At 42.2% G+C, this 144179-nt stretch overlaps 1 protein-coding gene across 1 annotated transcript; it reads right to left on the bottom strand.

Annotated features, from left to right (window-relative positions):
- Positions 1 to 4093: 4093 nt before the first annotated feature.
- Positions 4094 to 115054, bottom strand: SDC2 (syndecan 2). Its single transcript, XM_038745526.1, has 5 exons — positions 114567 to 115054; positions 14070 to 14181; positions 11501 to 11634; positions 5679 to 5808; positions 4094 to 5358 (listed from the first exon to the last, which is right to left on the bottom strand). Exons 1-5 carry the CDS (start codon positions 114627 to 114629, stop codon positions 5195 to 5197), a joined length of 603 nt encoding a protein of 200 aa, XP_038601454.1. The 5' UTR covers positions 114630 to 115054; the 3' UTR covers positions 4094 to 5194.
- Between the last annotated feature and the right edge of the window lie 29125 nt (positions 115055 to 144179).

Consider the following 144179-nt stretch of genomic DNA (forward strand, 5'->3'; position numbering starts at 1 on the left):
AGAGAAAACAAGATAATAATAATTATTATGGTATTTGTTAAGTGCTTACTATGTGCCAAGCACTGTTCTAAGCATAGAGTAGATACAGGGTAATCAGGTTGTCCCACATGGGGCTCACACTTTAAATCCCCATTTTACAGATGAAGTAACTGAGGCCCAGAGAAGTGAAGTGACTTGCCCAAGGTCACACAGCTGACAATTGGCAGAGCCTGGATTTGAAACCATGACCCCTGAGTCCAAAGCCCGTGCTCTTTCCACTGAGCCATGCTGCTTCTCGATCACAAGATCACAATGGGATATAGTGGAGAGGGATAGTGGAAAGAGCATCAGCCTCGGAGTCAGACGACCTGAGTTCTAAGCCTAGCATCACTACTTGCCTGCTGTGTGACCTAGGGAAAATCACTTAAGTTTTCTGAGCTCCAGTTTCCCTATCTAGTAATAATTTGTTGAACGCTTAGTATGTGCCAGTCACTGTACTAAGCGCTGGAAAAGATACAAGGATAACCAGCTTGGACACAGTTCCTGTTCCACAGAGGGCTCTCAATCTCCTGGATTCAGTACCTGTTCTCCTTGGATGGTGAGACCCATGTGAGACAAAGACTGCCTCCATCTTTTTCTCTCATGTATCTATGCCAGCACTTAGCACACTGCTTGGCACAGAGTAAGCACTTAAATACCACAGTTGATCTGAAAGGGGATGCGCCTGGTGAAAACTCCAAGTTTGAAGATTGCCCTAAATAATTTGAGGTAGTGAAATACTGTCCTAAGTAGAATAAACTACCAAAAAGACTTCAGTTCTGAGGGTGAGGGCAGAATCAATCAATCAAATTTATGGAGTGCTTACTGTGTGCAGAGTGCTGTACTAAGCGCTTGGGAGAGTACAATGTAACATAACTGGTAGACACTCCTTGGTTCACAAGGAGCATGCTTTAGCATGAATAAGTACAAAGTAATGCATTAAGAGAAAAACAATCCAAACTCCAGAAACAAAGTGATGAGTCTGAGCTATTAACCCTAACTTGGGAGTCATTAGGAAATGTTCCTTTAAATTACTAGTCCATTATTAGAAAAAGATCTTCAGGATGCTGGGAAGTCAGGAGAAATGAACATAGCAAATCAAAAGTATTACTTTGCCACTGCATCAAAACATCATACCTTGGAATATTGCAATCTGTGGGTTCTAATCCTGGCTCTGCCAGCTGTCAGGTAGATTGGGTGAATGTGGAAATGTTCACTAAATCCCAGGCCATTAGGAGTAGGGGGAACTCTTTTGAGTTTGAGGCGGGAGGTTCAAAACGGACAAAGGGGAACACTGTTTTACCCAATGGGTAAATTATATATGGGTAAAATATATATTATTCATGTTTATATTTTTGTTGATAACAATATATTGTTTACTTGTTTTAGTGTCTGTCTCCCCCCTTCTAGACTGTAAGCAAATAAACAAATATCATACTACCACTACCACTTCTATGGATCATAAAATTTACCCAATTCCTGCTCATAAAAGTTTTCCCTATGAAGTAAGTGGCACCTAGAAAATTGAATATAATCCCCGCTTTTCCATCTCCTTCTCAACAGGTACACTTCCCTGGTAAGTATTTATTCATTAAATCCTTGAAAAATATCCAAGAAATGCTTTATTGGATATTTCTCCACTTTATTGAATCCATTCCTGCTGCTCCCTTCCGCATTGCCTTAACTTTCTTCCTTTATTCATCCCCACCCCACCCCATCCCATAGCACTTACATATCTGTAATTTATTTTTCTTAATGTCTGTCTCCCCCTCTAGACTGTAAGCTCATTGTGGGTAGGGAATATGTCTGTTTATGGTTGTATTGAACTCTCCCAAGCATTTAGTACAGTGTGCACTCAGAAATACGATTGACTTCTGAGGAAACAGTGTGCTTGGATACACACAGAGGTCCTACCTTGCAACAGTCCCTCTAGACTGTAAGTTCCTTGTGGGCAGGGAACCAGCTCACTTGTATTGTACATGGTATAGTACTTAGCTTCTACTTACAAGTGCTTAGTACAGTGTTCTGCAAACAGTAAGCACTCAACACAATTGATTGATTGAATAGGGACTAAGTGATTTATAGTACTTATGGCATTTGTTAAGCACTTACTATGTGCCAAGCACTGAGGTGGGTACAAACCAATCAGGTTGGACACAGTCCCTGCCTTACAGGGGGCTCAAAGTCTTAATCCCAATTTTACAGATGAGGTAACAGACACAGAGAAGTGAAGTGACTTACCCAAGATCACACAGCAGAGAAATGGCAGAGCCAGGATTAGAACACATGACTGTGCCTATCCACTACGCCACACTGCTTCTGCTACTTCTAATTTATCCATCAGGATCCTACTAATTTGGCACTGACTAAGCCTACTGAAAATGAAATTTTTCACTTTGAACAACTTACTAGCACGCAGTTTCAAAGCATATTTCACACCTGAGTTTTGTTATTTGATAATTTACATTACCTATTAGACATCTAGTTTCTGAACTCTGTAGGTACAACAGACTTTTTTAGGATGATTTTCAGCACCTTTAACAAAACCTAAAATCTGGTAATAGTTGAAGAAAGCTGGAGGTCAAACTGTACAAATGAAATATTACTTTAGGCATGACAGACTTTATTTTGGCACTTTAACAAATATTTTGCTTTACAGCAGTGACAACATATTTGCCAGAAAACGTCTTTTCCTGGCACAGCAATTCCAAGCAGTTGCTATTCTGTGAACTGAATTTCACTATCCCTTTTACATTTTAGAGGTATCCTTACTGTATTCACTTCTTTGTAATCGGTGGCCATTATGAAACCTGAAAAAAATCCTTGCATTTCATCATTTCAAAATGGTAATTTTCTAGGAGGGTTGGATGGGAATTTTAAAGGTTAGGCCCTAATAAAAGTAGGCATTCTGATGTTTGCTTTGGTTGTTCAACGTATCTTTGTAGTAGTTTTGGGGGGGAAAGGAGGGAAGAGCAGAAGCAGGGAAAAAAGAGGGCTGTCCTTCACTAAGAAGGTGTCAGTTTGAAAGATGGACCACTGATATACCATTAGGATCAAAGTGTCAGGAAGACAAACCGAAGGGGAAACTGTTGGAAAATGTACAACAAAGGTGCACTCAACCCCACTTCCTCCCACAACATTGAACAATATTTGAACTTTGCTCACCTAGAGACAGTCCAAAAGTTCCATCTTCACTTTTGCAGTTCTTTGGACACCATCCTCACGTGATTTCAATTCTGCTTTTCAAATAAATTGAAACCATAGCTGGCTAGTTCTTGAAAACCAATTTTTACTCCGGAGGAATTTTTAACTGTTCTGTTAAAGTGACCGGCAGAAAGGCATGTATCAATTTCCAAATTGGCATAAACTCTTCTTCAAGGTTGCAAGCATGCCTGGCACTTGGCACCTGAGTTTGCCCAAATGATGCCCGTTCAAGCCTTCCCCTATCTTTTCTGAGATGAAAGCTATCAATGGCCTCATCAATGGCTTCTTTGGTCTTGATATGCAAATACTGAGCCCAGTGTGATCGCTGCCTAGAGAAGCAGTGTAGCTCAGTGAAAAGAGCATGTGCTTGGGAGTCAGAGGTCATGGGTTCTAATCCCGGCTCCACCAATTATCAGCTGTGTGATTTTGGGCAAGTCACAACTTCTCTGTGCCTCATTTACCTCACCTGTAAAATGGGGATTAAGACTGTGAGCCCCACATGGAACAACCTGATCACCTTGTATCCTCCCCAGCGCTTAGAACAGTGCTTTGCACATAGTAAGCGCTGCCATCATTATTATTATTATTATCCTTGGTGATGGATTAGACATGCCTTCCAGGGAGCTTTAAATCATTCAGACCCCTAGGAGATGTGTTTAGTGAATGCACATAACCTAAAGAATACCACTGAGGTCTGAAAAAAAGTAAGTTAGAGGTCTGGTCTTCCAATGCCTGCCAAGGAATGAACTTAAATGATGACAGAATTAGGCTCAGTGCCTTCTGGAATATAACTCTGATCTTCAACATAAAACAAAGTCAGCATATGCAAAGTGTACATTTGCTCAAAAATGTACAAAATCGATCACAATACTTTCAATATTAGGCCACATGATTTATTCAGTAGTGTTTATGTTCCCAAATTACAATTTATATCTATCCATGTAAGACTACAAAAGTTACCATTAGAATTGTCTGTGCTTATAAAATACCAACTTTTTTTTTTAACTGTTATATATACTCATTAACACCGGTCTGCGACAAGTTACATAGAATCATAGGCACTTCAAAGGCTTAAAAAGACGTTTACAACTGAAATGCATTTTAAAGAACAAAACTCAAATTTTTCTTTAAACCCCTATTTGTACCTTCAAACTGCAAGAAATTAACAAATACAGTGGCCATAGGAATCTGCAGCAACTTCTCTGAATACTGTTAGAGTCTTTGGGTTTGCTTAGGCTTGTCAGTAACTTACATCAAATCTTTCTGAAAGAAGACTTGAGTAGTAAATATACGACTATACAGCTTTGTGGTAACATTCCAATTTTACACACTTCTGTCATTTGCTGTTGCAAATAAATCTGCAGCTACAGGTACACTGAGAAACAAAGCAAGTGTAAAATGGATATTCGGACACTCAAAAATTTATACAAAGTGGAGGTTAAAGTTGACAGAGCTGAAAAATCACATTTACACTAAATTACTGTTATCTGAATTATTTGAGGACAAATTGCACCATGACAGCTACAAAAGGCGTTCTTTTTTCTGGGGGGGAGGAGGGGCAGGAACAACATAAATTAATGAAATAAGACTAACTTGTAAGATCAATCTGAGACATGCTGACAAAAATTAAACAACTTTCATTATCGAACCATAGGATAAAACAATCATTTCTATTATTTCATATATACGCATAAAGGTTTAAAATGATTCCGTGAACATCAAGGGTCTGTATAAAATAATATTTTGTCACTGCTATTCACAGAACACTGCAGACGTTAAGTTTTAATTTTATGTTGTTCTAAAGGAATACATGAAAAGTTTTAAATACAATGGAATTTTGTCATAAAGGTGCCAGAATGGCTCTTTAATGAAAAAAAAAAACCCAAAAAAACAAAGATCTTCATTATTCTATGCAAAAGCTTTATTTTTAAGAGTTCAGTGATCTCATAAATAGAGACACTTAGAGGGAGTTTTACGCATAAAACTCTTTAGTAGGTGCCTTTTGATAAGCAGCACTGGATGGTTTACGTTCTCCAAGGTCGTAGCTGCCTTCATCCTTCTTTCTCATGCGATATACCAAAAGCAAGATAAGGAAAATTGCGAAGAGAAAGCCAATAACTCCACCAGCAATGACAGCTGCAACACACAAAAAAAGACTTCATTACAGGAAAAAAAAACACAAAAGCTTCGGTAACAAATTTACTCGTACTTCGTTAAAAGGGCTTCCTCCCTTAACCTGGATAAAACTGAATCCAAACAACACAATAGCTTAACGATGCAATCTAACCTTCAAAAAGGTTGTGCTGTCTAGTCTAAGGATACTTTTCTTGACTAAGAATATCCTGGCTCAGAAGGGTCACACGCAATGAGGACTGTCAGTAAGAACATCTTTCCATGGGAAAGCACTGACTCTATATTCTTTTCTATATTCTATTTGGTTTATCCCCACGGCTTACCTGCTAGTACTTCTGTTCTCTTAAACAGATTGTCTGAGTGCTTTTCAGTATGAACATCCTCATCAGCTGACTCCATTTTTTTTCCAGATTCAGAATCCTGAATGTTTTCCTTGTCAATTTCTTCAGGTGACTAGTAATGGAAAAGAAATCTGTTAACACTTTAAAAAAAAAAGAAAGAGGACTTGATGGCGAACAGGATCATATAATAATAATAATAATGGTATTTTTTAAGTTCTTACTGTGTGTCAGGCACTGTACTAAGCGCTGGGGTGGATACAAGCAAATCAGGTTGGACACAGTCCCTGTCCCACCTGGGGATCACAGTCTCAATCCCCATTTTACAGAGGAGGTAACAGGCACAGAGAAGTGAAGTGACTTGCCCAAGGTCACACAGAAGACAAGTGGCACATCAGGATTAGAACCCAGGCCTGTGCTCTATCCACTACTCCATGCTACTTCTCAACAACAGCTACTATATGTAAATGGTTATGAAACCTTAGAAAATCCTTGATGGAAGTGACTGTATCATTTATACACTCTGTACAAATGTCTGTACCACAGCCCTTTGTGGGCAGGGATTGTCTCTCTCTGTTCCTGTATTGTATGTACTTTCCAAGCACTTAGTACAGTGCTCTGCACACAGTAAGCGCTCAGTAAATATGATTGAATGAATGAATTACGTCCCCACTCTCTAAAGGCAGAGCATTAACAGTATAATATAGAACAGTCAAAATAAATGCAGGTCGAGGGAATCAACATTTATAGAACAGAGAAAGAACATCTATTAATCTATTCTATTAATCTTATTACATTAATCTATTAATCTAACATCTACCAATCAGTCTGCGCATCAGGCAGAAACTTCTCACCCTGGGCTTCAAGGCTGTCCATCCCCTCGCCCCCTCCTACCTCACCTCCCTTCTGTCCTTCTCCAGCCCAGCCCACCCCCTCCGCTCCTCTGCCGCTAATCTCCTCACCGTACCTCGCTCTCGCCTGTCCCGCCATCGACCCCCGGCCCACGTCCTCCCCCGGGCCTGGAATGCCCTCCCTCTGCCCATCCGCCAAGCTAGCTCTCTTCCTCCCTTCAAGGCCCTGCTGCCCACCTCCTCCAGGAGGCCTTCCCAGACTGAGCCCCTTCCTTCCTCTCCCCCTCGTCCCCCTCTCCATCCCCCCCATCTTACCTCCTTCCCTTCCCCACAGCACCTGTATATATATGTATACATGTTTGTACATATTTATTACTCTATTTATTTATTTATTTTGCTTGTACATATCTATTCTATTTATTTTATTTTGTTAATATGTTTGGCTTTGTTCTCTGTCTCCCCCTTTTAGACTGTGAGCCCACTGTTGGGTAGGGACTGTCTCTATATGTTGCCAACTTGTACTTCCCAAGCACTTAGTACAGTGATCTGCACACAGTAAGTGCTCAATAAATACGATTGATTGATTGATTGATATTAGGAGACAGAGACGCAGACCAGTAGAGACACAAATAGAAACACAGAAACACAGAGAGACACCTAGAGATTTAGGGTGAGTGAACTTGCAAACCTTACCATCGGCTTTAAAGCAATCAGCACGCCCCTTCCTATTTTACCTCCCTAATCTCCTACTACAATCCAGACTACACACTTCATTGCCAACCTACTAGCTATTATTCATTCATTCAATCTTATTTATTGAGCACTTACTGTGTGCAGAGCACTGTATTAAGCGCTTGGGAAGCACAAGTCGGCAACATATAGAGACGGTCCCTACCCAACAACGGGCTCACAGTCAAGAGGGGGGAGACAGACAACAAAACAAAACAAAAACCTACCTATTAGGTAGGTCAGGTCTACCTTGCCCCCAATCCTTTACCCATATCATCCCTCTGGCCTATAACTCCTTCCCCTTTCACACAATAATAATAATAATAATAATAATAATAATAATGGCATTTATTAAGTGCTTACTATGTGCAAAGCACTGCTCTAAGAGCTGGGGAGGTTACAAGGTGATCAGGTTGTCCCACGGGGGGCTCACAGTCTTAATCCCCATTTTACAGATGAGGAAACTGAGGCACAGAGAAGTGAAGTGACTTGCCCAACGTCACACAGCTGGCATTTGGCAGAGCCGGGATTCGAACTCATGACCCCTGACTCCAAAGCCCATGCTCTTTCCACTGAGCCACGCTACATCTGACACATCACCACTTTCCCCACCTTCGAAACCCTATTAAAATCAAATAATAATAATAAGAAGAAGAATGATGGCATTTATTAAGTGCTTACTATGTGCAAAGCACTGTTCTAAGAGCTGGGGAGGTTACAAGGTGATCAGGTTGTCCCACGGGGACACATCACCGCTTTCCCCACCTTCGAAACCTTCTTAAAATCATATCTGCAAGGGGTCTTTTTTTTTTTTTAATAGTATTTGTCAAGCACTGTTCCAAGAGCTGGGGTAGATACGAGATAATAAGGTTGGGCACAGTCCCTATCCCACTTAATCTTATAGTCCAAGTTGGAGGGAGGAGGATTTAATCCCCATTTTACAGGTGAGGTAGCTAAGGCACTGAAAAGTTTAACGATGTGCACAAGGTCACACAGCAGACGAGTGGGATAGTTGGTGTCTGAGGTCCTCAGGCTCCTAAGCCCATGCTCTTTCCACTAGGCCCCGCTGCTTCTCTTTATCTTCCCTGACTAAACCTATAATTCCCCAACCTCACCCTGTTTAGCCTATGCACTGGAATCTGTACCTTTGAAGCAGCTGATATTCACCACACCCTCAGGCCCACAGCCCATATGTAAGTGTCCTTAAACTGAGTGTCTGTACCTCAATGTACCTCTTGAACACTTAATACTAACCCCATCATCAGCCACACAGCAATTACATAAGCATCCTCACGCTCTTTATCTGTAATTTAATTTAATGTTTACCTCCCCCTCTAGACTGAAATTCCTCCAGGGCAGGGATCACGACTCCCGCTAAGCGCTTGGTACAGTGCTCTGCACAAAGTGCTCAATAAATATGATTGAATGAATGAACTCTCTTGTACTTTCCCAAGTGCTTAGTATAATGCTCTGTACACACTAAGTGCTCAAAGTCATCGAATGATTAAAACTGTTCCATTAGCCATCCTAAAGACAGTGATAGGCAGAATACAAACCTCTAACAGAAGAAGGAAACTGTATGAGGTTCAGAATTTTGTTTGTGTGGGAATAACACTCTCTGGAAGATTGGCTATTTTATCCATGCTAATAATTTTGGCCCTAAGTGATCCAAGAAAACCTACTTATGTCTTTCCAAAATGTTCTGAAGAGCCCTTTCATTGCTTAAATTTAAATGGATCAAGTCATAGAAAAACACACATAAGTGTAGCATTATGCCATTAAAAGAAAGTAAAAATCATTCAGATGGATAGAAACTAATTTGGCAAGCTGTTTTGATGCCTTCTTAACAGCTCTGTAGTCGTGCCAAATCAAATTAAGTACAGCGCTGAAGATCAACTGAAGCTATTTAAAGATTTGTCATTCCCATCATTGTTTTAAGGCTGTGAAGGTTTAGAAACAGAAATACAATGTTTTTCTTAAATAAACATCAGCATTCTCATTGGGTTGACTTTTAACTAGAACTAGATAATATATACTTTCTACCACATATAAAATCCCCCAAATCCAAGCATGCAACTCAGGCACTGGGGAAATCAGAACCTAAGTTAGCCAAGAGGCATTATGAATTCAAATGCTTTATGCAGGTGTCTGAATTTAATATTTAAAGCTTTGGAAACAATGATTTAGGAACATGAACTTCAGAATTTTCATTGAATCACTGGTGTTCTCCACCTTGATCCTGATTGATGAAAGGTTTTATATTTGTTTGTATTCCACAAATAAAGGCCACCAAACAAAAATACATACAGTCTTCAATGAAAGATTCAAGTTTTCAGGAACCAATTATTTATTTATATATTTAGTGGTATTTGTTAAGGGTTTACTATGTCCCAGGCACTGTACTAAGTGCTGGGGTAGATACAAGTTAATCAGACTGGACACAGCTTGGGCTCTCAGCTTAATCCCCATTTTAGAGATGAGATAACTGAGGCACAGAGAAGTTAAGTGACTTGCCCAAGGTCACACAGAGGACAAGTGGCAGAACTCTGATTAAATTTGGGTCCTTCTGACTTCTAAGCCCAAGCTCTATCCACTTGGCCACGCTGTGTCTCTCATTTATTGATCCCCTGCTTTGTGTCCTATCTCAATGAATTTTAAAATCAGGACCGATTTTTTTCATAGGAACAATGTTGTAACTGGGGGATTAATTCTTGAACCCTAATTGGATATCATATTTTACCAAAATTATGCAGATTTTTGTACTTAGTTATGGATGAGTAATATAGCTTCATTGATGTATATAGTTATACTTTGTTTTGCTGTCTGTCTCCTCCCTTCTAGACTGTGAGCCCGTTGTTGGGTAGGGATTGTCTCTATCTGTTGTTGAATTATACTTTCCAAGTGCTTAGTACAGTGCTGTGCACACAGTAATTGCACTATAAATACGATTTAATGAATAAATGAATGAATCATGGGCTCTAATCCCGGCTCTGCCACTTGTTTGCTGTGTGACCTCAGCCAAGTCACTTTACTTCTCTGTGCTTCAGTTACCTCATCTGTAAAATGGAGATTGAGACTGTGAGCCCCTCATGGGACAGGGGACTGTGTCCAACATGATTTGCTTGTATCCACCCCAGTGCTTAGTACAGTGCCTGCCATATAGTTAACGCTTAACAATATCACAATTATTATTATTATCATTATCAGAAATAGAATGAATGTGTCAACCCTCCCTGTTGACCTGGTAATCCTACTGGCCTTATCCCCCTGGATATTTCCATCTGCTTCAAACTTTCCACTATCCCCCTCCCTGCCCCCAGCTGCCTTTTAAATTATCTTTTGAAATGCTGGCTTTAAAAATAGAGTCTCCACTTCTCTTCTGTTCCCCTGGGCCATCATGCCCCCAAAGTCAATGCCCTAAAGGAGGCTAATGTTCACAAAGTCCAAACCAATTCGTTATAAAGGTGAAACAGGGTATGATTTAGGACTGTTGAAAGTGCCATTCATCAAATTGAAACATTGTTAAGTCGAAGGGCTACCTAGCCATTGGACCCGACACATCCAAGGGTTCCTCAAAGCTGGGGTGAAGGGATGGACTGGGATTTCAGGCAGCACAGTAATGGCAGTAGTAGTAAATATTAAGAAGCACTCACTCTGTGCTGAGAACTGTACTAAGCACTCAGAAAGAGTACTCAGGTGAGAATTAGACATGGATCCCATCCTTTGAAGGGCTCACAAACTTATGAGCCTCCACAAATGGGTTTAAGTGACACATAAGGGCTCTGGTCCCTTGTCATGCAATCGATCTAGCAACATGGAAATTTTAAAATGGATTTTGCTATAAAATGGCATTGCAGGATTTAATAAGGTTTGTCTCGTCTGTCTTAATACCACAATAAATTTTATTGGTGTTTTGATTTTATTGAAAATACCAAATTACCATGATTGTTCCTCATGGGTGATGTTCCATTATTAGAATGGAAGCTCCTTAAAGGCAAGGTAATGTCCTGAGTTTCATTTTTGCATAAACCTAGAAGAGTGCCATGCAGGTCACAAGGTATTTATCAGACATGAAAAATGAGGAAAGGGTGGGAACAAGTAAAAGCCCAGATAGTTTCAAATGAGGCCTTTCAAGGGCTGGAGGTTGTGGGGTGGGCAATTCCTATAAATACTTTAAAAAAAAATGACAGCATTTTATGAAGAGACACAACACAAAGTAAAGCCAACCTCTGTCTGAGTAGGACTCCTGGTCTGTATTTTCAGTGTCGTCGTCTCAACTTTCGGACCAACAGGTGTGGATGGGATCTTGGGAAGCGTACGGGATGTGGTCATCTGAGGGCTCTCGCCATCTTCATCAGCTCCTAAAGGGACATCAATCATATTTATTAAGTGCTTACTGCATACAGAGCATTGTACTTAGCACTTGGGAGTGAACAATGTAGCAGAGCTGGTAGACACGTTCCCTGCCCACAATGAGTTTACAGTCTAGACATGCAAAAGGAATGTGAAGCTGTTTTTCAAGCAATAGGCAACATCTTAACTGATGTGGAGAATAGTTTGATCCTTGAGAACCCATCCAATTTTAATCCCCCACCCAGGAACGTTTAGAATAACAGTTCCGGAGAAAACATCCACCGTCGGTTGACTTTTGGGACACATCATGCATGGTTTGTTCCAGAAACATCTCCCGTGGGCCATTAACTCTGACAAAGAATTCAGACTTGTTCATTCATTCATTCAATCATATTTATTGAGTGCTTACTGTGTGCAGAACACTGTAATTAGCGCTTGGGAGGATTCTTGTTCAGGCCAAGGTTAGCAATTCCAATTATGGATTCAGTAATATTTATCTAACTCATGACATAATTGCTTTCAGATAACATTTGGTTTCAAATCCTAGGCATTGGGCCAGTTAAGCTGTCCATAACAAAATTGGAAGGGAGAAGGGACAAGATTCCCTTGAGTGAGAAAAATTAGGAATCTGTGAACTCCTATAGGACCCAGGGAGCCGACATTGTCCCAACCTTAATCTGAGCGTTACTGGATGTGAAGGGGCTGTATACAATTGCCAGGGCAACAGCTCCAAACCAAAAGAAACCTCAATTTGCAAACGATTGTGATGTCACACAGATCCATCTTGCCTAACACCCTCCATGTAGTAGAGAGACCTCGGGCAGTGTCCAAAGCAATGGACATTGTTTCATAATCATCCTGCCCCGGTGGAGTCGATTTATTAAAGAAGCCAGAAAAACTTGCTTTCTCCAGAGGTGTTCAAGGACAAGACAGGCAGCCCATTTAACTGAAATAATTTGGATACACTGTGCCTTGAATAATTGGAATGCCTAGATTGTCTCTGGAGATTTCTTCTGAATATCTCCCAAGCGCTTAGTACAGTGCTCTACACAGAGTAAGTGCTTAATAAATACACCTACCTATTTCCACAGGGAATTATAAGAGGTCAAGAAAGATGCAATGTGAATAAAAGGCATTAATAGACATGTGAAAACATCGGGGCTATGCATTGAGATGGACTGTTATCACACCAATTCTGTATGTGACGTACTGCTATCCCTAAGAATAGCTGTAAATTTTACATCAAGATTGCACTGCAAACTCATTTTACCTTTACATCCCTCGGGCTTGTTGCTTTCCCCACTTGCAAGCATTCCCAAGTGGCATCCAGATTTCCTTTCGGCATGTGATTAATTCTGTCCTTTCTAGGTATGCTGGCAGTTTTGGATTAGTCTATTAAATCAGATGTTCCCCCAAGATTTTGAGCCTGATTTGGTATGAACTGTTGCTTGGATTACAAATGAAAACGTTAATCCCACTGGAGGTTTTCTGGGGCCCCAGCTTTACACTGCATCTTTCCAAGCTGGACATGGTCTCTGGGGTCTCAAACCAGGCCCCTCCCATAGCTTCACTTGCTTCACAGCTGTCCTCGGGAAAGTCATTAGCCAAACAAAGCATTTCCTCTAGGCTCCTTATTCTCCCTTCTTGGAAGGCACAAGTTGGATGCTGGAAGAGAGCCAACTCTTCCCAACTTGCCCCCTAACTCCTAACCTGTGGTGTGGACTTCTGCCAATGAGAGAACTTCCCTAAGAACTGTTCTTTGTTTATTGCCAGTCTCACCAAAAATCCCTCAAACCCTCACATTGCCTGCCTAGAAATGGTTTCCTTGTCCACCTGCATGGAGACAACATCAAGAGCACAGGGTCTCTTAATGAAGAAGGACGCTTCTTGGTGGTGAGGGTAGTAGGATCAGAGCCAGAGAGGCTGTTGGGAAGGCATTTCATCCATCCCTTCCTCCAGACAGGACATGAGCACCAGGATTCGCACACGACCTTCATAAAACTAAGACCCATCTGGGCTCCAGGGATCAAACAAGGTAGAGTTCAAGGAGATCAAGCAATAAGGGAAAGCCACTTTCCTCTGGACTGTAAACTCACTGTGGGCAGGAAATGTGTCCACCAACTCCGTTATGTTGTACTCTCCCAAGCTCTTAGTTTGGTGTTCTACACACAGTAAGCGTTCGAAAAATATGATGGATTGACCTAAGAAGTAATTGGTTCTCCTGAATTAGCAAGGGGAAAGATTAAACAAACATAGAGCTAGCCAACTCACTTTGTCTAACCTCAAGAGGCACTTCCGCCTTCTTACAGGAAAGTAGAGAGGCCTAAACTCTGCCAATAAAATTTTGGAATTGAAGGATGCTAGCCTCTGAATAATGAAATCTTTATTTAACATTGATTTTGAGGGCCGGGATGAAATTAAGAAACTTAAAGCGGTTTATTACCTGAGCCTGACGCCGAAGCATAATCATCATCGTCAATAGGGTAAACTCCTGATGCTTCTTCAATGGAGCTGTTGTCAAGGTACATGTCTTTATCAGATGTCACCTCTACTTTCTGGGAAAATAAAAAAAAAGTGACAGTGCAAGAGAGTTAGCTAGAAATAAGCTTTTTTAGTTTATTATTCTCCAGTGAGACTGCCTAGCCCCTCAACCACTTTCTTTGGAGGAGTTTCTCCTCACCCTCTTTAAAAGGTACCAGACAATGCAATCCAATCATTGAACCTAGAGAGCTCCTAAACCAAGTGAATACTCAGCAGAAAAACCCAGGGAATAAGAACAATAATAATAGCAACTGTGGTATTTTGGCCTAGTGGCAAGAGCCCAGGCTTGGGAGTCGGAGGTTGTGGGTTCAAATCCTGATTTCACCACTTGTCTGCTCTGTGACCTTGGGCAAGTCACTGAACATCTCTGTGCCTCAGTTACCTCATCTGTAAAATGGGGATTGAGACTGTGAGCCCCATGAGGGACAATCTGATTACCTGGTATTTGCCCCAGTGTTTAGAACAGTGCTTGGCACATAATAAGTGCTTAACAAATACCATATTTATTATGATTATTATTCTTATTTGTTAAACACTAACAAGCACTGCACTGAGTGCTGGGGTAACAATAATATAATAATGTAGTTGTTAAGCGCTTACTATATGCCAAGCACTGTTCTAAGTGCTGAGCCCATTGGGTAGGGATTGTCTCTATTTGTTGCGAATTGTACTTTCCAAGCACTTAGTACAGTGTTTTGTACACAGTAAGTGCTCAATAAATACGATTGAATAAATGCATGAATACAGGGTAATCAGGTTGTCCCACGTGGGGCTCACATTTTTTAATCCCCATTTTACAGATGAGGTAACAGGCACAGAGAAGTGAAATGACTTGCCCAGGTTCACACAGCAGATAAGTGGCAGAGCCAGGATTAGAACCCATGTTCCTGACTCCCAAGCCTCTGCTCTTTCCACTAAGCCACGCTGCTTCTCAATAAAGCGAATGGCATTTATTAAACACTCACTATGTGCCAGGCACTGTTCTGAATGCTGGAGTAGATTCGAAGTAATAAGGTCGGACACAGTCCGTGTCTTGCAGTCTTAATCCCTCCCCATTTTACAGATGAGGTAACTGAGGTACAGAGAAATGAAGTGACTTGCCCAAGTTCACACACCAGACAATTGGAGGATTCGGATTAGAACCCAGGTCCTTCTTACTACCAGTCCCGTGCTCTATTCACTAGGTCACATTGCTTCTCCATAATAATAAAAAAATCACATTTGTTAAATAATTGATTCTTCAAATTTCACTCAACCAGACTAATAACTAGGCAAACCAACATTCTCTTTGACATTCAGTTTTTATTCCAATGGGTTAATTTTTCATTAATGGATTGTAAGCATCTAAATAACCCAGGTGTGGTAAGGGAGCAAGTTACTTCAGTTGTTTTTCAAAATGAAATTGAACGTTCATTCCCAACAGGCATTTTTTCCCTAGTCTATTACAGTCTCTCAGTTTAGATTAAATTTCCTCTTGAAATAAACCTTTCTTTGTCAAAGGTCCCGGACTTGAACCTTCCTGGGAAGACACACAGGTACACTCTCTGATTACAGCACTACTTTATTCTATCAAGTTACAGCCAGTGCGAGGAAAATCAATCTTTTAAACTCTATCCCACAAGCTCCACCGGCTCTCTGTTCTTGTTCACAGAAAGGTGTGTGAACCCATTTTGCCTTATCTGTCATCTCTTCTAATTCTGAATGCTGAAACCTTGGGGTTCTCTCATGACAAGTTCCCTGGCACTGAGGAACCATACGGAGTTGAGGGCCAGAAGAGACATATTGAGAACTCAACCTCACAGCCAGCTCTCGGACAAGTATTTAGGATTTTCCACAGCTCTGACCCTTCTTGACGGGTTCAACAGTAATGAACCTAGAGATAGAAAGGCAATTTTCATTGCTTCTGAACTGTGACATAGAACTGGAGCATTATGTTCACTGTGTCCACGTTCCTCGAATGCTCTGAAACCTTATCTTTGGATAAAAAAGTTCCTATAAATTTAAAGTTCTCTAAAATGACTGGATTAACTCCAAGCCTAAAAGGCCTTTGCCCTAGGCCTATATATGTCTTTTCTCTATTTCCAAGATTCTCTCACATAAATGTGATATAAAGTTAGCAAGAACTGCAAGTCAAGAATTCTTCAAGATGAATGATTTTCATTCCCTTCTGCCCATGCCAAACTCCTAATCTGAAAGATCTGAGTGCAGCTGCAAGATATTCGATCCTCACTTGCAAATTTGGTTTCTTCTCTTTAGATAACCTCGATGTCTAGACGGGCATATCACTCATGCCCAGTTAACTGGCAGGTGGATGAAGCAAGCCGCTTCTTGGCGTCACCTCAAAGCCCAACTCCACCTGGTAAAATGCCAACGTGGACCAGAATTCACTGTGGTGAATCATTTCAAACCACTTTCTTCCTGAATACCAGAGAATGAAAAATTAGCTCTTTTTCAGCATTGTAGTTGATAAACTGTAATCATCATCATAGGCATTTGAGCGCTTAATGTGTGCAGAGCACTGTACTAAGTGCGTGGAACTTCAGCTAATGAGACTTGTACTTCCTTAGTGCTTAGTAGTGCTCTGCACATAGTAGGTGCTCAATAAATACAATTGAATGAATACACAGGGAATGTTGGAGGACAAGAAACACCCTTTCACACTCTCCTGGGGTTCATTTCAGTCTACACTTCACTCTGCTGTCTGGATTATCTTTGTACAGAAACGCTCTGGGAATGTCACTCTCCTCCTCAAAAATCTCCAGTGGTTGCCTGTCAACCTATGAATCAAGCAAAAACTCCTCACCCTGGGCTTCAAGGCTTTCCATCACCTCGCCCCCTCCTACCTCACCTCCCTTCTCTCCTTCTTCTACTCAGATACTGAAGCCACAGATTAGGGACCCACTGGTAACCCACCTGTATATATGTATATATGTTTGTACATATTTAGTACTCCATTTATTTATTTATTTATTTTACTTGTACATATCTATTCTATTTATTTTATTAATATGTTTGGTTTTGTTCTCTGTCTCCCCCTTTTAGACTGTGAGCCCACTGTTGGGTAGGGACTGTCTCTATGTGTTGCCAACTTGTACTTCCCAAGCGCTTACTACAGTGCTCTGCACACAGTAATCGCTCAATAAATACGATTGATGATGATGATGGTAACAAGTGGAGGAGAGTGAAAAATGAGGCTTCTGAGCTCATCTCGATTGAAACACTCAATCAATGGCATTTATTTAGTGCTTAATATTTGCAGAGCACTGTTCTAAGCACTTGGAAGAGTGCAATACAAGATTGTTAGCAGGTACGTTCCCTGCCCATAACAAGCTTACAGTCTAGATGGGGAGACAGACTGTAAATGAATGAAAAATTTATAATAATTTAAAGATATGTACATAAAGTACTGTGGGGTTGAGGGTGGGGTGACTGTCTGCCAGAGAACAGAAATATTAAGGCTGTTGGATATTTCTCAGAAACAGAAGCAGCGTGGCTCAGTGGAAAGAACTCGGGCTTTGGAGTCAGAGATCATAGGTTCGAATCCTAGCTCCGCCACATGTCTGCTGTGTGACCTTGGGTAAGTCACTTAACTTCTCTGAGCCTCAGTTACCTCATCTGTAAAATGGGGATTAAGACTGTGAGCCCCACATGGGACAACCTCATTATCTTGTTTCCCCTCCCCAGTGCTTAGAACAGTGCTTTGCACATAGTAAGCACTTAACAAATGTCATTATTATTATTATTATTATTAAACACTTTATGGAATGTTGGCTTACAACCCCGGGGCCCTCCACTCCTCCTGAAGGAAACAGAAGGGCCAGAGAATGCAGCCTGGTGAGGCCTTGGGAAAAATAATAATGATAATAGTAATGATAATGATACTTGTTAAGCACTTACTATGTGCTAAGAACTTTTCTAACTGCTGCGATAGATACAATTTAATCGGGTTGGACGGAGTCCTTGTCCTTCATGGGGCTCACACTCTTAATCCCCATTTTACAGATGAGGTACCTGAGGGACAGAGAAGTGACTTGCCCTAGGTCACAAAGCAGACATGTGGAAGAACCAGGATTAGAACCCAGGTTGTTTTCACTCCCAGATCCATGCTCTAACTACTTGGCTGGGGCAGGGAGGGGCACAGGAATGGAATCAGGGAAGAAGCCAACAGCCGTAGGAAGCTACAGCCTTTCACAATAGGGTCTCTGGTTCTTCCTCCTGCCTCACCGAACTGTTTCTCTCTGCCAGTCTTTCCCATTGTAAGTTATGTTATTTATTTATATTAATGCCTGTCTCTCCTTCATTGTGGACAGGGGACATATCTGCCAACTCTACTGTAGTGTGCTCTCCCAAGCACTCAGTACAGTGTACTGCAAACGGTAAGAGCTCAATAAATGCTATTGGTGATCCTCCCTGTTGCAGTTCCCACCACTATCAGCCCTGCTCTGCCCCTGCACTACCACCTTGGGCTCTGTCAAAATTTAAAGCAGAATCAGAGGGGGACAGGAATGAGTAAATGAGTTATAAAGTTGTGGACATACTGCCTACTAATCTCTAACTCATTCCTCATCTGTGAGGACTGTGAACCCACTGTTGGGTAGGAACTGTCTATATATGTTGCCAACTTGTACTTCCCAAGCACTTAGTACAGTGCTCTGCACACAGTAAGCGCTCAATAAATACGATCGATTGATGGATTGATTGATCTGTCCCAATTAAAATGTCACCCACCGAGAAGCTTGTCTCCCCTGATGGCTGGGTGGAAAGTGGTTTTTGGGACACATTACATGGTAGATCACCGCAGGCAGGGAATGTGTCTTGTTATATTGCTATATTGTACTCTCCCAAGTGCTTACTGCAGTGCTCTGCACACAGTAAGTACTCAATAAATACGATTGACTAGCAGTATTCCAACCCACCATTTAGAACATGGTAGAGCCCTTAAAAAATGGTTTCTATTAGCCAAATTAACTGAAGTAGTCTGTTGTGTTTATTTAATGATGCTGTTAGACCAGGATACACACACACACACACACACACACACACACACACACATATTCTTCACCCACTTATAATTTCAAAGCATTCAGTGTTCACCCATTTGAGACCTGGGTATTTTTAAATGTTTCCTTTGATGTGCCATGCCACAAGAAGACATGACACCCAACATTCTGCCCACAGTAAGCACTCAATAAATACAATTGATGGATTGACCACAAGCACACGCTCAGCCCCTACTGCTTCCAAATTCAGCCATGCAAAGCTACTTTCTCCATGAATCAAGAAGTAAAAAAAAAAGGTCAGTCAGGGACGTGCTCCAATACACTGTTCACATTACAACATCATCCTAGGATAACAAACATTTTCTGCATGATTCAGAGTGCAACATCAACCCACAGATATGCAGTTGAGGAACTCATCCCCTGTATATCCTTTGAAGGAGGTGTGGGGTGTAAACCACACAATACCAGTTACTTGATTCCATAAAGGGGCAGTGATGAGCTAGTGAAGGGCACATTGAAGGTGCAGTTTATTTTCCTGTTGGCTCTTGACACCTCAAGCTCCGCTTTCCTTCTCCCAAATACCACCCACACACTTTACAATCACACAGGTTTGGAGAAAATTCAGAATGTTTTCCTCTGAGAAATGGTGTCAGATATGAGGGAAAGAGTATAAGCTTCTTTAAACACCTTAGAAGAAAGTTTATGCAATATACGTATTTATATACAATACATGAATGCAGGCATTAAGTGCAATCATCTGAAAGAATTCTGAAGAATACAGTGTTTCTCCATTCATTCATTCATTCAGTTGTATTTATTGAGCACTTACTGTGTGCAGAGCACTGTACTAAGTGCTTGGGAAGTACAAGTTGGCAACATATAGAGACGGTCCCTACCCAATAACTGGCTCGCAGTTTAGAGGGGGGAGACAGACAACAAAACAAAACATATGGACAGATGTCAAGTCATCACAATAAATAGAAATAAAGCTACATGCACATCATTACAAAATAAATAGAATAGTAAATATGTACAAGTAAAATAAATAGAGTAATAAATCTGTACAAACATATATACAGGTGCCGTGGGGAGGGTTGGCTTATTAGGATTTTTACAAATAATCAGCTGCATCTGATAAGCACCATATTCTCCTGTTTGAGGATAATTGTGACTTCATATAACCATGGTGAAAACCGATATCAATTGGCTCATAATGCAAGAGAAAGAATATTTTCCAAAGTGGCAGAATGGTTTGGCAATCACAAAGAACACTAGAACACAACATTAGTATGCACAACCATTAAAAATGGTTTAAATTTACTTCAGAGAAAGTAGGAAAGGGAAAAACTGGATTTATCATGAATAAAAACCTTCAATAAACCATATATTAGACATGAACACTGAAAACCCACTTGGCATTGTATTAGGTTTCTTCACCACTCTATGGAAGTCAAAAACCCCAAAGGAGACGTTTAGCTTCTGGATAAAGGTGCTTCTACCCTTCGTTACTACACCACAAAAAGCTGAACTCATTTTTATGATGATAATCAACCAAGCAAGGATATTTATTGAGTGCTTATTGGGTCAGAGCACTGCATTAAGCAATTGGGAGAGTAATAATAATAATAATAATAATAACTGTGGTATTTGTTCATTCATTCAATTGCATTTATTGAGTGCTTACTGTGTGCAGAGCACTGTACTAAACACTTAGAAAGTACAATACAGCAATAGAGACAATCTCTGCCCTCAATGGGCTTAGAGTCTAAGCCCATTTGTTGAGAATTTACTATGGGCCAAGCACTGTTGTAAGCACCATGGTAGATATAAAATAATTGGGTTGGACACAGTCCCTGTCCCACATGGGGCTCACAGTCTTAATCCTCATTTTACAGATGTGGGAACTGAGGCACAGAGAAGTGAAGTGACTTGCCCAAGTTCACACAGCAGACAAGTGGTGGAACGAGGATTAGAACCCATGACCTTATAACTCCCAGGCTCTATCCACTAGGCCACACTTGGTAGACATACAGTTATAAACTGACGGTGACCTAAACTTGTGTTTCCATCAGATGATTTAGGGACTGTAGCCTTGTGAGGTCACATGCCAGTTGGACCCAGGAGAGAAAAATCATCATCAGCTCTCATCTTTGCTACCTGGTCACTTAAAGTATAAATCCCCAAATTTAAAATAGTCCCAAATGGGAAGGTCACAATAGCATTATTATTAATAATGATCTAAAAATATATTTTGTCTCATTTGGGAGAAGGTGTTCAAGTTGATTTCAATGATTATTTGGACTTTTTAGTCACCCCACCCTCAGCCCCACAGCACTTATGTAAATATCTGTAGTTTATTTTAATATCTGTCTCCTCCTCTAGACTGTACGCTCATTGGCGGTAGGGCATATGTCTATCAACTCTGTCATATGGTACTCTCCCAAGTGCTTAGTACAGTGCTCAGCACACAGTAAGCACTCAATAAATATGATTGATTAGTACATCTTCCCCAAACACCAATAACACCCTAGGTTCTCTATGCAACAGAACTAGATGAGGGAAATTTGGATAGGAAAAAAAAAATCTCATTTTAAGGAACTCTATTTGCTTTTAGTACATGTTTTCCTTCCAAATACAGGGTATACTGGAACCGGAACGTTTTCCTAAATTTAAATGTAGGAAATGTATACATTAAGCAGTGCAACAGTGATTTCCAACTCTTTTTTGATTCATCTTTTCCATCTAACTTTCCATTCATCCTATCCACCACCCCTCTTACCTCTCAGTTTTTCTAGGTAAGGGAGTGTTTAGAGGCTGGAAAAGGAGAGATGAGCTTAGAGTTTGGGGATCTAAGTAGGGGCTAAATCTCAACTGAAACTGTGGGATAATGTCTGCAGTCTGGCTTTGTCTGCCCTCCATTTCAGTGGAGAAGCAAAGCTTGTGTCCCTCAAATGTGGGACAGTTATTCCTCTCTGAAAGCCTTTTCTGGGAAATCAAGATGAGAAAATGGAATAACAGACCATCACTCAATTCTAGGGGATCCTTACATGAGTCTTAAAAAATTCATATGCTCCCGAGACCTCACTTCAGGAAACACTGAAATAAATCAAAACGTCTTGGGTTTCTCAAACTTTCCCTGTACTTGGGGAAGGAATAGTAGGAGCAAATGACTATAACTTTATGGTTTATTTGAGTAAAGAGTTTAAACTAGTTGCCTTGCCCCTTTCTACCTCACCTCGTTGCTCTCCTACTATAATGCAGCCTACACACTTCGTTCCTCTGGTGCTAACCTTCTTACTGTGCCTCAGTCCCATCTATCTCACCGCCGACCTCTCTCCCACATCCTACCTCTAAACTGGAAACACCCTCCTTCCTCACAACAGGCAAATAATTGCTCTCCCCCCATCTCAAAGCTTTACTGAAGGCATATCTCCTCCAGGAAGACTTCCCTGACTGAGCCCTCCCCTCCTCTTCTCCCACTCCCTTCTGCACCGCTCATCCTTGCTTCTCCATTCATTCATTCATTCAATAGTATTCATTGAGCGCTTACTGTGTACAGAGCACTGTACTAAGCACTTGGGAAGTACAAGGTGGCAACATATAGAGACGGTCCCTACCCAACAACGGGCTCACAGTCTAGAAGGGGGAGACAGACAACAAAACATATTAACAAAGTAAAATAATATATATATATTATTTTGTATATATATATTATTTTATATATATATATACAGGTGCTGTGGGGAGGGGAAGAAGGGGGAGAGGAAGGAGGGAGCTCAGACGATGGAGGAGTGGAGGGACAGAGAAAAGGACAGACATAGGAACAGACGGAGAAATGGAGGGACAGATTCCTCCTTCCCTTCCCCAGAGCACATATGTATTTATCTGTATATATCTGTAATTTATTTATTTATATTAATGTCTCTCCCCCTCTGGACTGTGAGCTCGTTCTGGGCAGGGAATGTGTCTGACAATATTGTACTCTCCCATGTGCTTAACACAGTGCTTTGCACACAGTAAACACTCAATACAATTATTAATAATAATACACATATGTTCCTTCCATGTTCCATTTATGCATATACATGGATATTACACTTCAAAATGGTAGCCTTTGAAAAAGGGTTCTATTTCAGTCTATATATTTTCCACTGTGTCATAAAAGTAGACAGAACTTTCTTTCAAAATTATCCCAAAGTCTGTACACAAAGTGTGAGTATAGCTTCACCTGAAATTTGATGCAGGTACCTATATATTTTCATCCTATTCATGAAAAGATCACACCCAGTGGAAATATACTCAGCTCACCTAGAATGCAGGGGTTACATTCTTGAAGAACCTCACATTAAGGAAAACCCATATTATACTAGGATACGTGCCTTAACTGATTTTCACCTCCTTGTGCTCCCCACTCTAGACTGTGAGCTTGCTGTGGGCAGGGATTGTCACTGTTTATTCTTGTACTGTTCCTTCCCAAGCACTCTTTACAGTGCTCTGCATACAGTAAGTGCTTAATACGATTGATTGAATAAAGCATTTCTTCAGACGTCACATTCGATCCAGATAGACAGGTGATTCCAGAATAACATTCTCTAGTTCATCAACAGTATTTAAATAAACACCATAGAAAAAATACATTTAAGGAATGTACAGAGTATGGAATTAGCACGGGCTTGTAGAACCATTGGCCTTAAAAGAAAAAAGTAGGCTTGAAACAATCCTGTTTGTTCCACAAGTTCTAGATTAGTCAATGTGACAGAGAAGGACCGTTCCCATAATCCAAAAAATATGCAAAGAAACCACGGGAAAATGCAAATTTGAGAAAAATTTGGTATGTTTTATAGATGAGGTTAAGCCTTTTTTTATAGACCAAATTACTGAGCTGACTACATAGCTGCTTCAAAACTTCTAATTTACAAGGCCAGAATAGTCAGAAAAATGCAGTTTGGGAGATGTCAGTTTCCCCTCCTCAGCCCTTAAGCCAAAATCTGGAATTTTGGACTTTTGTCCATGCTCAAGAAAATGTTTAGGGAATTCCTAAGGCCATGAATGTGCAGAAAACGTAGCCTCAAGGTCCCTGCACGTAAACTGCCAAAACGATAAATCATCCTAGAATATCTGGAAACGTATGCATGTGATTAAATAAGCACAGACCTGAATTTTCACGCATGCATGACAGATATATATCAGGAATTAAAACCTTCCATTCTTTGTGTGCAGTGGTCATGTTTTAAATCCTCTGCAAAATGTTAGATCCTCCTCCCACTACTTGAGCAGCACTTTATTAACAAGTATGTTTTTCAACCAGTGGACATAATCCGCTGTCCCCTATTTAGCATCACTTTTCTTTCAGGAAGTTCAATTCCAGGTACCCCAGTGCTAGCTATCCAGCGCTTAGAACAGTGCTTTGCACGTAGTAAGCACTTAATAAATGCCATTATTATTATTATTATTATTATTACCCAGAACTAGCAGCCAATGGCCAGTTTTACTATTCTTTAGCCAGCTGCCAACCTATTGTTAAATGGAAATTAAATAAAGCAGGGAGAGATGAAGGGTTTGTCAGAAACGATCTGTTGATTTTAGCTGGAGTTTGAAGACTGGGGGAGTGGTAATCTATCAAAGATGAAGGGGAAGGGAGTTTCAGACCAAAGGGAGGAGGTGGGCAAAGGGAGAGAGCAGAGAGATAGGTGGGCTCAAGTTGCAGTAAATAGGCTGGTGTTAGAGGAGTGTTTTGTTGTTTTTAAAATGGTATTTGTTAAGTGCTTACTATGCGCCAGGTACTATACTAAACACCAGGGTAGATATGTCCCACATGGGGCTCACAGTCTTAATTCTCCTTTTGCAGCTAGTTATCTGAGGCACAGAGAAGTTAAGTGACTTGCCCAAGGTCACATGGCAGACAAGTTGCAGAATCGGAATTAGATCCCGGGTCCTTCTGATTCCTAGGCCCGTGCTTTTTCCACTAGGCCATGCTGGGCTGTAGTAGATCAACAAGGCAGGGTAGGAGGGGAAGAAACGATTGAGTGCCTCAAAGCCAGTTGTAAGGACTTTCTGTTTCAGGTGGAAAGGGATGGGCAATCAATGGAGGTTTCTGAGGAGTAGGGAGACAGACTTAGATTTTTTTTGTTTTTGTTTTCTAAAGAAAATGATTTGGGCGGCAGAGTGAAGTATGGACTGAAGAGGGAAAAACAATTAGCAGGGAAGACAGTGAGGAGACTGATGCAACAGTCAAGGACGTTTATTATGAGTACTTGGATCGGGGTGGTAGAAGTTTGGATGGAGAGGAAGGGGTGGATCCTCGATACGTTGGGAAGGATTTGGTGAAAGATTAAATATGGTGGTTGAATGAGTGGGTTGGGTTGAGATAATGACAAGGCTTGCAAGGCAGAGAGGATGCTAGTGTTGTTTATAGTGATGGGAAAATCTGGGAAGGATGGGATTTGGGTTTGAAGATGAGTAGTTCTGTTTGGACAGGCTGGGTTTGAGGTTTTTGCAGGACATCCAAGTGGAGATGTCTTGATGGCAAGATCAAATAAGAGACTGCAGAGAAGGAGGGAGGGCAGGGTTGGAGAAATAGATTTGGGAATCAGCACAAAGATGGTAATTGATGGTGTGGGAGCAAATGAGTTCTCCAAGAGAGTTGGTGTAGATGGAGACTAGGAAGGGATCTGGAACTGAACCTTGAGGGTCTCCCACAGTTAGGGGGTGGAAGGAGGAGAGGGAGCCAACTAAATAGATGGACAATGAGCGGTCAGAGAGCTAGGAGGAGAACCAGGAGAGGTTAGTGTCCGTGAAGCCAAGGTTAAATAGTGTGGAAGGGCCTATACTTTCAAAGGCAGCTGAGAGGTTGAGGAGGATGAAGACGGAGTAGAGGCGATCAAATTGGGCAAAAAGAAGGTCATTGGTGACCTTGGAGAGGACAGTTTCTGTATGTTTTCAAAACCAAATAAGAACTCAACAACATTCAGCACTTGTGCTGGTAGTTTTTCCAGCATTATAGTCATAAATGAAAACAGTGACGTAAAAACCTCAATTATATCAAACCACAAGTCATAACAATCTCTTCTAGCAATTAGCTGGGACAGCTATAAATCTAAAATAGAGATTAACACTGACTAAAGAGATCAGTTTCATTCCTACTGAACATTTAATCTGAATACCTAGGAGGTAAAGACGAATAGTAACTAATTAAAAATGAAAATTATTGCACTGAAGCTAGCTCATGGCAGATGTAGTACCGAAAAACTCCTTCTTCATTCATTCATTCATTCAATTGTAAATTTTTGGTATTTGTTAAGCACTTAATATGTGCAAAGCACTGTTCTAAGCACTGGGGAGGATACAAGGTGATCAGGTTGTCCCATGTGGGGCTCACAATCTTAATCCCCATTTTACAGATGAGATAACTGAGGCACAGAGAAGTTAAGTGACTTGCCCAAAGTCACACAGCTGACAAGCGGCGGAACAGGGATTTGAACCCATGTCCTCTGACTCCCAAGCCTGTGCTCTTTCCACTGAGCCATGCTGCTTCACTTACTGTGTGCAGAGCACTGTACTAAGCGCTTGGGAAGTACAAGTCAGCAACATATAGAGATGGTCCCTACCCAACAACAGGCTCGCAGTCGAGAATACCACAAACAAGAGCTAGGGTAGAGGAACTTTTCATCAGGATGCTACTTTTCCATGACATCCAACCCATTGGTTTTGAAAAAAGGCCTTCAATGGATTGGAGTTGGAGAAAACTGCCTTTGAGGGAAAAAAAACAACAACAAAAGGTGGTTCTCTTGCCTGTGATATTTACTAGTTATACTTCTGCAGCTGCTGGGGTTCAGTGTCCCATTACCAAGAGCTGGGAAACATCGCTGTCAACACTCAACCAGGAAGGAGAGAAACATACAGCAACTACACTGAAATAATTCTTCGGATTTGGAGTCAAATATGTATGACACACAAAAGGAAAATTTTCATCACTAACAGATGTGCTCTAAATTGTGTCCTCTCCTTTTTTGGTATATCAAACTAAGAGAAATGTGTGGTATGTGGCCATGGTTTCACTAACACATCACCTCTCTCCCTCCTAAGAAGGAATATTCCAGGACATCTATTTGTCTTAGACTGGAGAAGTTAAGAGATGCAATGTGATACTGCTTGAAAAAATGGGTTAGGCTTTAGGATTTAACCAGTAGTGTAACTGGATTCCATTTCCTAGAATGTATTTTGAAAGTCAATAACTGCGGAAGTAAATTCAAAATCAGTCTCAGGAAGAAAATGCATTTTTGTCTGAAACTCAGCCCCTTAAAGAATGTGTTGTTTCCACTCAGTCATCCCCCCCACACCCTAACACAAGAAATGGCCACGTAGGTTTGGAGAAAAGCACTTACTGTATCACTATTAGCAACATTCAAGTCAATTCTCTGTGCCCCAGTTACCTCATCTGTAAAATGGGGATTGACACTGAGCCTCATATGTTGCTAACTTGTACTTCCCAAGTGCTTAGTACAGTGTTCTGCACATAGTAAGCGCTCAATAAATACGATTGAATGAATGAATATGGGGCATGGACTGTGTCAAACCTCTTAGGTGTATATCTAGTCCACTGCTTAGTAGGGTACCTGACAGATAGTAAGCATTTAACAAATATCATAAAAAATATCATTGTGACCAACAATGCTATTTGAAGCCTGAACTGACATAAGTGAGGAAGACTTTAGCCTAAGGGAAACAAGTTTAGCCGCAGCTAAACTGCTGCCTGTGATCATCTGCTCAGGGACAAGTCAGTGACAGGGCAACCTCCATCATCTACAGCTGAGGTGTGGAGGAAGTTCCCCTCTTCAATTTTACTGATACTGAGACCTGACTGGATAGCCAAGCTAAATTCTTCCACGTTCACCTCCTAACTACTCCCCGCTTCACCGAATTACACATCAGGGTTCATTTTAGGGTGATCACAATTCTGGAGGGTAAAATAATCCTGCGATAAATCCCGATAGAAGTCTAAAGCCGTTTTTAGGTCCTTGAGTGATATTTAAGGTTTCCAAACCAAGTGGATGCGGAGCACGGGGCAGGGAAGGAGAGATGGGAAACAGGTTCCTGAGAAAGAAGTTTATGCCTTTCGTGATTTAGGGCAGCAAGCAGCTTTCTGCTTAAAAGGAGTGAACTGCACTACGGCTTCCAGGCGCCAGCATAAAGTCTCAAAAGAAGGTGAGACTTCTCTATGCTTATGCACCCAGAATGCCAACAGAGGCTGTCTGTCCACCTTGGGCTTGCTCAGACACAGATTTGACCTTTGATGACGGAAAACAGTAGAAGAAGGGGACGGGGGTGGCCAAGGGGGAGAGAATGGAGTTGATGAAACTCCTGACCACTGGTTTTAAGGTACCCCATCTGCTCTGTCCCTCTTATTATCAAATCTTTTCCCACTACACCTCAGATCAAATTCTTCGTTCCCTTCAAGCTAATATAACCACTAGGCCTCAAGCTATATTGGGCCTCATTTTTTACTCTCCTGCCCCTGACCCCTTTCTCCTGAGTGGAACATCCCTCTCCTTTAAGCCCACAACACCACAGCTCTCCCTATGTTCAAAGGATTCCTAAAAGTCCACCTCTTCCAGGAAGCCTTCCTTGATGAAGCTCCATCTTTCCATGTCATGACCATAAAATAACTGCCCTTGGCACTTGCATGTATATCCCGTGACACTTATTGCATAAGTATGTGTTAGCTTATACAGGTTTATTTAGCCTTCCATACTTTCACTCTCTCACCTGTAGTGTTCATGGGTTCCTTAGGTCTGTCAGTCTTCCCTCCCTGTTGAGTTGAAACTCTGTGTCTTTCTCCAAGTGCTAAATACTATTGAGTCACCCGTCACACCAGAATTTCCTAACAATGATGATGGTATTTGTTAAGTGTTCATTATGTGCCAAACAGTATATTAAGCACTGGGGTAGATACAAGATATTCAGGTGGCCACAGACACCTGTCCCATATGGGGTTCGCAGTCCAAGTGAGAGGGAGAACAGGTATCTAATCCTCTAAACACACACGCACACACACCTTGATACAATATATATCGGTCCTTAATCTTTGAAGAGTAGGTTATTTGGGTAACCAGTCATTGAATCCCCATTTTACAGATGAGGAAACTGAGGTCCAGAGAAGTGAAGTGACTTGCCCAAGGTCACACTGCAGACAAGTGGCAGAGCCAGGAAAAGAACGCAGGTCCTCTGATTCTCAAGCCTGTAGTCTTCTGGCTAGACCAGGCTCCTTCCCAACCTTGAAGACCAAATGGCAGGCTTATCCCCAGGATTCCCTAATCAGGACTTCCCCTTCTTGTCCCCAAGAAGCTCCCCACTCTTAAGACTAAAGTACTCTCAGAACTCATCCATTACGAAAAATCTTGCCCAGACCTGCATCAGTAGTGAAAGGGTGAACTTTAACTTTGTGACGTCATACTTAGAAATCACAATGAGTTACTTCCCATGTCCATCAGAATACCTCATCTGTGTAGCACGAAAGAATAGGTGAATCTGCCACAGCCATAGACACTGTAAGCCCGATGTGGGAAGGGAATGTGTCTGTTTATTGTTACATTGCACTCTCCCAAGCACTTAGTACAGTGCTCTGCACACAGTAAGCACTCAACAAACATACATCCATTCCTAGGGCAGTACGTTTGGGTGGTGTTATTTTATTAGGAAATAAAATAAAAATTCCACTTGAGTTTGTACCTACAAATTAGAGCATAGAGCAGCCTGGGTAGTTTTTAGGGCAAAATGCAGCTGGATTCTTCGTGTGACTTCTACTGTGCAGAAGTGAGTGTGCTTTGGAGGGGTGTGATCTTTTCCATGAGAAACCATTGTTGTTTTTTTAAAGTGAAAGAATAAGCTTATTGCCTATGGGTAGCCCATTGACAAATCTGCCCTGTACCATGGACTGCAAGCCCTCTGCAGATTCTATTTCTCACCAAAAGATACAAAGAAAGTACACGCAAGAATGAGAATGAGAAGCAGTGTGGTCTGGTGGAAAGAGCCTGTGCCTCAGAATCAGAGGAACTGGGTTCTAATTCCACTCCACCACTGTTTTGTGCTTACTTTGTGCAGAGCACTGTACTACATACTTGGGAGAGTACAATGTAACAATAAACACATTCCCTACCCACAGCAAACTTACAGTCTTTAGTGCTGTGGCAGATCCACCTATTCCTATGTGCCATTCATTCATTCATTCAATCTTATTTATTGAGCACTTACTTTGTGCAGAGCACTGTACTAAGCGCTTGGGAAGTACAAGTTGGCAAGATATAGAGACAGTCCCTACCCAACAACGGGCTCACTGTCTAGAAGGTATGCTGTGTGACCTTGGGAAAGTCAATAGACTTCTCTGTGCCTCAGTTTTGTAAATTAGTAAAAATGAGGATAAGATGCCTATCACCCTCAGACTGTGAGCCCCATGTGGGAATGGGGAGCTGTATCTGAGCTGCTTTTATTATATCTATCCCAGTGCTTGGCACTTTGTAAGTGCTTATTAATAAATAATAATAATAATAGTCCTAAGTATGAATATATGTCTGTTTCCACTCCAGAGCCCATAATTATTATTATGCATTACCAAAGCTTTAAAATTTGATTGGTTGGAGATATTTCTGACCAGCAGGGCAAGGTGTCTAGTAAATTGTATATTTAATTGCTACCTTCCCGGTTCTAAAATTTCCTAAGATTAATTATTCATTCATTAATTCATTCATTCAATCATATTTATTGAGTGCTTACTGTGTGCAGAGCACTGTACTAAGCACTTGGGAAGTACAAGTTGGCAACATATAGAGATGGTCCCTAACCAACAGCAGGCTCACAGTCTAGAAGGGGGAGACAGACAACAAAACAAAACATATAAACCAAATAGAATAAATATGTACAAGTAAAATAGAGTAATAAATATACGCAAACATATATACATATATACAGGTTCTGTGGGAAGGGGAAGGAGGTAAGGTGGGGGGTGGGGAGAGGGAGTGGGGGAAAGGAAGGAGGGGGCTCAGCCTGGGAAGGCCTCCTGGAGGAGGTGAACTCTCAGTAGGGCTTTGAAGGGAGGAAGAGAGCGAGCTTGGCGGATGTGCAGAGGGACGGCATTCCAGGACAGGGGAAGGACGTGGGCCGGGGGTTGATGGCGGGACAGGTGAGAACGAGGCACAGTAAGGAGATTAGCGGCAGAGGAGCGGAGGGTGTGGGCTGGGCTGTTGAAGGAGAGAAGGGAGGTGAGGTAAGAGGGAGCAAGGTGATGGACAGCCTTGAAGCCCAGGGTTAGAAGTTTTTGCCTGATGTGTAGGTTGATTGGTAGCCACTGGAAATTTTTGAGGAGGGGAGTAACATACCCAGAGCGTTTCTGCACAAAGATCAAGTATGGATTAAAGCGGGGAGACACAGGAGGATGGGAGATTGGAAAGGATGCTGATTACCTAATTACCTAACTCATTAGCTTCACTGTCACATCCAAAACCTCCTTGCTTTAAATAACTGACAGGCATCATGGGAAAGGCCAGGGTGAAAGGTTCCTAGTTGAATACTTCAAAGAGAAGTTAAAGCTGTCTGAATCCAACAGTAGCACAAGGCCTGTGCTCAAGACCCTGGCCCATCAGAGGCAGTTCTGATTTGTTTGGGTTTTCCCCAGCCGTTTGCATTTACTTATTTCTGTGAAGAGCAAAATCTTGTCTTCCTGTAATGGGAATGTTTTACTCTGCCCTCTCCTAGTTTGCTTCTCGGTCTGCTGATTACCGAGATGACTCTCAGTTAATGAAACTCACTATCTGGTTTAAAAATCCTTAAAAATGAAAGGGGCATTAACAGCTCTCCCTCGTGAACTGAACCGTAATTTATTCAGCATTTCATACAGAAAGAGACACCAACACTGGAGTGGAAGTATTGGCCCGGAGGTGCAAGAAGCCCTGATTTTAGCCACGGGAACAATGCAGAAAGTAAATAAAATCATGGAGAAGAGTTGCCCTTTTTGATTTATACTAACAGAGAAGAAATAACAGAAGACCTAGAGATGGAGGAAAACCTCGGGGAACGCAATCAAAAGGTAATCATAGTCGGTACCCGAAGGCAAGCGATGAGGGCTGTCAGCAAGAGTTGGAAAAAAGAATTTTTGGAGATTAGGGACCTAGGAGGATGGAAAGCCTAAGAGAAAAAAAAGTCCAAGGAAGCTGGCTGTTCTTCACAAGGATAACTCTGCCGGCTCCGGAACAGCTATGTCAGGGCACAGGAAAAACAAGAAAGGTAACAAGATATCAAGTTGATTAAACTCAGAATTCTACTGAGCCTCGGAGGTCAAATGGAAAAGTTAGAATTTGGTTATCTGGCATAATTTCTGCTTAACCAGAGACTAAGGAAAAATACAGTTATGGAGGGACAGGATTAGAAAAGCAAAAGCTGAAGGGAAAGTTGCATCCAGAAAACAACATATATGGAAACAAAAAAATATATATATATATAAGGCAAGATTTGGAAAAAAAACCACCCCATCTACTCCTTGATAGAAAAAAAAACCAAAAAAAAAAAAAAACAAAGCCAGTGTGACAATTGAAAAGGCAGCTCATTTTATCGGTTTTAAGAGGGATTTTCTTCCCCCATTTCCTTCTAGATAAGATAAATCAAGGGTGAATAGTTGGCGCATTTACGTCCCATTTGTAATGGATGATTAGGAAGTCAGAATGGATTAATAAAAAATACAATAAGTTCTGTTAAAAAGGAATCTATTTATGTCATTAGAGTTTTGATAGTATGTGCCCTAGAATACTTAAAGAATAGTGAATATAATTGTAAAACCACTAGTCATTATGTTTCAGAACTTATGAAGGTCAGGAGAAGTCCCTGAACACTGTAAATGGCCATTTTTGAAAGAAAGAAAGAAAAAGAAAGAATAAAAAAACCCAAGTGACCCTGGTAACTATACTCAGGAAGCTTAATATTAATAGTAGAACACATAGAATACCTCCTTCACCTCTCCACAGCACCTGTATACATAAATATATATATATATATATATGTATATATGTTTGTACATATTTATTACTCTATTTTACTTGTACATGTTTATTCTATTTATTTTATTCTGTTAATATGTTTCGTTTTGTTGTCTGTCTCCCCCTTCTAGACTGTGAGCCTGCTGTTGGGTAGGGACCGTCTCTATATGTTGCCAACTTGTACTTCCCAAGCGCTTAGTACAGTGCTTTGCACACAGTAAGCACTCAATAAATACGATTGAATGAATGAATGAATTAATGAACACATCAAACAATAAGTTAGCAAGCACCTAGACGAATACAAAATAAGGACCCACATGTAAGACACAGTTTTCAGGAACCAGTTGTAAGTCAGAACAAATTCTGTGACAGAAACCATGTTATAAATGGAGAAATTTTTTTCCTGAATCATGGTTGGGTAACCTATTTTTAATCAAAATTACCCAGAACTGTGTATCAGTCAAATCTAGATGAAATCCAGAGCTTTTGAAAAGTTCATAATGAATCAGTAAGGCTGCACGATGGAAGTAAAAAGGGTCAATCCTAAGTGATGCTCCCTGATAATCAGGTAACTTCTTGCCTTTCCCGCTCTTTTTAAACTTCCCCACACCCTTTTTCTCCCCACTCCATCTCAGCTTTTAAAATCAATTCCATTTCCTTACATCACTGTACTAATGCCATAAAGGAAGCCAGTAATACAAAGTAAAAGGCAATGTCTTTAAAGCTGTAATAGGGTGTAAATTTAGAAATGTTGAAAGGGCAGTTCATCTTAAATTGAAACATCGTTAAGTCAAGGACTGCCTGCACTGGGAAGCAAGAGTCAGACCAATTCTATTTCCTTCTACATCACCTCTCCTGGAGTTGTAGGCCAATGTAACTCGAGAAAAAGATGGAACCCATCTAGATCTCAAAAAGCTTTTAACTCAACCCCACACAAAGTCTACATTGACAAGATGGGACAAAAATGGGCTACAAAGGGAGGTGGTAATAATAAACAAAATAGTAATTGTGGTATTTGTTAAGTGCTTACTGTGTGCCAGGCACTGTACTAAGCATTGGGGTGGATACAAGCAAATTGGAATGGACATAGTCCCTGTCCCACATAGGGCTCACAGTCGCAATCCTCATTTTACAGATGAGGGAACTGAGAAGTGAAGTAACTGGCCCAAGGTCACACAGCAGACAAGTGTCAGGGGTGGAATTAGAACCCAGGACCTCCTGACTCCCAGACATATGCTACACTTAACCCATCCATTACATCACGCTGCTTCCCCTAAGTCTCCATCCCGAGATCCCTAGTAGGAGAATGGCTAACATGTCCAAATGGTCAGCCATAATTCATTTATACTAATGTCTGTTTCCCCCTTTAGACTGTAAGTTCTTTGTGGGCAGGGAATGTATCTACCAACTCTGTTGTGGTGTACTTTTCCAAGCAGTTTGAGTTAGTATAGAGTACATACAAGTAAGCACTCAAATTGGCTTACTCTTTTGCCTTCTCAGAAACGGACGTTGAACTCCAGGATTTCTCCACATCCCTTCTAGCTCTATGATTTTATGATGAAAGAGCTGCTATACACTCACATCTTTAGAAATAGTGTCAAGGTATTCAAGGGCCTATGTGCTATTTACCAAAAAGATTAACATTCCTCAATTCTGCAAGGAAAGAAAAGATTCTAGACTGTGAGTCTGTTGTTGCATAGGGACCACCTCTATATGTTGCCGATTTGTAATAATAATAATAATGATGAAGGCATTTGTTAAGCACTTACTATGTGCCAAGCACTGCTCTAAGCGCTGGGGGGAAACAAGGCAATCAGGTTGTCCCACATGGGGCTCACAGTCTTAATCCCCATTTTACAAATGAGGTAACTGAGGCCCAGAGAAGTAAAGTGACTTGCCCAAAGTCACCCAGCTGACAAGTGGCAGAGCCGGAATTAGAACCCACAACTTCTGACTCCCAAGCCCACGTTCTTTCCACTGAGCCATGCTGTTTCTTTGTTCTTCCCAAGCACTTAGTACAGTGCTCTGCACACAGTAAGTGCTCAATAAATACAATTGAATAAATGAATGAAAGAATCCAAAGGATGGACCTTCTCCTTCCAGATAACGTAACATAAACCTTTCCTTCTGAGTAGGAGCGTATGCCAAAGAAATACATTTTAAGTACATTATTTTCTCAACAGAAAGAACAGGAATGGTTTCAAGGGTATTTAATAAATCCTAGATTCCACAGGAAACATCCCAAGAGAAAATCCTTTGCATTTCTTATCAAATGGCTTTTGCAGGAGTGATGGCAGCAGCCAATATTCAGTTTTGCCTCGTTGAGGTAGGTTTGACCATTCTTCCCATTGCTATTCAAAAGGTAATATCTTACCTATGACACTATCACATTATTTAATCAAGGAATATAGTAGCTATTACCTCACCTAAAGAATGATCATAATAACTACAATTATTATTAATTATTATTATTATTATGGAACTTTTAAGTGCTTACTATGTGGCAAGTACAGTTCTAAGCACTGAAATAAACACAAGTTAATTAGGTTGGACATAGTCCCTGTTTTACATGGGGCTCACACTCTTATCCCCATTTTACAGATAAGGTAACTAAGGCACAGAGAAGTTCAATGACTTGTCCAAGGTCACAAAGCAGACATGTGGCACAGCCGGGATTAGAACCCAGGTCCTTCTGACTCCCAGGCGTGTGCTCTAACCACTAAGCCGTGGAGTAAATCAACTGATCAGTTTTATTTATTGGGCCCCTGAGTGCAAAGCATTGTAGTAAGCACTTGGGAAGTACAATAGTTAGATAACACCATCTCTGCCCTCAAGGAGTTTACATTCCAGTGGGAAAAGGAGACAAATTATTTAGAGGTAGGAGGAAAGATGAAAAGGAAAATGTGTCCCTGAGTTAGTGTTTAAGCAATAACATATGTAAATTGTATATAAGTGTTAGAGAATAAGTGTATATATATATATATATACATATATATAAGCGTATATAAGTGTATATAAGTGGAAGGGGAGGTGACTCACTTCACAAATGTTCAGAAGGTAAAGAACTGCTGTGGTGACAAGACACGTGACCTGGGGAGACTAAAAATTAGTTGGAGAAGCCCTCCTGGAGGTCTGATTTCATGGGGACTTTGAAGATGGGGAGAGTAGTGGTGTATCAGATTTGAAGCAGGAGGGAGTTCCACACAGGGACAGGGGGTCAGGAGAAGGAGATACAAATGGCATAGCATAGTGGATAGAGCACAGGCCTAGGAGTCCTGAGAAGCAGCATGGCTCAGTGGAAAGAGCACGGGCTCTGGAGTCAGAGGTCATGAGTTCAAATCCCGGCTCCGTCAATTGCCAGCTGTGTGACTTTGGGCAAGTCACTTCACTTCTCTGGCCCTCAGCTCCCTCATCTATAAAATGGGGATTAAGACTGTGAGCCCCCCACGGGACAATCTGATCACCTTCTAACCTCCCCAGCACTTAGAACAGTGCTTTGCACATAGACTGTGAGCCCACTGTTGGGTAGGGACCGTTTCTAAATGTTGCCAACTTGTACTTCCCAAGCGCTTTGTACAGTGCTCTGCACACAGTAAGCGCTCAATAAATACGATTGATTGATAGTAAGCGCTTAAAAAATGCCATCGTTATTATTATTATTAAGTCAAAACGTCCTGAGTTCTAATGTTGCCTCCGTCATTTGTCTGTTATATGACCTTGGGTAAGTTACTTCACTACTCAGTTCCCTCATCTATAAAATGGGGATTGAGACTGTGAGCCCCATGTAGGACAGGGACTGTGTCCAGTCCAGTGCTTAGTACAGTACCTGGCATATTGTAAGCACTTAAATACCACAGTTATTATTATTATTATTAAGAACAGGGCACAGTGAGTATTGTAGCTTGTGGGGAGCAAGAAGAGTGAACTGGGTTTGAGAGGGAGAACTGAGAGGTTAGTTAAGAGTAGTAAAAACAGCAGACATGTATGAAACCAACCACACTTCTGAGGATCTCACACAATTGGTTCGTGGCCAAGAGCTAAAAGAAATCAGATAGTGAGTTTAAAAGAAATTTAAACAACATATTCTACTACTGTTCTTATCAGATTTCCATGGGAATTCCTGTTAAAGGAATGTTGGATGAATACTGTACACTTCTGTAGGTTGGAAAGTTCTAGCAGCAGGCAGATGGGAGTAGAAGCAATGTTTCCTAACGGAAAAAGCATCAGCCTGGGAATTAGGAGCCCTGGGTTCTAATCCCAGCTCTGCCACTTGCCTGCTTTGTACCTTCGGTTAAATAACAACTTCCATATGCCTCAGTTTCCTCATCTGTAAAATAGAGAGAACAAATACTGAATCCCTATGTGGAATGGGGATTGTGCCCTACCTACTTATAGTATAGCTACCCCAGTACTTAATACAGTGCTTGCCACTTAATACAACTGTTATCATTATGATTTTCTGTAAAGAGTTTCAAATATACCAATACATCAGTTGCTCATAAACCAGATTGGTTTTATTTAACAGTTGGAAGATAATAGGGGGGAAATTTCATGTGTTTCTGGAGAAAGATTGGGCTCCTTTATCATCCAGATAAGTATGGGAGTTAGAAGGTTAGGAGATGAAGCAGGGAATGTAGGGACAAAGGAGGTCTCTCTAAAGTGAGTGTATACAATGCAAATACTATAAAAATTTCTTTGAGTTCAAAGATTGTTTTTGAAGCTAGTTTTGTATATACTCTACACAATAGTTTCACACCTGCCTAATAAAAACCATTTACCATTTTAGAAAGCATTACAGTTATGCTTGTCTTGAAAACAGGCTGGCTTTTGCAAAATCATTAGTGACAATTAAAATTGACAAAAGGTAGAAAAACACCATATACAGATATAATTTCCATGAAATCTTTGGGATTGATCTAATCAAAAAAGCCCTTGAATTTTCCCAGGTAAACAAGTTTTCTTCAAAGATGATTAATGCCTGAACCTGCCAATCTGATTCTTCTCAACCACCATGAGGACTGCAAAGCTACTTTATTGATTAAAATATTTCCAATTTTACTATGCCACTTCCCAGGTGAAATTTGAAGGCTATGCACCAACCAAGTCTTGATTAACTTAATCTTTAGAGCCATTTTACATACCTTTGCCTCAAAGCACTTTTTGGCTCAGCAAAAGCTAGGTGAAACATCACAAATTACAATTAAAAAGTGCTAATTACTTTTGCTCCTGTATAATTAATAGGAAAAAATTCAAACATGAAGTCTTAACTTTTTCCTCACAAATTTTTTTTCCCAAATCACAGTTTTTAATTACGCAGTCTTCTGCATCTCCCCAACACCCAACTTTACAGTGTGGCTCAGTGCAGGGGCTGGGGAGTTGGAGGTTAATAATAATAATAATAATGATGGCATTTGTTTAGCGCTTACTATGTGCAAAGCACTGTTCTAAGCGCTGGGGGGGATACAAGGTGATCAAGTTGCCCCACATGGGGCTCACAGTCTAAATCCCCATTTTACAGATGAGGTAACTGAGGCTCAGAGAAGTTAAGTGACTTGCCCAAGTTCACACAACAGACATGTGGCAGAACTGGGATTCGAACCCACAACCTCTGACTCCAAAGCCCGTGCTCTTTCCACTGAGTCATGTGGGTTCTAATCCCAACTCCACCACTTAGCTGCGTGACTTTGGGCAAATCGCTTCACTTCTCTGTGCCTCAGTTACTTCATCTGCAAAATGGGGAATACAACTGTGAGCCCCACGTGGGACAACCTGATCACCTTGTAACCTCCCCAGCGCTTAGAACAGTGCTTTGCACATAGTAAGCACTTAATAAATGCCATCATTATTATTATCATTATTTACTTATTTTACTTGTACATATTTATTCTATTTCTTTTAATTACCTTGTATCTACCCCAGTGCTTAGAACAGTGCTTGGCACTAAGCACTGAACAAATACCATCATTATTATTATTATAATTATTACAGTATATATTCCTAACGCATCTTGTTCTCCTATTCTCTTTTAAAATGTCATTAAAGCTCAACTAAGCTCCTTGTGGACAGAGATCATGTCTAACTATATTGTAGTGTATTATCTCAATATCCCATTTACTGTGTGCTTTGTACCATTGATTGATTGAAGTCTTCCCCCAGAATGCTTGAACAGCGAGACTTTTCATCTGTAGGTTGCTCATCTGTCAGTTGGGCTATATCAGCCTCCTATTCATTTCTAGTCTCATTCATTCATTCATTCAGTTGTATTTATTGACGCTTACTGTGTGCAGAGCACTTGGAACCCGTTGTTGGGTAGGGACCATCTCTATATGTTGCTGACTTGTACTTCCCAAGCAGTTAGTACAGTGCTCTGCACACAGTAAGTGCTCAATAAATACGATTGAATGAATGAATGAACAACCAATAGACATCTTACCTCTTCCACTAATCCTGATAAAGTACTTGTTTCTACTGCCTTCCCTCCTGCCACCTAGGATGCACGGTCCTGGCATACTTCATGTCCACAGGGACAGGGAGAAAAGCTGCAGCCATGCAGTCTTAAACTCCCTCCATTCCCAATGGAAAAAAGTACCATGGTAACCATCACCTTCCTTCCTACCACTGTGGGTCCCCATTCTCAGAACTCTCTCCGTGAGCCCCGGACTAGGGATATAAACTCCTCCTGCATGCACCCAAAGTATGAGGCCTCCCCAAAACCCCAAGAAATCAGGTGGCTGCAGGGGTGCCCTGAACTCTGAACTCCAGGGAGCCTGAAAAATCTGCTCTTCTAGCCCCAGCACCCTACTGGTTTCATATTTTGTCTGTTTATCCATGTTGAGTTTCAGTGTTTCATTATTCCTGTCGTGTCTATCTCCAATCCTTTCTTCCCACTTAAACTCTTCAATTTTGAACCCCTACCTCCTCCAAGGAACATGAATCTTGTCTATTCGCATCCATGTATTTTCTCTTAGAACTTAGTACAGTGCTCTGCACACAGTAAGCAGGTAATACCTTTGCTATTAAAAACATATGAACTTCTACTCTCCCAAATAATATTTCTCTGTTTAAATCTCTTGACATATTCCTCCCAATATCCTTTTTTGATTTGCTTTGCTCTTCTCAAACTTATCTCCTCTCCAGCCCTACGGTATTAAGGCAGTAAACAAATTATAGCTGGATATGTATATTTCTCCCCCTTTACTCCATAAGCTCCTCCTGGGCAAGGATTGTCTATAATTATTCTTTTGTATAGTACTTTCCCAAGTAGTTAATACAGAGCTCTGCACATAGTAAGGTAAGATAAATGCTACTGATCTACTTATTTTTCACAGATTCCACCCCGCCTCAATGCCAGTGTTCCTCCATATCTAAATAGCTACCATCAACATCATCATCATCAATCGTATTTATTGAGTGCTTACTGTGTGCAGAGCACTGTACTAAGTGCTTGGGAAGTACAAGTTGGCAACATATAGAGACAGTCCCTACCCAGCAGTGGGCTCACAGTCTAAAAGGGGGAGACAGAGAACAAAACCAGACATACTAACAAAATAAAAGAAATAGAATAGATATGTACCATCATCTTCATCTCAGTTTCCTCATAAAGGACCAACAGCAATGAATCCAAGCATTGGCTATCTCTTACTGAAGATTCTTTACCATTAAGAAAAACAGCTAAACTATATGCCAGAAACTCTTACACTTAGGTACTAATCAGGTTAGTTACAAGTTGCTTTCCTCAAACTTGCTTCTAATCCCCCACTACATGTGAGCCCGTTGTTGGGTAGGGGCCGTCTCTATGTGTTGCCAACTTGTACTTCCCAAGTGCTTAGTATTGTGCTCTGCATACAGTAAACGCTCAATAAATACTATTGAATGAATGAATGAATTACCTTGAGGAGGCAGTGGCTTACATGGGGAATCATAGCCCAATTAATGACAGCACCTGTGTCTTATTAAAATGATCTGCTTCCAAAGAGGTCCTAGTCCGTGCTTCTCCACCTGCTGACTAGTGCCCAGAAGAGAAGCAGCACGGCATAGAGAATAGATCATGAGGCAGAGTGAAAAGGCCATGGGTTCTATTGGTTCTCCCACTTGCCCTCTTTGTGACCTTGGACAAGTCACTTAACTTCTCTGTGCCTCAGTTACCTCATCTGTAAAATGGGGATTAAAACTGTGAGCCCCATGTGGGATGTGGATTTTGTCCAACCTGATTAGCTTGTAGCTACCCCAGTTATTAGTCCAGTGCAGAGCACATAGTTAGCACTTAATACCATTTTTTAAAACAATAATCAAGTGTGAAGAGAGGTATAGATTGGACCAAAGTATGAACACATTTGTTGGAATTGCCCAAAAGGACCAGACTTCATATGTTGCAGTACTAGTCATTTATTATAGAAATACTTCACATCAATCATATTTATTGAGTGTTTACTAAGTGCAGAGTACTGTACTGAGCACTTGGGAGATTACAAGAGATTTAGCAGACACATTCCCTGCCCATAAATATGACAATTTAATTTGTTAAGAGCTATATTCAGTCGTATTTATTGAGCACTTACTGTGTGCAAACAGATATGTCGTGTTGTACTATGGGCTGGATAATCAGGTCTTGCATGGGGCTCACAGTCTAAGTAGGAGGGAGAAAAGGTATCAGATCCCCATTTTGCAGAGCGCTTAGTACAGTGTTCTGCACACAGTAAGCACTCAATGACTACAATTGAATGAATGAGGGAACTTAGGTACAGAGAAATTAAATGACTTACCCAAGGTCACACGAAAGGTTAGTGGTAGAACTGGGATTAGAACCCAGTTCCTCTGACTCCTAGCCCATGCTCTTTCTAGTGTCGTAAGCAACCATGAAGAACGATTGAGAACATAGGGGACTGAGAAATCAAGGGCCTAACCAATAGTATTTCTTAAACACCTCATGAGTACGTGCTAAAATAGAAGCCAGATACTGCCTAAATTCCTTTCCAGTCCCTCTAGACTGTATACTCGATGTGGGCAAGGAATGTGTCTATTGTTGTATTATACTCTCCCAAGCACTTAGTATAGTGCTCTGCGCACAGTAAGCACTCAATAAATACGATTGAATGAATTTCATCTTTTCCTATCTTATTTACAGGTAATAAAATAAATGTACCATGTCTAGATAGAAACACTATCTTCCAGAATATCAGTACACTCAGATAACCCTCCATTCTGAATATTTGAGCCTGAAAGCTATAAATTGAGATACAGTGGTCTGCCTTTAGTCCCCAAGTAATTCTCACTGGAGCTGGAACCTAAAAGCTGATTTACCCTTTCCTTTGTAGAATGCCAAGTGAAGATGGAAAACCCATTTTCTGAGGGTCAAGACCCACACCAAGAGGTGTAACTAATCCTGGTGATTCCACATTTTTCTCAGCTTCTGGAGGGCACGCTTCCCTTGATAATGCTCTAGAACAAAGATGTGTCTGTTTTCCTTCTCTGTTTCTCTCTCTCTCTGATTCTCTAACACACCTCATCCCTAAGAGAGTGAATATTCTTCCTTTCCTGCTCTGGAGGCTGCAGATTGTGGCTGAATCAATAAAGCTGGTAGGGTAACCTCTTCGGCATGCACGCTAATAACTCCTCACCTAAAGGTCCTTCCTCTGCCTCACTGCCCTTGGTCCACTGGTGATCACAATCCCTTCAAGTGGTCAAATTGCAGCACAGCCTCAAGGAAGCCCGTTTGGAATTGTTCAAGCTCACACCAAAGAATAATGTTTTTAATTCAGGTTGTTCTTTCTAAATCCCTCCAAAAGCAGTGGTAATCAATTGTGCCGAGAAACTCTGCAAAAGTCTGCCTTTTCCCTTTCGTGTTTAAGGATCCAATTCCACGCTAAGAATCCATAATCAATTTTTCCCACTTTGGCTAGTATAAATCAAAATCTAGATGAAAATTGGTTTTTACAATGAAATGAAATCATTGCAGGTGCCTAAAACCTTCGGTTGATTCTGTCTTGCATACAAAGCAGAATATGTACACTTTTCAAAAGGGTAGTTGAACAAATTAAATAATTATTAAACACTGATTAAACCTCAGTGACTGCATTGAGTGCAGGTGACCTGATTGAAGCAGCGCGTGGAGTTATCCATCTTCCTTTAAGAATTGGATTTTCTAATTCCTAATAAAACATGTTGTATGTCCTCACCTCCTATTTCCAAAGAAAGCTATCAATGCTATGTACTATTTGCCTATATGAGTTCTGAATCAGTACAGGAAAATATTCTGCCTCATTTTCAGATGCAGGAGTACTTGAAGTCTTTTTAAAGAATTATGGTCTTTGTTCAGGATTACTCAATGACACTCACATGGTGGGTCAATTTAGTCAATCTATAACTGTGTCAACATTTAAAATTCCTAGACTTTAGAGCACTTGAAATGTTAATATTTGAGAAAATGCTGCCCTAAACAGCCTACTTCTAAACATGCTTTGAGGAAAAACAGTTAAAACTTGCATCCGCAAGCTGTATTTCTATTTAGAAGAAAAGAATATACAGGCTGCACCAAAAAAAATGGCATGTGTTGCAATAAATGACAATGCATGTTTTATGAGCTGAATGTGGGGCACCTGCCACAAAAAAAAGGTTAATCTAATCAGCTTGTGGAATGAAACACTGTGAAAATATCCCAAGCAACAAGAAAAATAACAATTCCAAAGGGGACATCCGCAATTTTGTTGTAAATAATTTGACATTAATTTTTACTCTATAGTATCAATATTCCAACTCCCAGAGCTGCTTTTTGCTGAAGGGATGGATTCCTAGTGCATTCATGTTTTTCTTTCAGAATTACTACTACCCAACTTCTCCCACTCCCCCAGTCAGAGATCAAAGCAACTCTGCACAGAAATTAAATGTCAGGAGAAGTTTGCACTTCAGGGGCAGTTGGCTGTTCTGTCCATATGACTTATTATTACTAGCAGTAATAATAACAATAACGGCACTTATTAAGCACTTTTTATTGTCAAGCACTGTTCTAAGTGCTGGGGTGGATATAAAATCATCACGCTGGATGATGTACCTGTCCCATATAGAGCTCAAAGTCTAAATAGAAGGGAATTAGGATTTATTGCTTATTTTACAGATGAGGACACTGAAGCTCAAGGAAGTCAAGTGCCTTGCCCACGGTCTCCCAGCAGACAAGTGGCAGAGGCAGGATTAGAACCCAACTCCTGATAACTCCCAGGCCCTTGCTCCTTGTGCACTTATGGTTTAGAGAGAGTATTTAGCACTCCGCATCCCCCAGGAGTTAGAGACAATAGAAGCTTAGATATTTAGCCAGATTTTCAACAGCAATTTTTGCAGTGATCGTGTGGAATTTAAGAGAGTCTAGGGAAAAAAAAAGATAGCCCAGAAAGGTTTCTACTTAGAAACCTCCTTGGTGCTGCTTTTTCAATGAAAAAAGCAGGCCCTAAACAGAGAGATTTCCTTTCTGCCAGAAGGATTCTTAAAATAACTTACTGGGGATAAAAAGGCTGCTCAGGTCAATAATGCCATGAAATCCTTAATGTGTAACAGCTCCAGAAGGTTTGGCTTTAAAAGGCATTGGTGGTCTGATCAGACAGTACAGTGTACACTGACTTTGCAGAGCTGAGAGCAGCAAAAACAATTACTGGATAGAGAGAAATTTGCATACTTCAAATTCCCAACTCCAAGTCACATCAAATGCAGAGCTTTCCCCCCCCACCTCCCTCAAGAAGAGAGAAATTTGCATACTCCAAATTCCCAATTCCAAGTCACATCAAATGCAGAGCTTTCCCCCGCAACCTCCCTCAAAAAAAAAAAAAGAGAAGAATACTGTCAATATCTAGGTCTAAATACAGATCAAAGAGGAGAGTGGTAAGACTATTCCTTAATGCTGGTATCAAGAGCAGCTGGGAACTCTGGATAGCCATTTTTAAAACTTATTAAGCATTTGCTAGGTGTCAGGTACAGTACTAAGACTGGAAAAGATATGAGTTAATCTGACTGGACACAGTCCATGTCCCACATAGGGCTCAGAGTCTTAATCTCCATTTTACAGATGAGGTAACAGACATAGACAAGTGAAATCACTTGCCCAAGGTCACACAACAGACAAGTGGGAGAGCTGGGACTAGAACCCAGGTCCTTCTAACTCTTAGACATGTGTTCTTTCCACGAGACCTCGCTGTTGGCCCTTGACAAATCTCATCTTTTCATTTATCCTAGCCTTGGGGTTTGTTCCTCTCTCAGGATGGAACCTGGAAAATTTCCAGTACTCTACCAGTCTCGACTACGGGAAGGAGAGACAAGGAGATTCCATTCCTAGCTTGGCCAGTGGCTAACGAGTGGAAGGCAATCTGCTACAAGTCAAAGCTCACCTATGCTGGTCAGCAGTGGCAAGGAGAGAGTTGAGGGCAGAGACTCAAGCTTACTGCACAGAAGGAGGCATTGAAAACCACTTCTGTATTCTGACCAAGAAAACTCTATGGATACACTACCAGAATGATTGCAGTTGGAGGTGGGGTGTTCCGGAAGAGAGATGTGACCATGGCGTCACTATGGGAAGAGACAACTCGACAGTATAAGACAAGAGGTTTGCTCTCCACCTGATGTGGTATTTATTGAGCTCCTATTACATGCTTTTCACCTGCTGGGAATCATTCATAGAAGTGTCACTCCTCCTGTTCCTATAGCAATGCCCTGAAAAAGCATAAGATTTGTGATCCAAATCGAGGTTTTCAGAAACTGAGAATTTCAGTATTGCTAGTAATGATGGATTGCGGCCCAGCTCATCCACCCCTGCTTGCATTTCGTGGGTCGATAACCCAACGAAAGTGCCGGCACTTCATCAGTAGGTGTTGGGGTGGCAGAGGGGAAGGAGATGAGAAAGAAATAGAGGGTCCTAAATAGCGCAGTTTTGGCAGAGAAAGGAGAACCATAGCCACAAGGAAGAACTTTCCACTACAGCGCCTCACAACCACAGATTGGCAGGGAGCATCCACAGGTTGCAAGAGACCAGTCCAGTTGTATCTTTATCTTCCCCAGCGCTTTGAACAGTGTTTGATACATAGTGTTTAAATACCAAATTATTATTAATGATAATTAATCGAGCACTTACTTTGTACAGAGCACTGCACTAAGCACTTGGGACGGTACAACAGATTTGGTAGACGTGTTTCCTGCCTGCAAGGACTTTACCATCTAGAGAGCAAAATAGATATTAAAACAAATTATGGATATGTGCATAAGTGCTCTGGGGCTGAGGGTGGGTGAATAAAGGGAACAATTCCAATGCAAGGGCAACATGGGAAGGAGATAAAGTAGGGAAAATGAGGATTTCTTTAGGGAAAGCCATATATATATGTACATATACACATTTTATAACATACTATAAAGTGGTGGTTGCAAACGGCTAATTCTACAATTACAACAGTTGAGTCCTTTACTGATTGAGCCTTGGAGATTTTGGAAAGTGGCTTAACAGGTGATCCCAACTTGCAGAGTGTTGGGTGATCCATCAACATGTAAAAAAATTGGTCTCAGTTGGCTACTAGAGGGGCTATATTCATTGGGGATGAGAAACCAGCAGTTCAAGTCCAGTCCTAATGCAGGTGTGATTTTTTTTTTCCTCCCCCACTATTTCAAACTCTCCAGGCTGGAGGTAGCAATTCACTGGGGGAAATAGCATGTTTTCCAAAAGCTGCCTAAAAATAGATCTCTCCCACCCGTTTTCCCCAAGGCTGCACTGGTCCCTGTGCAACAGGGAGGCTGATCACCTGGGAGTCCAAATGACCTTCTCTTCACCTCTAAGAGTAGCCTGATTTCTGCGGCAGCTTCAGAGTTTGGTGCATGCCCTGGCTTAGTCTAGTGCAAACTCCTGAAGTGATGCTGGAGGGATCTCCAGAACTTACTAGGGCTTGGGGAAGGAGGGGAATCAGTCAGTCAGTCGTATTTATTGAGCGCTTACTGTGCGGCTCTTGGGAGAGTACAATACAACAGAATTGGTGGACACGGTCCCTGCCCATGATGAGTTTACAGTCTAGAGGATGTAGATTTACAGTCTAGGGAATGTAGGGCAGGGAAAACTCAAGTTCTCCCAGGTGCCACTGCTCCAAACAAGAGTCTTCCAGGACACCTCAGAGTGCTCATCTCCTATCTGAAGGGCCTCATTACTGATGCTATTAAGCACTCTGTGTGCAGAGCAATAAACTAAGCACTTAGGAGAGTACAACAGAATAGGAGACATGATCCCTGACCACAAGGATCTTGTAATCTAACAGTACTGAAACGGGCTGATCATTAGAGAAGCTTATAACCCATCCAGTTTATTATTTCTTCCAATACTCCGGAAATATATTTGAATTTTTTTTAATGGAATTCGTTAAGTGCTTACTATGTGCCAGGTACTGTACTAAGCAGTAGGGTAGATATAAGGTCAGACTCATTCTAAGTCCCATACGGGGCTCACAGTCCCCATTTTACAGATGAGGTAATATGCACAGAGAAGTTAGGTAACTTGCCCAAGGTCACCCAGCAAACAAGTGGCACACCTAGGGTTAGAACTCAGATCCTTTTGACTCCCAGCCAGTGCTCTACCCAGTAGGCAATGCTGCTTCTCCTCCCATTTCCTCCCATTCACCTAAACTGAATGCTCAGAGGGATGGAAAACCTCTTCAATCTGGAAATCAGCTTGGCCTAATGGATAGAGCACCGGCCCCAGTTAGAAGGACCTGGTTTCTAATCCCGACTCCGCCATTTGTCTGTTATGTGACTTTGGACAAGTCACTTAACTTCCCTGTCTCTCGATTACCTTGTCTGTAAAATGGGGATTAAGACTGTGAGCCCCATGTAGGACATTCATTCATTCATTCAATCGTATTTATTGAGCGCTTACTGTGTGCAAAGCACTGTACTAAGTGCTTGGGTAGTACATGGCCTGAGTCCAACCTCATTATTTTGTATCTACCTCTGTGCTTAGAATAGTTCTTGGCACAGAGTAAGTGCTTAAAATTACCATAAAAAAACTCAAAGAGGTGGTAAAAAATGCAACTAATCCTTCTTAGATTCTGAACCTCACACGGGGTAGGAACTGTGCCTGATCTGGTTACTGTGCAACTATTCCAGCGCTTAGTTCACAGTCCTTGACACATAGTTAGTGCTTAACAAATGCCACAACTATTGTCTACAGGATCACAAGGAGTTTGGATACGACAGAACCCTGAGTGCTTCTTCACCAAATCCCTTGAGTCCAGGATGAGGGGAAGGGATCTTCATTGAAGCTTCAAGATAGTTGGTCTGAGAAACAAAAGAAGCACTTCTGTGCAGTCTGCACATGGAATTCATAGCCACAGGAAACTGTGTAGTCCTAAGAGGTTCTAATAGGATTTAGACAAACTCCTGGATCCTCGATAAATATAGCTATTACTATCTATGATGGGGGATTACCAGGAAGTTACAGGGGTTTCTGCAGATACAACTCTAACCTTCCTTCAAGAGGTCTTTGATAACTTTGTTGCAGTAGAGTACTAGGTTGGACACAGTCTTTTAGACTGTGAGCCTGCTGTTGGGTAGGGACTGTCTCTATATGTTGCCAACTTGTGCTTCCCAAGCTCTTAGTACAGTGCTCTGCACACAGTAAGTGCTCAATAAATACGATTGATGATGATGATGATGACAACAGATCTCTCCCAGCAAGGCATACATTCATAATGTCACACACGGTTATGCACACTTGCATCCCTATGGGCCTCTGGAGATACTTGCACCCCTAAAACAAGCTCTGAGAAAATCAGGTCAAATCAGTTCTACTAAACAATATTCTTTCTTCCTGATGTTTTCTCTTTACCACCCCAAAAAGCACACAGTCCACCTTACTTCACTAGCGCTGAGTAAACACGGAATCAAGTCAGCAGATTTCATGGAAAATCCAACAAAAAGCACCACCACCTAGCAAGTTTGCATAATCAAGATTAGAGCTGGATAAAAGAAACAAAGACTGTCAGTAATCCAAGCCACAATGTTGCAACTAGAAAAAGCAAAAAAAAAAACAAACAAATAAAAAAAACCCAGCTAATCAGAGCAACAGACAGTGAGGAATAAGTGAGGAAGGTGAGAATTCCCAGTGGATGGGTGAAGAAATGGGAATTCTGTATTTCCAAACATTACACCCACTAAATCATCATCACCATCATCAATATATTGTATTTTGAGTGCTTACTATGCTCTGTGCACTGTACTAAACCTTTGAGAGAGCATAATACAACAGAGATGGCAGATAGGCTCTCTGCCCTCTACAAGCTCACAATCTAGAAGGAGCTAGAAGGAGCTTATTTGGGCACAGCAAATCTAAGAGTTCAGCTACATCTAAATAAAACTCGAATGAAAACAAAAAGGTTTTGATTGTTATTTTCCAAACAGTAGCTATGGTCAGATTTATATTTTAAATTTTTGAAAGGCTCATGGATATGTGTTAAATGCACACTCACAAATCAGCTAAAGTACCCAATAGCTTTTGGTGAGAGGCACCTGTGTATTTGAAAGCCAGAGTCAGATCAACACACTCTTGGTAAACATATTTACCAAGAAGCTCCCTCCAGGGAACAAAGCACGCCCTTAGGGTCCTTCGGAAGAACTCTATTTGCCTAATTCTCCGCCATACACATGCTCCCCAATGAGGATTCTTCCAATTGGCAATGAAGGTTACATTTTAAGTATAATAATAACCTTAAAGAGAAAAGATCCTTAAAAGCAAGAGGTGGTCACAGTTTGCAAAACCTTTAATAACAACTGTGTGATCTGTTATAGCATTTACTCTGTGCCAAGGACTGGGGTAGATACAAGATACTCAGATCAGATGGTTCCTTCCACACTGGGTTCACAGTCGAAGGGGAAAGGAGAACAAGCATATTATCTCCATTTTATGAGGAAACAGGCACAGAGTATCAATGGTATTTATTGAGCATTCACTATATGCAGAGCACTGTTCTAAGTGCTCCGGAGAATAATAATAAGAAATGTGGGATTGTTTAGTCCCTGCTTTGTGCCAGGCACTGTACTAAGCACTGGGGTGGTTACAAATCCCTGTCCCCTGTGGGACTCCCAATCTCAATCCCCATTTTGCAGATGAGGTAACCAAGGCCCAGAGAAGTCAAGTGACTTGCCCAAGTTCACACAGCAGAAAAGTGGAAGAGCCAGAATTAGAACCCATGGCCTTCTGACTCCAAGGCCTTTGCTCTATCCACTGGACCAGGCTGCCGACAGTACAAGAGAACTAGCAGACATGTTCCCTGCCCACAATGAGCTTACAGTCTAGAGGGGGAGACAGAAATTAATTGGACAGGGAATGTATCTGTTTATTGTCGTAGTGACTCTCCCAAGCACTTAGCACAGTGCTCTGCACACAGTAAGTGCCCAATACGATTGAATATGAATAAATGATTGATGATAATTTAAAGCTATTCATTCATTCATTCAATCATATTTATTGAGTGCTTACTGTGTGCAGAGCACTGTACTAAGCTATGTAAATGACCCAGCCAAGGTCACATAGTAGGCAAGTGGAAGGAGCCAAGACTAGAACATAATGGCATTTGTTAAGCACTTACTATGTGCAAAGCACTGTTCTAAGTGCTGGGGAGGATACAAGGTGATCAGGTTGTTCTACATGGGGCTCACATCTTAATCCCCATTTTACAGATCAGGGAACTGAGACCCAAAAAAGTCAAGTGACTTTCTCAAAGTCACACAGCTGACAAGCGACGGAGCCAGGATTAGAACCCACAACCTCTGACTCCCAAGCCTGTGCTCCGTCCACTGAGCCACGTGAGTCTCCCGACTTCCAGTCCCATGCAGTTTCCATTAGGCCACACTGCTTCTCCAAATGGAGAAAGCAGGGATCGAGCCCTCATACATGCGAGGCACACGCTCTACCACTAACTTATCTAGTGACTTATCTAACTTATCACGGAGAAGCAGCGTGGCTCAATGGAAAGAGTCCAGGCTTTGGAGTCAGAGATCAGGGGTTCAAATCCCGGCTCCACCAATTGTCAGCTGTGTGACTTTGGGCAAGACACTTCACTTCTCCGGGCCTCAGTTCCCTCATCTGTAAAATGGGGATGAATCCTGTGAGCCCCATGTGGGACAACCTGATTACCTTGTACCCTCCCCAGTGCTTAGAACAGTGCTTTGCACATAGTAAGCGCTTAACAAATGCCATTATTATAATAATAATTATTATTATTATTATTACTATCTCCTTTAGCAGCAAAGCAGCCAAGGGAGTTGTTATTTTTCCCCACACCGTCTGTGTGTAAATAGATAAACCTCATTCTTCATTACCTCTGGCTAATGAAAACCCTGCACCTGAGTGATCCCGGGGAACCATTACTAGCCGCCATATGAGAAGGGCCATTCTTCTAATCAAATAATTAACTACTAATAAGAGTTAAGACACAGGCAGACTAGAGGCCACCCCAGGTTTGCCAGGCCTTTCTGCCAGACTTCTCATCCTCATCTTACCTGAGGATCTTACCTGAGGATAGCACGGCAACAAGTCACTTGGTCGTATTTATCGAGTGCTTACTGTGTGCAGAGCACTGTACTAACTGCTTGGGAAAGTACAACAATAAAAACTGAAAAACTCCCTGCCCACAACGAACTTACAGTCTAGAGAGGGAAACAGACATTAATGTAAAGAAATCAACTACGGATACGTACGCAAGTGCTGTGGGGCTTGGAGGCCCGATGAATAAAGGGAGCTAGTCAGGGCGGCGCAAAAAGGAGTGGGAGAAGAGGAAAGGAGGGCTTAATCAGGGAAGGCCTCTTGGAGGAGATGCAACAGCTGCCCCGTTCCCATTTCCTTGGTCCAGAGACATGATAACAACAACAATAATAATAACAATAACAACCACAAAAATAATAATGGTATTTGCTAAGCGCTTACTAGGTGCCAGGCACTATACTACATGCTACGGTAAATACAATCAAATCGGGTTGGACAGTCTCTGTCCCACAGTGGACTCACAGCATTAATCCCCATTTTATAGATGAGGTAACGGAGGCCCAGAGAAGTGAAGTGACCTGCTCAAGGTCACACAGCAGACAAGTTAAAACCCAGGTCCTACTGAGTCCCAGACCCACGCTCTACCCATTAGGCCACACTGTGGGTGCTCCTGGTCACAGCCAACAGCTTTGGGGCCACGAGAAGCAACGTGGCTCAGTGGAAAGAGCTCAGGCTTTGGAGTCAGAGGTCATGGGTTCAAATCCCGGCTCTGCCAATAATCAGCTTTGCGACTTTGGGCAAGTCACTTAACTTCTCTGGGCCTCAATTCCCTCATCTGTAAAATGGAGATTAAGACTGTGAGCCCCCAGTGGGACAACCTGATCACCTTGTAACCTCCCCAGCACTTAGAACAGTGCTTTGCACATAGTAAGCACTTAATAAAAATGCCATCATTTGGGGCCCCCATAGGGTGGTGCTGATGACAGTTGTATATTATATTTTATCTAATGAAAACAATTAGACTAAGTTACAGCAAGCAGTGATATTAGCAAACAATGAGGAGCACAAAGTCAGAAAAATTGAAGCATTTGGACAGATCAAACTCCAACCATTACTCCTTTTTTGTTAAGATAAAAACAACATTGTGATGATTCTCCCAGCTGAGAAACCACAGCTAGATTTTCCTGGGAGCTTCTCATGTAGATATTAGATTAAAGCTTTCAGGCCAGTAAAATGGCATTTAATAAGTCACTGATTTATCCCATCCTAATGGCCCACAACAGCTTTCAATAAAGCCTTCCAAAATAACCATCTACCAGTGGCGCTGACTCAACTGGCCCCAGAGTACCTGATCCAACACGCGTGTGCACCTGTTTGTTTGTTGGCCATGTGTGTTTTTCATAGGTACAGTGATTGAAAAGCTCAGTTCTACAAAACAAAACAATCCTTGACAGATAGTAAGCACTTAAATACCACAAGACAGAGCTATAGTGTTCAATGAAACAGCTTAATCATTCAATCCAATGGTAGCTTTTATTGAGCACTTTCCGTATGGTCTCCCAGAAGCACAATGCAATGGAGCTGGAAGACGTGATCCAATGAGATCAGCAGCAATGCCAGTTTTGGATTAATACAAAGGCCCACCCAATCAATCAATCAATCATATTTATTGAGCGCTTACTGTGTGCAGAGCACTGTACTAAGTGCTTGGGAAGTACAAGTTGGCAACATATAGAGACGGTCCCTACCCAACAGTGGGCTCACAGTCTAGAAGGGGGAGACAGAGAACAAAACAAAACATATTAACAAAATAAAATAAATAGAATAGATATGTACATCCAGCCAGGTGTTCGGTCATTGGCAGCAGCAATGAATGCTGGGAGGAATCTGTTGGATCAAGACTAGTCACCTCTCCACCTACCTCCACCAGAAATGTTGATTTGCAGATAGTTTTGAGATTTTAACAAATGAGAAAGGGATTAAAGTTTAATGCAGGTGTAACCCCAGTTCTGAGAATAATAATGATAATGATGGTATTTGTTAGGCACTTACTATGTGACAAGCACTGTTCTATGTGCTGGGGTAGATATAAGGTAATCAGGTTGTTCCACGTGGGGCTCAAAGTCTTAATCCCCATTTTACGGATGAGGGAGCTGAGGCACGGAGAAGTTAAGTGACTTGCCCAAAGTCACACAGCTGACAAGTGAGAAATCATGATGCGTTACATTGGAGATGGGTCAGGATCTAAAAGCCTTGTCAGACATTAAATCTAATCAGCACAGGCAATTAGACTTCCTCCTTCCACTCCCTGGCACTCATTAAATCATACTGGCGTGGCTTGGTGGAAAGAGCATGGGCTTTGGAGTCAGAGGTCATGGGTTCGAATGCCGGCTCCACCACGTCTGCTGTGTGACCTTGGGCAGGTCACTTAACTTCTCTGAGCCTCAGTTACCTCATCTATAAAATGGGGATTAAGACTGTGAGCCCCACATGGGACAACCTGATCACCTTGTATCCCCCCAACACTTAGAAAAGTGCTTTGCACATAGTAAGTGTTTAACAAATGCCATCATTATTATTATTATTGTTATTATTATTTATCGTACAGAGCACTATACGAAGCATGTTGAAGAGTACAATGTAACAATATAAGAGTTGATGGGCGGGTTCCCTGCCCACAGTAAGCTAATATTCTAGAGGGCATCATTCAGTACACTCTCGGCCCTATTTTGAGGAGATTTTCTTCCCCCTCTATGCTCTTCCCTCTCATCTGTCTCCCCAAATTCTACTTATTTAAGATAAAGTGAACAGTGATGCAGTGCCTCATTCAAAGCACTTTGGGAAACTCACTTCGTTCCCAGCCCCTGTCTTTAGCAGCAATGAGGAATGTAGGTGGAATACATCCACTTAGGGTGGGGCAGGAGTGGAGAGAGAAGGGAGAGGTGTAAAGATTCTTCTTGTTCTCATTATTACTGTTATTTTGGTACTTGTTAAACCCTATGTGCCCAGCACTGTTTTAAGCACTGGATTAGATTCAGATTGGACCCCAGCCCTATTCCATATGGGGCTCAGAGTATAAGTAGAAGGGAAGAGGATTTCATCCCCATTTTACAGATGAGGTGACTGAGGCCCAGAGAAGTTAAATGACTCACCCCAAGTCACACAGCAGGCAAGTGGTGGAGCCAGGATTAGAACCCATGACCTCTGACTCCCAAGCCCGGGCTCTGTCCATTAGGCCATGCTGCTTCTCATTGGGAATTGGAGCTCGTGGGGCCCAGGAGGTGAGTGGGGGAGCCTGCAGTGTCTGTGGAACCCAGGAGATGATGATGATATTTGTTAAGCGCTTACTATGTGCGAGGCACTGTACTAAGCTCTGGGGTGGACAAACAGCGTGGCTCAGTGGAAAGAGCCCGGGATTTGGAGTCAGAGATCAGGGGTTCAAATTCTGGCTCCACCAATTGTCAGCTGTGTGACTTTGGGCAAGTCACTTCACTTCTCTGGGCCTCAATTCCCTCATCTGTAAAATGGGGATTAAGACTGTGAGCCCCATGTGGAACAACCTGATCACCTTGCATCCCCCCAGAGCTTAGAACAGTGCTTTACACATAGTAAGCACTTAAAAAATACCATCATTATTATGATGATGATTATTAAGCAAATCAAGTTGGACACAGACTCTGTCTCATGTGGGGCTCACAGAAGAGGTAACAAGCACAGATAAGGTATAGATGAGGTAACTGAAGCACAGAGAAGTGAAGTGACTTGACCAAGGTCACCCAGCAGACAAGTAGCAGGGGCAGGATTAGAATGCATGATCTTTTCACTCCCAGGCCCATGCTCTATCTTCTATGCCATGCTGCTTCTCAAGCTATTTAGATTACTTGTATCAGAGCTCGGGGCCTAGAAGAAGACAATAAAACAGTTGGACAAATGAAGCTCAGGATTGGGATCTAGAGGGTAAACTCATTGTGGGCAGGATATATGTCTTCCAATTCTTGTGTTGCACTCTCCTAAGCGCTTAGTACAGTGCCCTGCACAGTAAGCACTCAATAAATACCATTGATTGATTGAGCTAGAGATATAATTAGACTATCAAGCTTCAGTAATCAGCAATTCAAAATAGGTGGTTTCTTAAAGAGATCTTATTTGAATCTGTTTTCTGAACATAATGCATTTAAACTATAACTTGAGTGATAATACCCAATGCCTTGTGGAATCAGGGATAGTAGAAGTCATACAAAAGGAAATATATTTACTTGCTAAAACACCGTTTCCACCCAGGCACAGTGAATTGTGTCACTGTAAATAATTTATATTGTTCAAATAACCTAAAGCTTCCTGACCTAAGAGGGCTTATACATATTGGGAAGAATTTAACCTACAAGGTTCTCTTAGGGAAACTAACATTTCTTTTCAGATTTCCTTATCAGATTTAAAAAAGAGAGAGAGAGAAATTCCAACAGGCCAGCTAGCCAATTTCACAGGACAACCTCTAGAGCTTAACTGGATTAACTACTTAGAGACAGACTTAAGGATAATCAGCGAGTAGACACTGTTATAAATAGACTGAAAACCCAATAATTGTTTGACATGGAAAAATAAAGATGTATATTGCCCCGAAGTGCTTTACTGATGACTAAACCCCAATATATATATATATATATATATATTTTTTACATCTACTGTGCCCGGACACAAAGATGCATTCCTCCAGCACATTATGTGCCACATTTAATTCAATTTTGAGAGAAAAGGAGATAGAGAGAGGGGATTGGTGCAGTCCCTAAAGAACTAAATTGTACACGATCCTCTAAACCTTACTACTCAAGCCAAACAAAATGAAGGAAGACTTCACTGATGATGCAAAAATGTGTCAATGAATATTACTGCTAAATCCCTGGCAAATTATCCGGCACCTACTACCGATAGTTGAAGCAACCTTGATCTTTCGGGACAGGACGGACTTTTTAAATTTGGAAACTAAACTCCAAAACTCAGCAATTCCTCCATTACTGATATATACTGAAGATAACACACTCCAATAATTCAGTCAAATACAGATGATGCCCCCCATTAAACACAGAAAATAACCCCCATCTTGAGTGTTTCTGAATTATAACAGGAGACACAGCACAGCAACAGCCACTAAATGGCAAATCAAGTCTTTAAATTCTAAATAAAAGTGCATAAACTTTCAGAAACAAAGATTTATTTAGAAATTCAAGTCTATGCTTCTCATGTCAACTTTCAAGACACAAAACACTCCATTTCTCAGAGAAAACCAAGAATATTAGAGGCAGGTTAGAGTATCCAGTATGCATAATTTTTATTTATTCTTTTTCCCAGCAAAATTAAAAAGGATTTTAGTTATCAAAGCTGTAAAATGTTAAACAGCTCCCCAATTAAAAAATCAAAGTGTCACTGCTTATTTCAAATTTATTTTCCCTGAGAGTTCTGCGGATAGAGAGATCTTGAGAATTGTTCAGAATTTCTCATTCACCACTCAATTTTCTTTTGACACTGCTAAAATGCCCACAAAATTAAGGGTAAACATCACAACTTCAAAGTCATCAACGAATTATAGGCTCAAAAAATAGTGGCAAATAATTTTAATTGCATGAAATAACGGCATACTTAGCAGCTAGAAAATAGTCAATACATAGCGACTTTTTCCTAATTCTTCATATCCCAATGAAGCTTATTAGTAGGAGCTGAAGGTCCAGGTGAAGAGAATCAGAGTTTTACATTTTCTATCTAAAACAACTTCAACTGAGATTAAATTAATTGTGTATAAAGACCCATCTGCACTTTTGGAAAAGCTGTAGAAGGTAGATGGTCCCCCCTCACAGACAAAGCTGGAAGAACAACATCACCAGAAATATTAGGTACTCTCTTCAATATGTCTTCTCTCAAACAAGGAGTGGGAGGGAAAGGATTCTTATAGTTGAGTAGTAGCAACAATATTTATTAAGTGCTTTCTGTATGCAGGGCCCTGGAATTAGTGCTGGGAAAGAATACACAGGTCAGATATGGACACATAGTCCCTGTCCCTGAGGAACACCTTTTTCTCCAAAATAAGGAGCCCCAAAGAAATGCCATCAACAACGTCTATGTGAAAATGTGAGCACCGTATGCAGTATTCATTAAATAATAATAATGATGGCATTTATTAAGCACTTACTATGTGCAAAGCAATGTTCTAACCACTGGGAAGGTTACAAGGTGATCAGGTTGTCCCAAGGGGGGCTCACAGTCTTAATCCCCATTTTACGGATGAGGGAACTGAGGCCCAGAGAAGTTAAGTGACTTGCCCAAAGTCACACAGCTGACAATTGGTGGAGCCAGGATTTGAACCCATAACCTCTGACTCCAAAGCCCATGCTCTTTCCACTGAGCCATGCTGCTTCTCACATGGGTACAGAGCTCTGAACTAGATGCTTCAGGGCTGGCTGGGTGGAGGTGTCACATATAATAATAATAATAACAATAATGGTTCTGTTAAGCATTTACTATGTGCCAAGCAACATACTAAATGGTGGGTTAGATACAACATAATCAGATCCTATGTGGACTTGCAGTCTGAGGAGGAGGGAGAATGGGTGTTCATTCATTCACTCAATCGTATTTATTGAGCACTTACTGTGTGCAGAGCACTGTACTAAGCTCTTGGGAAGTACAAGTCAGCAACATATAATTGAATCCCCATTTTGCAGATGACGAATCTGAGGCACAGAAAAGTCTGTCATTGAATGCTCAAAGAAATAGAAAACTACCGAATCCAAATAGCACAAGTTTTCCGGATTTGTAATCAACCGATCATATTTATTGAGCACTTTCTGTTTGCAAAGCACTGTACTAAGCACCAGGAAGAGTATGATATACAGAGTGGGTAGACACATTCCCTGCCCACAAGGAGCTTACAGTCTAGAGGGCTTGTTATACAAGCTGTATAACACATCAAAGAGTTTGGGGTTTTTTATGGTATTTGTTTAGTGCTTATTATGTGCCTGGCACAGAAACAAGCACTGAAGTAGATTCAAGAAAATCGGGTTGGACATAACCCATGTCTCACATTGGGCTCACAGTCAATCTCCATCTTACAGATGAGGTAACTGAGGCACAGAGAACTGAAGTCATTTACCCATGGTCACAGAGCAGACAAACGGCCCCCTTCTAGACTGTAAGCCCACTGTTGGGTAGGGACCGTCTCTATATGCTGCCAACTTGTACTTCCCAAGCGCTTAGTACAGTGCTCTGCACACAGTAAGCCCTCAATAAATATGACTGATTGATTGATTCTGACTCTCAGGCCTGTGTACTTCTCCCTTAAGGTTCTACCCACTCTCCTCTCTTCTCTCCTTCCCAACTCCACTCACGGTGACAGCTTTTTCAGCGACAGGGAATGCATGCTCCAATATCTAGGCAAAATTATAGATTTTTAAATTTAAAAGCCAGTGTGCTGAGGTAACAGTGACTCGGTGTCTAACTCTGATCTATTTAGAATGACTACCTAAACAACTCCACCAGTCCTTGTGGAACCAGCCCACCAGTAAATCTCCAGGAGATTTTTTTTCTTAGGGAATTTGTTAAGTGCTATATGCAGGCTCTGTTCTAAACACTGGGGTAGATACATGATATCCTGTTGGACACAGTCCCTGTCCCACATGGGGCTCACAGTCCATCCCCATTTTACAGATGAGGTAGCTGAAGCACAGAGAAGTGAGGTAACTTGCCTGAAGTCACAGAGCATGCAAGAGGCAGAGTGAGGAATAGAAGCCAGGTCCTTTGACTCCCAGCTGCCTAGAGAAGGCAGAGACAGAACAGAACAGGCAGAGAACATTTATTCCCCATGAGTAGCCCACACCCTCCGCTCCTCTGCCACTAACCTCTTCACTGTACCTTGTTCTTGCCTCTCCCGCTGTCAAACCCTGGCCCACGTCCTCCTCCTGGCCTGGAATGCCCTCCCTCCGCACATCCGCCAAACTAGCTCTCTTCCTCCCTTCAAAGCCCTACCGAGAGCTCACCTCCTCCAGGAGGCCTTCCCACACTGAGCCCCCTTTTTCCTCTCCTCCCCATCCCCTCCGCCCTACCTCCTTCCCCTCCCCACAGCACCTGTATATATGTTTGTGCAGATTTATTACTCTATTTATTTTACTTGCACGTATTTACTATTCTATTTATTTTGTTAATGATGTGCATCTAGCTTTAATTCTATTTGTTCTGACGACTTGACACCTGTCCACATGTTTTGTTTTGTTGTCTGTCTCCCCCTTCTAGACTGTGAGCCCGTTGTTGGGTAGGGACCATCTCTATATGTCGCCAACTTGTACTTCCCAAGTGCTTAGTACAGTGCTCTGCACACAGTAAGCACTCAATAAATACAATTGAATGAATGAATGAGTGTCTTGGAAGTACTCAAACAAGCAAGGGCTTTCTTAAGCTCTGTCAGGCAGCCAGCTAATCTCCCCCACACCGTCTGGAGACAGGAATACAGTCAATGGTTTTCAAATGCTATCCCACTAATTAGTCAAATTTTAGAAGACTACTTGTTAGGCTTGATGGAGAGTCAGAGTTCCTGCTGCTTTGGCCATTGAATCCCGAAATGTCATCTAGAGAACCTTCAACTGTCAGAAGAGCCCATGGACAATTACTCTCCCCACCTTCAAAGCCTTATTGACGGCACATCTCCTCCAAGAGCCCTTCCCTGAGTAAGCCCTCCTTTCCTCTTCTCCCACTCCTTTCTGCATGGCCCTGACTTGCTCCCTTCATTCATTCCCCCTTCCATCTGCACAGCACTTATGTTCATATCTGTCATTTATTTATTTATACTGTCTGTCCCTCCCTCTAGGCTGGAAACTCGTTGTGGGGCAGGGATTGTGTCTGTTTATTGACATATTGCACTCTACTGAGCATTTAATACAGTGCTGTGCACACAGTAAGCACTCAAATACAACTGAATGAATGACAATAATTGCCAGGCGGGTGTTTGAGGAAGCAGAGAGAGTCGAAAGCAGAGAATAGAGAGTTTGAATATGGGGAGACTGATGTACTTCACATGCTGTAGCTGTGCAAAATTCATTTTGATACATATGTGATATTTAAGTGCTTCCTAACTAAGCACTGGGGCAGTTACAATCAAATCAGGTTGGACATAATCCCTGTCCCATATAGGGCTCGCAGTCTTAATCCCCATTGTACAGATGAGGGAACTGTGGCCCAGAAAAGTGAAGTGACTTGCCCAAGGTCACACAGCAGACAAGTGGTGGAGTTAGGATTAGAACCCAGGCCCAAACTCCATCCACTAAGCCAAACTGCTTCTTACTACCCCTCAAAAGTAAACTAATGCACTTCCACTGGTACTCACTGTTAGTGGTGGAGGTAGCCAAAGAACAACAGCCAAAGGCAATGATTTTGTTGTGGTTTTAAGGGACCAGTTTCACCCCTTTCTAGCAAGTCATTTGGACAGGATGGTGTTCATTTATGGTCATTCTGGATTATTATGATTCTTCCAATAACTCCAAATTATTTTAACCATATCATCTTCATCCCCTAAGGCCTTAATAATAATAATAATAATTGTGGTATTTGTTAAGCCCTTAGATGCCAAGCTCTGTAGTAAGCTCTGGAGTGGATACAAGATCATCAAGTCCCACTCTGGGGCTCACAGCTTTAGTAGGAGGGAGAAAAATCACCATTTTAAAGATCAGGGAACAGAGACGTGCCACACAGTCTGTCAGAGCTTGAGAAAGCCCTTGCTTGTTTGAGTGACTTCCATGATATTCGCAGGGAATAAACGTTCTCTGCCTGCTCTGTTCTGTTTCTGCGCTCTCTAGGCAGCCTGAATTAAGGAAAAGTCACACAGCAGACAAGTAACAAGTCCCAGGTCCAAGCTCTTTGTCTGTCTCCCCCTTCTAGACTGTGAGCCCATCATTGGGTAGAGGGACCGTCTCTATATGTTGCAGATTTGTACTACCCAAGTGCTTAGTACAGTGTTCTGCACACAGTAAATGCTCAATAAATACGACTGAATGAATGAATGAGGACTCGCTGTTTCTCTTTGAGAAGTTACAGACTCACAGAAACTATGAATGGCTCAGGATGGTCAGATCTCACCAAAGGGATACAATATGCACTCAGTTCTGCCATAATACAAAACCCCACTATGCATTTCGATTAGGGTGCTGTTAGGGAAACAGGGAGCCTTCTTCTAATGATATGATGCTGTTTGGATACAGCGTAATACGGTGCCAGAAGATGCTGTTATGGACCTGCAGGTTTGCACAGCATCTGACATGAGAAGCACTACTCTGCAAGTTTTCCTTATTGCACAAGCGCACCATGTATTGTAGGAGAACCAAGTGCACTGCAATAGTTAAGTCAAGAAAATCTGATACTAACTTATTTTTGTTTTGAGTTCAAAGCAAAAACGCTGATCCTAACAGCTCCGAAAGGTGGCAAATCTACTTCCACCAGCACAACTTGAGTGCCCAGGTTGTTAAAGATAGCAATTATCACGTCGCTACCAGAGTCACAAACTGTGCTTGTGGTTATTGTTAGTTGGGCACAAAATCCAAGTCTCCAAATGCTGACATAAGCTCTTCTGAAATGACTACAGAATACAGGTCTACACTTCTGAAATCCTTGGGTGAGCATTGGTAGGTTCTGCTGGCCTTTAATGATACTCTGTGTGTGTGTGTGCACACACATTTACGTATAAATAATTTATATGTTGATATCATCGACTGAGATTTCCATCCCTACATTAGAATGTGGCTGAAATGCCCAATGCATGGCTGACATTTTTTAAATCAAATATTGCACCCTAAGATTAAAATTCAGGCCGTCTTCTAGTAAAGTAGTTTTTAATTTGGTGAGGCAGGCAATTTTTAGGGCCCCTTCTCTGGTCTCTTCCCATTCAAAGTGAACAGTGAGTTCCTAAATAGGGCTGCTCAGATACTTTTGTCAACCAAAACTACCAGCACTCTAACGACCAATCTCCTTCATCATCGGATATTGGATTCGACACCAATCCTTGGCCACTTACTTTCAGTGGACCTTTGCTATATAGGGAATGGGGTATCCAATCCAACTAATCAATGGAATTTTGAGGGAACATACTACAGAAGCAGAACGCATTCCCTGCCCTCAAGGAATTAACCTGCATTTGAGTCGTTTGTTTGTTTTTTCTGGGAGTGAGAAGAGTTTGCTTTGAGCTATCCCCACTCTCTCACCCAGTGTTTCTGTAACCAGCGGCAGACATTGAGAGGTGGCTGATCAAAGCTGGGCATACAGTCTGTAGCCAAAGGCCAGGATTGCTTAATGGTACTATACACTGGCAGTGAAACACTACCAACACCCAATCCACTGATGGCTTGGAGAGAATGTGAGGACAATGCAGGAAGAAAAAAAAGAGTTGAGAAAGAGGGATTTGTGTTTGTAGACCCTTGATCTCCCCACCTTTTAGTCCTTTCTCCTTGTGGGGCTCACCATTCATTCAATCGTGTTTATTGAGCGCTTACTACTAATAATTATAATGGTATTTGTTAAGGGCTTACTAATGTGCCAGGCACTGTTCTAAGCACTGGGGTAGATACAAGGTAATTGGGTTGGACACAGTCCCTGTCCCACACAGTCTTAATCCCCATTTTATACAAGAAAGAACTGAGACACAGAGAAGTGACTTGCCCAAGATCACACAGCAGACAGGTGGCAGAGCCAGGATTAGAATCCATGACCTAATGAATCCCAGGCCCATACTCTATCCACTAGGCCAAGTGGGTGGAGCACTGTACTAAGTGTTTGGGAGAGCACAATATAACAATAGACTGACACATTCACTGCCCAAAAGCTTACAGTCTAGAGGGGAAGACAAACATTAAATTACAGAAATGTACATAAGTTCTGTGAGGCTGGGAGGGGGGATGAATAAAGGGAGCAAGTCAGGGGGATGCAGAAGGGAATGGGGGGAGAGGAAAGGAGGGCTTATTCAGGGAAGCTCTCGTAGGAGATGTACTAAATAAAATGTACTAAACAAATAAGGCTTTGAAGGAGGGGAGACAGTCTGTTTCTGATCTGATTATCTTGGGTCTAGCTAAATCCTATGCTTAGTAATACCATAAATGATGTTCTTTGAGCTAGTGAAAGCTTGGAAATTCCATGTTAATATCATAGAAATACACCATTTATCAGAACTACTCTTGATAATCACACTGAAAATTTTACCCAGTACAAATCATTTGGACTAAATCCTAGCAATGAATCTTGGGTTTAGCATCTGTGTGATGTTGAGTAAAGATCTTTCAATTGAATGGATAATTTAAAAACCAATGGGGCCTCCCTTAAAACAGGTTTAGGTAAGTTAGGAAATGTGTGCTTGATGCTACTGAAGGCTCAAAACAGTTAGTGAAATCCACGAAATGCTTCCCTCTCCTTTCTCTCCCTTCTTTCAGGCTGAGTCCTCATAACACTAAGTACAATGGAAAGTAGGTCTTAAAGCAGATTTTTCATTCTAGAAATCCCTTACTGGTTTCCCACAGAACGTTAGTTTTCATGTAATCTCATTGTGGGCAGAGAATGTGTCTGTTTGTTATGTTGTACTCTCCCAAACACTTAGTACAGTGCTCTGCACACAAAAAGTGCTCAATAAATACAATTGAATTGATATTTGTAGTTTTGCCAAATTTCCATTTCACATTGAACACCCTGAGCTGATTTTTCCCTTCCTTCAGCCTTCTCTTCTGTCAGTTGTAGTTATCGAGCACTTACTGTGTACAGAGCATTTTACTAAGCACTGGGAAGAGTACAAAACAACAGTAAATAGACATATTCCCTGTCTACATCGAGCCTACAGTCTAGAGGGGGAGACAGACATTAGCAGTTTGGTCGCTACTCCCCACTCTCCTCTGACTATTCCTCAGCCCTGTCAGTGGCACCTCCACACACAATTGGTCTCTCGGGCGGAGGTAGAGGCTACCAACTTCTGATGCTTGCCCTTTGGTTGATTATTCTATTATCTTCTATTCAAACATATCTATTGAGCATTACTGTGTGTGGAGCACTGTACTAAGCACTTGGGAGAGTATAAAGTAACAATAAACAGACACATTCCCTGTCCACAATGAGCATACAGTTTAGAGGGGGAGACAGACATTAATATATATAAATGACAGATATGTATATATCTGTACATTAGCATTTTTAATTTATAGTACCTTTGCTGTGTGAACGTCCACTAAGATGCTAGGTCATAAACAAATACCTGTTTCCACAAATATTCTACTGAATAAAATTGTTTATTCCCCTTTGGACCATTTTCCCTTCGCATTTCTACTACATGCAACATATAGTCTGTAGGAGACCTGCTCCATTAACACAGGGTTCCATGATAGCTAGCTAAATGGAGGTATTACTACAATACATAAGGAAGAAGGGACAGTGCAGATTGGAATAAGGAGGAGGAATGGACACAAACACACACACACACACACACACACACACACAGTTTCTGGATCATGCAGCAACTAAGATTACTTCACAGAATTTTCTAGTTACGAGGAAGTTCATGGAGCTATTGGTTTGAGAAAACAAATCGAGAAAGAGAACAAGTTGAGGGAGGTTGTCCCCCTTCAGCTTCCACGAGGATGTACTGATGGAGGGGAAAATTGGGCTGAATGCTTTCTCTTTTTTGGTGGGAATAAACTTCAACTCTTTGTAAATTAAAATGTTGTAAAAGATGGCAACAAGTGTCAACCTAGCTCAGTGCTTCTGGGCACGCAGTATGGGCTTAGCAGATACCATAATTAGAGTTACATTTTGCATTGCTTTTAAAGTTTCAACTTCATGAATATCAATTTACAAATAATCACAGACTAAAATACCTTAGAAAAATGCATCTGTGGTACAAATCCATTACTGTCCAACATGAACCAAATTAACCAATTACCTTATCCCTCTTAGAGTCAAACCAGACAGTCGAGGTATTTTTGTATAAAATTTTGCACAAGGAGTTTGTATGGTTGAGTGGCAATATTCTGAAATGCAGTTGTTACAGCATAAGGGAAAGTGAAGCTCTAGTGATTCATCAGTATAGATAAATGACCACATTATCTATTCTAACAATAAGGTGTCAAAGAGAAGACCCCCAAAAACCCCACATGATGTTCAGTGGAGTTGATCTAAGCCTAGTTTAGATGGACATTTCCCTATAACATTAATGTCTTTCTTTTAGGAAGAGAAAGGTAATCAGGTTTGGCAATATTATGGCTCAGATCAAACTAAACATTATAGTAAAGGACCACAGAAATAATTCATTCAATTATTAAAGCTGACAGCTTTTTGCAGCTTCCTATATCATCAGAAATGCTCTGGGGCATATTAATAAAAATTATGTTTATTGAAGTCAGAGGCCTGTTTCTCAAACCCAAACATAACAGTATGCTATATCTTGTTTAGTTAGACTTCCTACTGAAAAAGAAAAGTCAGTAATCTATAATTAGCATTAATGATAACCAGGACTTCTATTTACTTGTATACCCCTTACCTCTAATAAAACAACCCAATAAAAGGACAAAACTCCCCTCTGAAGGATTTCCAGGGAGTTTCCATTTGCCCTTTCTTAAAACAATGCCATACTGACTGTATCTGCTATAAAGCAGATTACAAATAAAGTAACGATTTCAAGTTGTAGGAAAACCTTCATTAACACTAGTCCTAGTCTTCAAATCCATGTGATTCCTCTCCCAACCCAGAAAACGGCTTTCTTCTTATAATCCCTTTCCTGTGAAATTGCTATTCAGAGATTCCTGAAATACCTACAATTCTTTTCATTCAGTACAAAAATACTCTTATAAGCTTATTGAACTGGGGAAACATTGTACTCTAACAAAGGCAAGATGCTTCAAGTCACAGAAGGAATTTTTTGCCATTGTATCCCACCAGAGAGTCATCCTATATGAAAAGGTAACAGATACATAAGTTAGTACATCTTTTCTTCTGGTGACTAATGCATCTAGGGAATAAAACTCGAATTCTGGCATTTTCAAACTGTATTCAGCAATCACAGTGCACTAAAATCTGCGAAGCTTTTTGTATTGAACTGGCAGGAAGAAATACAGTGAGATGGGAAACTTTTTGTTAGAATTAAAATATCCCAGTGCTTTCTCCATGCAAAGGTGTTTGCATTCCTTTTACATTTATGAAGATTATGAACCATGGGCTGTTAACTTCAAAAGAAGAAAAGATAACCTCAAAGTAAATATAAACTTTTAAAAATGGTAACTCAGAATTTGCCTGTAGGGCTGTTTAGAGAACATACTGGAAAGTGGTTTGATGAAACACATGACCCAGTTAGTTACAACTAAAAACAACTAAAGCATTTGGTAAAAGAGTATTTCAATTCTTTCCCCAGGATAAGATGAAAATGGAAAAATAAAAGAGCTAGCAATGCATGAATGAACTACAAACTATAAAAATGGCCAGATTTTTCAAAAATGGTTTACTAGAATGCCAAATTACTTTTGGAAAAGATACTTTGCTTTTCCTACTTTTTTTCTGCTAAATAAAGTTATTGCAGTTAGTATTCAGTTGACACAGGGAAGCTTGGACGTAGCACTACGTATCTGACAGCTGGCAAGTCCAAATTCCGATCCCCTGTTTTCTCTTTATCAATCAATCATATTTATTGAGCGCTTACTGTGTGCAGAGCACTGTACTAAGTGTTTGGGAAGTACAAGTTGGCAACATATAGAGAAGGTCCCTACCCAACAGTGGGCTCACAGTCTAGAAGGGGGAGACAGAGAACCAAACAAAACATATTAACAAAATAAAATAAATAGAATAGATATGTACAAGTAAAATAAATAAATAAATAGAGTAATAAATACGTACAAACATATATACAGGTTTATAGGTTTATAGTCCATTCCCGCTCGTGGACATTCTAGGAAATGAATGGTCAGCCCTTTAACAACAAGTTTAAATCCACCATGCATCAAAGATACGTAAGATAACCAATCATATTTATTGAGCACTTACTGAGTGCAAAGCATTGTACTGACTGTTTGGGAGAGTACAATACAACAGTTACAAGCTGGTACATCTTTTCTTCTACAAATATGTCAGTTGAATAAGATTGAGACTCTGGCATTGTCAAACTGTATCCAATGATCACGACAATAAAATCTGCAAGGGTTTTTGTATAGAATTGGCAGGGGATTCAGGGACAGGGAAAAGTGTGAAATCTGGGTCACTTTTGGTGGTGCGGAACTCTACAGAAAATAAAGACAATAAGTGATATAGTGCAGGTGATGACAGGGTCAGTAAACAGAATCTACCGAAGCATTCAGTCACTCAAACTTAATAACAATTGTAATAATAATAATAGCAGTATTTAAGTGCTTACTACATGCCAGCCACTGTACTAAGCGCTGGGGTACATACCTGATAACCAGGTTGGAAACAGTCTCTGTCCCACATAGGGCTCCCAGTCTCAATTCCCATTTTACAGATGAGGAAACGGGCACAGAAAAGTGACTTGCCCAAGGTCACACAGCAGACAAGTGGCCGAGTCGGGATTAGAACCCAGGTCCTTCTGATTCCCAGAACCACACTCTATCCGCTAGGCCATGCTTGGCTTCAGAGTAGCTGCAACACAGGAGCGGTTCCAAGGCAATGATTCTGTCCCTTTGCCTCAAATTCTCTTGGATAAAACAATAGCAATGGTTTATATATGGTTTATATGCCATTGGGAAGTTATGTTAAAAAATGACAAAGCACTATCCCATTATCTTAGAGAAGCAGCATGGCTCAATGGAAAGAGCCTGGGCTTCGGAGTCAGGGGTCATGTGTTCTAATCCCGACTCTGCCTCTTGTCTACTGTGTGACTTTGGGCAAGTCACTTAACTTCTCTGGGCCTCAGTTATCTCATCTGTAAAATGGGGATTAAGACTGTGAGCCCCATGTGGGACAACCTCATTACCTTGTATCCACCCCCAGCGCATAGAACAGTGCTTGGCACATATTAAGCGCTGAACAAATGCCATTATTATTATGGCAGAGAAGCAGCGTGGCTCAGTGGAAAAGAGCCTGGGCTTTGGAGTCAGAGGTCATGGGTTCAAATCCCGGCTCTGCCAATTGTCAGCTGTGTGACTTTGGGCAAGTCACTTCACTTCTCTGGGCCTCATTTCCCTCGTCTGTAAAATGGGGAAGAAGACTGTGAGCCCCCCATGGAACAACCTGATCACCTTGTAACCTCCCCAGCGCTTAGAACAGTGCTTTGCACATACTAAGCGCTTAATAAATGTAATTATTATTATTATTAGCTTCGTTATGTACACCTATAGGGAAGCCATGAGTCTTGGGAAAATCTCTCTCTAATGCTACAAGAATCTTCCTCGATTTTGCTGAGAGACATGATGAAGTTTTGGGAAGCAGCATGGCCTAGCGGCAAGAGCCCAGGCTTGAGAGTCAGAGGACATGGGTTCTAATCCCAGCTCTGCCACTTGTCGGCTGTGTGACTTCGAGCAAGTCACTTCACTTCTCTGGGCCTCAGTTCCCTCCACTGTAAAATGGGGATTAAGACTGTGAGCCCCATGTGGGAAAGGGACTGTGTTCTACCTGATTAACTTGTATCTACCCCAGCAATTAGAACAGTGCTTGGCACATAGTAAGTGCTTAACAAATACCATAATCATTATAATTATTATGAAATTTGCACTAAAAAGGGAGAGGAGATAAGATTCTCCCTTAGAAGCAGCTTGCAGTAGGGTCAAATTGGTCCATTTGAGAGCAACAGGGAGTCCCAGGATAACATACAATCATAGTTGTGATCATAGAGGAAATACTTCTGGTTAGTCCAAAAATGCAATAATCTGGACATTCAAGATTTTCTCACAATTTAGGGACTTTCATTGAAAATAAGCTAATTACTCCTGTTGAGAGTCCAAGGCAGGAAAATTCCAGCCAAGGGTACCTTTTCTAATAATGGAAAGGAAACCAATCAAGTTTTAATCTCAAGTGATGTTTGACTGTCAAAAGTCTTTTGAGAGCAATAGTTTTAGCACTAGTTACAAATTAGATTGTCTACAGCCACCTCTGAGTGCTCTACTGTGTACAATGCAGTTTCTATCTTAAGAGTTTACCCTCTAAAGCTAACAGGCCTGAGTCCAATGAGCATAAGCAGAAAGTAATTCATTTTCAACTTGTCCTTATTTTGTTGTGGAAATTGACTCACTTTTTAGTCACTATTACCTGAATACCAAACTATAAATAAAGTTGTGAGGAGGGCATATAGACTATACTGTGTGTGTGTGTGTGTGTGTGAATACAGAGACAGACAGAGAACTTGTTAAGCAAATCAAACAATAGTATTTACTGAGTGCTTACTGTAAACAGAGAACTTTACTAAGCACTTTCTCCATACCAGTCTCTGTACTAAGCTCTGGTGTAGATAGAAGATAATCAGATTGGACACAGTCCCTGTCCCACATGAGGCTCCAAGTCTAATATTAGGGAGATAAGATATTTAACAGTTTTTCCACATTTTACAGATGTGGAAACTGAGGTAAAGAGAAGTTAAGTAACTTGTCAAAGGTCAATACAGCAAGTGGCAGAGGTGGGTTTAAAACACAGGTTCTCCTCCAAGGGTATGACTTCTCTACAAGACCATACTGCTCTCCATGGCAAGTGTTAACGCAGCCCAACCCTAGCTTTCAGGCAGTATTAGTCTTCTGTGGACGAGAGCTCTGAAGCAGAAGCCATTGCTGCTAACTTTCTAACGACAGTTGATACTTTCAAAAAGCATCACCTAAAACACCCTGGATGGAAACCATTCTGCTTTTATTCAAGATTAAAACAAATGGCATGACTAATAAAATACAATGCACATAGGTATATAAAGGTACTCTATGAAATACTAATTAAACAACCGCTTTAGCAGTGTTATAAATTTATCATTAAAAAACTCTCCCCTTCAAGATTCCTTACATGCAATTAGCATTGTCATATTTCTTTGGGGACTGGTAAATGATAATAACAAGACTGAACTCCCCGTGCCCCCAGCCCCTGACCCTGCTCCACAATTGTGCATGTTTGAACATATTTATTACTCTATTTTATTCATGAAGTGTATATAGCTATAATTCTATCGATCTATTCTGATGGTACTGACACCTGTCTACTTGTTTTGTTTTGCTGTCTGTCTCCCCCCTTCCAGACTGTGAGCCCGTTGTTGGGCAGGGATTGTCTCTCTCTGTTGCCAAATTGTACTTTCCAAGTGCTTAATACAGTGCTCTGCACACAGTAAGTTCTCAGGAAATGCAATTGAATGAATGAATGAATGAACTCCCATGGTTACCTTTAACTTTCCACCTTGTCTGCCAGAGCACTAGTAATACATAATGTTATGGACACATTTCTCTTCAAAAACTAAAGCTAGACTACTATCCCAGTTCCAAGTAGCCAGCGAAATGTTCTCTAAATAAAGACTTCACCACATGCACCTTCTCCTCCCCATTCTCCACTCCCATTTTCAGGGTTATCTGCATGACATCTTTGTTAATCATTCTCTGTCTCTTCCAGCTGCTTGTTATTATCTACTGGGAACACCACCAGTGATTACTACCATGAGACAGATTTCTGATTCTGAGCAAAAGAAGCAGATTCTTTCACTCCAAACCCCCTCCAGTGAAATAAAAAGGGGGAAGAGAAAATAGACAGTGTATGAAGCAGTTCGAAAACAAAGTTAAAAGACCCGCTGGTGTGTACGTGTGAAAGTATTCACATTAATACATTACAGGTGAATTACCACCTCCCCCGCAAAATACCCGGGAATGGGGTTAAGTATGTATACTTCACAAGTCACACTGAGGAGAATTTTGTTTAAACCACTTTTAGGTGTTATTTTCTGTCAAGTTTTTCCCATGAATTCTTGCCAGGGACTTATCATCAGAGTCTGCAGTGTAACACTCTGCCATTAGTAATTCCAAAGCACAGTTCAAAGTCGCCTTTCAGTGGCTACTTTGTACTTAGACCCAAAGATGCACCAGCAGACAACCTTGCCAGTTCCCTTTCGTATACCACCTAGATTCCATATCCCTGATAAAATCCTGGCATCAGACCTTCCATAGCAATGATCTGATGTGAACCATTGAGAAAGTAAGCCCCCTAAATCAATCAATCATATTTATTGAGCACTTACTGTGTGCAGAGCACTGTACTAAGCACTTGGGAAGTCCAAGTTGGCAAGATATAGAGATGGTCCCTACCCAACAGTGGGCTCACAGTCTAGAAGGGGGAGACAGACAAGACAAAACATACTAACAAAATAAGATAAATAGAATAAATATGTACAAATAAAATAAATAGAGTAATAAATACATACAAACATATATACATGCATATGGCTGCCCACAATGAACTCACAGTCTAGAGGGGGGGACGTTAATATAAATAGGTAGATAAATGAATAAATCTATTACAAATATACACATCCGTGTTGTGGGGTTGGTAGGAAGGAGGAAATAAGAGTGATGCAGAAGGTAAGAGTGATGCAGAAGGGAGTGGGAGAAGAGGAAAGGAGGGCTTAGTCGGGGAAGACTTCCTGGAGATGTGACTTTCAATCGGGTTTTGAAGTCGGGGACGGCAATTATCTGTCAGATTTGAGGAAGGATGGCGTTCCAGGCCAGAGGTGGGATGTGGGCAAGACAGATGAGACGGAGGCACAGTGAGATGGGTAGCATTAAATAGACAAGTGTTCTTCCCTCCCAACAGCACATGTATATATTTGTACATATTTATTACTCTGTTTTATTAATGATGTGTATATAGCTATAATTCTATTTATCTATTCTGATGGTATTGACACCTGTCTACTTGGTTTGTTTTGTTGTCTATATCCCCCTTCTAGACTGTTGAGCCCGTTGTTGGATAGGGACCAACTTTATATGTCGTCGATTTTTCCTTCCAAGTGCTTAGTACAGTGCCCTGCACATAGTATGCACTCAATAAATATGATTGAATGAATGAATGAGGACAGGATTAACAAGCCTGGGAAACACCAGCTCTTCAAACAGCACCGTAGGGTGATAAAAAAACAGTCACCAACAGCTCTCAGCATTAGTAGGAAGACCAGACCACTCCTGTCCCCTTCTACAGGAATAAGAAAAACTAAAAAACAGTCCACCATTAAGGAAATTTATTACTCATCCATGAATACCTACTGGCTTTTTAGGCTACTGTCTTAGCAACTTTAATTCTTTTCTAGTGATGGTGTCCCCAGACACAGTGCCTTCTAATGACTGCTAATGACTTCTATATATAACCATGATGAAGGGAGGGGGAAGGGAGATGGGCCTACAGGTTTAGCATTACTCCAAATCAGGATTATATTTTCCAGACCCATGTTTATTTAGTGTGACTCACACCAAGCTGCACATGAAAAAGCCTTTTATAGTTTGGGATTTAGAAGTGATTTTTTAATCACACATCTAGCCCTAAGAATTTTAAACAAGTTTCTGTCAATGATTTTTTTTTAAATACAAGATATTAAAATGACCAAGTCTCTTGCTCATTTGGAGGCATGACAGCCAGATCAGTAGGTTGCCATCAGTGTGGTCAGATATATTCTGGACAGAATACATGGACTTTAATTTAGACATGTTCCCCAGCCACTGAGGGGCATAAAAGCCCAAGGATGGAGAGGGGGCACAGAGAGGGAGAGAGGGCGCAGAGTGGGTGAGACGATGCAGAGAGGGCAAGACAACGCAGAGAGGGAAAATAAACTAAGATAAGCAAATTCCTTCCTTTGTTGTTGCCAAGTTTTTCTCTTGCTCTCTTGTATATATTCGATCTGGGTCTGTCTCATCCATCAATTTGAAGTTTCCAGGAGAGCCTGGACAGTGTATTTGACATTTGTTTGCTGCCAAGTACCTATTACAGTGCTCTGCACCCAGGAGGAGCTCAAAAATACTGACAATGACTTTAACAATAACAGCTAAAAGCTACGGTTCATTGCTGATTAGAGAGAGTAGACATCACCTCTCAGTGCGCCAGCCCGGGCCACCCTGGTCCAAGCTGTCACTACATTCCAACATTTTAAATATTATCTGGGGCTTTTTTCCTGACCTGTGCTCCTCTTGTGGGGAGCAAGAGGCTATCGACAGACACCCTGACCTCTGACCTAGAACCCAAACTATTTATTGCAGGGGAGTAGGCTTTTAGTGAGATCACGGTTGGAAGTTCATTCAGGAGATCGGCGGTCAAAATGACTTCACTCCCATCTTGGTGCCAATAACTCTGAGAAGCAGCATGGCCTAGTGGAAAGAGCATAGGGCTGGGAGTTAGCGGACCTGGGTTCTAATCCCAGCTCTGTGACATGTTTGCTGCATGACCCTGGGCAAGTCACGTAACTTAGAAGCAGAGAAGTCTGATGGACATCGCCCGGGCCTGGGAATCAGAGGATCTGGGTTCTAATTCCGGCTCCATCACTTGTCTGTTGTGTGGCCTTGGGCAAGTCACTTCACTTTCCGTGCCTTAGTTACCTCATCTGTAAAATGGGGATTGAGACTGTGAGCCCCATGAGGGACATGTACAGTGTCCAACCTGATTATCTCTTCTAGACCATAAACTTGTTGTGGGCAGGAAACGTTTCTACCACCTCTGTTATACTGTACTGTACTCTCCCAAACACTTAGTATCATACTCTGAACACAGTAAGCACTCAGTAACTATGATTGATTGATTCTCTGCGCCTCAGTTACCTCATCTGTAAAATGGGGATTAAACCTGAGCCCAATATGGAACATGCACTGTTTACAACTTACTTACTTATGGTATTTGTTAAGCGCTTACTAGGTGCAAATCAATGTTCTAAGCACTGGGGTGGATACAAGGTGATCAGGTTGTCCCATGTGGGGCTCACAATCTAAATCCCCATTTTACAGATGAGGTAAAACTTGATTAGCTTTGAGCCCCACATGGAATAGGAACGTGTCCAACTTGAAATCTACCCCTGTGCTTAATTCAGTACCTGGCACATAGTAAGTGATTCAATACTAATAAAAAAAAAACCCTTCTGGGAGCCTACAAGTAGATAGGCTCCAATCTCATCCAGCCCACATAGAGTACTCTCCCACTGAACAATCAATTGCATTTATTGAGTGCTTTCCTTGTGCAGAGCACTGTACTAAGCATTTGGAGAAGTACAATACAACAGAGTTGGACAAAGCTGGGTCTGCAGATTCAAGTGTTAGTTGGATCATTAACAGTACCTTGACACAATGGCCCTTATAAGGAAATTTTTATACATCCATTACATATTTGAGACAAAGCCATCACATGCAGGGATTGTTAACAATTTCATTTGGGGGACTTATCCATTTTCCAGACTTCACACCAGCATCTATTTTACAAAAATGAAATTGGTCATTCTTTTACACAAAGAGCTCGTTTCTGCCTTAAGGCTGCTTTTTAGGTGTTACATGGACCTTCAGCTTCGTACTGATTTAGCACAAAAATTAAAATTTAAACGGTTCTGATCATCATTTTCCCCACAATTTATATATTTTGGAAATGAGGGTCAATAATGCTTTAAAACCACTTCCTAAGCTTTTACTTTTCAAAGGAACACTAATTTAGGATCGTTTTCACCTCGTAGAAAAATCCAAATGTTTTAGCAACTCCTTAGATGGCGTGCTTCAGTGCATTTCCTGGTGTCTGTCTGGCCCACAAAACTAATTTTATGCCCTAAGATTTTCCTCTGCTCACCAAAACCCAGCTGTAAATGTGGATGCCAGGAAGAAAAAACACACAAGAACTGCCACAAAGGTATGAAAGAAGATCCTTAAGATTTGCCTGTTTTCTCATTTCTTTGGGAGATCCAAAGAAATGAAATGACAAAGTGGAACAGGGGATGATAATAATAATAATGATGATAATAATAATAAATAATAATGGTATGTGTTAAGCGGCCACTATGTGCCAAGCACTGTTCTAAGCACTGGGGTAGATACAAAGTAATCAGGTTGGACACAGTCTCTGTCCCATATGGGCCTCACAGTTGTAATCCCCGTTTACAAATGAGCTAACTGGCACAGAGAAGTTAAGTGACTTGCCCAAAATGGCATAGCAGACATGTGGTGGAGTTGGAACTGGAACACAGGTCCTCTGATTCCCAGGCCTGTGCTAATTCCACTAGGCCATACTGCTTCCCAAAAGTCCCAAATCTTGTCAGGATTAATGCAGTGCAGCCAACAGAAAAATCTATAGTCAGGTGGGAGCAGCTGAGCAGGCAGGTAAACTAGGTATGAAAGGAAATGATCTTCACTGAGCTGAAACTTGCTAATAACAATAATAATAAAAGTTGCGATATTTAAGTGCTTACTATGTGTCAAGCAATGTACTAAATGCTGGGGTAGATATGAGATAATCAGGCCCCATATGGAGCTCACAGTCTATGCGAGAGGGAGAACAGACATTGAATCTCCATTTTACAGACGAGGAAACTGAGGTACTGAGAATGGCAGAGCCGGGATTAGAAAACAGGTATTCTGACTCCCAAGCCTAGGCTTTTTCCACAAGGCCATGCTGCTTCTCACTCAGCTCAGTCTTCTCTCTTCTCCCCAACCCCACGCTAATATGACTCCTTTCCTACCAGAGAATGTAGGAATCTCAAATGAAGCCTGACAGGAGAGATAAAATGGAAAGAATATAATAGCATCTATCATCAATGGTGACTGAAAGAACAGTTAGGCTAGTTCAAAAGACGAGGGTAGAAGCTACCCACAGATACATTCAGAAAAATCACTCCAAAAACCACTGAAAGTTCTGCCTCCACAGAACTGACCTAGATGCTCCGCAACGCATACCAGACATGGTTGGTATTACTTTTTGTACATGTTCTTTTCCCTGGGGCGATCTCGAAGCTACTGAATTAGTTCCTGTCATGGACAGGCACATACTCTAGCTGAAAAAATATCCGTAAATTCATTTGGATGTCAGACCAAATTTCTGACCTCAGCACTTTAGCGCTTTTCTTAATTAGCAGGACGGCTCCATTTCGAGCAAAATAAAATTTAACCAATTATCTAGAACAGGATCACATGGTGGGAATCAGGGGGGAGTGCACAATCTGAAGCGCGATAGAAATTTATTCAAAAAATTTCCAAGAAATGAGAGTACCGACAGATCCAACCGGCTTCGGGGAAGCAGTATCAAACCACGCTCGACAATTTTAGCATTTCATAGGAACCCAAGGCGGGTGTTTTCCTTCTACCAGTCACCACGTTTGGCAAAGTGGCTAGGTAAGTTTCTCACCTACAGCCGAGCAAATGGCGTGGCTTTGGGCCTAGAGCTGAAGAACCGTTCAAACGAAGAGATGGAGAACACGGGACAGTGGAAGGGGTGAGGAAAGGAAGTCGAAGTGATACCTGGATGACTCCCAACTCCTTAAATTCAGCAAGTCCCGTAGTCAATCGAATGACTGAACAGAAGCGATCATTTTTCCCCCGGATGTTGGCCCAGCGAACCTTCCCCACCAGCGCAGGAGTGCATATGGTGATGGGGGTGACTGAAAGAAGGAGCCTCTCTCAGCATGAGCGTTTCCAGCAGAGTCTGGATTGTATAAAGACTGCGGTGGTTGCACAAAGAAGAATCTCTTTCAGATCGTGTGTCTGAAAAAGCCTCAGCCCTGTCCTTTCATCTTCTTTCAGGTCCAATTTATCTTCTCCTAACAGAATTTCCCACATGAATAATATACCTCAGACCGGCTTAGAATTACTGGAATTAATATTAAACACACAGGTTTACCTTATGTTTACACATACCCGCAGAGACCAGGATTTTGGCATCTCTGAATTCATTTCTATGTCTTTTGAAGACAGGTGACTGAATACTTTAAAATTGCTGTGGATGTACGTTTAAGATTAATCGGAAAGCAGGGATTCAAAGCCAGAACTTAAAGCAATATTCTTTATAGAGTTAGGAGTAGATACTTAACTAAAATCAATCATCTTTCCTTAGTCATGTCATATGAAAGGTAAAATAAGGCCCCTAAATCCTGAAATATTAGCCTATTACATGCTAGTCTTCTGATTATTTCATTTTTTTTCATTAAAGAACAGATTAGTCTTCCCTTTGAGCACAAGGCATTTCCTGAACAACAGCAGCTGAAGCCTTGCCTCTGGCACATGAAAGCAGCAATCTCAGTTAAAGATCTATGGGCTGCTAAGGATGGAAGCTCCACAAGAGTAACAGCATTTTCCTTCCGGAATTCCTTCCAGCCCAGTACACTGGAAAACTGGATTGTTGTATTAGTTTGGTCCCGCTAGCAGAGGTGGATGATGCAAGCGTCTTCTGTGTCTGGTTATCCTTTTAAAAAAGCAGACTCAGCCACCCCTCTCTTGCCTTTTGCTGTTCTTTCCTATCGTAAGACATCTCAAAAATCATCTAGAAGGCCCACTCGCTGAAATCCTAAAAGAAAAATTTCCACAGCTGAAGTTATTATATTGCTTAACTTCAACTTCCAACCTTAATCTTGACAAGATATTTGAAGATATTGGCCTGAATCCTCTCCCAGAGATCTTTTAACTACAGCTAGATTTAACTGTTTTCTGGAGATCTCCCTAATCTGTAACCCAGACAAGTGCTTGGCATGACCCAAATATCTGTTTTCTCGTTGATTATCGTTTAAACCAGGGCTTTGGTTGAGAACAGTGAGATAGTGGTCAAAGTAATTGACTTATTGGAAAAAGCTAGAGAACTATTTTAAGTAATCCAGTGTAATTCAAGTCCTTGTATTAATCTTTTTTAACTACAGTAAGAACATCTTTGAGAAGGATTGTGGATCTAGTATATCAGGAAACCTGAGACCTAGTCAATCAGTGGTATTTATTGTGCACTTACTGTGTGCAGACCACTGTATTGAGCACTTGGGAGATGGCAATACAATAGGATTGGTAGACACATTCCCTGCCCATAAGGAGCTTACAGTCTAGAGGGGGAGACAGACATTAAAATACAGTTACGGATATGCATAGAAGTGCTTTGGGCCTTGGGATTGTGCAGGGGGGGTGCATCAAGTACTTAAAGGGTATAGATAATAATAATAATGATGATGATGATAATAATAATAATAATAATGGTATTTGTTAAGCACTTACTATGTGCCAAGCACTGCTCCAAGTGCTGGGGTAGATACAAGGTAATCAGGTTGTCCCACATGGGGCTCACAGTCTTAATCCCCACTTTAAGGATGAGGTAACTGAGGCTCAAAGAAGTGAAGTGACTTGCCCAAAGTCACACAGCTTACAAGTGGCGGATCTGGGATTAGAACCCACGACCTCTGTAGGCAACACAGAAAAGAAAGAGGAATTAGAGGAAATGAGGGATTGGTCAGGGAAGGCTTCTTGGAGGAGATGAGATTTTAGTAGAGCTTTGAAGATGGGAAGAGAGCCGAGATCTTTCGAATTTGAAGTGGAACGGAGCTCCAGGGTAAGAGTTCGCAAAGGCAACTCAGTTTCCTTATTTGTTAAGAAAAAAAAATCAGGAGAAAATACCTTCTCTCTATCCCTCTCTGACTAGTAGACTGAAGCTGTATCTGATCTTATTACTTGTATTTACCCCTTTACTTGATGTCAGTTATCAAGTCACATAAACCTGCAGGATCCAACCTCACACTTCACTCATTCAATCGCATTTATTGAGCACTTACTGTGTGCAGAGCATTGTACTCTACAGCATCCTGGGCCTTTTGAGAGCATTATTTGTCAGCATTCACACAGGATAATCAAATCTCCCATACTTCCTGTCCTACATGGGATCATGGTCTAAGTGGGCTGACATGACTTATGGTCTTATGATTTTAATTTCCTGAGAGGATGGGGAGATGTTCAAAGTGAAAAATATCATTAGGATTTCATCAAGTCTAATCTTAGTACAGTTTTCAGTAGGATGGGCTGAAGATGTTATAATAATAGCAGGCGCTCTCTGACAAATTCCAGAAAGTGCTCTGGGGTTGGGAAGACAAACCACTTCTCCCCCAAATGCATTTAGAGCCTTAAAAATGATACTGAGGCAGTGAGGCAAGCAGACAGGACTTGGGCAAAACTGTAAGCTCCCTCTAAACTGTAAGCTCTTTGTGGGTAGGGAATGTGTTTGTTATATTGTACTCTCCCAAGCGCTCAGTACAGTGTTCTGCACACAGTAAGTGCTCAAAAACTAGGACTGAATGACTGGTCTGATGTCAAGACCTGAGAATTAACCCTCTAGATGTAAGCTTGTTGTGGGCAGAAAACATGTCTACCAAATCTATTGTATTGCACTCTCCCAAGTGTTCAGTACAATGCTCTGCACACAATAAGCGTTCAATAAATATGATTGACTGACTGATCTGATGAGTGTAAGTCAAGACTTGAGGATAAACCCTCTAGCTGCTAGCTCCCTGTGGGCAGGGAATGTGTCTACCAACTCTATAAATTCAATCTTATTAATTGAGCACTTACTGTATGCAGAGCACTGTACTAAATGCTTAGGAAGAGTACAATATAATAATAATAATAATAATGGTATTTGTTAAGTGCTTACTATGTGCCAAGCACTGTTCTAAGCGCTGGGATAGATAGAAGGTTATCAGGTTCTCCCATGTGGGGGTCACAGTCTTAATCCCCATTTAGACACATTCCCTGCCCATAATGAGCTTATGGTCTAGATCTACAGTCAAGTAATTCTATTGTATCGCACTCTCCCAAGTGTTCAGTACAGTGCTATGCACAAAGTCATCGCTCAATAAATAAAATTGATAGATTAACCCTGAGTTTTCTGATGATAATAATAATGGTATTTGTAAAGCACTTACTATGTGCCAGGCACTATATTAAGCACTAAAGTGGATACAAGCAAATTGGGTTGGACTCGGTTCCAGTCCCATGTGGGACTCACAGTCTAAATCCCCATTTTACAGGTGAGTTAATTAAGGCACAGAGAAGTGAAGTCACTTGCCTAAGGTCACACAGCGGACAAGTGGCAAATCTGGAATTAGAACCCAGGTCCTCCTGAATCCAGGTCCACACTCGGAGAAGCAGTGTGGCTCAGTGGAAAGAGCTCGGGCTTTGGACTCAGAGGTCATGGGTTCAAATCCCAGCTCTGCCAATTGTCAGCTGTGCGACTTTGGGCAAGTCACTTCACTTCTCTGGGCCTCAGTTCCCTCATCTGGAAAATGGGGATGAAAATTGTGAGCCCCCTGTGGGACAACCTGATCACCTTGTAACCTCCCCAGCTCTTAGAACAGTGCCTTGCACATAGTAAGCACTTAACAAATGCCATCATTATTATTATTATTATTATCCACTAGGCCATGTGCTGAATGTGTGGGATGATTCAGTTTGCAGCCATCTTCTTCAATGCCCAGGACAGTACTCAGCACAAACCCATGATTGACTGATTCATGCTTCAGAGCTATATGAAAGACAGTCTTCCTATTAATTCCTACAGAATTGACAATGGGAGAAGAGCATAATTTAAGTCTCTTTAAATGCACTTCCCCGGCCTTCCTCCGCCCACTTCAGTTTCAAATCTTTGCAGGTGATCAATCAATCAATCAATCATATTTATTGAGCACTTACTGTGTGCAGAGCACTGTACTAAGAGCTTGGGAAGTACAAGTTGGCAACATATAGAGACGGTCCCTACCCAACAATGGGCTCACAGTCTAGAAGGGGGAGACAGAGAACAAAACCAAACATGTTAACAAAAGGTGATGAAGTGAGTTTCATAACCACTGCCACAGCAGGGAGCTTTCTCCTCTGGTTCAAGAGGCATCCTCACAGGCTCCCATATTTGACATTTATGCTCCTCCCCGATTGGGATAGAGAGGAGAAAACCGGAAGAAAAGCCAAAGCTCAACTGCCATGTGGCTCCTTGTGGGCCCTGTCAGTTCCTCAGCCATGCCACCCAGACATCTTGCCTGTCTCTCCAAATCCTGTCTGTTCGGAGGCCACACCTCCTAGGGGAAGCAGAATGGCCTATTGGATAGAGCAAGGGCCTGGGAAACAGAAGGATCTGGGTTCTAATGCCAGCTCCACCACATGTCTGCTGTGTGGCCTTGGGAAAGTCACTTCACTTCTCTGTGCCTCAGTTACCTCGTCTGTAAAATGGAATTTGAGACTGTGAGCCCCATGTGGCACAGGGACAGTGTCCAACCCAATTTGCTTGTATCTACCTCAACACTTACTACAGTGCCTGGTACATAGTAAGCGCTTAAATACCATTATTATTGTCATCACTAGAAAGGCCACTGCTTGACAGGGAGGATCAGGTCATACCATTGAGTGCTTACTTTGTACAGACTACTGTATTAAGTGCCCATTAGAAAGGCCACTACTTGACAGGGAGGATCAGGTCATACTACTGAGTGCTTACTTTGTGCAGAGTACTGTATTAAGTGCTTTGGGAGAGCACAATACAACAGAACTGGTAGACACGTTCCCTGCCCACAATAAGCTTACAGTCTAGAAGGGGAGACAGGTATTAACATAAATATATAATTTAAAGATATGGACATAAGTGCTGTGGGGTTGATGGTGGGGTGAATATCAAATGCCCAATGGTCACAGATCCAAAGTCCCACCTCTCCCTTCTCTGACACCTCCCACTCGTCCTCGCAAGGCTTTCAACTCTGAAGATAATCCACCAGGAGTCAAAGTAAATTGTTCACTTATCAGATGAACTTGAATGACTTTAACTAGTGGCAGCATGGCATAATGGATAGATCACAAGCCTGGGAGACAGAAGGTCTTGGGTTCTAATTCTGGCTCTGTCACTTGTCTGCTGTGTGACCACCACGCTTGGCTGTACCTCAGTTCCCTCATCTGTAAAATGGGGATTGAGACTGTGAGCTCCATGTAGGACAGAGACTGCGTCCAACCCAACTTGCTTGTATCCACCCCAGTTCTTCGTACAGTGCCTGGCAAAAAGCAAGTGCTTAATACCACAGTTATTATTAGTTCAAAATGTATTAATCCTTTGTGGAACCCAACAGAGTCAGCAGACATGATCCCTGCCCTCATGGAGCTTCCATTCTAGCTATGGTTGAATTTTCATGGTTTCCATAGCTTAGTTGGGGGGCACAAGGGTGAGTGAGTGTGAGGGTAATCTTGCGTGAGGATGTGAGATTGTGCATATATGCCCAAGACGTTACATTCTTTTGGCTGAAACTATCAGGAGACCAAAGATATGGCTCTTGAATGGGACTAGTAAATCCATGGATCTTCCAAAACAGCCATCCTACTACAGTCTGAGCATAAATCATCCCTGGTGGACTGTACCATTCTAGGTCTGAACAGGGTGGGAACAGATATGAGTTTACAGAGAGTCTCATCCATATCTCTTACCAAAATAAGCTTTAATAAAATGCATTTCAAACTAAGAGCTGGAAAAAGGAAATACCAGTAAAAATCTGTTTAAAAAGATGTGGCTTCCTTATTGCTCAAATTGGATGGAGCCTCCTCCTTCTCATGCGAAATGCTGGAAAAAGCCTTGTGGGTAAAGAAGGTAAGAATTCCTGCATCTATTTTATTACTCATGGTCAAAAGTGACTGTACACTGACTTAACGCCATTAAGTCGACAATTGTCCATTAAGAAATGAGCGACACAAGCCCACTGACGTTTTCTATAAAGTAGCATTTCCCCAGAGAAAGAGGACAGAGATCTTTAGCGGGTCTCAAAGTGCAATTGTGACCTGCAGGGAAAAGAGGTACCTGAGAGCTCCAAAGCTCAAAGCTATACTAGCTGGAAGGAATGCAGAAAACAGTAGAGTCAAAAGAACTGAAAGAGGATCCCTGATATTTAGTCACATGCCTGAAGAAGACCTCACCTCCAAAAGGGAATGTTAAGGAAGCACTGACCTAACCTTTTCAATAGAGGCCCCTGGCCAGAAATAGCTTCAAAGAGGCAGTTCGGAGGAAGTGTGGCTCCAGCTGTTTCCAAAGGATTCCAATTAGCCACAGGGGAGAGCAAGAAAACGGCAACCCTTTGAAGAATTTTCCTTTTAAAATACAGGTCACCAAATAAACGGGGCTCTTCTCCCTTTAACTTCCATAGGATCACCTGTCTGAAGAGGAGAGACTACAGAACTTTGATGCCTGGAGAAAAAACAACTGAAAAAACTCCCTACCAAAACCACTTTCACTGCCTATGGAAACAGGACATTTTGGTGATTTTAGGCTATCAAAAGAGAGGCCCCAAAAGTTTTGAGTCTACTCCAAATACAGGTCTCTGGGCCAAGACATGCAGACAGTACCAGACCAGACTTTTCAGTAACCTTAGCACCTAAAGGGAGAATGGGTCCTTGGAAGGTGAAGGCCAGAACTGGGTGATGTGTTGGTTTGGTTTAATCCAATCTGCAATGATTCCCGGGTTATAGAAACTCCTTGGGGAGAAGGGTTCTGATCCACTTGTGGTTCAAGAGAAGCCAATTTGATAAAGGATGGGGATAGGCTCCCAGGACCTGATTCCCTGGGTATGTCCATCCTGATTACCTTGTACCTACCCCAGTGCTTAGAACAATGCTTGGCACAATCAGTGCTGAACAGATACCATACATTCTTGCCTGAATAGACCAGTCCTGTCTCAGAGCCTTACCTTGTGTCCCCTCACAGATGGACACACCCAGCTGTATTCCACCCCGCTTTTCCTCAGCTCCCCCTCCCCTCCAACACCCAAACTCACTCCCTTTCCTCTATCTCCCACCCCACAGCACTTGTATATATATTTACACATCTATAATTCTGTTTATGTGAATGCCTGTTTACTAGCTTTGATGTGCATAGATCTATAATTCTATTTATTTATATTGATGCCACTGATGCCTGTTCACTTGTTTTGGTGTCCGCCTCCCCCATTCTAGACTGTAAGCCCTTTGTGGGCAGGGATTGTCTCTATTGCTAAATTGTACTTTCCAAGTGCTTAGCACAGTGCTCTGCACACAGTAAGCACTCAATACGATTAACAAATGAATGACACCATAGCAGTTCAAGGGGCCACAAAAGCAGTGCCTGCCATAAATTCACTTTGATGAGTGGTGAACACCGAGTTTCTGCAACTGAAAGGGAGGACTTGGGTGAGTGGGGGGACGATGACAAGGAATTCAATTATTGGATTCTTGTCCCTTAGACAAGAAATGTGGCTGTTGTTTGTGCAGTAACAGGAGATTAATTGTCATATCAGTTAATGTTCATCAATAATGTTAATCAGTTAATCAATAATGTTAGCAGGAATAGACAAAAATGTAAGCACTAGTCATTCCACACTGGTTTAATTTCTGATTTAACATTTATTTGAATAAAAATGCATTCAGTGTGGGTTAAGGCAGGGGGGAGAACATTGCAAAATTCCATACCAACAGTGGCCAACCAACTTAAGGTGAGACATAGTACCATGCAAACTAATTTCTTGAATCATAATAATAATAATGTTGGTATTTGTTAAGCACTTACTATGTGCTGAGCACTGACCTAAGCACTGGGGGACACACAAGGTGATCTGGTTGTCCCATGTGGAGCTCACAGTCTCAATCCCCATTTTACAGATGAGGAATTGAGGCACCGAGAAGTGAAGTGACTTGCCCAAAGTCACACAGCTGACAAGTGGCAGAGCTAGAATTAGAACCCACAACCTTTGACTCCTAAGCCCGTGCTCTTTCCACTAAGCCACGCTGCAAGGTGCACGCTTTAATTAAATACTGCAAAAGAAAAAATTGATCAAGTAATAATAAAATACTGTCCAAGGGGCTTCCTGATAATGCTGGGTATCATTTTGCCTGCAGATTTCTCCTAGGAATTAATCAACTTTTTCTTAGAGATGGTTTCCACCTTCTTCCCCCTACTGGTATATCCCACAGAACACCTGCAAATCTAAGTTTGTGTGTGGGTGTGTAGACACATATATATAATTTTTTTGGTATTCATTAGGCATTTATTACATGTCAAGCACTGTTCTAAGTGCTGGAGTGTATACAGGTTAAACAAGCTGTATACAATCCCTGGAATGCCCTCCCTCCACACATCCGCCAAGCTAGCTCTCTTCCTCTCTTCAAAGCCCTACTGAGAGCTCACTTCCTCCAGGAGGCCTTCCCAGACTGAGCCCCCTTTTTCCTCTCCTCCTCCCAATCCCCACCGTCCTACCTCCTTCCCCTCCCCACAGCACTTGTATATATTTATACAGATTTATTACTCTATTTATTTTACTGGTACAAATTTACTACTCCATTTATTTTGTTAATGATGTGCATATAGCTATAATTCTATTTGTTCTGATGATTTTAACACCTGTCTACATGTTCTGTTTAGTTGTCTGTCTCCCCCTTCTAGACTGTGAGCCCGTTGTTGGGTAGGGACTGTCTCTCTATGTTGCCGACTTGCACTTCCCAAGCGCTTAGTACAGTGCTCTGCACATAGTAAGCGCTCAATAAATATGATTGAATGAATGAATGAATCCCTGTACCATATGGAACTCAAAGTTTAAGTAGGAGGGAGAACAGGTATTGAATCCTCATTTTGCAAATAAGGTCATTGAGGCCCACACAAATGACTTACCCAGTGTCATACAGCAGATGAGTGCCAGAGCCAAGATTAGAACCCAGGTCCTTTGGTCCCCAGGCCCATGCTTTATCCACTGGCCGTGCTGCATCTTACACCCCGACCACCATCACTTCTTCCTCCAAACAGATTGTGACTTCTTGCTTCAAAGGACCCTCATTTGCTTTTCAAGGTTATTCTACTCCTGTAGACAGCCTTGATGTTTTTGAATCTGAGATTCTATCGAGTAGTGGATTGGAACCTCAAAGGAAAAGATCCCTACGAGAGATAGTGTCAGCAGTTTAATCAGTGAAAAGTATAAATGTATTCTGAATCAAAGTCTAGACTATCCCAGCTCTGCCACTTGTCAGCTGTGTGACTTTGGGCAAGTCACTGAACTTCTCTGTGCCTCAGTTACCTCGTCTGTAAAATGGGGATTAGGACTGTGAGCCCCATGTGGGACAACCTGATCACCTTGTATCCTCCCCAGCGCTTAGAACAGTGCTTTGCACTTAGTAAGCGCTTAACAAATACGATCATTATCATTATTATTATTCTGTCCAATCCAATAAACTATGCAGGGCTAACTTGAGTAGTGGATTGGAACCTCAAAAGAAAAGATCCCTACAAAAGATAGTGTCAGCAATTTAATCAGTGAAAAGTATTAAAAGTCTAGAATATTAGGATGCTCCCCCCACCTTCTGACACAGATCCAGTTGCAAATCCACTTTTACCTAATAAAAATTACTTGTTTTTTACCCCTAAGAATGAATGTGATAACTTGTATGTTCATTGTAACTTCCTTTACGCTTCACATAAAAACCATCATGCAGTTTAGAGTCAGTTTCTTCACTTGCAATCAGTCTGCTGAATGGTGTGAAGAACTTCTCTGCATTCCAGTGATGAGGTGAATAATTTCCTTTGAGACTACAAGTTTATTGGATTTGTTTGGTGTTTTTCCTCTGAGGAGAGGGTAACATGCGTGTTTATTTTACTTCAGGTATTCCCATACCTGTCCCTAGGAAAGAGGGATGCCCGAATTATTCATTCATTCAATCATATTTATTGAGCGCTTACTGTGCGCAGAGCACTAAACTAAATGCTTGAGAAGTACGAATCATCAACATATAGAGACGGTCCCTACCCAACAACGGTTCATCCCTATTTTCATATTGGATAATAATGATGGTATTTGTTAAGCACTTTTACTATGTGACAAGCACTGGTCTAAGCATTGGGATAGATACAAGGTAATCAGGTTGTCCCACGTGCGGATCACAGTCTTAATCCCCATTTTACAGATGAGGGAACTGAGGCACAGAGAAGTCAAGCCACTTGCCCAAAGTCACACAGCTGACAAGTGGTGGAGCTGGGATTAGAACCCATGACCTCTGACGCCCAATTCCATGCTCTTTCCACAAAGCCACACTACTTCTCGGATGCCTCACTGGATGCTTATTGGGTTCCTTGTCCAGGATGGCATAGAGCACAAGCTAAACTCCTGTCACCTAGACTGCCTTTGGGATTAAATCTTTAAAAAAAAATGCTAAATGCCTATGAAATGCAACAGAGATTTTATTCAAACACCACCCCCCATATTCCATCCACTTTCCTCTGGCACAGAATCTCTATTCTATCTTTCCAGAAATCTGTTCCCTGTTAGCAAGAGGGCATTCGATCTATGAAATTGCCACTATCTAGGCCTGACCTCCTCTATTTCTCCATTTTATTGAAAATAGCCTGCAATCACCTGGTCTCTGACCAGTATCGTTCAAACTAGGCACAAGAGGGAGAGGGGAAAAAATGGTTCTCCGTCTCCACTTGCTGCACTAAAATTCCTCCAGCCCTCAGAGATCCAAATAAGATGTGCTCTGCCACTTACCTGCTGTGTCACTTGGGCCAAGTCATTTAACTTCTCTGTACCTCAGTTCCCTCATTTGCAAAATGGGGATTTAATACCTGTTCTCTCTCATTTTGACTGGGAGCCGCATGTGAGACCTTATTATCTAGTATCTACTCCAGCGCTTAGTACAGTGCTTGGCACACAGAAAGCGGTTAAATACCAAATATTATTACTATAATCCCTGCTTTACAGATGGACAAACTGAGACCCAGGAAACCTAAGTGACTTCTTCTTCAAGATCAAAAGGAGGGCCAAAGTTAGTCTAATTATTCACTGGAGTTCCACACTAAAGACAAAGAAAACTGCCCCAGATGTCACTATGAGAGGTGGTTTAGTTTCATTGACCCTTGTCATCAAGTAAACAAACCAGGGAGACAGCACATTAACAATAAGAAATTTCTGGTGCTCGTGCTCACCAAATAAATCAAGTACCTCAATGAGCTCAGAGGCAAGCTTTGTTCCAAGCTTGCAGTGCTTTGCACTGCCTTACTGCTTACCACCCTCAACAGCCCCTTCAGAGCTTTTCATAAGCACTGGCCAATTAATTCCCATAACATTCCAGAGCTGTGTTATTAGCTCCAGGTTTCAAATGGGTTAATTGAGACAAGGTTAAGTGATTTGCCTAAGGCAGCAGTTGGAATTAAAGCCATATCTCTTTAAACCAGACTTCATAGTTTGACCAAAATATTTTTATACCCAAACCGAAGTTGTTTATGTAGTACGATTTGACCAGTTTTATTTCATTGTTCTGTCCTTCCTAGGAAATTGCATATAGTGCTTCTGCAGATAAACACTGGGGTCACTTTTGAATACGTGGGGATCAAGGGCTTCTACTATAAACAAAAGTTCAGCTATTTCTTTTGCTGGGTTCTCATCTGACAGTGATGGGCTTCCTGGAAAGTTGTTTCATATGAAAAAATAAAGGCACTAATTTTAATCTTTACCTCATATGGCTTTAATTTGTGCTTGCAGTCATTTCATTCAAAGAAATTTTAGAGGGTTAGGGCACCTGAATACACTTCCATGAACATTTACATTCCATACATAGTTTCCCCCAACACAAATACTAAAAAAGTCTGCTGGCTGGTTGTTAAATCATTGTCTATACAACATTCGCTGCTCTTTGATGTGAAGGAAAAAGACTTCATTTACTCACATTAACCCCTTTAAGTCAGACTTAAAAAGGGCACAATTCTCTGAAGCAACTTGTAATGATTTTATTTTTTTTTAATCTTGGATCTGAAAATTTTAAATGTTTAAGTCTAATTTTTTTTCATGGGGAAAGTCACTCATTCATTCAATCATATTTATTGAGACCTTACTTTGTGCAGAGCACTGCACTAAGCACTTGGGAAAGTACAACACTAAACAGACACAGTCCCTGGCCAAAACGAGCTTACAGTTAACACCCCATCAAGAATGACCAAATATTGTTAAACCCATTTAGCCTCTAGCCTCTTTCCTAAAACATCAGTCCATTTTATGAGCAGAATATACAATTAAAAACAAATGCTTTTATTTTGTTACTATTTCCCACAACTCTCCTCCCCTTCTTGCCTTCCCACCATACCTTTGTGAGCTTTAATACCCGGGCACACAGCCATCCCCTACTGAATAATTATAGCTTCTGTTCAATTAAACTAATCACCTTTCACAAATTTTTATCCGCTTACAAATGTAAATCTCTCAGAATGGAAAGCTGTTGTGTGTGTACTACTAAGGATAACCTGACACACAACAGTTCTTGTTTTCCACAAACCCAAACAAGCGAGGCATGCTTAACAGCAATACAAAATGGGCCGCTTAGGACATTTCATTCATTCATTGTAGAAGAAATTAGTAGTGCAAACAGCTTTTGAAAAAAACACCACTAAGTTTTCAAATTTCTCCATGCCAAAATGAACTGGGGTCAATTCAAAGTGTTAAACAAGAGCACATGAAAAAAGAATCCAGATTATGAGAAAGGGGACAGTGCTTTTCAAAGAAATAACTGTAATAATGGAAATATTTGGCATGATCCTAATGCCACGATGAAGTTTAACCCCCAAGACATCCTTTAGGATATCCAACTGGCTCAGTCAATTACACGGACTTGGAAAAATATTTTGCCCTTACAATGAGCATTGGGCCAGAGGTGAGACACCCTCAGAACTGTTCAAAGAAAACCATATATATAAAATACGATCTAGCTATTCTAATTTGGGTAGTAGTAATGGTATTTATTGATCACCCATTGGTATAATTCACTGTACCTAATGCTTGGGAAGCACCTGTTCTGCCACTTGTCTGCTGTGTGACCTTGGGCATGTCACTTCACTTCTCTGTGTCTCTGTTCCCTCATCTGTAAAATGGGGATTAATACTGTGAGCCCTGTATGGGACAAGGACCGTTGCATTTACTCCAGTGCTTAGAACAGTGCCTGATGCATAGTGCTTAACAAATATAATTATTATTTTTACTATAGAAGCATGAGATGTGTTCCCTGCCCACAAAGTACTTCCACTCTATCCGGGGGTGCAGCCCCCTCCTTCCTCTCCCCCTCCTCATCCACCCACCTTACCTCCTTCCCCTCCCCACAGCACCTGTATATGTGTATATATGTTTGTACATATTTATTACTCTATTTTACTTGTACATATTTATTCTATTTATTTTATCTTGCTAATATGTTTTGTTTTGTTGTCTGTCTCCCCCTTCTAGACTGTGAGCCCTCTGTTGGGTAGGGACCGTCTCTATATGTTGCCAACTTGTACTTCCCAAGCACTTAGTACAGTGCTCTGCACACTGTAAGCGCTCAATAAATATGATTGAATGAATGAATGAAAGAATGGCCAGGCACAGCAGCTTTGTCATGGAACCAGCAAAGAATTTGAGGAGTTACGCTTTCTGAGCCCTGAAGTCACCACTGCGTAGCAGATAGAACATGGGCCTGGAAACCAGAAAGGCCTGGGTTATATTCCCGGCTCCACCACTTGTCTGCTTTGTGGTTTTGGGCAAGTCACTTCACTTATCTGTGCCTCAGTCTCAGCAAATGAGAGCTTAATCAAGGAAGGTCTCTTGGGGATGCGATTTTAATAAGGCTTTGAAATGGGTAGAGTGGTGGTTTGTCGGCTATGAAGGGGCAGGGAGATACAAGCCAGAGGAAAGATGTGGGCTATGAATTGGTGGCAAGATAGATGAGATTGAGATATGAATAAATTGGCATTAGATGAATGAAGGGTGTGGATTGGCTTGAAGTAGGAAATCAGAGCGATAAAGTAGGAAGGGACAGGCTGATTGAGTGCTTTAAAGTTGATGATAAGGAGTTTCTGTTTAAAGCCAAGGTAGATAGGCAACCACCAGAGATTCTTGAGGAGTTGGGAGACGTGGAGTGAATTTTTTTGTTTAAGAAAACCAAACCAGGCAGCAGAGAAGTATGAACTGGAAGGGGGAGAGACAGGAGGCAAGGAGGTCAGCAAGGAGGCTGAAGCAGTACTCAAGATATGAAAAAAAGAAGTCCTTCTACTTAGCAATTCCAAATAATAAAGCCATCCCTTCAGCTCATCCTCTCTTTACATGCCTCCCCACCCAATTCTTGTAGGAAAGAATTGACAACACAGGAAACAAGAGGTTAACCTCTCCACTTCACATTTTGGGAAGCTGCTTATGCTATAATATTAAAAAATGTTAATGGAAAATGAGCATCACCCATTACTCTCGGAATAATTTTAGATATTCTTCTCAACATCTAGAACGCTTGCACTTTCATAAGTTTGTAAGTAAGTGTCACATACACAGATACACACACTCCTATGTTTGCCGAATTGAGGAACAAGTTCCTAGACAGTGGAGCTCTGTTCCAGGCACAATTAGTATAGCACTCTTAGTTCCCTAAACATGTTTCCTTAATTTCAGTGCTGTATATTTTCAGTGCAACTTTCTTCTCCCCTTTCCCCCCAGAGAAAAAAGCAATTCCTTCCCTGCCCCAGCCCCTGAAAAACAAGAGAGTTACTCCCCATCAAAAGTGAACTGGACTTATTGGAATGATCCATTGTCATTACACTCACCTGCTGTAAGAGCTCTAGACTGTGAGCCCATTGTGGGCTGAGAACAGGTCTACTAACTCCACTGTATTGTACTCTTATCATCATCATTCAAATTTATTGAGCGCTTACTGTGTGCAGAGCACTGTACTAAGCGCTTGGGAAGTACAAATTGGCAACATATAGAGACAGTCCCTACCCAACAGTGGGCTCACAGTCTAAAAGGCTCACAGTCTCAGCACACAGTGAGTATTCAACAGATATGATTGATTATTTAAGTTCCCAGACATAAAAGCTAAAACGCTCCCAAGGACTCCATTCATAGATACACCAAATAAGCAAGAAAACCAATTAAAGGTTGACACACTATATTTCTTTTCTGTCATATTAGGAATTAGCTACATTCATCCAGTTTCACGCAACAGAATGCCCATGGTCATAAAATATATTTCTTTGACTGTGATTTGAAGATAATAAAACTGGCTGGCTGTGCCCTCAAACTGTCCTCAGTCTAAAGGCAACTCAAAGAATCAAGGGATTTGGGGGGGCGGGGGTGTTTCTACTTTCAAGGTTGCTTTTGCCAAAATATGAAAGCACATATCCCCACCTGTGGAAGCACACATCATACAATAAGATTTATCTGACTCTTCATAACCACAGAGAAAAGGCACTGCTCTTTAGTAGAACAAACACTATTTACTGAGCAACCACTATATTAGTACAGTGCTCTATACACTCAGCACTCAAATTCAATTGACCAACTGAAATGTACCGTACTAAGAGCTTGTGAAAGTTCAATAGATGCAAGAGGCATTCTCTGCCCACAAGGAGTTTACACTCCAAAGGGGAAGGCAGACAAACCGATTTGTGAATAAACAGAACAGATAATGGAATGTAAAATTGATTAGTTATAGTCCTCTCCCACATTTCTCCTATTCATTATAGATTTTATTCTCAACTCACTGTGGTAAAGACATACAGCATAATCTCAGCATGGGGCAAGAAACTGCTCTGCGCTGGACTTTGTTTTCACAGATTTAATATATGGCTTCCCATCAAACTTTCTCAGGCTCAGGTCTTTCTACAGAAAGAATGATTGCATATTATGTGAAAACCCTCTCATTTTTCTAACGTCTTCATATGAAGATTACTAAATATAGAATATGCCGTTCCCATAGCTTAGAGGATTACTGCTACAAATTACACGAGAGGCTTCTTATTTCCTCTCATAAGGAATGCCAGGCAACACATAGCAAAATAAAATTAGTCTGCGGTGAAGCTGTAAACTTCATTTGGAATGCTTCGACGTACATGTCAAAGCGGTAAGTCAATTTTCCATCACTTCCAAACAATTTGGACTTGAGGGTATAACCTTAGTTCAAAAATTCAGGCATGTAATTTCTTAAAAACTGATGCTGTTCACACAGTTCACAAAAGATTAAACACTTTAAGAAGTTTCTAATTTTGCCCTTACATTTCTAAATGTAAAATATACCCTTTATAAAGTTCTGTTCCCACTGGGTGTCCCCCTCGAAGACAACTGGTTTTGAAGAACCTCAAAACACAGCCATCCAAATTGTTTTATAGAAGTAGACAATTATTTGTTTATAAACTAAAAACATTTAGAAACCCTTAAATGATCTGTGAAAATGATCTTCAGAAGAAAGCAGTAAAGAACCACAAAAAAGGCATTCTACTTGAAAGCACCATTATATTCTTCATATTTGAGAAGCAACCTGCCGCAGTGGATAGAGCAGGAGCCTGGGAGTCGAAAGGTCATGGGTTCTAATCCTAGCTCCACTGCTTCTCTGCTGTGTGACCTTGGGCAAGTCACTACACTTCTCTGGGCCTCAGTTCCCTCATCTGTAAAATGAGGATGAACAGTGTGAGCCCCATGTGGGACAGGGACTTTGTCCAACCCTATTTGCCTGTATCTGCCCCAGCGCTTAGTACAATGCTTGGCACCTAGTAAATGCTTAGTACCATAATTATTAGCATTTGAGGCAAATAGGAATATGGGAAAAGGAAAGAGAATGAACTGGGGGAGTCATGTGAGTTTTTGTTGTATTTTTCAAAACTCACACACTCCAAGGAAGCTGAACAGAAAGATCCTTTTAATTTCCTGCAAGTAGTAAACGCCACACCTCAGGTTCTGCTTCCATTCACGAATGTCTTTATGAAACAAGCCACGTAAGAAACACTTCTCTGTGTCTCTGTAACCTCATCGGTAAAATGGGGACTAAAACTGTAAGCCCCATGTGGGACAGGGACACAGTCCAAGCCGATGGACCTTGTATCTACCCCAGCCCTTAGTACAGTGCCTGGCACATAGTAAGTGTTTAACAAATACCGCAGAAAAAAGAAAGCTCCTGATTGAAAAATGAGAAGCTGATGTTTCTTGACTGCGGGTAATCCTTGTTAAACCTTGTACTGTATTTCGCATAAGTCTTCTCCTTGGCTGCTTCTCTCCCAGTGTTCTGAGCTGTTTTGTTTTATAAAGGTGAAGACCTGGAAAAATTCACCTGCAAAATTACTGTAACAGATCAGCAAAGATAAAGCAAGCTTGGACAATTCCTGAACAACAAAAATAAAAAAATAAAATTTAAAAAACTAGGTCAAGACTTCTTTGAATAGTTTCATTTGAAGCCTGTGCCAGACTTCAGATCAAATACTTTAGTAAATTAAAACAAACGGTTTAAGAGGTGAATGTATCTACTTCCCATAATTACTATTACTGGTATACATCACTTTCCCAGCTGTGGATAATTAAACGGCCTCTGCTGCTAATTCTTCCCAGACATTAGGAAAGAACAAATGCTTTTTGGGGGGAGGAAAGGAACTGCCCCTATTTCAGAAGGTATAAACCTAAATAGATAAACTAGTCATTCAATTGCTGCAATTTATATTTCTCACTGAAAAGACAGTATTTGGAAATAAGAAGCTAATGAAATAGCAAAAACAAATTTGAAACAGTTTCATTACACTGAGAGCACTAGAGAAGCAGCATGGCTCAGTGGAAAGAGCCTGGGCTGGGGAGCCAGAGGTCATGGGTTCAAATCCCAGCTCTGCCACTTAGCTGTGAGCCTTCGGGCAAGTCACTTCACTTCTCTGTGCCTCAGTTACCTCATCTGTAAAATGGGGATTAAGACTGTGAGCCCCACATGGGACAACCTGATCACCTTGTATCCCCCCAGTGCTTCGAACAGTGCTTTGCACATAGTAAGAACTTAACAAATACTATTATTATTATTACCCAGGGGTTGGACCATATGTTCTGCAATGGATAACCTGCACGGGACTGAGCTTTTTAGTGCAGCAACTTTTCCTCTCTCTCTCTCTGCCCTTCAGGCCATGGACTAAAATGGCAAGACTTCCGGGCAACCAGCTTTTGGACAAATACAATCACAGCGAAAGAGAGGTCATTTTTGTGTGCACTAGGGTTCTGTGGGCAGGGAAACACGTCTACCAACTCTGTCCTGTTGTACTCTCCCAAGCGCTTAGTACGGTGCTCTTAACACAGTAAGCGATCAATAAATATGATCGAGTGAATCAATCAATCAATCGTATTTATTGAGCGCTTACTGTGTGCAGAGCACTGTATTAAGCGCTTGAGAAGTATAAGTTGGCAACATATAGAGATGGTCCCTACCCAACAGTGGGCTCACAGTCTAAAAAAAAAAGAGTGAATGATTCTGTGTTTTTCAGATTGCAAACTATGTGTGTGAAGTGTTCCTTTACAACACACCTTAGGTCAGAAACCTAGCAAATCACTTCATTTCTCCTCACTCTACCATGGCAGCCCTATGTCCAAACTGGGAAGCTTTGTCTCCTTTGACAGGAGGGCAAAGGACAATCTTTTCCCCCCAATCTCCAAGGTTCCTGGTGCCTTTTGGTGGAAAGCAAGACCTGTTTTGCCCCAGTCCTGCATTTGGGGGGAAGAAAAGCATATAACCTCACGGCCTCTCTTCCATGAGACTACCTCCAAAGTTTACAGTCCTGAGACCACTGAACCTTTTTTTTTAAGAAAAAAAAAGTATTTGTTAAGCACTTTGTTCAGGCACTGTACGAAGCCCTGGGATAGATACCAGGTTGTCAGGTTGGACCCCATCGCTGTTCCACATGGGGCTCACAGTCTTAATCCCCATTTTACAAATGAGTTAACTGAGGCACAGAGAAGTTAAGTGACTTGCCCAAGGTCACAAAGTAGACAAGTGGCAGAACCGGAATTAGAACCCAGGAACTTCTGACTCCCAGGACCAGCCTCTATCCATTAGGCCAAACTGCTTGTGGCCAGGCTTTGTCCCCTATTTTCACGTGGAAGCCACTACTGGTCCAGTTGGCATTAAGCAGCTGGGAGACAGGAGGTTGTATGATGCAGAGTAACCATCTCTGTGAATCCTGAACAAATACTTATTAATAATGAAAAGAATAAAAAGAGGATTAGGAATGGGAGCAGGGCAATGTCCTGGGACTCTTGGTTAATTGCAAGAGTATTCATTGCTATCTGTCATTGGATTACAGAAATGAGAAAGAAAGAGTACTGCACATGGATAACTACTCAAGTCACCCTTGGTGTTTTCCCCCTATTTTATGCTGACCTAAGTAAAAGCCTCCTTCAGTTCTCTTTTTGTCTTGTCTTATGCTATTGAATCGTCTCCGACCCATAGCGACACCATGGATACATCTATCCCAGAATGCCCCACCTCCATCTACAATCGTTTTGGTAGTTTATCCATAGAGTTTTCTTGGTAAAAATAAGGAATTGGTTTACCACTGCCTCCTTCTGCACAGTAAACTTGTGCCTCCACCCTCGACTCTCTCCCATGCTGCTGCTGCCCAGCACAGGGGAGTTTCGACTTGTAGCAGATTGCTTTCCCCTCGCTAACCACTGCCCAAACTAGAAATGGAACGGGCATGCCTCTGCTTGACCCTCCCTCCGGTAGTAAAGACTTGGAGAGTACTGGAAACTCTGCAGGTGCGACCCTGAGAGGTTCTGCACTCTGCTAGGTTCCAATGGTCATAAGGCAATGAGCTTCTCAAGTTCAACTTGAGAAGCAAAGTGGACTAACAGAAAGAGCCCAGGCCTGGAAATCAGGGGTCCTGTGTTCTAATGTGGCTCTGTCACTTGTTTACTCTGTATGACCTTGGGAGCATTACTTACCTTCTCAGGGCCTCAGTTTTCTCATCTGTAAAATGGGTATTCAATATCTGTTTTCCATCCCCTGAGCCCACTGTTGGGTAGGGACCGTCTCTATATGTTGCCAACTTGTACTTCCCAAGTGCTTAGTACAGTGCTCTGCACACAGTAAGCGCTCAATAAATACGATTGAATGAATGAATGAATCCCCCTTAGACAGTGAGCTCTGTAGTACAGAAATGTGTCTACCAAACGTAAACACTTGGACACAATTATCATTATTAGGCACTAATCGATCCATGTCTCAATTTCCACACTTGCCCAGCGGCAAGGTGCCTGTTACCCCGCAACTTCAGAAAGATGTTGGATGGATAAAAGCACGGCCTAGTGGAAAGAGCCCGGGGCATGAGAATCAGAGGAACTGGGGGCATGAGAATCAGAGGACCTGGGTTCTAATTCTAGTTCCGCCACATACTATATGACCTTGGGTGAATCACAATTTCTCTGCCTCAGTTCTTCATCTGCAAAATGGGGATTCATTTCCTGCTCTCCCTGCTTCTAGACTGTGACCCCATTGTTGGGTAGGGATTGTCTCTGTTGCTGATTTGTACTTTCCAAGCACTTAGTACAGTGCTCTGCACACAGTAAGCACTCAATAAATATGACTGAATTAATGAATAAGTACAGTGCTTGGCACACAGTAACCACTTAAATACTACAGTTATTATAGTTCATCATTCATTCAATCGTATTTACTGAGAACTTACTGTGTGCAGAGCACTGTACTATGCACTTGGGAGAGTACAATACAACAATTAACAGTCACATTCCCTGCCCATAGGCTTAGTTTGGTTTTTTGGGGGAGGCGGTAAAATAAATAAATACAATTAAAGATATGTGCCTAAGTGCTGTGGGGCTGGGAGGTGGGGAAGAGCAAAGGGAGCAAATCAGGGCAGCACAGAAGGAAGTGGGAGATGAGGAAACATGAGGCTTAGTCCAGGAGGGCCCCTTGGAGGAGATGTGCCTTCAATAAGGCTCCTGCTGGACGAGGGAAGCTGTACTTTACTCTTTATTGGGGCTCCCTAAGAGTTTACTAAATGTTTATTTAGGTTACTAAATTAGGGTCTGGAAAAAGTTCATGCAGCCCCATCAAACGTGTTTTTCATCTAAATAAATTCCAGTCCTGGGATCAAGTAGAAATAATAGTATTCATTCAATCATATTTATCGAGTGCTTACTGTGTGCAGAGCACTGTAGTAAGCACTTGGAAGAGTACAGTGACAATAAACAGGCATTCTCTTCCCACGACAAGTTATCGAGTGTCTGTGTGCAAAACCCTGTACTAAAAAGAGTGCCGTCTCTAGCCCCAAAGGGGATCAAAATTTTAAAGTAAGGTGTAGGGAGAGAGCTAGCAATGGACCCATAAGGAAAGATGAAAACAGCAGGTAAAAGAGAGATACAAGGATGATGATAAATATGACAAGGGTAATCAGACTACTGACTGGGGCTAGGGAAGAAGAGTTTCAGATTACTCCCAGCCCAGTCCCACAGGACAGAGTTGCATCTGTGGCTATGGCCTCCTCACATGGAGAAATCTTCACACTGCCAGTGCTCAAGTCCTTCCTGGGCTGAAGCAGGAACTAATGGGAGTCCTTGTTGTTGGTGGAGTTGGCAGGAGGGCCGTTTCTCTCCTGTGCGATAAGCCCCAATGGCCTAAAATTAGGAACTCGTTCTAAGTTCCCCCTTGCTGCCAGAGTCTGAGGCCTTCCCAGGCAGGATTATGCGGTGTTTGGTAGAACCGGATTATAAAGTATTACTGAATTCTCACTTACAGGCCAAACATCCCCTTCCACCACTGTTATTCACATAACAGTAGACAGCTGCACACAGGACTTCAGTTGTTTTCTGTCTCCAACAGGTGGAAGCTACTTCTTCACTGGCTGTGAGAACAAAACCCTCCTTCCTCTCTATCTCCTCCCCTACAACCTCCTTCCTCAACTTCCACAAAGCCCTGGAGGGAGGAAATTGGGGGTTGAGGGAACCGACAGTGTGCTTCCATCTGCTGGGAACAAGAAACGATTGCATTTCAGGGGCCAGCTGGGCTCTGGAAAAGGGATTAGAATCAGATTCATATTTTGCATCCCCCTTTCCTCATCTGCTTTGCACCAACTACAGTCTAAATCATTTGTCTGCTGGAAGAGACATTCATATCGAGCCTGAATCCTCTCTGCTACACCCTAGAGTAGCTCTCCTGACACAGGGGTTAAAGTCCTGGAGGAGGCAGGGTTATCAATAAATACAATTCACGGAGTTGCCAGAAGAGAGGGAACATTCTCCTTTGGAGGCCCTGGAGAGAATAGATTTTCCTCACTTTGCAGTTAAGGGAAGATTGCCTAGAAAAAAACCATCCATGAATAGCAAGCTGTGAAAGACTAAGGCCAAATTAGTAAATTGCACACATTCTTCCCCTAAAATTGACTAAATTTCCACTGGGGGCATCCATTGGAGATTAGAGGGGAGAGGATTTTACCATATTCTTCCCTGTCTCTGATTCCACGGTACGCCTTTCCAGGAATTTAACAAAAGCTTCCTCAGCCAAAGTCGATATTGGGGAACAGCGAAGGACAATGATCTTGCATACATTGGAAAGATTGAAAATTAATAACTTGCACTTTATGGGTGGTAGAAGATTTTTTAGAAAGAGAATTAAAGTCCATAAAAACCAGAAGCCTTTTGTAAAAAAGGGTATTATGTTATTTTAGGGGGTTAACTATCAACTTAATACCAGGATGTGGGTTCTAATCCCTGTTCCACCACTTGCCTGCTGTGTGACCTTGGGCAAGCCACTTAACTTCTCTGTGCCTCAGGGACCTCATCTTTAAAATGGGGAATAAGACTGTGAGCCCCAAGTGGGACAACCTGATTACCTTGTATCTACCCCCATGTTTAGAACAGTGTCTGGCACATAGAAAGCGCTTAAATTCCGTCATTATTATTATTATCATTATGTTACCTAAGCACAGAATGATGTCCACAATAAACCATTCACCTCTTTCGGTGAGTCTATATAGAGTACTAAACCCACTCCACCACAGATCCACAAGGACGTACTGCTATTTTAATTTAACAAGATGCTCTTGTCGCTGTATTTACCAGACTCACAGTTAACACTGCAACATGCTAAAGTAGCAGTGTAGCCTACTCCTTAATGAGCAGTAAATCTATGTATAGCAGGGACTGGCTACCTCCAGCTTGGGGAATATCAATGACAACTCTACATCTTTTTTAAAAATAAAGGTAATGTTTCAGCTGCGGTAGATTTAGATAACAGCAGATCATTAATTATTTTCTAATTAACCTTCCCTCAAACTCTGATTACATAACAAAACCTGTTTTGAGCTACAGGTTTTAGTAGTCAATACCCTCTCACCACCTAAAATTTTATTTTTTGAAGGCTTTACATATAACTTATGATTCCCCCCTGCAACATTAAGGTATTTGTTTTACTCAAACTGTAAATCATGTCGAGCATTAGAAATTTGTTTATTGGTTAAGAGTTCAATGCAAGAATTCCAATGAGGAAAAAGACTAGACTATACCCAAACAAAATGCAACTCAAACCAAACCCAAGTTGCTAATTTTATTCCCCTAATTGCCATGAAGGCAAAGGGCACTCCATAAGACAGCTTTATGACTTTTTCCATAATCAGAAAATTTATAGGTATCCTAGAAAAGCTTTTCCTGTGAAAACAAAATCAGGCAAATCCCCCAAGTAGACAAAGAAGGCTTCACTGCAACTTAACTGTGAGAACAAGTATTCTTTGTTCAGCTCATAGAACTAAAACAAATAATTTGCAAGAGGGAAATCTTTGATTTTTTTTTGAACTTCCACAGATAAATAAATGCACCTTGCTTCCGAAGAGCTCAAAGCACCAAAAGTACCCGCAAACACCTAACTATATAACAAAAGGTAAGGAGTGAGGCTAGCAACAGAGGAGAAGGGATCCAAGAAGGAGAGATCGGGGGTGGACAAATTATTAAACCACCCAGTTCCAGTCGACCAAGCTTCTGGGTTTGTCTTCCAGAGAAAAGGGCAAGCAGAAGGGAAGTGAAAGGGAAAAAAAAGCTAGATTGGGATGAGGAGACAGAGTGGTGGGTGGGGAGGGGGAAGATGTGGAGAGGAGAGAGGACCAGTCCACGTCACAAAAGAATCCTTCATCCCCTTCCTCAGCCAAAGACCAACCTCAAGGTTCTCGGTACTTCCCAGCCCTCTCCTCCTATAAATATCTACTCCTAGGAGATGAGTGAGAGCCATGCCAGGGCCTGATCTCATCATCATCATCATCATTATTATCATTGTATTTGTTAAGCACTAATTATGTGTCAAGCTCTGTTCTAATTTCTGAGGTAGATTCAAATTAATCAGGTTGGACACTGTCCCTGTCCCTCATGGGCTTACACTCTAAGAAGGAGGGGGAACAGTCATGGAACCCCCATTTTACAGTTGAGGAAGCTGAGGCACAGAGAAGTTAATGGATGTGCGCCAGGTCACATAGCAACCAACTGGTAGAATCACAATTAGAACACAAGTCCTTGGACTCCCGGGCCCATGCCCTTTCCACTGGACTGTTCTGCTTCTTTTCAGTCAATTGCTAGCCTTTTTTTTTAATATGATATTTGTTAAGCATTTACTATTCACTGGGGTAGGTACGCGTTAACTGAACTCTTTAAACTCTATAAAGGAGGAAGGGTACAATCAAATTTAATTTCTCCCTCATTCATTCATTCAATCATATTTATTGAGTGCTTACTGTGTGCAGAGCACTGTACTAAGCGCTTGGGAAGTACAAGTTGGCAACATATAAAGATGGTCCCTACCCCACAGCGGGCTCACAGTCTAGAAGGGGGAGACAGACAACAAAACAAAACATATTAACAAAATAAAATAAATAGAATAAATATGTACAAATAAAATAAATAAATAAATATTTCAATAGATATTTCCCTCCAAGTTCTGCCTCTGGAATTTGTGAAACTTTTCTTGCTTTCTTCTGCCCATCTTCCTCCCTTCCCATTACACCTAATAATAATTATAATTATGGAATTTGTTAAACACTATGTTCCAGGCACTGTTCTAAGTGCTGAGGTAAATACAAGATAATCAGGTTGGACAGAGTGTCTGACCCACATAGGGATCACAGGGCTCACATAGGGCTAAAATCCCCATTTTACAGATGAGGGAACTGAGGCACAGAGAAGATAGGTGACTTACCCAAGGTCACACAGCAGACAAATGGCAGAGCCAGAATTAGAACCCATGACCTTCCAACTCCTAGACCCATGCTCTATCTGCTAGATGGGTACCTTTCTCCCAACTACCAAAATCACCCTCCAATTCCCACTACCTGCTACCAAACTATTCTCCAGGTGTCTAAGGCCCAAACCCTCATTATTTGATCTGAATCGGGCAGGGTTTATAGCCACGTTAAGTGTGGAATTGAAGCATGTTTTCACTAGGGAGGTGATGGTGGGGAGGGTGGGGTTCTCAAGGACACTGTTTAATATGTCACCTCAGTCTGTCTAAAGCTCAAGAAATAAAACACAGAGGACATCGCTCCCCTAGGTTAGGATAGCTTTTCCTCTCTCAGCAGGCTGGAAAAATAAAAAGGTATAAGAATAGCGCAAGAATTTTCCCAAAGAGTCATCACCTAATAAACGCCTTTGCCATTTACATCGTAAGCCTGTTAACATTTACCTTTAGTCGAAGGAAGGACCTAGTCTCTCGATTCTTCATAGAAAACAAATAATCCCTAGTAAGATTACATTTGGTGTAATTGAGGTCACAGAGTCTTCAGGCCAGTTTATTAACACATTGATTATTCAAATTTGGAGCAGTCAACATCTGGATTATTCAGGTCCTTATTCAACAGTTCCATTAGAGATGGAGATGCTTCCACGAGAAGAGCCGGGGATTTGGAGTCAGAGGTCATGGGTTCAAATTCTGGCTCCGCCAATTGTCAGCTGTGTGACTTTGGGCAAGTCACTTAATTTCTCTGGGCCTCAGTTCCCTCATCTGTAAAATGGGGATGAAGACTGTGAGCCCCCCGTGGGACAACCTGATCATCTTGTAACCTCCCCAGCGCTTAGAACAGTGCTTTGCACATAGTAAGCACTTAATAAATGTCATCATTATCATTAGAGATCAGACATGGCCGGGGGGCGGGGGGGGGAGAAAGATGAAATTCTTTGCTTCTCTGATTCAAATGTTGATTTCTAATGTCTCAGTCATACTAAAGTGTTTGGGCCTTTTTCTAGTTCCATAAGCGTTCCTTCCAATCAGTGCTATTTACTGAGCTCATACTGTGCTCTCCATCAATTATGTTCCTACTCTAGCAAAAGAATATGGATGTGACTGTACTGTGCTTTGAAATTCTGTAGTAACACATGAATCAAAGCTTCAGACACTCATTTACAGAGTGTTTCCTTTCAGTTTTAGGATGCTTTGAATTCCTGCCTAATTTACCTATTCTATTTGATTATCTGTGCATACCAAATCCTTCCCCCAATTACCTGAATAATTGAGAGGTATCCATACCTGCATTTAAAACAGAAAACTGAGATGTGGATGGGGAGGAAAATGCCTTAATAAAATATCAAGGAATTTTAGCCTGGAGGAATTGAATTGGTGATGACTAAAGCAAGCTCAGCATGAGAAACGTCTGGCAGGTTAAGGTCCTAAATGATTACTGCTACTTAAACTTAATAGTAACCTTATTTAGAGCTCAAGGATCTCACATTGAACTGAATGCCTAGTCCCCATTAAGACTTCAGGCAACGTTGCAATCTCCTCAATTAATTGCCAGTGTATATGGACAGAGAACTGCAAGATGGCCTCGACCATCAGAAAAAAGGAACCATTCAAGAAACATTTCAGAACTGAAAAATATTTTATACCAAGATCACAAGACCTTAAGTAACGCCACTACTAGGTCAAAGCAATGGTTTATCCAGATTCTGATGCAAGAAAATCTTACACAAACTTTTGCAGTATGGAAGAAAAATGAAATGATTAACCAGCCATTTAGTATGAATGCAACATGTACTTAAAAAAACCTGATTTCTGCAAATCTGGTGATGAAGCCGTCACGGTGACTCAATGAAGCCATCACGGTGACTCATGCACCTGGGGTGTTCTTTGCAACTGAGCTAATCCCAATCACATGTACATAGCCGTAATTTTACTTGTTTATATTAATGTCTGTCAGCCCTTTAGACTAAGCTCCTTGTGGGTGGGGAATGTATGTTACACTATTATATTGTTCTCTCCCAAGAGCACACGTCATTCTCACACTTGCTAGGTGCTTACTATGTCCCAATCACTTGTCTAAGCACTGGAGTAGATACAAGATGATCATGTTGGACACAGTCCCTGTCCCACATGAGGCTCACAGTCCAAGTAGGAAGGAGTAGAACTGAATCCGCATTCAATAGATGAGATAACTGAGGCACAGAGGAGTTAAGTGATACATGCAAGGTAACACAGTAGATACAGGGCGGAGCGGGAAATAAACGCAGGCCCTCTGGCTCCCAGGCTCTTTCCACCAAGTCACACTGCTTTTCTGGTAAGAAAAAATGGAGCCAGCCAGCAGTCTGCTTTAGGAAGGGGGAATCAGCCCAGGAAAGGCAGGATTCTGCAAGTATTATGAAAGCAGAGAGAGGCAATAAATTCACTGTGGGCAGGGAATGTATCTACCAACTCTATTATATTGTACTCTCCCAAGTGCTTAATGCAGGAAGCATTCAATAAATACCATCAATAGTAAAGGAAGGAAGGAATAAAGGGGATCAAGTGGATTTCTGTGGGACTTTTCCATAAAAACATTACTTCTTGAGAAGTTTTTCCATGCAGCAGTGGTTCCATAGGGAGCGAGGAGAAAAAAAAGTCACTGAGAAACTTTAAAATTGACCCTCAAAATGTTGAAAGACTGAACTTCCCTTATTGCAACCACCATATTCACAGGAAATAAGCACATTATTCCAGCCATATTTCATTGGGTAAACAGCAGGGGCCAGTAATTTAAAACCGACAGTCTCCTGGAATATTGAAGCATTAAAACATTAAACATGGGGTGGCAAAGGAAGCATATTGGGAATTCCATGAGGCAGATCTGTTAGGTACCATCCCTAGCGGGTTCACAGCTACAACATGTTCCACAACAGATTATGGGTCACTCTATTCATTGAATCGTTTCATAGAAATCCCTTCATATTTTTGGAATACCAAAGACTTATCTGTTGGCTCTTTAATAGCTGATTCTTTTCTGGTTTCACAGGTCAATCCAGCTCATAACTAGGATTAGTTCACCGCCAGTTCTCCGCCAATTGGCTCCTCTTACTTGCTCTTATCTTCCACGAGGAACCAGTTCAAGCTCTCTACACCAGGCTCATTGTCCCACCTATTAACCTCTCCCATTTCCAGCTGGTTCACGCTCCCTCTTTCACACACTTCCCCCTCACCAACACTTGACTGTTCTCATACTTCGTCTTCTTCACATATCGTCTCTCTTGTTCCTTCAAAATTCTGCTAAAAAGCCACTTCATCTCTGAGTCCTACCTGGGGCCCTCCACTTGATCTTGAGTATTTCTCACTCCAGAATATTTTCTTACCTCTGAAAGTTCTGCCCATGTCAACCTGTTTCCATGAACCAGTCTTTTATATACTCCACATTAGGGTCCATTTTAAATTCCCATTGAGATGTAAACTATGCACCCAAGATACTGTGCCTAGCTTTGTTAATAATAACAGTAATAATTGTATTTGTTAAGCACTTACTATGTGCCAGGCACTGTACTAAGTGCTGGGGTAGATACAAGCAAATCGGGTTGGATACAGTCCCTGTCCCATGCGGGGCTCACAGGCTCAATCCCCATTTTACAGATGAGGTAACTGAGGTACAGAGAACTGACTTGCCCAAGGTCACGCAGCAGACAAGTGATGGAGCCGGGATTAGAACTCCTGACCTTCTGACTTCCAGGACCATGCTCTATCTACTATGCCAAGCTGCTTTCTCCTTGGTGTTCCCCACAGTGGGCACTTAAATACCGTAGAATAAATTAAGAGGATTGGGTGTCAGTTGGAGCACAGGAAGCCATGGCAAGCATCATTATCATCACATCACTTCTCTCTTGGGACTCCACAGTGGCTCTCAATGGCCTCTTAAATCAGACTGGGACTTCTGACTTTGAGGCTGGAAGACCTTTCACTAAATGGCTCTTCCTTATCGAACTGCCCTCATCTCCTGTCAAGTCCCAGCCCATCCAATCCACTCCATACAAATTAATTTATTCCCAGTGCCATCCCCATTCCTGACTCCAAGCTACGACACAGGCTTGGAACTTCCATTTGACCCACCCTCCCCCATTCGCTCTCAAACCAGATCTCTAGTCTACTTCTAATTTTTTCCCACGGCTCACACTCTCTACGGAGTCCTACATCACCGATCAGTCCGATAACTGTACATCAATCAATCAATCATATTTATTGAGCACTTACTGTGTGCAGAGCACTGTACTAAGCGCTTGGGAAGTACAAGTTGGCAACATATAGAGACAGTCCCTACCCAACAGTGGGCTCACAGTCTAAAAGGGGGACCTTGCCCACCTCCCTCATTACTTGGAATTTAATAATATTAATATTAATGGTGGCATTTGTTAAGTGCTTATGATGTGCAAAGTACTGTACTAAGCGCTGAGGGGGGTACAAGGTAAACAGGTTGTCCCACATGGGGCTCACAGCCTTAATCCCCATTTTACAGATGAGGTAACTGAGGCTCAGAGAAGTTAAGTAACTTGCCCAAGGCCACACGGCAGACATGTAGCAGAGCTGGGATTCAAACCCATGACCTCTGATTCCCAAGCCGAGGCTCTTTCCACTTCTAGACTGTGAGCTCACTGTTGGGTAGGGACCGTCTCTATATGTTGCCAACTTGTACTTCCCAAGCATTTATTACAATGCTCTGCACACAGTAAGCGCTCAATAAATACGATTGAATGAATGAATGAATTAGCCACGTCTGACTGAGGCTGATTGTGTAATCCACTGTATTTGAGTGCTTGCTGTGCACAGAGCTCTGTATTAAGCACTTTGGAGAGTAACAATAGAGAAGCAGCGTGGCTTAGTGGAAAGAGCATGGGCTTTGGAGTCAGAGATCATGAGTTTGATTCCCAGCTCTACCAATTGTCAGCTGTGTGACTTTGAGTGAGTCACTTCACTTCTCTGTGCCTCAGTTACCTTATCTGTAAAATGGGGATTTTGACTTTGAGCTCCCCGTGGGACAACCTGATCACCTCGTAACCTCCCCAGTACTTAGAACAGTGCTTTGCACATAGTAAGCGCTTAATAAATGCCATTAAAAAAAAAAACAGACATAACAGACATGTTCTCCGCCCACAATGAGTTTACGATTTAAAGGGAATCCAGAGAGCAAGAGAACAGTGAGGGTACTCCATTTAAGGGGGGCTCAATTGGCTCCCATTTTCAGATGTTTCTGGGAAATGTAGGCTCTGTGTCTTTTGGGAAATGTTATTCCCTAAGGGAGGTTTTCCTTCCCTGTTTCAGTCCCTTAGCTCCACCTCTAAAAGGGAGTTTGAATGTTTTGGCAAAGAGCCTTGCCATTACTGCCCACAGCTAACCTACAGACACCCATCTGCTCAAAAAGTTTGCTCCAATCTGTCACAAGGCCACCGCTATTCTACACACACCCATTTGCCCAAAAGATCTGCTCCAATGGGCAACTTTTGCAGGTGGAATTCGATGGATGCTTCTATATTATTGACGAGGACTAGTCCAGGGTGTATTCGGCTCAGATAAGTAGTGGTGAGAAGGGCACAGGTAAATGGTTTTATATTAAATCAACTGAAGCAGCTTGAGAGGAGCAGATTTTGGTGGTTCATTGGATTTCCAGTGAATTGTGTGGACCTTGTCGGTGACTTTGGGAGCCTATACTAAGGGGGTCCTAATGGAGTGCTCCCCCTTTCATTAGTCATCAGACAGACGAAGATCTGTCAGAGAAGCAGTGTCACTCAGTGGAAAGAGTATGGACTTGCGAGTCAGCGGTCATGGGTTCTAATCCCGGCTCTGCCACTTGTCAGCTGCGTGAAGTTGGGCAAGTCACAACTTCTCTGTGCCTCAATTCCTTTAGCTGTAAAATTGTGATTAAGACTGTGAGCCCCACGTGGGACAACCTGATTACCTTGTGTCCCCCCCGCCCCCCCCAGCGCTTAGAACATGGCTTTGCACATAGTAAGCACTTAAATACCATCATTATTATTATTAAAGATTTATACCATGACAATGGAGTACGGTGATTGGCTGGCCACACCTATTCTGATATTGCTCATTCTGTTTACCATTGGTACTGCTTGTTTTTTCATTTGTGCCCTTGGGGTTTTTTTCTGGTGTACTCAGAGTCCTCATTGTTTACTAGTGATGATTATGTCTTACACAAGCATTGGCTTTGCAACCGGTAAAAGGAGAATCACTAAACCATCCCCCCTTCCTGAAAATTTGGAGTCAGGAGATAGCTGATTAGGCCAGTGGAACAGGTTTCACTACTTCCCTTTAGTCCATATGCGTTGAAATATCGGTCAGGAAATTGGCAATAGCGCACTGTCTTGTCTCACAAAAAACCCTTTCAGATGATCCTCAGGCCTGGCATCTGGTCAGGCTTGGTGAGACTAGAGGGGCAGTGCAAATTCAACGGAGAAGCCGCCCTGACCCATGGTAGAAGCCCATAATAGATTCATTCATTCAATCGTATTTATTGAGCGCTTACTGTATGCAGAGCACTGTACTAAGCACTTGGGAAGTACAAGTCAGCAACATAGAGAAACGGTCTACCCAACAATGGGCTCACAGTCTAGAAGGGGGAGACAGACAACAAAACATGTAGACAGGTGTCAAAATCGTCAGAACAAATAGAATTAAAGCTATAGGCACATTATTAACAAAATAGAATAGTAAATATGTACAGGTAAAATAGAGTGATAAATCTGTACATATATATATATATTATATATATATACAAGTGCTGTGGGGAGGAGAAGGAGGTAGGGCGGGGGCAATGGGGAGGAGGAGAGGAAAAAGGGGGCTCAATCTGGGCAGGCCTCCTGGAGGAGGTGAGCTCTCAGTAGGGCTTTGAAGGGAGGAAGAAAGCTAGCTTGGTGAATGTGTGGAGGGAAGGCATTCCAGGCCAGGGGAAGGACGTGGGCCGGGGGTCAACGGCGGGCAAGTGAGAATGAGGTACAGTGAGGAGGTGAGTGTCAGAGTAGCGGAGGGTGTGGGCTGGGTTGTAGAAGGAGAGAAGGGAGGTGAGGTAGGAGGGGACGAGGTTATGGACAGCCTTGAAGCCGAGAGTGAGGAGTTTTTGCTTGATTCGTAGGTTGACAGGCAACCACTGGAGATGGTAGTGACACAAAGAAAAGTGCCCTGCGGGGCCACCTACAACTTGCAGGCACAACACCAATTCCAAGTCAACGAATCATATTTACTGAGCACTTACCACGTGTGGAGCACTGTACTAAGCGCTTGGGAGAGTACAACTATAAACAGACACATTCCCTGCCCACAACGAGTTTGCAGTCTTCAGCTCAGGCTGGCGTTCAGTCACTCCAACACCAGGCTGATCCAATGTAAGGACCCAAAGCCAAAGTAGTCAAGGGTGGCCACTGGGTCCAAGCAGATGTTATATTGCAGAAGCAGTGCTTAGATTAGTGCTTTGCACATAGTAAGCGCTTAATAAATGTCATTAAAATAAAAAGCAGCATTGTGTTGCGGATAGAGCACGGGCCCGGCAATCAGAAGGTCATGGGTTCTAATCTCACTCCATCACTTGTCTGCTGTGCTGGCTTGGGCAAGTCACTTCAGTTCTCTGTGCCTCAGTTATCTGGAAAATGGTAATTGAGACTGTGAGCCCCAAATGGGACAGCGACTGCGTTCAACTTGCTTGCTCATATTCACCCCAGCGGATGGGGTACCTGTATAGTGTCTGGCACATAGTAAGTGCTTAACAAATACCATCATTATTATTATTTATTCATTCATTCAATCGTATTTATTGAGCGCTTACTGTGTGCAGAGCACTGTACTAAGCACTTGGGAAGTACAAGTTGGCAATATATAGAGATGGTCCCTACCCAAGAGTGGGCTCACAGTCTAGAAGGGGGAGACAGAGAACAAAACAAAACATATTAACAAAATAAAATAAATAGAATAAATATGCACAAATAAAATAGAGTAATAAATATGTACAAACATATATACATATATACAGGTACTGTGGGGAGGGGAAGGAGGTAAGGTGGGGGGATGGGGGAGATATTGTATTCTCTCAAGTGCTTAGTACAGAGCTCTGAACAAAGTAAACACTCAAAGATTATTATAATTTCACTGTTTAGTATGAACTTTAACATTATTATAATCAATTTAAGTGCTTAGTACAGTGCCTGGCACATAGTAAGCACTTAATAAATACCACAATTATTTTTGAATAAGCACTTACTATGTGCCAAGCACTGAAGTATGGGGTAGATACAAGACAATCAGGTTGGACACAGCCCCTGTCCCATAATGGGTTTAAGGTCTAAGTAGCAGGAAGAGGATTTAATCCCCATTTTACAGATCAGGAAACTGAGGCACAGAGAAGTGAAGTGACTTGTCCATGGTCACACAGCAGTCAAGCAGCCGAGTCGGGATTAGAACCCAGGTCCACGCTATTTCCACTAGGACGTGCTGCTGATGAGTATAAATATTATATATGTCTTCTTGCTGACGGGAAGAACTGATGTTAAGGTTGTGCAGAAGTAGCTCATCTGCATTAGAATAGCCATCAATAATAGGACTGCATTAAAATGATTAATCTTGTAAGAGTCCGATAACTGCTAGATTAAAATGCTCTCTAAGGAAAAACATGGGGCTTAAAACTGCTTCACTGTTTTCCGAGTATGACCAATTTCCAAAACATGGCTCTAACTCCAGGAGTCAACATTTACATTTTCAAGAAACGGGTAAGTGTTCACAGTATCTTGTAATATATTTCTGGATGGAAGAGATATTAAGGTGGGAGCCCATTCTGAAGTGAGATTCATACTCCAAGTCCACATGACTTTCAACGTTTAAAGATTTATCTAATTGCCTTCTGGCTGTTCCAGTTACTGCCAGAAATGATTTAGCCCAACCGGGCAGTTTGTTCATCAGTACTGAAGATCTTATATTAGCTCCAATTTGTATGATAGGCAGTTGGGGAAAGAGAGAGCAAGGAGAGAAAGCCCCATGAGGGAGAAATGAGAGTAAGAATGAGCACACGAGTTTTAGGAGAAGAGCTGACCAGTAGATGAGGGTGTTTGTCTGGGTTATGGGCCCAGTCCAGGGACTCTCCCTTGGCCAGTTCAAGCCAGGCCCAGTGGCTAGCAGTACATTCCTCGGTTAGCCTGCTCCTGGAAGCTCGTTCATTCATTCAATTGTATTTATTGAGCGCTTACTGTGTGCAGAGCAAGCAACGTGGCTCAGTGGAAAGAGCATGGGCTTTGGAGTCAGAGGTCACGGGTTCAAGTCCCAGCTCTGCCAATTGTCAGCTGTGTGACTCTGGGCATGTCACTTAACTTCTCTGGACCTCAGTTACCTCATCTGTAAAATGGGGATTAAGACTGTGAGCCCCCCGTGGGACAACCTGATCACCTTGTAACCCCCCCAACGCTTAGAACAGTGCTTTGCACATAGTAAGCGCTTAATAAATGCCATCATTATCATTATTATTACTAAGCACTTGGAAAGTACAATTCGGCAACAGATAGAGACAATCCCTAACCAACAACGGGCTTTATAACGGTGCTTCTAACTCCCCCCGCCCCCCTTTCCTTTCCTCTTTTAAAACCAGCTGTCCGGCCTGCTTCTTTGCAATGATAACCAGGGCAGAATCAGAGGAACTCTTTTTTTTGGCAGAATCAGAGGAACTTTTTTTTTTTTTATCCTGTGGGGAGCGTGGCAAAGTTCAGAATGTGCCACGAGATGACTTCATCAGAACTGAGCATTCGTTTCCAATGTAAACAGACACGTTTCGGGGCACGATTCTAAATTCCCTTTTAAGAGTGGATCTTCGTCCCTCTTGTGATGGCTTCGGGTAAGAAAACGATCCCCAGCCCCGTAGCTCCAAGCGGGTTGCAAACTCACTTGAAGTTCCCAAGCGACAATCATCTCCCATCCACTCTCCCAGACTCGGGATGCAGTGCAAAAATCCAGATTTTGCCCCTATCACAGAAACGACCACCCACGAGTCTGGGCTAGTGTTAATGTACAGACATGCTATTTTTCTCCGAAGTGACAGCTCATTTAAGTCGAAAAGCCACCATAGCCACTCTGCATACACACACGCACACTGGTGCAGAGACTCTGGGGGCGGAGGAGCACAGCTTTTATTCATTCAGTCGGATTTATTGAGCGCTTACTGTGTGCAGAGCACTGTGCTAAACGCTTAACGCAGATCTTTTAGACTGTGAGCCCACTGTAGGGTAGGGACTGTCTCTATATGTTGCCAACTTGTACTTCCCAAGCCCTTAGTACAGTGCTCTGCACACAGTAAGCGCTCAATAAATACGATTGATTGATTGATTAGCAGTCCGCGGGGCTCAGTCCCCAACCCGGCACAAAAGAGACTCCCATGGAGCCACTTAGCTACATATTATTATTATTATATTAATAATAATTTTTGTTAAGCGCTTAATAGGTGTCAAGCACTGTTTTAACCGCTGGGGTGGATATAAGGTAATCAGGTTGGCCACAGTCCCTGCCCACCACGGCGTTTACAATCTCAATCCCCATTTTCCAGAGGAGGGAACTGAGGCTCAGAGAATCAATCAATCGTATTTATTGAGCGCTTACTGTGTGCAGAGCACTGTACTAAGCGCTTGGGAAGTACAAGTTGGCAACATATAGAGACGGTCCCTACCCAACAGTGGGCTCACAGTCTAAGAAGAGAAGTGACTTGGCCCAGCTGACACAGCAGACGAGTGATTTAGTAGCAACAGCCCGGGGTTGGGAGTCAGAGGGTGTGGGTTCTACTGTGTGACCTCGGGCAAGCCGTTTCACTTCTCTGTGCCTCAGTCCCCTCATCCTGAAAATGGGGGTGAAGACTGTGAGCCCCACGTGGGACAACCTGATTATCCCGTATCTCCCCCAGCGCTTAGTACAGTGCTTGGCACATAGTAAGAGGTTAACAAATACCATCACCAGCATCATCAATAACGGGCTCACAGAAGTCTCCCAGGACCTCAAGGGAAGACCCCCCTCCCCCCCCCCGGCCGGTCTGAGTGTCCAGCCCAGGACTGGGGACAGGCGACCCGGCAAACCCCCTCCCCCGAAGAACATCCCACCCCCTCCCCACCCTCCGTCCTAGGAATAAGACTATGAGCCCCATGTGGGACAACCTGATTCCCTTGTATCCCCCCAGCGCTTAGTACAGTGTTTGGCACCTAGTAAGCGCTTAATACCATTATTATTATTATTATTATTCTCTGGGCCTCATTTCCCTCATCCGTAAAATGGGGATGAAGACTGTGAGCCCCACGTGAGACAACCTGATTCCCTTTTATCCACTCCAGCGCTTAAAACAGTGTTTGGCACCTAGTAAGCGCTTAACAAATACCGTCATTATTATTCTTTGTGCCTCAGTTCCCTCATCCGCAAAATGGGGATGAAGACTGTGAGCCCCATTCATTCAATCGTATTTATTGAGCGCTTACTGTGTGCACAGCACTGTACTAAGCGCTTGCCCCACATAGGACAACCTAATTCCCTTGTATCCACTCCAGCGCTTAGAACAGTGCTTGGCACCTAGTAAGCGCTTACCAAATGCCATCGTTACTATTATTCTCTGTGCCTCAGTTCTCTCACCCGTAAAATGGGGATGAAGACTGTGAGCCCCACGTAGGACAACCTGATTCCCTTGTATCCACTCCAGCGCTTAGAACAGTGCTTGGCACCTAGTAAGCGCTTACCAAATGCCATCATTACTATTATTCTCTGTGCCTCAGTTCTCTCACCCGTAAAATGGGGATGAAGACTGTGAGCCCCACGTAGGACAACCTGATTCCCTTGTATCCACTCCAGCGCTTAGAACAGTGCTTGGCACCTACTAAGCGTTTACCAGATGCCATCATCATCCTTATTATTGTTGTTACTATTACTATCCCCCATCCCCGCAGGACTCACCGACTGTCCGGCCACGCAGGCCGCCACCAAGCCCAGGGTCAGTAGTGTCCACACACGCCGCATAATTCCCCCCGCGGACACAGCCGGTCCTCGCCCGGACACGCGTGATCTTCCCGCCCTCTGCAGCGACACAAGACGAGGACGAAGTGGAGGGAGGACGAAGGAGGAGGAGGAGGAGGAGGAGGAGGACTGAAAGGGGCAGAGACAGCTCCCCCGTCCCCGGCCTTTTCACCGGCCCCACTGAAGACCCGTTTGGGGGTAGCTCGAGTCTTTCTTGCTTTTCCTCCTCCCTTTGTCCCGCCGAGGACGCCTGGGCCGCCCCGAGGGTCGGGGTGAGGGGAGGGAGGCGATAGATTAAAGACGAGGATGCCAAAAAGAGAGGGCCAAAGTTTTCGGGGAGGAGTTATCCAAGCCGCGAGGCTGCCCTGCTGAAGCTCCCGGAGTAACTGGACGGCGAGGCAGTCCTGGTCCCGGCTGGTTGCAGACGAGGCTGGGCTCCTCCTCCTTCTCCTCCTCCTCTTGCTTCGGTTTTTGCTCCTCCTCTCCTTTCCCTGCTCCTCCTCCTCCTTTCCCTACTCCTCCTCCTCTTTTCCCTGCTTCTCCTCCTCCTCTCCTTGCTCCTCCTCTCCTTTCCCTGCTCCTCCTCCTCTTTTCCCTGCTCCTCCTCCTCCTCTCCTTGCTCCTCCTTTCCTTTCACTGCTCCTCCTCTCCTTTCCCTGCTCCTCCTCTCCTTTCCCTGCTCCTCCTCCTCTTTTCCCTGCTCCTCCTCCTCCTCCTCCTCCTCTCCCTGCTCCTCCTCTCCTTTCCCTGCTCCTCCTCCTCCTCCTCCTCCTCTCGTTGCTGAACCTCCCTCTGATCCCTCCTGGGCGAGGGAATTCGGCAGGACGAATCCTAGTTAAAGCCGGGAGAAATTCTTCCAGGATTACCGCACTGATTGGCAGTTCCGGGGGCCAGTGCAGACAACCAAACCCCGGGGAGAGGTTGGGGGGCGAGAGGCAGCTCTATCCTTTCCCCTTCTGCAGCCAAAACCACTTCATTACTCTCCTCCTCCTCCTTGACTTGTCTCCCTCGCTCCCTCCCCCTTGCACAAGTGGAAAACATTTGCCACACCGCCTGGCGATGAAGGGGAAACGTTAAACATGTTTTGCTTTGAACTGGCGAGAATTGGACTGATATAAAAGAATTAACTTAGAGCGCTCCCCCTCCTCAGAAAAAGTTGGCATTAATTAATACCTTCAGTTTCCAGTCTCCCTTATCCCTTGAAGACACTGCCTTTAGAGTTGTGGAGTTTTGGGGAATGACCCAAGATGTCAAGAACCCAAATCCCATAAAGTAATTTTGATATGTTTTGTTTTGTTCTCTGTCTCCCCCTTCTAGACTGTGAGCCCACTGTTGGGTAGGGACCGTCTCTATATGTTGCCAACTTGTACTTCCCAAGCGCTTAGTACAGTGTTCTGCACACAGTAAGTGCTCAATAAATACGATTGATTGATTGACTGATTGGTGGAAGGCGCCTGTATCTCTCCCTTACCCCTCCCACCCCCCTACACACTCACCGGTTTAGCCTCTGGGCCATTGTGTTGGCGCACCTATTAAATACTAGTTAAAACTGTCTCCGCATTCGGGGGCCAGCTTTGAAAGCTACAAATAGGGCAATTTGGTGAGGGATCAGATAGCTCCCGTGAATGACAGCAGATTAGGAGAGTTTCTTCAAAGATCAGAGGGATAAAGTAATTCAGATTTTGAAGAAAATAAATGTGTCTCTTGAATGGAAATAGGAAGTGGCATTTGAAGATGGTGATGGTATTTGTTAAGCACTATGTGTGAAGCAGTGTTCTAAGCACGGGGGTTGATACAAGATAATCAGGTTGTCCCACGTGGGGCTCACAGTCTTAATCCCCATTTTACAGATGAGGTAATGGAGGCCCAAAGAAGTGAAGTGACTTGCCCAAAGTCACACAGCTGATAAATCAGAGTTGGGATTAGAACCCATGACCTCTGACTCCCAAGCCACTAAGCTTTTTCACTCTTTCCACTAAGCCACACTGCTTCTTGCTATGGGTGTTGGGGGGGCAGGGGTTGTTTGATTTTCTTTTTTTTAATTTGGATCATTTTGTTCATTTTAGACTCTCAGTTGGTCCCTAGTGGATGGGTCATTGTGACCGGAGCATCTCTTTATGCTTCAGTTTCCCTGACTGTAAAATTGGGGCCAATCTTCACCATCTTCAAAGGAAGTTCCGTATCTACCCCAGATTAGATCTCCTTTGCCCTTAGAAAAGTCTGCATCACAGATGAGGTTCAAAACCAAAACCTTCCCTATTGCCTCAAGAATAGTATTTGGACAGTTGAGAATAAAGTGCATTTAATGTCTGAATTACTGACTTGTGGGTCCACTTTTTAATGCTCTGTGTTGCTTGTATAGTCACAGAATTACTACCTCCTTGTCCATTTATAATCTTCCTAAAGAGTCATCCTGACTGGAAACAGCAGCTACTGGAGAACGATTTATTTTTACCCAATTTGATAATGGTCCATCGCCTTCCTTTGAAAACAGGTGTTCAGAGGTATAGTAAGAGTAGAGATGGATGGAAAGTTCCTGGAGGTCATAGATTGAGCAAAGCAGTATCACCTTCAGTCCTGCCACTTTGCCCAAGTGGTTGCTTCTCAGCTGCTTCCGTTGCAATAACCCATAGTATATGCACTTGTTTTCTCTTGCTCCTGACAGCAAATCAGGCAATTTAAGGAAGGTGGGACGGTGAAGTATAGGGGATGGATAATCAAAGAGACTGTGCCTTGGTGTATTAAGAATACAAAAAAAATACAAAAAAATATGTTTAATTGAGGTCCAGGAAGTCTCAAATGAGTTAAGGTTATGTCTGAATTCTCTCCCTTTGCATCATTATCCTCCAGAATAACTAGGCTAGGTCAGGGTTGGGCAGAGCCAAGGAAGGAAGGAAAAGGGGATGATAGGATTCACTCTCTTCCTTGCTTAGAGGTGCGGGAGAATCCTTCCCTGGCACTGCCAGCTGTCCCAAGGCAGGAGATCCACACCCACTAGCATTCAAGGCCCGTTGCCCTCAACCTGAAGAAGAGGATCTGGATTGTAAGCTTCCTCTAGACTGTAAGCTCGCTGTGGTCAATCAATCAATCAATCATATTTATTGAGTGCTTACTGTGTGCAGAGCACTGTACTAAGAGCTTGGGAAGTACAAGTTGGCAACATATAGAGACGGTCCCTACCCAACAGTGGGCTCACAGTCTAGAAGAATGTGCAGGGAATGTGCCTGTTACATTGTTGTGTTGTACTCTCCCAAGGGATTAGTACAGTGCTCTGCACACAGTAGGTGCTCAATAAATATGATTGATTGATTAATGGCAGGGATAGCAGCCTTCAAGGAAATTATTCAGTTCTCCCCATCCTTCTTTACCGCACTGATCTCCTACTACAGTCCAGCTCACCCACCTCACTTCTCTGATGCCAACTTACTCACTGTAACTCAGTCTCAGCTACTACAGTGCCATGACCTCCCTCTGACCTAGAACTTCCTCCCGCTTCATATCCGACAGTCTACCACATTCCCCCCCCGACTTCAAAGCCCTCCTAAAATCACATCTCCAAGAGATCTTCCCTGACTAAGCCCTTATTTCCCTTACCTGCCTTCCCTTCTACATCAACTATATGCTTGGGTTTGTTCCCCTGAAACCTCATCCTCAATCCACAGCTCTTATGTACATCTTCTGACCACCTGCCTTCCCCTCATCTGTAATTTATTTTAATGTCTATCTCTCCTTTAGGCCGTAAGCTCCTTGAGAACAGGGATCGTGTCCACTAATGCCATTGTATTGCTCTTTCCCAAATGCTTAGTACTGTGCTCTGCACACAGTAAATTCATTCAATCGTATTTATTGAGCACTTACTAAGCACTCAAATGCTAAGTACTAAATGCTCAATAAATACCATTGATTGATCAACTCCATTGTATTATTCTTTCCCAAATGCTTAGTACAGTGCTCTGGACTTCATTCATTCATTCAATTGCACACAGTAAGCGCTCAAAAAATACCACTGATGGACAATGCCACCTTGGTGTGGTAAGGCTTTTTGTGGTATTCTGAGGGAGGGATTATTTACACACTCCCTTTGGAGCCAACAGTCAATCAATCAATAGTATTTATTGAGGGCTCACTGTGCGTGCAGAACACTGTACTAAGCTCTGGGGGGAATACAAGCAAATCGAGTTGGACACAGTCCCTGTTCCAATGGGGCTCACAGCCTCAATTCCCATTTTACAGATGAGGGAACTGAGGCCCAGAGAAGTGAAGTGACTTGCCCATGGTCACACAGTACTCAGTGTGGCTCAGTGGAAAGAGCACGGGCTTGGGAGTCAGAGGCCATGAGTTCAAATCCCGGCTCCACCACTTGTCAGCTGTGTGACTTTGGGCAAGTCACTTCACTTCTCTGTACCTCAGTTACCTCATCTGACTTGACACCTGTCCAAATGTTTTGTTTTGTTTTCTGTCTCCCGCTTCTAGACTACCCCGTTGTTGGGTAGGTACTGTCACCATATATTGCCAACTTGTACTTCCCAAGTGCTTAATACAGTGCTCTGCACATAGTAAATGCTCAATAAATATGACTGACTGAATGAATGAATAAAATGGGGATTAAGATTGTGAGCCCCACATGTGACAACCTGATCACCTTGTATCCTCCCCAGTGCTTAGAACAATGCTTTGCACATTGTAAGTGATTAACAAATACCAAAATTATTATTATTAATTATTACTCTAAGCACTGAAATAATGCTTCCCTTAAGACTTTTCCAGCGCTAAAAACAGTGCTTTGCACATAGTAAGCACTTAACAAATACCATCATTATTAAGGCACAGTATCACCATCGGTGGCATCAACTTTGAACCGAAGGACTTCTCTGCTACTACTTAATACAGCGCTCAACACTATTTGGATTGTGAGCCCCATGTGGGACCTGATTAATTTGTATCTAAGTGCTTGTCTACTACCAGCATATGTGCTTGAGTTTTTGCAGTAGTGGTGATGATTTGGACTGAGCCATCCACACTCTCTTGCCTTGCCTCACTCTACCCAGGAGTATTCATTGAGAGGTGCCTGGAAAGGAGAACGGGTAGCAGCAGTGTGTGATTACAGAGTGAATTACCTGGGGCTTCATCAGAGCAGACAACACTGTACATTTCATAACCCATCACTGACTATGATATTCAGAATGACTTAGTGAGTGAGGGAGAGGGGAGTCTTTTTCTAGTTCCTTGCGAAAACCAGGGAAAAAGTCAAAAATCATGAAATGAAACACAAAACAAAGAACAGCAATGAAAACAGTGTATTATATAAAACTACCACCCACATTTATAAGACTCCTTTGTTCTAAAGAAATCAAGTGCATTCATGTTTGTGTTATGTTCCCAATTTCTGTATGAGGCAGGTATTTTCACTGTTTTACAAAAAGCAAGGCGCAGAAGATTACATTATTTTAGTCACTAACTATATCATCAAAACTAAGCAACATTACTTAAAATAGGAAACCGAGGTGACGGTTCCTACTCTAAGTGTTGGAAAATAAGAATTTGTGAAAAAGGTGAATAAAATAATTGGGATGATTAACATGATCATCTTTAAGAAGATCTATGGGTAACTTGCTAGAAGCCTTAGAAAGCAAGAAGTAGTATTTGTTGAGTACTTACTGTTTGCAGAGCACAATAATTGTGGTATTTGTTTACCACTTATTATGTGCCAATCAATCAATCATATTTATTAAGTGCTTAATGTGTTGAGCACTGTACTGAGCATGAGGGTAGATACAATATAATGTGGTTGGGCCCAGTTCCTGTTCCACATAAGACTCACAGACTAAGAGGGAGGGAAAACAAGTTTTTCATCCTCATCTTGCAGATGAGGGAACTGAGGCACAGAAAAGTGAAATGAATTGCCCAAGGTCACACACGCAGTGGAGGTAGAATTAGAATCCAGGTTCTATAACTGTCAAGCTTGTGCTCTTTCTACTAAGCCACATTGCTTCTCTTCATAAATATGGGTAAATTAATATACGCTTCCTCCAAGACAAAGTTAAAAGGATAATTCTATTAGCATCCACTTTGTGAACCATTTCCCACATCATTTTTTTAACCACAGCTACGTGCAAGTGTCCAAATTGACTGATTTGAGTTTCACTCTTTCAAGTCTTTTTCACCTCTATTAGTTGGTTCTTCAGTCTATCAATATCAATCTTATTTAATTGAGCACTTACTGCATGTACAGCACTGTACTAATGCTTTGGAGGGTATATCTTGGACCTTAACCTGTGGCAGGTGCTCCTGTGGAAAGACCTGAGATTCCATTAAACGGCAGATTTCACTCTTCTCACTCCTCAATTCATGGTCACAAGGGAAAGTGAGTTTTGGTTGCCCCATTTTCACACCTTGTTCACTGTCGCTTCCATTACTGGGTCCTTCTTGCATTTTAATGAGTGGCAGAACCTCCTGAGGGAAAACCTAAAAACTGATTAAACAGCAGAGCTTAGCTGTGTTGGCAGAATGGTCTGCCCAAAAAGGAATGCAGCCATTGGGGGAAAGCTGGGGGCCTGTTCTGGACCAGAGATTGATGTGACTCAGCCAAGACTAAATGATAAGAACACACCCTGTCTGGTCCCCTCCAATCTTTGCAGTGGCCACTTCTGGTCCCAGAAGCCAGCATCTTTGATGTCCCCTACTATCAGCTGCTATTTTTAGTGCTTGATACTAGGTATGAGAATGGGGGACAGGGGGAGACAGACCCAAATCAAAGTGGGTCACTAGCAGAAGCCTGCTGACAGAGATACTTAGAGAAATTTGCATTGTACTTCGTGAACAACCAAGGGTCAATGCACTAAGTGCTAAGGAATCTCTGCTGTTTCTGTCTCTGTCTCTGGTTTAGGCAATCCTAAGCAAATCATTTAACCTCTCTCTGCCTCATTTCCCCCTTCTGTAAAATACATCCTGAGAAAAGTTCTTACTGGAATTAGTACAGAGTATAATGAATTCCTGCGTATCAGGTATTTTGCCGACTTTCGGATTACAAGGATCCTCAAAATGGAAGAAAATAAGAGTGGAGATACATGTTTTTCATGTCCTTGAAATATTAGAAGTGAAAAAAATGACATTCTTTCATTTCTATAACAACTCACAGAAGTACACATCCTGTCTCTGGCCTAGAATGCCCTCCCCCTTCATATTTGACAGATCATCACTCTTCCCACCTTCAAAGCCTTATTAAAATCCTACCTCCTCCCAGCAGCCTTCCCCACCGTCTTACCTCCTTCCCTTCCCAACAGCACCTGCATATATGTTTGTACATATTTATTACTCTATTTATTTATTTATTTTACTTGTACATATCTATTCTATTTATTTTTTGTTAATATGTTTTGTTTTGTTCTCTGTCTCCCCCTTCTAGACTGTGAGCCCACTGTTGGGTAGGGACTGTCTCTATATGTTGCCAACTTGTACTTCCCAAGCGCTTAGTACAGTGCTGTGCACGCAGTAAGTGCTCAATAAATATGATTGATTGATTGATTGATTCCCCAACTAAGACCTCATTTCGCCTACTCCTTCCGCATTGTCCCTGTACTTGAATCTGTACCTGTATGCACTTGATATTCTCTCCACCCTCAGATCTACAGTATGTATGAGCATATCTCTAATTTATTTAAATGTATTTTTCCCATCTAGACCGTAAACTTCATGTGGGCAAGGAACATGTCTATCTCCTCAGTTATGCTGTACTCTCCCAAGCAGTGCTTTGCCATGGTAAGCACTCAGTAAATACAATTACTGAAGCACAGAAAAATTAAAATGGAGGAACCCAAAATACCTAGAGAAAATAAATGTTTAACTTTTTTTTAAATGGACTGTCCCTACTTGGAATGGCAACACGAAGCGGGTCCAAGTGGAAGCAGGTAAAGAAATTCTCGTAAAGGAGTCAAATGGGAAGAAAGCTCTCTGCATTTGCTAAAGGCACAAATCAAATGTGATATCAAGATTCTGTTCCATAGAAACATGAATGCTGAGAAATTAGAGGTTGGAAAGACATCCACCCTGCCCCTCAGGGGTCAGCTAACCCCCCACCCATGCCTCTAGGCTTCCAAGACAAGTAGATATCTATCCTGTTCTTAAATTTCTCCAAGACTCCCATTCCTGGGTTTAACAATCTCTCCATCTGACAAGTCTTCCTGCTGCAATTTACGCTTATTTCCTCATATTCTAACCAGCTGTTGAAAACCAGCCACTCGTCATTCATACCAAAAATCAATATGAGAATTAATACTGAGAACAATCACACTTCCCCCCTTCAAAACCCTACTGAAGACTCACCTCCTCCAAGAGGCCTTCCCAGGCTAAGGTCCCCTTTTCCTCAGCTCCCCCTCCTCTCCACATTACCCCAATTCTCTCCCCTTGCCCTACTCACCTCTCCCCACCCCACAGCACTTTTTTTTTAAATAGTATTTATTAAGCACTTACTATGTGCAAAGCACTGTTCTAAGTGCTGGGGAGGATACAAGGTGATCAGGTTACCCCACAGGGGGCTCACAGTCTTCATCCCCATTTTACAGATGAGATAACTGAGGCACAGAGAAGTTGTGGCTTGCCCAAAGTCACACAGCTGACAGTTGGCGAAGCCAGGATTTGAACCCATGACCTCTGACTCCAAAGCCCATGCTCTTTCCACTGAGCCACGCTGCTTCTCTCCATATATACTTGTGTATATATGCACTTATCTATAATTCTATTTATTTATATTGATGCCTGTTTACTGGTTTTGATGTGTATATATCTATAATTCTAATTATTTATATTGATGCCTATGTACTTGTTTTGATGTTTGTCTCCCCCCCTCACCTTCTAGACTGTAAGCCTTATGTGTGCAGGAATTGTCTCTCTTTATTGCTAAACTATACTTTCCAATCAATTAGTACAGTGCTCTGCAGACAATAAGCACTCAATGAATACAATTATGAATGAATGAATGAATGATTTAAGATTTCAGATTCTTCCAGAGGAGAAAAAACCCGATTTGAGTAAGATTAACATTCATGATAAAGCTTTTTAGCCCATCAGCACGTAAACTTTTTTTTAAACCAGTTATTGTTACAGGAATCAGGTTTATAAGCAACATTGTATCTGGTAAAGGGGAGTGCTGATAGATTTTTTTTTGCAGAAAAGAGCAGTATTGATGCTGTGGTCTCATTTCCAATTTTAGAAATCTTACCCAGAAATCTTGATTCTGTTAGGTCTGGTCTAATTTTTTTCAGGCCTTAGGCTTGCGGCTTCTCAGTTTAAACCATTGTCCGGTGGAGAGATAAACAATTTTGAGTGACAGTTTTCACCTTAATTCCTCCTCATTCTTTCAATACAGAAATAACAGGAAACATACAAAATGGTTTCAATTGCGACGTTTTTCACCAACTGCAGGCTACGAGTGAAAAGACCAAGAAAAGCCTACTAGTAATATCCAAGCTTTAGATCACAAGAGTTTGGATGAATGTTTAATCTGAGGTAAAAAAATTAAGTTGTTAAATGGTTTCTTATTTCAAAAGAATGTAAAAACATGCAATCCAGTGGGAAGGAAGTTTTCTTTCAAAAAAAAATCAAAAAACTCTTTCCAATTTACTCTGAGGTTCTTTGGTTTTTGATATTTTCCTCTTGGTATTTATTTGCATTCTTTTCTCTTCTCAGCATTCACATTGCAGATTTTGGTCGTGGGCTAAAAGAAGGAAAGAAATAGTGTGATTTGAGTTATGATTCTGCTGCTCAATTTTAGTAGTCTCTAGGTGTGCATTATATAGGTGAGTCATAAAGACACATATCAGCTTGAGGTGGAAGTTGTTGATGATGGTTTTATTGCTCCTAGGTACAGTAGGAAACTAGACTGGGGGAAAGGTTTTATTGAATATAAATATTTTATATGTTAGAGTTGTGAAAATTTTTCCTCGTGCTACCGTTACTTGTACAGCTGGACAACTGTTCGATAAAGGAAGTATTAATTATTGAGGTTGGTTCCTAAATAGCACACCTTAGCTTTAAAGTACATCCATCACCACTTTTCCCCCCCCTAAAAATGGAGGCAAAATTCTCCAGAAAGAGAGTGTTCAACTGAAGACCCTACGTTTCAGAGGTTAAATCAGATTAAATCTATTTCCAATAGAAATGATTCATAGATTATCCCACTTTCCTCTGACTTCAAGCCAAAGATCTATTTCTATTTTCTTTCCAGGGACACGTATGACTCTCCTGCCGTCTGCAGCTGTATGGGCTCTTTCAGTCCAGGTAAACAAGCTCATCCATTTTTGTCTTCCCTCTGCCACTTCTGGACTCGATCTTGAATAAGTCACCTCGGCTCGTTCTGATTCAGTGGAGGGAATTGAGAGAGTTTACAATTTACAGATTTACTGGCCTACTTCGTGGGCTGGGTGTGATAATAGTAATTAAAATGTAGAGTGGAAAAATGGAAAACTGAATTGCCACATAAAAATAATAATAAAAATTTTTAAAGGCCTGGAAAGTGGCAGTAGATGCTAAACATGCTCAACAATTAATCCACAAAAATAAAAATTTTAAATACCCAGTATGTTTATAAATTTAATCATTGGCTATTTAGTTATTTTGTGCTATCCAGAAAAGCAAAATAATATGCAAAGAAAAATTTCAGTTCAATTTTTATTGCTTATTAATTCAAGAACCATTTTAGCTTGGTACCTAAGGTTTGAAACCCAGGCAAGAAGCTAAGTGCAATTTCCTTTGGAAAAACTGCATGACCTAGTGGAAAAAAAATATTCTGGGAGTCAGAGGACCTGGGTTCTAAATCTGGCTCCACTACTTGACTGCTGTGTGATCTTGGGCAAGTCATTTAAGTTCTCTGTGCCTCAGTTACCTCATATGTAAAATGGGGATTAAGACTATGAGCTCCACTGGACTGTATCCAACTTAACTATCTTGTACTTACCCCAGTGCTTAGTTCAGTTCCTGGTTCATAGTGAGCGCTTAACAAGTACCATAAAAAAAAAGACAAAATTTGGGTTTGGTGCAACTATTTTAGTTGAAAGTACTAAAGGTTGGCAAGTGCTATGTGCTTAGTACAGTGCCTGGTAAGTAGTAAGCGCTTAACATGTGCCATCATTATTGTTATTTAAAAACTGTTGCTGAATTGTACTTTCCAAGTGCTTAGTACAGTGCTCTGCACACAGTAAGCGCTCAAGACTTTAACCCTTCTGTTGGGTAGGGACCGTCTCTCCATGTTGCCGATTTGTACTTCCCAAGCGCTTAGTACAGTGCTCTGCACACAGTAAGCGCTCAATAAATACGATTGATTGAATGAATGTAATTCTTGCTGAACAAAATTGTGAGGGCTTTCCAGTTGGAGAAATTAAAATCTTTCCAGGTTGGTTTAAGTCAAATGTACAGTTTCTTACCAACTAAAAGAAAGTAGAAACAAGCCAGAATTTTGTATTAACTAAGTTGATTGCATCAGACAAACTTTGCTGCTTTCTTTCTGATCTTAGATAATCAGATCAGTGGTGATATTTGCAGGGTGCAGAATTTTGCATAATATCTAGTTATGACTTCCTATTCTCCCCGGTACTCATGAGCACTCATTTATTTAATAAAAAGAAAGTAAAGAACCAGACCAAAAGAAAGCATACATGTCCACAAATAAACAAAGAGGATGGGCAAAGATTCTCCCATCTTTCCCCTTTAAGGGAAAATCATTTTATTAAGTCTCAAGTACACCTCATGGCATCTTTATCTAACTGACCCAAATTGTGAATGGACACAAGGTGATCAGCTTTTCATTCACATAAATTGAGGGTCTCCAGAGGGCAGGGGTGGAGAAAGGAAAGGAGGAGGGGGGATAAGAAGAGTTGTTTCAATGTGCTGCCATCTTTTGCTACCATTCTCGTTCTCCATTGTTCACCTCCAGTATGGGTGGAAGTGCTGGCATTGGAGAAGCAGCATGACCTAATTGAAAGGGCCTGGGATCCAGAGGATCTGGGATGTAGTCCACACTCTGCCAATTGCTTGCTGGGTGACCTTGGGCAAGTCATTTAACTTCTCTGTGCCTCAGTTTCCTCATCTGTAAAATGGGGGTTCAATACCCATTCTCCCCCCTATTTAGATTATGAACCCCATGTGGGACAGGGGCTGTGGCCAACCCTTCTAGACTGTGAGCCCGCTGTTGGGTAGGGACCGTCTCTATATGTTGCCATCTTGGACTTCCCAAGCACTTAGTACAGTGCTCTGCACACAGTAAGCGCTCAATAAATATGATTGATTGAATGAATGAATGAATGAATGAATGAATAAATGAATTTCTTTGTATCTGCCCTGGTATTTTGCCTGGGATCCAGCGGATCTGGGATGTAGTCCGTGCTCTGCCAATTGCTTGCTGGGTGACCTTGGGCAAGTCATTTAACTTCTCTGTGCCTCAGTTTCCTCATCTGTAAAATGGGGGTTCAATACCCATTCTCCCTCCTATTTAGATTATGAACCCCATGTGGGATGGGGGCTGTGGCCAACACTTCTAGACTGTGAGCCCGCTGTTGGGTAGGGACCGTCTCTATATGTTGCCAACTTGTACTTTCCAAGCACTTAGTACAGTGCTCTGCACACAGTAAGCGCTCAATAAATATGATTGAATGAATGAATGAATGAGGGGCATATTATTCTAGAAGCAGGACAGACGGCAACTCAGGAGCAAAGGATCGGTCTGCTCCAATTCCTCCCAGCTCAGTCCCTTCAGCCTCTCTTGTTTCCTCCCACCTTTGGACATGTTTGTCCAACATCAAAATTGTGTTATTTAAATGATACATTAAAAAGTGTTTATTTATATTACTGTCTCCCCCTCTAGACTGTAAGCTCATTATGGGCAGGGACCAGGTCCACTAATTCTGTGGAGTTGTACTTCCCCAAATGCTTAGTACAGTGCTATGCACATAGTAAGACAATAAATACCACTGATTGATTGATTGATTGATTGATTGATTTTAGTTCCCTTAGCCCAGGCTTCTGGTCCCCAGTCTTTGGAAACCAAGAAGATATCACTTCCCATAGGTCCCATGGCAGAGCAATATCAAATCCAGTCAGCTCATGGAACCTACTGAACACCTACTGGGAGCAAGGCATGATACTAAGTATTTAAGTAAAGACATGCTTCTTATCTTCAGTGGGGTTTGCAATCTTACTAGAGATACAAGCAAATCTTAGCTTGTAGCCAGAGGCTAGAAAAACAAGGATTCATTCATTCATCCAATCGTATTTACCGAGCACTTACTGTGTGCAGAGCACTGTACTAAGCACTTGGAAAATACAATTCGGCAACAGATAGAGACAATCCCTGCCCAACAACAGGCTTACACGTGGTAGTCTAAAAGTGAATATTCTAAAGCGAAATAACTGAATAACTAATTGAATTTGCAATATTCATTCATTCAATTGTATTTATTGAGTGCTTACTGTGTGCAGAGAACTGTACTAAGAGCTTGGGAAGTACAAGTTGGCAACGTATAGGCACGGTCCCTACCCAACAACGGGCTCACAGTCTACAAAGGGGAAACAGACAACAAAACAAAACAAAACATGTAGACTGTTCTTCTAGACCTTCTAGACTGTGAGCCCACTGTTGGGTAGGGACCATCTCTATATGTTGCCAACTTGTACTTCCCAAGCGCTTAGTATAGTGCTCTGCCACAGTAAGCACTCAATAAATACGATTGATTGATTGATTGATTGATGTAGACAGGTGTCAGGTCATCAGAATAAATAGAATTAAAGCTAAATGCACATCATTAACAAATTGGTAAATATTTACAAGTAAAATAGAGTAATAAATCTGTACAAACATCATCATCATCATCATCATCAATCGTATTTATTGAGCGCTTACTGTGTGCAGAGCACTGTACTAAGCACTTGGGAAGTACAAGTTGGCAACATATAGAGACAGTCCCTATCCAACAGTGGGCTCACAGTCTAAAAGGGGGAGACAGAGAACAAAACCAAACATACTAACAAAATAAAATAAATAGAATAGATATGTACAAGTAAAATAAATAAATAGAGTAACAAATATGTACAAACATATATACATATATACAGGTGCTGTGGGGAAGGGAAGGAGGTAAGATGAGGGGGATGGAGAGGGAGACGAGGGGGAGAGGAAGGAAGGGGCTCAGTCTGGGAAGGCCTCCTGGAGGAGGTGAGCTCTCAGTAGGGCCTTGAAGGGAGGAAGAGAGCAGGTGCTCTGGGGAGGGAAAGGAGGTACGACAGGAGGGATGGGGAGGAGGAGAGGAAAAAGGGGGCTCAGCAATACATAAAAATACTTACACATGCCTGTAAGACTTGAGGAATTTGTAGATGCTATGAGAGGCTGTGGGATTGTTGTGGTGGATGTGGTTTAGGATGTTGGGCAGGGGATATATTTGAAAAATGTTCTAGCTAGAATGGCCCAGTTATTAAGGCTGCTACCGGTGGCAGCATCTAGTGGAGTTGGTTGCATGGGAGGGTGCAGGGGGAGAGAGCAGTGACAAAAGCTGCCTTGGTTTCCCATGCATTCTGGGAAGCAGTGTGGCCTCGTGGATGGAGCACAGGCTTCGGAGTCAGAAGGACCTGCGTTCTAATACTGAAGCAGTGTGGCTCAGTGGAAAGAGCAGGGGCTTTGGAGTCAGAGCTGGGTTCAAATCCCAGCTCTGCCGCTTGTCAGCTGTGTGACTTTGGGCAAGTCACTTCGCTTCTCTGGGCCCCAGTGACCTCAACTGTAAAATGGGAATTAAGACTGTGAGCCCCCCGTGGGACAACCTGATCACCTTGTAACCTCCCCAGCGCTTAGAACAGTGCTTTGCACATAGTAAGCGCTTAATAAATGCCATTATTATTATTAATAATAATACTGGCTCCAGCACTTTTCTGCTGTGTGACCTTGAGTAAGTCACTTGGCTTCTCTGGACCTCAATTACCTTGCATATTCATTCATTTATTCATATTTATTGAACACTTACTGTGTGCAGAGCACTGTACTAAGTGCTTATAAAACAGGGATTTAGACTGGGAGCTCCAAGTGGGACAGGGATTGTGTCCAATCTGGTTACCTTGTATCTAAACTGTGAGCTGGTTGTGGGCAGGTAATGTGCCTATTCATTATTATATTGTACTCTCCCAAGCATTCAGTACAGTTCTTTGAACACAATAAGTGCTCAAGAAATATGATTTAATGAATCTACCTCAATGTTCACAACGGTGCTTAACACCAAGTAAGCGCTTAACAAATACTGTTATCATGGGAATCCCCCAGTCAATCAATCAATCCATCAATGGTATTTATTGAGCACTTACTGTGTGCAGAGCACTGTACTAAGCACTTGGGAGAATACAATAGAGTACAGTCAGTAGACCCAATTCTTGCCAGCATGACCTAGTGGCTAGAGCACAGGCCCGGGACTCAAAAGAACCTGGGTTCTAATCCCAGCTCCGCCACTTGTCTGCTCTGTGACCTTGGGCAAGCCACTTTTCTTTTTTATGCCTCAGTTACCTCATCTGTAACATGTGGGCGAAGAATGCAAGCCCCATGTGGAACAGGGACTGTGTCCAACCTGATTATCTTGTATCTACCCCAGCGCTTAGACCTGTGCTTGACCATTAATAAGTGCTTAACAAATTCCATTATTATTATTATTATTGCCGTCAAGGAGGTTATATGTAAGAGGGGTGGGCAGAAATTGATTTCAGATATGGAAAATGGCATAGTACTGGTTCCTGTGCATCTCCATCAGCTCGCCCCCTCCTACCTCACCTCCCTTCTGTCCTTCTCCAGCCCAGCCCGCACACTCCGCTCCTCTGCCACTAATCTCCTCACCATACCTCGTTCTCGCCTGTCCCGCCAACGACCCCCGGCCCACGTCCTCCCCCGTCCTGGAATGCCCTCCCTCTGCCCATCCGCCAAGCTAGCTCTCTTCCTCCCTTCAGAGCCCTACTGAGAGCTCACCTCCTCCAGGAGGCCTTCCCACACCGAGCCCCCTCCTTCCTCTCCCCATCCCCTCCGCCTTACCTCCTTCCCCTCCCCACAGCACCTGTATAAATGTTTGCATGTATTTATTACTCTATTTTATTTGTACACATTTATTCTATTTATTTGATTTTGTTAACATGCTTTGTTTTGTTCTCTGTCTCCCCCTTCTAGCCTGTGAGCCCGCTGTTGGGTAGGGGCCGTCTCTGTATGTTGACCACTTGTACTTCCCAAGCGCTTAGTCCAGTGCTCCGCACACAGTAAGCGCTCAATAAATACGATTGAATGAATAAATGAATGTGCAGAGATCATGTCTTGTTGGCCATGGACTGATTTTCTCTCGTTCCCAGGCCAGAGAGGCTGGCTGCACTCAGCCTGGATCCATGCCAGCCTCATCGAGGGAGCAGACGGTGCTGCTGGGGGCTTCTGGCTACCTGGAAATGGTAGCCCAGGCCTCCATGCTGCTTCCTGGTGATTTCCATGGGAGGACTGGAGCGCTAAGCAAGTGCTCTGCACCCAATAAAGCGCGTCATGAATGCCAGTTGGAAAGAACACGGGGAAATGCGGAAGAAGAAGAGAAGTTCTTTCAATCGTAATATTGAGCACCTACTGTGTGCAGAGCACTGTACTAAGCGCTTGAGAGAGTACAATATAACAATAAACAGACGCATTCCCTGCCCACAACAAGCTTACAGTGAATTGAGGAGGGAAGATGAGCTCAGTTACAGACAGATTAAGTTTCAAGTGCTGGCAGGACATAATACTACTAATAATAAGGGTACTTGTTAAGCTCTTACAATGTGCCAAGCACTGTTCTAAACACTGGGGTAGATACAGGTTAATCAGGTTGGACTCAGTCCCTGTCCCAGTGGGGCTCACATTCTTAATCCGCATTTTACAGATGAGGTAATAATAATAATAATAATAATGGTATTTATTAAGTGCTTACTATGTGCAAAGCACTGTTCTAAGTGCTGGGGAGGTTACAAGGTGATCAGGTTGTCCCACGGGGGGCTCACAGTCTTAACCCCCATTTTACAGATAAGGGAACTGAGGCCCAGAGAAGTGAAGTGACTTGCCCAAAGTCACACAGTGGACAATTGGCGGAGTCGGGATTTGAACCCATGACCTCTGACTCCAAAGCCCGGGCTCTTTCCACTGAGCCACGCTGCTTCTCCTAACAGTCCCTGTCCCACATAGGGCTCACAGTCTAAATCCCCATTTTACAGATGAGGTAACTGAGGCACAGAGAAGCGAAGTGATTTCTCCAAGGTCACACAGCAGGCTATATGGTGGAGCCAGGACTAGAACCCAGGTCCTTCTGGCTCTCAGGCCCGTGTTTTATCCACTAAGCCACACTGCTTCTCTGGTATTTGTTAAGCGCTTACTATGTGCCAGACACTGTAGATACAAGCAAATCAGGTTGAGCACAGTCCCTGCCCCACATGGGGCTCATGGTCTTAATCCCCATTTTACAGATGAGGGAACTGAGGCACAGAGAAGGCCTCAGGAGGCGACTCCGCTTTCCTGTGTTAATTTAACTGTTAGCCAGTTGCAGACAAACTACGTATTGAAAGAAAAAGTCAAAATAAACTCAGAACTTCCCAGGTATCTTTAAATAATGTGTGTATCTCATAAAGTACATAAGAATCTAATAAGGAATTTCCATTAAAAAATAACAGGAATAAAAGATATTCCAGGAATAAAATACCATGCAAGGTTAAGGTTGAAATTAAGGTTGAAATCAAAGCATCCAAAAACATACTCCAATGAGAAAACTTAACTTTTATCCATTTGCATTTCAATAAAGCCTTTCATTACATGATTATACATTCTAAAAATGTGATTTGCAAAGCAGCAAAAAAAAATTTTAGACTAGAATTCAAAGTAAAAATGTGCTGTTTTCTTGCAGAATTATCTGTAGAGCATTTTCTATTTTTTTCACATACCTGTTTGATCTTTTAGTCTCCACTGGAATACCTATAATTCAGGTAATTTCCCATTCAGAAAACTTTATCTCAGATAAATAGCACATACGATCCAAAAGCTACAATGCGGACAGTAATTTTAACGGTGCATTGGCAACTCATCCATCAGTGACACAAAAGGAAGTGTTTCAATTCTAATTCTCTAAGGAAAACTACTGATGTCCTGCTTCTCTTTCCTTATCGTTATCAGTGTCTATGTTTGGGGGCAGGGGAGGGAGGGAGGAGGATTTAACCAGATTATTAATCTTTGTCCCTTCGTGGAGGAATGTGACAACCACAGTTTTAAAGGATAGGTTTGTTTGTGTATTTTTTTATGGTGTTTGTTAAGCACTTACTATGTGCCTGGCACTGTTCTAAGCGCTGGGTTAGATGCAAGGTAATCAGGCTGGACACAGTCCTTGTCTCACACAGTGTTCAGTCTTAATCCCCATTTTACAGATGAGGTTACAGAGGCACAGAGAAGTGAAGTGACTTGCCCAAGGTACAAAGCAGGCAAGTGGCGGACTAGAGATTAGAAGCCAGACCCTTCTGATTCCCAAGCCCTTGCTCTGTCCACCAGGCCTCGCTGCTACAGTTACTGTTGTAACTACACAAAATAAAGCTCCAGTTATATCCACGGTGGGAAATAGATGGTTTTCCATACAAACACCTCATTGTGAAAATGTCCTGGAAGAACCTTTAAAAATGCCCGGAATAGCCAAGGATAATTAGTCCTACAAGTTATAATTTCAGAAATGGAATTCACACCCATACTCCCTCTCTGGGCATTAAAAACTCTCAAAGAGCTTCATTAATAGGAAAACACTGAAAGGAAAACATTTTCTGATGTGGATAGATGATTTCAAGTTTAAAACAGGATAAGATCACTGAACGCTGTGTGTCTGCTTGGCTGCTTACTGAAAAGAAATAAAAAAGAAGAATGCTACCAAGAGGTGATGAAATTTATATCTGGGAGCCCCAGGCGGGACAGGGACTGTGTCCAACCTGATTATCTTGTATCTACCACAGTACTTAGTACAGTGCTTTACACTTGGTAAGGGCTTTACAAATAGGAGGAGGAGGAGAAGAAAAAGGAGGAGGAGGAGAAGGAGGAGGAGAAGGAAGAGAAGGAGGAAAAGGAGGAGGATGAGGAGGAAGAGGAGGAGAATGAGGGGGAGGAGGAGGAGAGAGAGGAGGAGGAGACGGACAACCTTCTGTTGACAGAATAAATTCCAAATTTGTGAATATGCAGTGCATTTATCAAGGGAGATTAGCTGCCCCCAGACATTTGAATGAAATAATTTTCATCATTGGCCCTTGGCTAATTCATTCATTCATTCTTTCAATCGTATTTATTGAGCACTTACTGTGTGCAGAGCACTGGACTAAGCGCTTGGGAAGTCCAAGTTGGCAACATACAGAGATGGTCCCTACCCAACAGTGGGCTCACAGTCTAGAAGGGGGAGACAGAGAACAAAACAAAACATATTAACAAAATAAAGTAAATAGAATAAATATGTACAAATAAAATAGAGTAATAAATACGTACAAACATATATACATGTATACAGGTGCTGTGGGGAGGATAAGGAGGTAAGGTGGGGGGGATGGGAAGGGGGAAGAGGGGGAGAGGAAGGAAGGGGCTCAGTCTGGGAAGGCCTCCTGGAGGAGGTGAGCTCTCAGGGCTTTGAAGGGAGGAAGAGGCTAATTATATTTTGAGGGTCTGGAAAATGAGTTGCTGAACACCAAAAATGGTCCAACCCATCAACGAGAGGAAGTTTGACTGTTCACAGATAGGTAACCCAGGGTGACTTTAGGACATTGCACTCAGGAACCTGGTTAAAGAGAAAGCAAAATCCAAACCGGGCAAAGTGATGAGGTTGCACTGAAAATGAAGTGTGTATGAGCAAAAAAAACCCTTTTGAAAGATTTATTCCCCTGCCTCTACTGCACAGAGTGGAAATCCTGTAACTAGTTAATATGGAAATGGTTTTGCCGGTTCATAAATATGTATGTTTATGGTTGGGTACATATGTGATACATTAAATACACACTCACACATTTGCAAACTGTTTACTTTAAAAAAAACCATAAATACCCACATGGATCTTTGCCAAACATTTCCTTTTAAAACATCTCTATTTTTACAAGTTTATGTATTGAAAGATTGCATAGACGTGGGAAGAAGCTCTAGGAATTTAAACAGACTCTTGCTTGTGGGGAATTAATTTTGTGAATTTTAACTTTTAATCATTGCTTTTTCTTTAGCATTTGAAATAAAAAGAAGGATCCCAAAAGCTTATCTTTCTGTTTGCCTCTGTTCCTCTAAAAAGTTCTTTAAAATGTGCCTTAAAAGCTGATACAATCTAGAAAATGGTGATGGGGAGGTCACATCAAAGTCCCAACACAGTTTTGCAGGTTTCCCTTTCAGCACTGACCAGTGAAGACATCAATCCCAATGTTTTATTAAAATGCCAAAGTGGAGCATTCATTGAAAAGATTCCGATTGTGGAGTTTTAATAAAGCCCGTGACAGCTAACTCCCGTCAAAATGGCAAAAAAGGAAAAGCATGGCCAAGGTGACTTTGATCTTGGGAGAGCTTTGTAATAAGGGATAAGAGAGCAGCAGAATAAAAGAAAAGTGACAATAGTAGGGACAGAAAGGGACTTGGAGATATACAGTGGCCCCTTCTCTCCCTTTCTCCTTCTCTGCATCTTGAAGGATTGTCCCAAATAATAATGATAGCATTTATTAAGCGCTTACTATATGCAAAGCACTGTTCTAAGTACTGGGGAGGTTACATGGTGATCAGGTTGTCCCACGGGGGGTTCCCAGTCTTAATCCCCATTTTACAGATGTGGAAACTGAGGCCCAGAGAAGTGAAGTGACTTGCCCAAAGTCACACAGCTGGCAATTGGCGGAGCTGGGATTTGAACCCATGACCTCTGATTCCAAAGCCCGGGCTCTTTCCACTGAGCCATGCTGCTTCTCTGCCATCCCTTAGCACAGCATTTTGGTGATAGAGCCATAATGCGATTCTAAGTTGCACTGAAATAAATATACATTTTTGAACTTTTTCAGAACCATTTTTTAATGGTACTTGTTAAGCACTTCCTATGGACCAGGCACTGCACTAAACACTGGGGAAAATACAAGATAATCATGGAGGACAGAATTCTTGCCCCATCTGGAGCTCACAGTCTTAATAATCATGATATTTGTTTAGCACTTATTATGATGTCATGGTGTAGTGAACAGAACATGGGCCCAGGAGTCAGAAGGTCATGACTTCTAATTCCAACTCTGCCACGTGTCTGCTGTGTGACTTCAGGCAAGTCACTTCACTTCTCTGTGCCTCAGTTTCCTCATCTGTAAAATGAGGATTAAGACTGTGAGCCCCATGTGGGACAAGGACTGTGTCCAACCGGATTTGCTTGTATCCACCCCAGAGCACACAGTAAGTGCTTAACAAATACCACAATTATGTGCCAAGCACTGTATTAAGCACTAGAGTAAATGCAAGATAATCAAGGTGTACACAATCCATGTCTCACATGTTGATCAGAGTCTAAGTAGGCAGGAGATCAGCTTTTGAATCCCCATTTTATTGATGAGGAAAATGAAGCACAGAGAAGTTGTGCCTTGCCTACGGTCACACAGCAGGCAAGTAACAGAGTTAGAATTAGAGCCCAGGTCCTCTGTCTACTAGGTCTGTGCTCTTTCCACTGCTTCACCTGAAAAGGTTTTGCTAATTTTATGGTTTTATGACAGATGTGATGATTAGATTGAATTTTCCTTTTTAACCATTTTTCATATTGCGGTAAACTCGTATAACATAGATATGGCTACATAAATACTGCTTTTGTCTGGAATATTGTATCTAGCCATCTCTCTATATGTCTAAATTATAATAATCATCATCTAAATAACAATAATAATACAAAAACTGTATCTAAGTGCTTACTATGTGTCAAGCACACTTTTCTAAGTGCTGGGGTAGGCACACGCTAATCAGACTGTGAGCCCCACGTGGGACAACCTGATGGCCTTGTATCTCCCCCAGCATTTAAAACAGTGCTTGGCACATAGTAAGCGCTTAATAAATGCCATTATTATTATTATTATTATTATTGTTACTCCCTCACAGCCCCGGAGCGTCCATTCTAGGGTAGGTTCTTATGCCGGAGCCAAGTTCAAGCCGGTTCCATTTTACTTCCAGCCCTGTTCGCTTTTTGGCTTTATGGTATTTGTTAAGCTCTTATTATGTCCCAGGCATTGTACTAAACACTAGGGGAGATAGAAGCTAATCATGGTGGACACAGTCCATGTCTCACACGGGGCTCACAGTATTCATCCCATTTTATAGATTAGATAACTGAGGCACAAAGGAGTAAGGCAATAATTATAATTATGGTATTTGTTAAGTGCTTACTGCATGCCAGGCACTGTACTAAGTGCTGGGGTGGATACAAACAAATCGGGTAGGACACAGTCCCTGTCCCCCATAGGGCTCACAGTTTTAATCTCCATTTTACAGATGAGGAAACTGAGGCACAGAGAAGTGAAGTGAGTTGCCTAAGGCCACTCAGGAGACAAGTGGCAGAGGCGGGATTAATTATGGTATTGGTTAAATTCATTCAATCGTATTTATTGAGCGCTTACTGTGTGCAGAGCACTGTACTAAGCACTTGGGAAGTACAAGTTGGCAACAAGTACAAGCTTATTATGCTTTAAATGCTTTACTTATAGAGAAGTAAAGTAATAATTGCAATTACGGTATTTGTTAAGCGCTTACTACAAACAACAATACAAATTGTGGATACAAACAAATTGGTTTGGACACAGTCCCTGTCTCCCCACAGGGCTCACAGTCTTAATCCCCATTTTACAGATGACATAGCTGAGGCACAAAAAAGCGAAGTGACTTGCCCAAAGCCTGACTCCCAAGCCTGTGCTTTCTCTGCTACAACGTGTTAGTTAAGTGACTTGCCTAAGGTCACACAGCAGTCAAGTGGTAAATCCGGTGTTAGAACGCAGGTCCTTCTGAATCCCATAAGCTCTAACCATTACGCCATGCTGCTTCTCTGCTAGCCCTGATAAGGTATCAGCCCTGTCATGGGTTTTTCCAGTAGTGGAGGAAATTTGCAGTGAGCTATTGTTATTTATGTTCATGCAGGCCACATATAAACATCTACTGAGACATGCATAATCACATACATAAAGAAAGGAAGGATGAGAAAACTGAGTAATAAGATGTCTACAAGGGCAATGCAGACACAGTGCATCATCGGTGCAGAGGCAAGGTGAATAATAATAATAATAATAATGTTGGTATTTGTTAAGCACTTACTATGTGCCAAGCACTGTTCTAAGCACTGGGGTGGTTACAAGGTGATTAGGTTGTCCCACGGGGGGCTTATACAATTTTAATCCCCAGTTTACAGATGAGGTAACTGAGGCACAGAGAGAAGTTAAGTGACTTGCCCAAAGTCACACAGCTGACAGTTGGTGGAGCCGGGATTTGAACCCACGAACTCTGACTCCAAAGCTCTTTCCACTGAGCCACGCTGCTTCTCTGAAGCAGGGAAGCAGGTGAAGCAGCGTGGTCTAGTGGAAAGAGCCCAAGCCTGGGAGTTAGAGGATCTGGGTTCTGATCCCAGCTTTGCCACTTTCCTGCTATGTGACCTTAGGCAAATCACTTACCTTCTCTGTGCCTCAGTTTCCTCAACTGTAAAATGGGAATTCAATAATAACTTCGAGCCCCATATGGGACAGGGACTCTCTCCAATCTGATTATCATATTTCTACCCCAGGGCTTCCCTTCTCAGAATCGCAGCTGGAGAGTTTCCAATATCTTACCAGTCTCGGCAATGGGAGGGAGAGTGAAGCAGAGGCCTACCCATTCCATTCCTAGCTTGGCCAGTGGCTGTAGAGTGGAAGGCATTCTGCTACCAGTCAAAACTCACCTGTGCTGGGGATCAGTGGCATGGAAGAGAGTCGAGAGCGGAGACTCAAGTTTACTGCACAGAAGAAGGCAATGGAAACCACTTCCATATTTTTACCAAGAAAACTCTATGGATACACTACTAGAACGATTGCAGATGGAGAGTGGGGCATTATGTCCGTGGAGTCGCTATGGGTCAAAGACGACTCACCAGCATAAGACAAGACAAGCCCCAGTGCTTCGGGCAGTTCTTGACACATAGTAAACCCTTAATAAATGCCAAATTTAAAAAAAAAAAAAAAACTTTGAGGGAGGATGGACAGGAGGAGGTGGGGCAACATGACAAAATCAAATCATTTTGTGGTTTGGACATATTGTGTAGGATTTGGTATTCTTGAATGGATCATCTTCCTTTCAAAATGTAATAGAGGAAAAGAGAGGGTGTGTTTGGAATTGATTTTATAGCACATATCTGCCCAAGGGGATGGAAGAGAGCGGGAGTGGGTGAGTGACAGAAAGGTTGGTTGGAACCAGACATTAGGGTCTAATAGAAAACAGGTCTCTTGGAGGAGATAGAGAGGCGTGAAATGGTACAAGGATTGCTGCAGTTAGCTTTCTCATCTGCCCTCTTAAAAAGTCAATCACATTTCTCATGTCGGGGAAAACCTTTACAGATGCATAAGCAACCTTTCCCTTCCTGCTTGAAGCTCTCAGTCAATCTCTCCTCCGGTCAGGAGATTTTTAACTGTTTCTCATGGCCCTGATTAAAGAGGTAGGTGATTAGTCAGCTCCCCAAGACTAAATCCCAGCACATAGAACATGATTCACCTTTTTTTTTCCCCCAGTAATCATGGATCTCTGGCTTGTGTAAGAAAGGAGAAGGTACCTACCCATTTGAGTCACATCTTCCTAGGTCTCTGCCCTAGAGAGGTTGGATAATTGCTTATGTGCATAAATCTTGGAGCTGACTGAATTAGGTGTATGTTGTATATTAGACAAGGTAGCATTCTGCCAAAAGGAATGAATATGAAACTGATGCTGATTATCAATTGGGCATATGTATTGGACTGTGTTCCAAATTACCCTCCGTACTTCCACTGATGTATTTAATGAGCACTTACAGTGTGCAGAGCACTGAATTCTTAATTGGGATTGGGAAAGTTAAAGTGATGAAGTGATTGGGAGAGTTAAATTATGGATATGTACATAAGTGCTCTGGGGCTGGGAGGGGGATGAATAAAGGGAGCAAGTCAGGAGAATGCAGAAGGGAGTGGAAGAAATGGAAAAGAGGGCTTAGTCAGGGAAGGCCTCTTGGAGGAGATGTGCCTTCAATAAGGCTTTGAAGGTGGGGAGAGTAAATGTCTGTCAGATATGAAGAGGGAGGGCATTCCAGGTGAGAGATCAGCAGCGGGATATGTGAGATTCAGGTATAGTGAGCAGACTGGCAATAGAGGAGTGAAGTGTGTGTGTTGGGTTGTAGTAGGAGAGCAGTGAGGTGAGGTACAGCAAGGTGAAAGAGTGTTTAAAAGCCAATGATAAGGAGTTTCTGTTTGATGCGGAGGTAGATGGGCAACCACTGGAGGTTTTTGAAAAGTGGGGAAACATGGACTGAACATTTGTGCAGAAAAATGATCTGGGCAGCAGAGTGGAGTGTGGTTGGGAGTTGGGAGAGACAGGAGGCTGAGGGGTCAGCAAGGAGGCTGATACCCTAATCAAGGTGGGATAGGATAAATGTTTGGATTAATGTAGTAGCAGTTTGGATGGACCCTCTCAGGATCGAACCTGGAGAGTTTCCAGGACTCGACCAGTCTCAGCTACAGGAGGGAGAATCAATCAATCTATTACATTCCTAGATTGGAGAGTGGCTGGTGGGTGGAAGGCAATCTGCCACTCCCCTGTGCTGGGCAGCAGCAGCATGGAAGAGAGTCGAAAGTGGAGACACCAGTTTACTGTGCTAAAGAAGGCAATGGTAAACCACTTCTGTATTTTTACCAAGAAAACTCTATGGATATACTACCAGAGCAATTGCAGGTGGACAGTGGGGCGTTCTGGGAGAGAGGTGTTCATGAAGTCGCTATGGGTCGGAGAAGACTCGACAGCATAAGACAAGAGTTTGGATGGAGAAGAAAGGACGGATTTTAGCAATGTTGTGAAGGTTGAACCGACAAGATTTTGTGATGGATTGAATATGTGGGTTGAATGAAAGAGAGGAGTCAAGGATAATGACAAAGTTATGGGCTTGTTCATTCATTCATTCTATCATTTACTGAGTGCTTAATGTATGCAGAGCACTGTACTAAGCACTTGGGAGAGGACAATAGAACAATAAACAGGCACATTCCCTGGCCACAAAGAGTTACAATCTAGAGGGTGAGTTTACAGCTCCCACCCTAACCAAGCCCCACTCTGCCCCTCCCTCGTCTCACCCTACCCCACTGGGGTGGTGTCTACAGTGATGTGAAAATCAGGGGAAGGGCAGGGTTTTGGTGGGAGGATAAGGAGTTCTGTTTTTGACATGTTAAAGTGAATTTGGACATCCAGGAAGAGATGTCTTGAAGGCAGGAGGAGATGTGGAACTACAGAGAGTGAGGGAGATCAGAGAGATCAGGGCTGGAGATGTAGATTTGGGAATCATTCGCATAGATGTGGTAGTTGAAGACAAGGGAGTGAATGAGTTTAGATGGAGAATAGAAGGGGACCCAGAACTGAACCTTGTGGGACCCCCACAGTTTAAGGGGTGGGCGGCAGAGGAGGAGCAGAGGAGGAAAGAGACTGAGAATGAGTGACCAGAGAGGTAGAAGGAGAACCAGAAGTGTCACTGAGTGTTTAGTACAGTGCTCTGGTCACATATAGTAAGCATTTAATAAATATTGTTGATTGATCCTTCTCAAAATGCTTCCTTTCTCTCCTGCCTTTATCGGGGGAACTACTGAATCAAGTCCTTATTGAGCACTTCCTGTATGTGAAACACTGAAGTAAATACCTGGAAGAGTACAATATAACAGAGTTGGAAGACACATTCCCCACCTACAATGAGATTACAGTATAAAGAGGGAGACAAACAATATAAATAAATAAATACGTACATAAGTGCTTTGGAGCTGAGAGAGGAGTGAATAAAGGGTGCAAATCCATGGATGCAGAAGGGAGCAGAGAAGAGGAAATGATGGCTTAGTCAGGGAAGGTCTCTTGGAGGATTGCATGACACGTAGTAAGCACATAACAAATACTATTATTATTATTATTATTATTATTATTATTATTATTATTATTAATAGACCACCAAAACTGCAGATCTTCCTAAAAACCAGATGTTAGTCCCTTCCTTCCCCCAAAAGGTCATGATTTACTTTAGACTTTGACCTTAATTTCCTAGGCTATACAGCTTCCAAACAAGACTCCACATTTTCCACGCACCCAACCTATGATATACAATCCTCTCAGCAGGGGACCTTCACTGCGTGGGAAATTATTTCATGGCAGAGAAAAGCACGAACACTAGAAAACCCAGGTGCCTTGAGAATTTTTGTTTGTTATAACTTTGGTTGAAATTGTTTCAGAAATAGGCACCATGATTCTCCTATTTCCCAGCACTTCCCATATCCTTCCCCATTATCAGAACAGCTTTTTTCTGTACCGGCTACTGTGGTAGACCATTATATTAGATGTTTGGGAGACAAACGGCAGAAGTGTTACATGTGACCCCAACTCTCCAGTTGCTTTCCATTTATTTGAGAAGACAAACTGGTATAAATGGATGAATATGACATAGTCAAGCGTGTGTGAACTGATGTTTTAAAAGACCCAAATGTATAAAATGATAGTAAACATGGATGAATGCACCAGAGGGCTGAGGAATTTAAAGTGACAACATGACTAGGAAGGTGGGAAGGTGTCACCTCCCCCTCATCCCTCTCATCCCTCTCCCCTCCACATTTTTTTAAATGATATTGTCTATATTTAGGTTGACTGACTGTTCATCTGGTTTGCCTATCCTATTAGATTGCAAGGATAGGTATATGATCTAATAATAATAATGGTGGCATTTATTAATAATAACAATAATAATAATGGCATTTATTAAGTGCTTACTATGTGCAAAACACTGTTCTAAGTGCTGGGGGTGTTACAAGGTGATCAGGTTTTTCCATGGGGGGCTCACAGTCTTAATCTCCATTTTATAGATGAGGTAAACTGAGGCCCAGAGAAGTGAAGTGACTTGCCCAAAGTCACACAGCTGACAATTGGCAGAGCCGGGATTTGAACCCATGACCTCTGACTCCAAAGCCCGTGCTCCTTCCATTGGGCCACACTGCTTCTCTATTAAGTGCTTACTATGTGCTGGGCATTGTATTAAGCGCTGGGGCTTAACCTGCAAATCGGGTTGGACTGAGTCCCTGTCCCTCTTGGGACCCACAGTCTCAATCCCTATTTTACAGATGAGGGAACTGAGGCACAGGGCAGTGAAGTGACTTGCGCAGGGTCACACAGCAGAACCGGGATTAGAACCCATGACCTTCTGACTCCGAGGCCCATGCTCTATCCATTATACCACGCTGCTTCTCCTGAGGTAGATATGGTCTCTGGCTTCAAAGTGTCTCAATAATACCTAGCAGCCCCCTCTCAGGACCTCACCCGGAGAGTTTCCAGTATTCCACCAGTTTCGACTATGGGAGGGAGAGTCAAGCAAAGGCACACCCGCTCCATTCCTAACTTGGGAAGTGGCTAGTGAGTGGAAGGCAATTCGCAACGAGTCAAAACCCACCTGTGCTGGGCAGGAGGGGCACTGGAGAGAGTCGAGGGCAGATACTAAAGTTGACTGCACCAAAGGTGGCAGTGATAAACCACTTCCATATTTTTTATCAAGAAAACTCTCTAGATACACTATCAGAATGATGGCAGATGGAGATTGAGGCATTCTGGGAGAGATGGGTCAATGGAGTCGCATGGGTCAGAGGCGACGCAACGGCATAAGACTGACAAATACCTGGCACGATGGTCTCTCCATAACCGTACTCAAAAGATATTGGATGATGAGAGTCATTCTGAACTTTTTCAATCGCAAGGGTCTTTCAATCAATCAATCAATCAATCATATTTATTGAGCGCTTACTGTGTGCAGAGCACTGTACTAAGCGCTTGGGAAGTACAAGTTGGCAACATATAGAGACAGTCCCTACCCAACAGTGGGCTCACAGTCTAAAAGGGGGAGACAGAGAACAAAACCAAACATACTAACAAAATAAAATAAATAGAATAGATATGTACAAGTAAAATAAATAAATGAATAAATAGAGTAATAAATATGTACAAACATATATACATATGCACAGGTGCTGTGGGGAAGGGAAGGAGGTAAGATGGGGGGATGGAGAGGGGGACGAGGGGGAGAGGAAGGAAGGGGCTCAGTCTGGGAAGGCCACCTGGAGGAGGTGAGCTCTCAGTAGGGCCTTGAAGGGAGGAAGAGAGCTAGCTTGGCGGATGGGCAGAGGGAGGGCATTCCAGGCCCGGGGGATGACGTGGGCCGGGGGTCGATGGCGGGACAAGCGAGAACAAGGCACGGTGAGGAGATTGGCAGCAGAGGAGCGGAGGGTGTGTCCCAATCTGCAAAGCTAATGTAATAATAACTGTGGTATTTG

Source organism: Tachyglossus aculeatus, chromosome 4, assembly GCF_015852505.1.
Source record: "Tachyglossus aculeatus isolate mTacAcu1 chromosome 4, mTacAcu1.pri, whole genome shotgun sequence".
In the NCBI taxonomy this organism is placed as follows: Eukaryota; Metazoa; Chordata; class Mammalia; order Monotremata; family Tachyglossidae; genus Tachyglossus; species Tachyglossus aculeatus.

Excerpts from the sequence above, each read along its gene's own strand:
- SDC2 (XM_038745526.1), bottom strand. The coding sequence starts at position 114,629 with ATGCGGCGTGTGTGGACACTACTGACCCTGGGCTTGGTGGCGGCCTGC. Across the intron at positions 5,809-11,500 it reads GGAGTCCTACTCAGACAGAG|TCACCTGAAGAAATTGACAA; the intron begins GTTGGCTTTACT and ends TTCCATTACTAG. Across the intron at positions 5,359-5,678 it reads GAGAACAGAAGTACTAGCAG|CTGTCATTGCTGGTGGAGTT; the intron begins GTAAGCCGTGGG and ends TGTGTGTTGCAG.